The 144,179-nt window shown below is 41.4% G+C and overlaps 2 protein-coding genes across 4 annotated transcripts; one reads left to right on the top strand and one right to left on the bottom strand.

Annotated features, from left to right (window-relative positions):
* The first annotated feature begins 414 nt into the window (after positions 1 to 414).
* Positions 415 to 14,332, top strand: SVOPL (SVOP like). Of its 3 annotated transcripts, XM_054842685.1 has the most exons (12): positions 415 to 486; positions 587 to 711; positions 2,160 to 2,223; positions 3,634 to 3,759; positions 5,183 to 5,311; positions 6,794 to 6,867; positions 7,645 to 7,847; positions 9,005 to 9,116; positions 10,190 to 10,271; positions 11,737 to 11,826; positions 12,187 to 12,300; positions 14,235 to 14,332. In XM_054842685.1, exons 1-12 carry the CDS (start codon positions 415 to 417, stop codon positions 14,244 to 14,246), a joined length of 1,203 nt encoding a protein of 400 aa, XP_054698660.1. In that variant the 3' UTR covers positions 14,247 to 14,332. The 3 variants fall into 3 exon arrangements, with proteins under 3 accessions (XP_054698660.1, XP_054698650.1, XP_054698670.1); XM_054842675.1 differs by lacking the exon at positions 14,235 to 14,332 and having other exon boundaries at positions 12,187 to 12,415; XM_054842695.1 differs by lacking the exons at positions 587 to 711; positions 14,235 to 14,332 and having other exon boundaries at positions 473 to 486; positions 12,187 to 12,415.
* Positions 14,333 to 14,685: 353 nt separating this feature from the next.
* On the bottom strand, positions 14,686 to 81,334 carry TRIM24 (tripartite motif containing 24). Its single transcript, XM_054842660.1, has 19 exons — positions 80,806 to 81,334; positions 55,894 to 56,012; positions 47,927 to 48,074; positions 45,507 to 45,639; positions 44,103 to 44,219; positions 42,849 to 42,963; positions 41,994 to 42,140; positions 39,235 to 39,352; positions 35,652 to 35,917; positions 34,840 to 35,004; positions 31,943 to 32,122; positions 29,361 to 29,502; positions 25,928 to 26,000; positions 24,373 to 24,541; positions 23,508 to 23,821; positions 21,143 to 21,275; positions 19,642 to 19,716; positions 18,178 to 18,327; positions 14,686 to 17,046 (listed from the first exon to the last, which is right to left on the bottom strand). Exons 1-19 carry the CDS (start codon positions 81,212 to 81,214, stop codon positions 16,837 to 16,839), a joined length of 3,183 nt encoding a protein of 1,060 aa, XP_054698635.1. The 5' UTR covers positions 81,215 to 81,334; the 3' UTR covers positions 14,686 to 16,836.
* Between the last annotated feature and the right edge of the window lie 62,845 nt (positions 81,335 to 144,179).

Below are 144,179 nucleotides of genomic sequence, written 5' to 3' on the forward strand. Positions count from 1 at the left end.
TCCACAGTGTGGTCATTGTCAGGGGCACCGCCACAGGCTTTGTAAAGCACATTTCCCAGGGGACCAGATAAATTCCTAGGGCCTCCTCGCAGGAACAGGAACAGCACCACAACTGCAGAAAACCAGATGTGAGCTGACGTGAACACACGTCTGTGCCTGAAGCTGTAATGTCAAAACAAGCCCCCACTTTCGTATTCTTATTTTGAAGTCCTTGTCATCCAACCCTCAGCTTTGAGGGTTGAAGCAGCCTACACGGAGGAAGTCAACCCCTGAAAGCCACCTTGCTTACGGCTCTGGGCACTGCAGTTCATCCTGCTGCTCGGAAAGCATTCAAGTCACCCACAGTTTAAAGAACAGAGCTGTCTGGTGCTGCCAGCAGTGAGCCCTCCATGGCGGTGTTTCAATTCCCCTTAGATGGTGTTTTTTGGCTACATGATCTTCAGCATAGCGCTCGGGCTCCTGGCTGACAGGTATGGCCGCTGGAAGGTGAGTGATGGGGGCTGCATGTCCTTTTCCTGAGTCCGGTGAGAGCCATGCACCTGGCTGAGCCTGTGGTTTGATGACCCTAATTTTGCCCCTTTCGCAGATTCTGCTTCTCTCATTCCTCTGGGCAGCCTATTTTTCCCTGCTGACCTCGTTTGCCCCATCCTACATCTGGTTCGTGTTCCTGCGGGCCATGGTAGGCGGTGGCGTGTCGGGCCACGCGCAAGGGTAAGGCCGCGCTTCGCGCCTCGTGGCATGGGCAGCGGCAAGCCAGCCTTCATGGGGGGGTTAGTGGAGGCACCCATGGACCCGAGGGGGTGCGTTCCCAGATTTACTGCCAGAAAGGCCCTTCAGCTCGTTTTGGCTGACCCTGGCAGAGCGCCCAGTTTCCCTGCGCCATGACCTGGAGGAGACGGAGGGGAAGGGGCCTCCACAGGGGCTGGAAGTGGGAAGGGGAGCAAATTCCCACATCGCCTTAAAACAAAATGTGGTTCTGTAATTTCACTGAATCCCTGTCGATCAACCTAAATTGCAGTTCCCAAGGACTTCGAAGGCCAGGAATAGAGGGGTCAGCTGGTTTACATTAAGCCAGTGACAGACGGATTATTAAGCACATATATTATAAAAACAATTAGACAGGTAACAGATGAGCAAAGGCTGCTTCCTCATAAAAAAGCCACAGCAATTCTGCTTAAGTAGCAAATTCTTCTTGAATTGATGTAAAACGTTCCCACTTAAATGAAACTTTTTGCCCTGTTGGGGCGGGAAGGGGGACGTGGAGGGGGAGAGGAGAAATTTACAATATTAACAACCATTTCACTGGGAGCCTGGCAAATTAAATTCTTTCTTTCAACTCTCTCAGGGAAACAAATGCAACATTTCAGCATCTCCCATGTTTTCTCGAAGCCAGGTTGCTGCCCAGGCAGGAAAGCCCAAAGCTGATTGCGTTGACCCGAGAGCACTTGGCTGAAGCGAAGGACAGGAGGGAGATAGGCGCCGTTGGGAGGCGAAGGCACTGTGCACCGGGGTTGTGCATCCGCTGAGCTCCCAGGCCTGCCTCCCTTGCAGGAGGGCCCCCGGTCCCTGGCCCGGGGGAAATTGCACATTTTATAAGACACTTCAATAGCCTAGACAGAAGGAGCCCATGTGGGTCTCTCCCCACGCCTCTCTCTTTCCAGCCAAGGAAACACAACCCACACCAGTGAGCTTGAGAGATGCCAGTGGCAGGCGCTCCCCCACGGGCTAGCCAACCATTTGATAAAAAGTGGAGTGGGTTGTTTTCTTAATTTAATGACAAAAAAATTCACTAAAAATTGTCCACTTCTGCAAACATACTCTGTACTTGTCCTGACACCTCAATCACCCTGCAGGACCTCCCCGTAGGTTTCCTGGTGCACAGACCATAGTGTTTACCTGCCTACAGGATACAGCGTATAGCCATGGCCTCGAGAGGATTCCTGCCGTGCATCTCCCTTGCATATAACTTTGTGCCTGCCTGAGTGAAAGGCATATTGAGCAGGGATCCCCCATCTCTGGGTGCTCAGTGGTGGAAGAGGGATGGTACTCTGTCTACAGGCAGCAATGTCCAGCACTGACTGAGCTGAACTGCTATTTGATTAGTATAGAAATTCTTTTTGTTGCTGTATTTCTTCATTTTTTTTTCCCTTTTTCACTAGGCTTATCATAAAGACGGAATTTTTGCCCACCAAATACCGTGGATATATGTTGCCCTTATCTCAGGTAAGAAACGTTATTGTTTCTTCTAGCCCAGAGTCCCAGGAGATATGTCCCGCTGCTGTTTGGAAGCCAGGCCTCCAGCACGTCAGCCTTTCTCCCAGGGTATTTGCACTTGTCTGGGTCCGAGCGAGTGCCTGCTGCCTCCTGCGCCCCAGAGCATGCCGTCTGCGTTACTAAACATGTACACAGGCAGCTGCCTGCAGAAGAGGCAGTATCTTCTCAAATGACTGGATGCTGCAAACATTGCATGGGGACTTTGAGCGATGGCTGGCATCTAGCCTCTCTGTTGCCCTGTCGAAAACCACGCTGCCTGCTGTAATGGGGCTGGTGCCAATAAGCTGTCCATCAGGCACCGCTGGCACCACCAGGCCCCTCCGGGCCTGGGCTCATCCCTGCCTCTCTTTGGACCCCCTGTGATTAACAAGTGGTTAATGAGGTGATTCCCCGATGAGGTCCTAATCTGTGCCTCTCCCTGTCCCTGCTCAGGGACAGTATGGGGCTTTGCACAGGACAGGGCTACTATAGATAGTCCCACATCTGGCCTGAGATGTGCTGGGCAAAGACCACAGCAAGCGTGACTGGGGTTGTGGCTTAGTCCAGATGTCTGCAGTGGGCACTTGCTGCATGTGTGTATACAGTCTTGGTGGCAGGGATAATTTGCTTTTCATTACTGCCTGTTTGATCCCAAGACTTCATTACCAAAGCGTCATCAGAAGCACAAAGGTTTATAAAAAAGAACAATCTTGTTTATAAAAAAGAACAATCTTGTATTTCTCTCCAGAAATTTGTTATTTCTGCCTACAGATCACTCATGAACTTGCTGTGGCATTTATGTATTTGTTTGTGCTTTGTGTTGGCCGAGCTCCCTTGGGTGGTGCCCTGGAAAGGGATGCATCTCCTCATGGCAACAAGTGAACTTCAGGGAGGAATGTACTTGCAAATTGGGGGGCCAGATTCTCTGTTGGTATATCTTGGCATTGAGTCTATTGGAGACCCACCAACTTCCAGCAGTGGAAATCTGGCTTGTTTTTGTCTTTGGTACTTGTAAATCTGCTGCTTCCCCACAGAGATTTAGACAAGAGGAAAATTCACAGGCATGAATGTTAGCAGAGAAGCGACTGAAGGGACAAAAGCAGTGGCTTTAAGTACAATGGTAGCCACAGCAAGTTATCTGTTTTCATCTGGAGCTAATTAAGACTATCTTCAGCTACCCCTCCCCAAATCCTTGTCTGTCTTTCCCTCTTTCCTTCAACCCAAGCTCAGCTTCTCAGAGAGCCGTAGAATGACTCGGTTTGAACCGCAGTGCTCCCCAGCACAGACCCCCACCTATCTGTAAGACCAGACCAGAAGGGAAGAAAATAAACAAATCTTCCCATGTGTTTGTGTTTTAACCCCTTCCTTTCCCTGGGAAAGGTGTTTTGGTTGGCAGGTTCCTTGTTAATCATTGGCCTGGCATCAGTGGTGAACCCAACCATTGGCTGGCGGTGGCTGATCAGAATCGCCTCCATCCCCGGCATGCTTCTCATTCTGGTGTTCAAGGTAGGAACACAAGGCCTCTGCTCCCCGTCGCACCACCACTGACCTGGCATCTCCCCAGGCACCAAGAGACACTGCCTTCCACCCCACACAGCCCTGGGCTTGTCCTTTCCCCACCGCAGCCCTCTCATCTGGGGTCTTGGGAAGGTCCTGATGGCCTGTGGAGGTGGCTCCAGACTAGCTGCTGGGGACCATGTCACTCTGAAGGAGATGGCTTGGCTTTGCCTTGCTTCGCAAAGCCTCTGGCTTTGCTGCCCTGCTGCAGCCCTCCAGCACCCCAGGCTCCAGTGTCCAGACTGCCAGGGGTACCCAGAGGCTGTGGTGGTAGGCCAGGCATCAAAAGGAAGACAGGCTAGACAGGATGTGCAAAAAATCACAGTATGTTCAGTCTAGTGCTGGTCGCAGCATGTCCTCTTCAGTTTTACATTTGCTAGGGCTGAGGAAAGAAGCCTCAGTAGTGTTCACACAGCAAATGGGTGTCAGGGTCAATCATCGCAGCTTCCCCAGGTCTACTCATGTTTCAGAAATATCAGCCTCGGACATGAGGACCATCTTATTTGTGGGGAGTGATGTGGAAAATCCCTACTTGCAGTGCTCATGGGCACTGCAGTGCTAAGCTGTGGCTGGTGCAAGTCGTGCAGATGTGAGATCCCTTCCTGCAGCTGAACGAATGCACAAGTCCATCCGGGGTGATACCTGGGCAGGCAAATACAAGATTGTTGTGACCATTGACTCATATATCTTTGATGTTTGGTTCCCCTGATTATTTTTGCCTGTAAAAATGAGAAGCAAAAGTTTTTAGTCCAGAAGAAAAAAAGACATGGGCAACATGCATACCTTTAAAAAAGGAGTCTTTCATTTCTATTTGAGTGATATACATGTAATTATTCATAATTTAATAGAGCCATAATTTATTAAAAAGGTATTTTATTTTGTGGAGATCACCAGGTATGGGTGAACACTGCAAATGCTAGCAATAAGTGAGTTTGTTCCTAAATTTTAGCAATGTCTTCCTTTTTCTTAATGACCATGTTGAGTCTTCCGAGATTTTTCACTTGAGTAAGTAACATGTGCCTTATCCCAGTTTAGAATTTCGATTAATTAAGGGGTGTTTTTTGTTAAACCTGTGTCTTTGGCTTCCCCCTCTCATGCATGCTTGCCACAGACAGCTCAGACCCCTGAGGGCCGGTCCAAGAAATGGGTTTGCTGGGCAGGATCAGCCCCCCAACATGGGATATGGGGAGCTGGGACATGTAGGGGTGCCCCAGGGCATGGCTGGGGAGGATGACAGGCAAAAGGCTGCTCCAGCTCAGGCAGTGCCCCATGCTGACCTGGCATCGTGCTCCTGGGCACGATGGGAAGCTGTGGGTAGGGTTGTGTGGATAGAGAGGTGCTGAAAGGCTTTCTGACACTGCTCTGCTTTCAGTTCATCCCGGAGTCAGCGCGCTACAACGTCTCCACGGGAAACGTGGCAGCTGCCCTGGCCACGCTGCAGAGGATAGCCAAGATGAACAGGGCAGCGATGCCCGAGGGGGTGCTGAGGGAGCCTGCCAAGGTAAGCTGCGCCCATGGCACTGCCCGGCCCCTCCATCCCGGGCAGAACTGCCAACATCTGGGGTTCGGGGAGGGAGCAGGACCGCCAAGCACTTCTTGCTCCGCCTCTCTCCCCCTCCTCGCCTGGTTTCTTTCCAAACAACTATTGAACATGATGATGAAGATGTATTTTTTTTTTCTTTTGGAGAGACTGTAATCTTAGCCTTCAAAGTGGAATTGAGTTTTCTGCTTTTATTCGCATTCTTTGTGTTCACTCAGAAAAGTATCGTGCTGAGAAAAGATTTGCTTCCTTTACCACAAAAAGGGGTCCTGGCAAAGCGCTTTCTTCCTTAATGCCCATCTATCCCCCAGGGGTGTTCCCTGTGCTGTGAGACTTGGGACCTGCCCCTCAGGGTCCCTCTTGGGGCTGTGGCCAGTCAGGCTGCAAGGGTCCACGCCATGAGGTCAACCCACCGCTCCCAGAGGCTTCTCCCAGCCCCTGGCCAGGATTGTCCACTGGGTCCCAGCACCCCAGGTCCCTGGGTGTGGAGCCATGGACGAGCAGAAGAGGGTCAAAGCAGGAGACGTCATTTCAGAGCTACTGCTCTTTGCACCTGTAAGCAGCTAAGCAGCTCAGGAGTTGATCACTACTGGACTGAAATGTCCAAAGGCAAGTGTGGGTGTTGTAGGTGGAGCAGGAGAGGAGCTGGGGGCCAGCCTGCCCCCCCGTCTCCAGGCTGCTCCCCCTTACCCCCAGTCAGGACCCCTGCTGACGAAGGGTGGGAAGACTTACTTAGGTGGCTCCTTTGACCCTCAAGAGAGGAAGATTGAACAAAACTATTATCCAGGGCCTCAAAATTATTATCTGGCTCTTTTAAGTTCTTTTCCTGGACTTCTTTGCTGCTTATTCAATCCCACAGGCACCCAGCATTGTCCTTAGCAATTCATGCAAGATGGTGCTATTGTATTGGAATTAATTAGGATTAAAACTTCCCTGTAGTTTAATTGAATTTATGTAATGGACCTGCATTGGCTGTGGGAAGGGTTTTTTGTTAGTTGTGCACCCTCTCAGGCTTAACCAATGATGAAAATAAAAATAAAGGCAACCCAAAACGACCCTGTGAACTCATCTCCCCTCAGTGGTGGGATGCTGGGGCAGCTGCCGGCTCTTGGGGAGCAGCAGGGCAGGCAGACACCCCCCCCCAGTGCCTGCTTGTCTCTCTGCTCACTGGCATTTCAGGCCTCCCGGCAAGATGCAGGAGGCCACAACCTTGTGCCAAACTTGACGCTGGGCTCCTCTCCCCAGCACATGGGGCAAAGGGAGCTGCCAGTAGCCCCATCCTCCTGTGGGCATCCTTTGGGAAGAGGGGCTTTCCTCTCCAGAGAGCTGAAGGGGAAGCGGCCTGGGGAAAGGGCAGGGGGCTTGGGGTGCCATCTGCTGCCACAGAACACTTGCCCCTGTATAAAAGATGCCTTTTAAAAATTTATATCAAATAATTTGCAGGAAAGGAGAGGAAGATTCAAGGACCTCATCCACCCCAAATACCTCAGAACCACTTTGCAGATATGGATCATATGGTAAAAAAAAGTCTGGGTTGTTTGGTGTGTGGGTTTTGTTTGTTTTTTTTTTTTTTCCTTTTTTCTCTTGCTTATCAGCTCATTCTCTCAGTTGAACACGTGCAGGGAGCAGAAGTCTCCCATTGACCCTGCTGTTACACGGCACCACTTCTGCCTCAGGAGACAGCTGCAGAGTCTTGGCAGCTGGAGGGGGAGTATGTGGGCATGGGTCACCATGATCTGTGGGTGATCTGGGGTGCGAAGTGAGCCTCTCCAGCCAGTCAGTGAAAACTCCTCTCGTAAATCCCTGGGCAGAAAGCAAAGGGCTAAAAAACCTGGACGGTTCCTTCATGTGAGCTGCAAGCATCGGGGCCTCATGTTGGGACTCCCTGGTCCCCTGGGAAGGGGTGGTTTGGAAACGTCTCCACTTACAGCCCTCTGTGAGGAAAGGGACCGAAGGGGCACGCTCTCCCCAGCATGACCGCAGCAGGTCACCTGCTGCAGAGCAAGAACCAGCACTAAGGGGCAAGCAAAAAGATGAGCTACGAGCTGAAGTGGCGTCCTCCAAGGAAGAGCAATGCATGGACCTGGGTGGTAGTGGTGTGCCATGTGTGGGGTGACCAGTGACCTGGTGGGCACCCGAGTCACTGCTGGGCTCAGGCTACGGGTGTCCATTGAGCAGCGTGGCAGAGCTGGTGCACTCAGCGGGGGTCCCAGGACACCCAAAACCTGCTGCATTTCAGTTTCCTCACCTTCCCTGTCGTTGCTGCCACTCAGTGCAGTGTTTCCCCCCCACAGGCTTGGCATAGCTTTTGCTTATTATGGTGTCATCTTGGCCAGTGCCGAGTTACTGGAGCGAGACCTGGTCTGTGGCTCTGCAGCACCACCGGTGCAAGACTCCAGCGATGACTCCGAGGAGAGCCGCAGCCCCTGCCACTGCCACTTGTTCGGGCCCGCCGCCTACCAGACCATGATCATCAGCACAGTCGGAGAGATCGCACGTAACCTCTGCTCCTTCCCTTCTCACAGCTAGCTAATACTTGCTGCAGAGCTTTTAGCTTTGCACACATTTAAGTGATGTGCCAGGGGTCAAAACGTCCTCTGTGGTGCTGGCAAGTGCCAGGCACAAGCTCTTCAAATGAAGGTCTGGGACACAGGCCATGAGCTGGTGGCAAGGGGCAAGGAGGGGCATTGCTCCCCAGGTGAATAATTCAACTTCAGCACTGGTCCTTCCAATAGCAGAGCCAAAGACCTCCTTTGCAGTTAGTACGTACTGAGAGCCTTGGCTAAACTCCAGGGGAAATTGCTCCTAACTTACCAGAACTGAGCCTGGCTTCCCAAATTCCCAGACATGTAGTTTTTGGAGTCATAAATAAGCAAAGATTGCAAATAGTGGGATTGATGTAACTGAAGCCACCACACAAGTGCCCTAATTTCAAAGAGACGGTGGCCTCAGGAGCAGGTCCTGTGTGAACACCACAGTATAGGACAGCTAAGTGCCCAGGGCATCTGCAGCAAACCAAAATGCTTCCTCGCTCCTGACTGGGAGCACTGGGAGAATAGCAGGGTGGCCCAAAGGCGCCCACATGGCACCCTTGAGAGAACCCGGCCCTGTGCATGGGTCAAGTATTGTAACACCTCTGAGAGACGAACATTTTTGCTGGTTCATGTCTCAGCAACGAGGTACAAAGCAACCAGGTGTTGGATCCTGCAGGCGTAGCCGGTCTGGGACCAGTCCGGTGAGGTGCTCAGGTACCTGCTTGGCTCCCAGCTCGTGGGGGGACTCAGCGGGGCACAATCTGGGCCCCGGAGTGGCTGGGCTGTGGCCAGACGGAGCAAAACCACCCAGGCCTGTGGTGCTCACCCAGTGAGCACCTTCCTTGCCTGTGCTACGCATGGCTCAGGACCAGTGCTGCTGTCCTACCGTAGCACAGCACGGTAATTTCAGAGGGCAGGCTCCATCCTCTGAGAGGAAGGACAAACAAAACAGAGAGGGCAAATTACAGGGTTTGGGTACAGGAAAAGAATGATAGAATTTGTGCATTTGGTAGGCGCTGGGGATGCAGAGAGGCATTTTTGAGGCACATTGCATAAAGTCTATAAAGACAAACAACAGTTAGGTCATCTAACATTTTACAGTTTTCCTTTGTGTCTCCAGTAAATCCTTTGAACATTCTCGGCATCAATTTCCTCGGAAGACGCCTGAGCCTGTGTATCACCATGGGATGTACGGCGCTATTCTTTCTTCTCCTTAACATCTGCACCTCGAGGTAGTCTTGCTCAGCATGTGGGTGTTGTTGGGGTGTGTGCAATGCTGCGGGTAGAGGGCAGCGTCTGTGGTATTCTCAGGTCACCAGTAATCTTCTACATCTGAAAAAAACCTTCTGACAGGTTCCCTGCACTGCCCAGGAAAGCTGTGGCAGCAGATACTGTAACGCGGGGACGTGCAGAGCAACTCACTTGTATCACTGAGCCCACACAGCTTCCCCTAAGCGTGCAACTAGCTGCTTTCTACTGCAGTCTGGAAAATTAAAAATTATGTGAAGAACATCCACCAGAAAGAAATCATATTTTTCTTTCAGTCTCTTCCCCCTCCCCTCCCTTCATTTTCGGCAATGCTACATACAGTCTCCTCTAACTTGTAGAGTTGGGCACCTCAAAAGGAGCTCAGTCATCAAGGAAAGGCTGCCGTGAATGTGTAATTATCAGGTTGATTTGTGAGGATGTGTAAGAAAGACATCTCTGAAGCTGGCAGAGCTTAATGGTTACCAAAAACCAGGATGGCTTCAAGTTAAGTTTCCTCTAAAGTGGCTGACAGGTGAACACCCCTGCTGCCTGCCCCCTGGGCCACTGGCCCTGGACGTTGGCTGAAATACTTGGGAGCTGGAGAGGGAAGCTGCAAATAGTCGTTAAGCAAAATGAGCCCCTGTCAGGAAGCTTACAGTCATTCGCTAAGGCACTCGCCTCTGTGCTATTATTGTTACTTTTCAGTTTTCCCTGAAACTGAGCCTGGCCATCGTATTTGCTTGCAACAGTTTCACAGAGAAACCAAAAGCAAGGGCTGGGCTGGAAGACTTGACCCTAACGCTGAAAGCACCAGCTGAGCTACGACTGTTCTGTTCAAACCATTCCCTCCAGCCTCTAACACTGGCCTAAAGGAAACATGCAATAGCCTGTTGTCAAACATTCCTAAAGAAAGATTATATTTGTCAGCAATCAACCTTTCCTTACGCTTTCCCCTGTATCAAGCTGGTAAAAGCCTTAGCACAGAGCATAGATTAGGTTGCATCTCTGCTGATCACTGCTCAGTGATGCTCTTTGCTCCACACGGCTTTCTCTCCAGTACAGGCATGACTGGGTTTCTCTTCATGCTGCGTGCGTTGGTTTCAGCGAACTTCAACACCATCTACATTTACACAGCAGAGGTGAGTCCCTCTGAAAGTACATTAATCTGCCCTGGGACGTGAAAGCCCATTTGGCCATACCCAGCAATGCTGCCGTATTTACTGACTAGTTAGAGCCACCTTTCTTGAACTAAGTACCTCTGGCTTCCTTGCCACCTGAGATCAGGGCAGAAATGAGATAACTAGTTGGAAGTGACAAGAGCACGTGGAAGAGGAGTGCCCTACTGAGCCACATGTTGGTCAGCTACTACAAAATACTATTTTTGAAGATGTTGAGTACCACCATCTTCCAAAATCCACAATCTTTTCCCTCCCCAACTCCTGCAAAGTTAGAAAATAGGCTATCATGGAAAGAAACCTTTGCCAGCACTTAGGGAATGAGGTAGTATATACGTATTTTCTCATTTAATAGAAATTCTTGTGTTCTGTCTGCAAATAGTTTTAGTCCTTTGGAGAGCTTGTCCTCCACACAACTTTGGAGCCATGAGTTGTGTGGGTTAAGTATGCATTGTTGGGGGTTTTTTTCTGTGGGTTTTTTTTTTTTTTTAAACAATTGTGTGGAGTTAAATGTATTGCCATTCAGATTGAGTAAAAGCATACAGAAGCAGCTCCCCCTGGGTTGGCCCGATATTTCTTTTAATAGCATACTATATTTAAGCATGCACCAGGCTTGATTAAATACTAACCTTTTAATACTCCTGAATTGGGTGCTCTTGATGACCATTGCTGAAACAGCCATACCATAAATCAATACTACTCACAATTTCATCACTGATGAAAACCATACTTGGAAACCCGCTTTCCAGCCACATGCCTAGACTCTTCTTGAATTACCTTACCTCCATTGGCTTGGTCCAGTAAAGTATTTAAAGCAAGGCTTGCATGGAGTATGCTTGCTAAAATCTATTGATATTAACAGGTCTTAACTAAAGTTAAGCAAAATACATGCTTAAGTGCTTTACTGGCACAGGTGTTTGGGAGATGCGAAAAAGAAAATACACAAACCACATTCTTCTGAGCCTGGAGGTTTCTTATTGGGATCTGTTTTTCTTTTTCCTCCTTCTAAACAAAAGGACTGTTGATACAAATAATAGGCAGTGTTGAAGGCTGCAGACAATATCCTTTCCTCCTGCTTTCCAGATACAGGGCCTGGCAATGTAAATCAAATTCTTCCTTTACCACCCAGCCTATCCTCTGTGATTTTGATGTGAGCTGCCCAGCACAGCTGGGAGAAAGGTGGTGGTGGTAGCAAACAGCAGGAGGATCACATCCAGCTTTGATTGACTTACCCTAAAACTTTACCTGGGGCAAAAAATGGCAGATTTGTAATGAGACCCAAAGAAGTCTTTATTTCTTTTCGTATCTTATCCCACTAGCTGTCCTTGATAATGTAATGAGTCTAAGAAAAAAATAATAATAAAAAAAATAAGCACACATATCACAGATCGTTGTTGCACTAATCGGATTTCTCTCTGGCCTGTTTTAGGTTTATCCCACCACAATGCGAGCCCTGGGGATGGGAACAAGTGGGTCATTGTGCCGTGTTGGAGCTATGGTGGCCCCATTTATATCACAAGTAAGAGCACACCTGATAATGTTGGCAAACATTCTGCTGATCATTGCTATCAAATATACAGAGAGATGCCCCTGAAGTTCACCAAAAAAAAAAAAAAAATTATTCAATTTCCCCCACCCCCACTCATTAGTTTTTTATCTAATGTTTATACAGAGTACTTATGTGGTCTTTGGCAGATGCAGATCTGCAAAAATCTCTTCCCGCTTGCTAGTATTTGTTCCTTTCTGAACACTCTTAAGATTCACAAGACATTGTTCTTCTATTCCCAAGTCTCTGAGGTGTTTGTGACCCTTTGTCCACTCTTTAATTCCTGATGAACTGCCAGTCCCCCGCGGCACTGAACTGTTCTTCTGCCTGCAGGTTCTTATTAGTGCTTCTTTCATCGGGGCCCTGTGTCTTTTCTCATCCGTGTGCGTCGTGTGTGCAATCTCTGCGTTCACACTGCCCATCGAGACCAAGGGCAGGGCGCTGCAGGTCTGTATTACCACTCTAGGACCTCCTCTGTATCCAAATGCTATTTAGAAACTAGTAGATTATGATTCGGCCAGAATCTAAACCAAACTCTCCTGAGGGTTCATAAGCCAAAATGAAGCCCGACAGGCAAGCACAGGAACTGCTGTTGCAGCGGCTTAAAGCACTGTCACCCCAGTTGCCTAAAGCTCCTTTCTCATAAAAGAACAAACCAGAAATGCCCGCCCTAGCCCCAGCTCCCTCGTGCCAGCACATTAGCTTCAGCTAGTACGAGCCCTTCTTTGCTATCATCTCCAGTCCTGACTTGAAGCTGCTGCTTCACAAGCACGTATTCTGGCCTGCCTCTGCTGCAGGGAGAGAGGATAGCAGATAAATACACCACCTTAAACTACTAAAGCCATTTCTTCATCTAATTGAAGTCAAAAGCCCCAACTGCATCAGGCCCTTAGCTAAGCCCTCGTGGCTAGTGTTTCCTATAAAGCAATTTGCCACAACACTAAGCACAAATACTAAGGGGGAAAGTTTAAATTCAGACAGCCTCCCACGCGCTAGTCACATTACCGTAATCGCATCCTGCAATTCATTGATTCAGCTTCACCAACATGGAAATTTCCACGTCGCGCATCCAGCACGCCCACATCACACTGCCTGTTATTCTGCAGTTTTACCTGTATAAACCAGAAGACCACGGGCTAAATAATCCACATTCTTTAGCAGCCTAGAGCAAGACAGATGTTTGATCAAACTGTTTTATGTGGGCTTCCAAACCAGACTTTAAAAAAACATATATACAAACACACACATATTACATATATATACACGCAGACTCTTAACACACTTAACTTCATTGGGTCACATCTTCTAGGGTTCCCCCAAGGTGCACAGGACAGTCAACCTTAGGGTTTTCAGAAAAGCAACGCATTAATCATTGCCTGCTTCTTTAAATGCTTGTCTTTTAGAAATGCTTGTTGGCTTTTTTAATGCCATTTAAAATATCTGTATGATATTCTGTAAAAGACTGGGGAAAAAAATTAATCAAACTTTAAGTAAGGAAGTGGTCAAAGCAACTTATTCTTCCCTTGTGGGAAATTCAACCCCATGCACAGAGGCCAGAGAGGCACTTAGGCCTTCAAATAGTTGGATTTACAATAATTACTAAGGAAAACACTTCATTAAAACTGCTTTAGACTTAAAGGAAAGCTTTGATTCAGCTACAGTTGGATTAACTTTGGTTAACAGTGGTTGAGATAAATGGGAGTATAATGATTCCTTAATGGGATCCCCTCTTTTCCTGGGGTCTTAACTCAAAAGCATTATTATCCTCCTTGCTACAAATAAGACTTATAAGCTCCAGCTGCTGGCGTCTACATGCACACGTCAAAAGGATGGAAAAATAAAAGTCTGCAGAACTAGTTGTGTACTCAGAAAAGCCACCATTAGATCTTAAATTCACCTTGCTAATTCTTACCTCATGGTCATTTCAGAGATTACATTTGTGTACGTAGTCATTCAGGGATTGCTGAATCATGACTGTTGAACGTATTGTCCATGGGCCTCACACAGTCCGGTCACCCAATCCACACAAGAATTTAAATACATGATGTACAAGCTCTTTTACCATGGCAATATTTAGTCCTAAGACTCCGGGCAATAGACGTGTTCCTTAAAACTAGGTCTAAATAAACCAACTCAATAAAAAATATGTAAGTAACTTTTTGTGAAATGTAGAGAATGACATTTAAAAAGCCTGTCTACTCTTGTTTCAGTTTATTAGGACAGCATCAGTCCACTCTCAAAGCAGTCAGGGGGATTGCCTATCAGAGGCGAGACTTTAGGACATATCCAAATGCATATTATTTTTCTCTGTATCCATTTCTGTTGGTTTTCCTGTGCATTTTATTAATTTTATGTATTATTTTTTTCTTTCCCCTTTTTAGCAAGTAAAATGAAAGCAAGTGTTTGATGTTAGATTGGATAGGAAAGGAAAATAAAGCCCTTGGAATCTGTCATTTCCTGTGAGCTGCATCTGATGTTGATTGCTTCTCCATACCATTTCCATTATAAAAAATTGCAACTGAACAGTGTAAGAGCTATGATTTGTATAGGCAAATGGCAAATTTCTCAAGGACATTCCCTTTCTTATGATTCAATAAAAAGATGCTTTCTACCTGTCCCGTCAAGCGAGATGGAGACTCTTTACTACTAGTGCTATTAGTAATGCCGTTCCACACACCAAACAAACGAACAGAAAAACAGCAAAAAAACCCCACAAAAAATGGAAAACAGCCACCATTCAGTGGATTGAGGCGAAGTGGGGGAAAATACACAAAGTAGATACGGTCTTTGCCATAGCAGCTTGAAAGAATATGGTACTTTTCTTTAAAAACAAAATAGCATTCCTCAACTATTTGTGCACATATAATCTACATTAAAGTAGTTAAATTTAATATCTCTAACCTCATTGCAGTGGCAATTTCTGAAGATTCTTAGGGTGGCATTCAAGACCACAAAATTAAAGTTGAGTCAGATATTTCCAGTGGATTAAACAGAGACATTTTCAAACAGCTTACAGCAGACAGGTAAGTAACTGCACTGCAGGCGTACATCTACACTCCTCTCTCCAGTATTTTCCAGTGGGAGAACAACTTGAGTGTGAAGCTATATAGGTGTTTAACTTCACTTCTGAATGTACTCAGCCTTCTAATAAATCTGTGCTTGCAACTTACGGTCCAGAGGAACACACAGCACCTTCCTCTGGAAGCACTGTTAGCTTGGTGACAAGGTATCTAGGACTTCTAGGCATTGCTAGATCTGTAAGACTTCAAATGTTGCAATGGCAGTGCCTCTTATTTCTTAGGTCTGTGCTGCTGTTGTGTGCACTGATCACATCTGTTTTGTTAGAACGGTCTCTCTCACCATCCTGTTCTGCTCCTTTGCCTCTCTTCCTTTTTTTCTGGTACTCTGGGATGGTAAAACTCCTGCTACAAGCAACTCTCTTCAAGTAATTTAAAAAAAAAAGGAAAATAAATAAGTGGTTACTGTGATTACTCTGGGCAGCTTAAAAACCAACTAAATCATCATGGCCTTTCAAAAACTATGTCAAAGGCCAGCTGCAAACACAACGGAATGTTCTTTTGAAGCACCTACTACATTTAAGTGTGCAGTGCCACCCTATGACAAAGGCAGGTGGGTAGCATCTCATCTGGTGAGGAGCAAAAAAAGGCCTTTTTCTGATTGCATATGTACATAGCAGGGAGACACAAGCAGCCCTTGTATCTTGTCTCTTCAATCATCTATCCACAGCAGTACTACATAGCAAGTCAAAAGCAGGCTTGTGTACACTCAGATGTCTTCACAATTCCATCTGCAAAATCCTGGCACAATCAGAGCTCAATTAATCCAAAAGACTGCCTGCTCTCCTGAAAATTCAGTTTCCATTTAAGATGACATAAACGAAGAGTATAAACCAATAGCTGGAGCAACCATAAACAAGTACTTCTCTAACTCTGCAATCTCTGAGGGCAGAAACAACCGTCTATATTGTTGTCAATGCTTTTGGAAAGTAGAACAGAAAAAGTTAATTTGTCTTCACCTTCTGGTGATTTAAAAGGGCTAAGGGTTAAAGAGTAGTATCTTTTTCTCCACCTCTTCAAACATGTACTTCCAAGTGAATAACTGTGCTGGCTGCATTCTGACAACATATTTAGAAATTTGGAAAAACAACAAGAGCCTGTGGACAGAAAGGATGCTTTTTTTCCCCTCTCTAAACATACACAAAGACTGACTGACAGTTGAAAGCAAACATTTTTCCCCTTGAGACTTTGCCATCAACTCCATTAAACAGAGGTACATCAAACTTGAGACACCTGTTAAACAACATAGTACAGGAATACCATTGTTTCTTGCTGGTGGTGAGAAAAATGGTGCAAAACAAAGTATTCTGTCCTTTACTTCCTCAGTTAAAAACTCTCAAATTCCCTTTTTTTTTTTAAAGTTATTTTTAATACACTCTCCCTTACATTTTAAAATTGCCAATAACTTCTTTGGGGGCAACTACACTTTCGTTGTACCAGTCAGTATTGCAGGACAATAATATTACACCATCTGTTTTCATGGCTTGTGTTAAATACAGTACAAAGAAATCAAATTATGGCCAGCCACATGCCTTTGGTAAAATTAAGTCTGGTGAGATCACATTTCCTTCGAACTCAGAAAGCCACATGTTGAAGCCATGTAATGATTTAAAGTTCAATTCTATACAAACTTCTTTTCTTCCTCAAAGTAAAGTTTAACAGCTGTAACCCCACGCAAATGGAAATTTCTGTGCTGCTCCAGAAGTACGATAAAAGTTTGGAACTTCAGAGAAGCTCTCCACATGCCTTGATCTGCATTAGGTTTGTGTTTCAGACAAGGGGTAGAAAGTTTAGTAAATATTCACAAACCTACAAGTCAAAGCAGTCGTGATTCTTCCCCTTTTCACAATTATCAGTGATAAATATTCTCAGTTTTTAAAAAACATTCTGTAGTAACACATGCGGCTCATTTAAGCAACTGACGGTCTTCTCCTTTGAGGCGTTTTTTCTGGGGCTGTACAAAGTCATCATCTGAGTCATCAGTATGTTCTGGATTATTTTTTTCACTCTGGCAGTTGGGTTGTACAGGGAACTTTCTCTCAGGATAAAGGTTCCTTAGAAGTTCTTCAAAGTACTCTTCAAGTTTCATGCCGGCATCAGCCACTTCTGAATCAGGCTGTTGGGTGAATTAACAACATCAGTGCATCATGAAATAGCTTTATACTTATATCCCATTAGTTTTAGGTGCTCTTACAAACTACAACATGTGGAACACATGATCCCAGAGAGCACAAGCCTACAAAACAGAGGGCGAGGGTAGATTTTTTTGGCCAACACCCCCAATGACTTTCTTCTCTGACAGATTATCACAGAAGCCAATTGCAAAAGCCATACTGCCTGGGTTCTGAAAGCTATATAAAGAGATTCTAAAAACTCTTAAATCCTGACTGAACAACAAAAAAACCCCAAAACAAAACGCAAAAAAAACCCAAACAAAAAAACCCTCAAAAAATCCCCCAAACAAATCCCAAAGTTGGGTTATGCTGTGAAATATATAGGTAAGCCTTCAGGGTGTTGAAGTGTTTTGGAACAACTGCTTGAAATGCTAGAATTTCTCTAGCTTACAGACCTTTTTTAATTATTCTGAAAATATTACTAGGATAGCTGATGACTGTAACCTAAGATTAGGCAGTCCTAAAGTCACTCATAGCCACCACAGCTGATCAGTTTCCTGAAGCGGAGGTCACCATGGCAGAAGTATTCCCAGCTATTGAGGGTGACTGGATGAGAACCCCATTGAGGCCACTTAGAGAAATCTTTATTCCCAGTGGAATTCCCGCTCATTTTGTGGTCCTGCACCCCTTTTTCACCACGTGTTCCCTTATGTGCAGTGAGGGATAACAATAATCACTCATCGTGCAATGAGAAATCATAAGGGGGAGTACAGAGCTTCCCAGAATGAAAATCCTACTGAATTTATGATTTGAGGCAAGGAGGATTAAACCAATTTTAAAATCAAATGCCCATCATTAACTTCTATGAAAAACAATTGCCCTGTTCTTTACCTGTGTCCTGCCATTCAGCTAGCGTGTGTGTTACAATCCTCTTTCCTTCTATGGAAGGTTCTACACTGCATAGCCATCTAACACCACAGTAGTTTCAAGCGTGATCTATGTTTTCACTGCGGTCTCATCATCAAAGTTTGTTTAATACAATAAATTCTTGTGTTATAAGTTCTACCCCCACTACAGTTTTCCTGAAAGCAACTAAGCCTACAAAACCAGATAAAAGTATCTACTTTTCTAACCTCATTAAATTCAGCACAGTTTTGGAAAATCAGTCTGAAATCAGCCACAAAATCTTCCGGCTTTGTGTAGAATGAATTAGTCACTTCGAGTCTTTTCTTGATGGTTGACAAGTCCATAGGCTTTTTGATTATTTTGTAGTAATCAGGAACCTAAGTGGAAAATATTTTTTTTTACTGAATGCAGCCATGTTCATTACTTATTTTATAAACCTTTAGCTCTGAGGGAGGGGGCAAGATTTAGTCTCATCTTCAAAATAAAATTCTAAGATAGAAAATTGTACTTTTAACATATATGCAGACAGTTTCTGGAATAACAGTGAACTGGAATTCCAGTGAACTGGAAAGCTAGTTTTGCTGGCTAAAATATACTCCTCTCAATGCCTATTTTAAAATAAAAGAAAAACAAATAAAAAACTAACGTACATTGACTACATACCATAGAGCAAACAATTCGGACATTATTTTTTGATGTAGTCAAATGAGCCAACTATTAAAGTTTCACTCTCAAGACCACCATACACCAACTTTGGCAAGTCACCCAGAGATGGTACACGGGTTGCTTAAAATGAATTTTGGTCATGAAATATGTCCTTGGAAATGGTGGAAAATTTCAGAGATATCAATGATTTTGGCACCTTAAACTGTAGTTGTAAGATTAAGATTTATTCTTTCTTTAGAAAGAACTAGAAATTAGAAAATAAGATATGAAATGCAGTCGCAATATTTTTATACTTTTTCCTAACTAGAGTCACATTTTAAGAGAAATGCTATAATACCTGAATTTAGTAATACATGACCATTGTATGATTAACTAATTAATCTCTTGTGTCCTTTCTTATTATTAAACACTGTGGAATGTTCTTCAAAAGAAGAATTCTTATTCAAATGAAATAAAAAGGGTGCATAGGAGCATATTACTTATTGATGAATTCTTTTCCCATTGACTTGTCCTGAAGAAGTAAAAACGATGTACTTTTCACCTGATCACACTGGTAACCCTTCCATGTATCCTTGGACTCCTAATGCACCCAGGTATTGTTTACTGTGTTAAAATAAATTTCAAGCTAATAAGTTCAGTTTCATGTTAGTACTATGGAGTACTTTAATTCTCAAAAATCAGGTAATTTTTTTTAAAAAACCAAACATAACCAAATTCACCTTTTTAGTGATATCACTCAGCATTGTGAAATCAACAGTGTTAGAACTTAATTTTTGTGTCTATTATTGAAGTATTAAGTAAAATCAGTTCTTGGGGAATTTTAGTAGCAAATCCCCTTCAAACCCAATGCTTCAACTTTTAATTCCCCTTCAGACAGTTTTAATAAAGTTAAACACATTTAATACACTCAAGGGCTCGGAAACTTGCCTTCTGATAATGTACCATGCATGATGGGACATAAAAGTGCCATAAGAAACGTTCCAATTATGCTACTAAAATAAAATAGAAACAAGTGAAGTACATACAGTGGGAGGAACTGGATCTTGAAAAGCAAGACTCATTTCATGACAGTAGAGGTATAACAGCAGTCTTTCACACTTCTGCATCAAGAAAAATAGAGACCCAAGTAATTAGAGAATCCTACATGATTTGTTCTAAAATAACAAACTACAGAAAATACCAAACAGATGCTGAGTACTCCCCCAGCCCCTAAACAGGGAAGTGAGCACACAAACTGTACGTGGAAGCAAGATTAACTGTCATAGCTAGTGGCCTACAGAATTCCTTCTCTGCAACAGATACATCATTATCAACTCTCAAATGCATGCTATGAAATCTCATACAGTTACTAACAGTGTTATTCAGCATTTTCAAGCCCAGTAGACATTCCAGGGAATAAAAAAAAGTATGCGTGGCTCTTGGTGCTTTACAAATATTCAGAGATAGCAGTAATATTTTTCCTGATCTGGGAATAACTGCTCTGTAACTTCAAAGCCTACAGTGCTTTTTGTTAGCAGCAGGAAAGAATATCTTTTCTTTCTGTATCCAAATACATAAAACTGGATCTTGAGCCTTGAAACAGATTCTAAGAATAGTTTTGTGTGATCTTCTGCTTGCTGATCCTTTGTCAGAATATTTACAGGTCTTATAACCTACATTTTTGTAACTTACATTTAAAGCAAAATACAGAGCTAGCTTTTTTCCTTTTAGGTAGCAGCACATGTAAATAATGGTTCTACAGGTAGATTAAGACCCCAAATAAAATACTAATTTCAGTGTATTTACACAAGTTGCCAACTGAAACCAAGTAAAACACTGCTGAAAGTTTCCAATACAGCTCAAAATTGCTTAAAAAAAGTTTTAAATAATAACAACTACAAAGCAATACGAAAAATTTAAAAAAGGGAAAACACCCTCCCCAAATCCCAAGAATCCAAAAGATTCTGTCAAGCAGTTCAACTGTCTGCTCAAAGGCACAATTTTTTTCTTTTAACTCTGATGTTTAAGGAAAAAACAAAAATTGGAAATCCACTGCTTGCTTTGTAGCTTTTCCATCAGAACATTCAAAAGCTGCAAAACAGATAGCAGTTATCCCCAGAGACTGGCGTTAATCTCTGCAAGATCAGTATTGCATATCTGTATATCTTCATTATGAAAGAACCACCTTAATTTTTAAAAATGATGTTGACAAAGTGCTTTAAAGACTAAAACTATCAGTTGATAATGTCAATCTATGCCAAATTTAGAAAGCACTGAGAAAAAAATTCTCCATGCAAGGTCACTGTGTACGAGAGCTCTGTTAGAAACAGCACTTGGTAATTCCTAGAACACAGTCCCGTTTCAGAGCACCAGATCACAACCACTCCTCAGACATTCAGAAAGTGTTGTTCAGCATGTTTATATGAAGGCTGCGATGATCTCAGAGCTTATGTAAAAGTTAATTCTCCTTTTTTACCATCACTTTTTAAAAGATGCATACATTTCAGAATACAAGAAGCAGCAAGACAGTACTTATTTTATCCTTACCCTACGGTCTATTGGCGCCAAACCCACAGTGTCTTCCAATTTTCTTTTTTCAGAGCCTTGAGCGGGTTTATCACAGTCATATTCAACTTCTGGCTTGGACAAATCCCGACAGAATGTACAAATCCACTCTCCACTAAAAATGAGACAGACAGACATTGACCTCAGTGATACAGCACACTCTTGACAAAAGGCTTTCTACAAATTTCTGGATAAGTTCCTCATATGTGGGGTTGTTTTTTTCTGCATTGTGTGTTGGTTTTTTGTTGTTTTTTAAACGCTACAAAAAGTGGAGGCTGCTAGCAAAAATGCTTTATTAGAACTTTGTTTCCTTTTTAATGGTACTGGTGTCATTAAAGGTGTCTTAACAGGAAAATGGTTTGTCATAATAAACAAATGGTGTCTACCTTTGTTAATACTGCAATTTTTCACTTGAGCTCATAGGATTTAAGCAAAGTACCATTAAAAGTTCTGTTTCCTAACTGCAGAGAGCCTGAATGAATTGTATAGGCCTAACAGAAGGAAAATATTGGTGTTATATGGCGAGAACTATATATTCTCTCTACAAGCTTGATCTACAACATATTACCACTCTATATAGCTTACCCTAGACAAGATTTTTTTGAAAACTGGAAATTCTTTACTCCCTAAAACTTTCAGATGTTCCCAAATTTATCAGTTAGTCTAGCAAAATCCTATGAATGACAGCATAAGATTATGACAAAATTAGTTCTTGCAAGCTATGATCACTGATTCTCTAATAGAATTTGTGAACCTCAAGGTTTTGAAAAACGTATGAAGAGCCTATGCTCTTAATATAGTTCTCCACAAACGAAGAAACTTGCATGCCTGCAGATAACCACAAGAGGGCTGAATTGTACTTCTTACAAGGTAGGCAGAATTCAGCAATCTCAGAGGTATGTTGTAATGATATCTTTGTAAATAGGAATTAGTTTCTGCAAGACCTTTTAGTTCATTTCAATAGTAAGGCATATTTTCTAAGTTAAAAAAAAAATCTTGACTGTTTTTTACAATAATCCAAAGATAGCACCATCTGCAACCTGATACATCTGAAGCCAGGAGGAAAAATAAGCTAACCATGGTTCTGAAGTCCAGGAACACAGTACGCTTGTGTTAATAAGCACCTTTACAAATTTGAACACTTGTCAGAAAAGTAGGTTTTGCCTCCCTTGCCCCTGGACATCATCATCTCAGTTTCCACAGAATGATCCAGTAAAAAAAAGGAGAAATTTTTAAGACTTATTCCTGACCTTTAATTTTAATAGAAACAGAGCCTTGTGAATACATAGTTATCTACCTGCTTAAAGATGATTTTTTTCCTTGTCAGAAAGGGACAAATGTTCATTAGTTTAAGTGCTTACTGTAATTTTACTGGGTTTTGCTCATGGCACAAAGCTGTAACATAGTATCATTTTATTTAAAAAAAACCAAAAACAAACTGTAATTTGAAGTTTCAAAAGGTAAAAGAAACATTTTTAGGTGACATTTCTAGTGACATTTTAAAAAATAGATATGAACAAGCATACTTCTGCAAGCAGAGTAGCACAGAGATGATCAATGTACTAAAATAAATTGCTATCCAAATGTTTTATACCAGCAAACTATGCTGATATTTAATAAGAAAACCTAATATTTATAAAAGCATTAAACAATGAACATGTTATGACAGATGTTTTTATCCTTTAATACTAATAAGCTTATTGCATGGCACTTCCAAATTGGAACATTGCAAAATGCCATTTATTTTAATCAAAGACACTAATTCCAGAAGCAAATGCCAGTAATGCTTATGACAACAACCTACTTAAGACTGTATTTTTAAACTCAAGAAATTGAGTAGTTGTTTTGTAACAGTCAATCAAGAAAGCCTATTGCTTGTTTCAACGTTGAACAAGATGTTACAAAGATGTCAATCACTACATCCCATGCTTGGAGTGTAGCCATGTTTAGCACTATAGTAAATAATATATTTAACACTATATTAGCTTAGATTAAGTTTTTTTATTATTATTAAAGAAGTGTAAATCTTTTATGTCATCCCTAAAACATTTTATGACAGATTGGTAATTCTGTGGCCCAATTTTAATAACAGATGCCCTGGATATAAGTGATGTTGCTTAATTGTCATGTAAGTGAAGAGTTCTATTATTGTGGCTGCAAATCTGTAAAGTTAAACTGGAGGTTCAACACAAATTCAAATGTTCGCCAATTAATAAAACCTCTGAATTCAAGACTTCAAAGATGACACTGCTTCCTTCGAGGCTGAAACTTCTTGCACTGGGTTTCACAATACAAAACTTAAGTCTTTCAATGCAAGTTTAGATGGAATTGAAGCGGTGATAATTACCTTGGAAAGCTCATCAATGTAGGGACATGACAAGAAAGATGGAATACTTTGGGACACTTCTCACAGCAAAGGAGCTCCCCTCCATTTTGACATACAGCACACCAATCTTCATTGGGATCATCCTCTTTTCTGCCCTCCCCGACATGGGACGGGCCTATCCACCCTGTCTTCCCACCGGATGCATTCTCCTGCAGCATCCCTGGCTGATCGTCTGTGCTGTCCGGTGCATCTGTTCTTAAGACAGCTTCATCAGAAGTGGAATTATGATTGCTATCTAACAGCAACGAAGTAAGTATGCTTCTTGAAAAGGTGGCCTGTAAGAAGAAACAAAGGAAGCCAGATTATAATATTTTTGTGAATTTACGTGACTAACAACAAATAAACTGACCAGAATAACAAATTCATATGCAAGCAGCCACACACCTTGCAACATGCATGCAAAAATTACTATCATCTTATAGTGTCAGGCAACTAGATACAAGAAATTAGCTTGAAAAGCTATTTACTGCTCCACTAATAAAAACCTAATTTCTGATGCCCCAAAAGTCTAGCAACCTTATTTGTGTATATTAGTGCACTGTGATTAGAAACACTTCCTAGCGCCACATGAAAATTTGATGTTTGCAAGCTATTTCCTGCCTTCCCAGGTTTTCAATGGATAAAAGCAGTCTGACAGCACCAGTTAATTAATTGAATTGGCAGCAGAGCTAGTCTGATTTTGAGTTTCACCTCTTCCTTTTATTTAGCATTTTAGTTTTCCCCTGAGAAAGTCCCCAACAGAACATTAGTAAATTATTTCATTCCCCATAAATGCAAAATACCCTCCAGTAAAGAGAAAGGAGATCTTTATAGCTGTTAATATTACATTCCGAGGCCGCGATTCCTCATCCGTTTCTTGCTTCACTATAACAATTGGGAAATCAAAGTTCTCATTTGGTGCACTTGACTCCTGTTTAATTCTGATCGGCTCCAACATAACAACTGGGACTTTGTGTGTAGAATCAGCTCCTGGTGGCCTGCTGGAGGAGCCAGAACTGTAAATGACACAAAAAGGTAGGAAAAAAAGGAAATTAAGAGTCAGAACTGGATGCCTTTATACACTGATGCTTTCTGAGACCTCAGGATGCTAATCCATTTTGCTTCTTTGAATCCCGAGGACTACAGTACTACTTCTATAGAATACAACATCCAAGTTTATTTCATTTCATGTATATTGAAAAGGCATTACAAAAAGGGAAAATTTTAATGACGTAGTTCCAGAACTAGAGAATTACTCATGGTTTTACTTCCCATTAGTGCAAGATTTGCAAATAATGTCTGTTTCTTTTAGGTCATACACAAAAAAGAACTCCCACTGAACATTAATCCACTTCGGAGGAGATGCAGCTGTATTTTGGGGAAGGCCGGTGTTTCTCCAGAGCTGAACTGATCATTCTAAACCACACAAGTGAATAAGCCAGATAAGACACTTATTTACATTATCTGTGAAGAGTTTCTTACAGCCTTGCAGCTTTACCAAAACTGGTCCCCACTTTTAGAACTAGATCTGTCTTTTTTCATTTGTTTATAGCTATAATAGGATAAGAATGGACAAACTCAAGCATTACCAGCTTATTATTGTTTTTAATAATAATGAACATTTTTAAATCTAACAAAATGAAATCAAGCAGCAGCAGCTAGAATCACATTTTTTAAACGCAAGTAAAAGACTCTTCAGACAAACATTTAAGTATTTCACAAGCATCCTTCACAGAATTTACCACGTAAATGGAAGAGTAAAAAGTATCCTATACTAAAAAGCATCTGCATTTCCAATTCAAGTAGGATGAATGTCATCTGATTTTTCTCTGCATGAAAAATTAATCTCATGTCAGATGTATGCTCTAATTTACTGGAACACATTAATGGGTCTGCACTCTTCAAACAACATTGTGTAAATCTGTTTGTTCATTAATATTCCATCACTAAGGAATAAAAACATTTGTGTAGACTCTCAGTAGATATCTAGTGCTCACTTAACTAACTGTATTATGGCAGAAAAAATTCTCAATAATCCTCTTTGTAACATCAGTTCCTTAAATCTAAACTCATTTATAGTTTCATGAGGACTTTCAATATGCAACTTTTTCCTTTAGCTGATTTTTCTGAGTTTAAAACCTAATTTAGAATTGGCATTCTTTTAATAACGCCAACCTTGCCATCATTTACAGAGTTAATACATTTTTAGATGTGCTATTAATATATTACAAATTAAATTACTACTTTTAGAATGCAAAGAGTGCTGTGATAACCATCAGGCCTGGCCTGTTAACAGAGAAGGTGAGGCAAATTGACTTCTATATGCATTAATGTGAGAAGAGACCGAGGCATGTTCTATGGAGTTGGAAGTTACATTTTCTTCTTTCCCACTCTTTCCTTACCTCTCCCTGCTCCCAACACTGGAGGCACTGGGTGAACGAATTGGAGGGTGTATGTTTGTCACACTGACTCCTCCTAGGATAGAATAAGCAGATGAGAACAAAAACACAAGTCTGCGCCGAGTCTGAGATGCAACTCAGAGAAGCACACAGGTTTTGGGGGAAAATTCTCCTGCAGTGTCATTTATTTAACCCACATCTCATTTAATACAAATTCATGAGAGGGTAAGAAGCATGGGATAATAGAAAGAAGAACTAAAAAGGGGCCCATTGCATGTGAGGATGCTGATGGGTCAGTACCTTTGCCTGGCTGACCGCTCCACTTGATCACTGCAGTTTGTTTTGTCTTACCTTATGTGCTGGTTTTGAGTGGGGTGGAGTTATTTTTTTCCATGGTAGCTAGCACAGGCTTATGTTTTGCATTTGTGCTGAAAACAGTGTTGATAATTCAGGGATGTTTTCATTACTGCTGAGCAGTGCTTACACAGAGCCAAGGCCATTTCTGCTTCTCACACCACCTCACCAGTGAGCAGGCTGGGGGTGCGCAAGGAGTTGTGCACAAGGGACAGCTGACCCCAACTGACCAAAGGGATATTCCATACCATATGACATCATGCTCAGCATATAAAGCTGGGGGCAGAAGGAGGAAGGGGGCAGCAGCGTTCGGAGTGATGGCATTTGTCTTCCAAAGTAACCGTTATGTGTAACGGAGCCCTGCTTTCCTGGAGATGGCCGAACACCTGCCGGCCAATGGGAAGCGGTGAACGAATTCCTTGTCTTGCTTTGCTTGTGTGCGCGGCTTTTGCTTTACCTATTAAACTGTCTTTATCTCAACCCATGAGTTTTCTCACTTTTACCTTCCCAATTCTCTCTCCCATCCTGCTGGGGGGTAGTGAGTGAACAGATGTGTGGTGCTTAGTTGCCAGCTGGGGTTAAACCACAACAGCCCTTTTTGGCACAAAATGTAGGGCTCAAAGGGTTTGAGATAATGACAGATTTGATTGGAATGTGCTAGATCAAATTTATAGCTGTTATTGCTGTTTAGGTAGTAACTGGCAGGCTCCTGTGCTTGCCATGGGGCTTGCTTGCCTTACTGTATAGTAGAGTCCAGTGCTCATTAGCATCTGCTTTTTGCTTTTGCTGCTCGTTGTAGTGCTGTGCTGCGCCCAGGAACATTTTGATAACAGCAATGACAATGCACCTGGGCTGGCAGATGGCCAGGGCATCGCTCCTGTACTGGACAGGCTGCAACTCCTGTGTGCACTCACATCGAAAAGACTGTGACCTGTGGACAAATCCACACCAAAGCAGGTACATCTCAAAGCACCTGTGGCCATGGTTATGTCCATCCTGCAGCAGGTATACTTCTGAAAGGAATGTGGCCCAAGGGTAAGTCCACACTGGAGAAGGTACACCTCAAAGCATCTGTGGCTGTGCATGAGGTGATGCTGGAGCACCTCAAAGCACTGGCCATGGACAAGCCCATGACAGAGCAGGTACTGCCTTGGAGGGACTGCAACCATGGGTAAGGCCATGTTGGAGCAGGTTCATTCCTGAAGGGACTGTGGCTGTGAGCAAGGCCACGCTGGAGCAGACAGACCTCAAAGATAAGTGTATGCTGCAGCAGGTATACCCCTGGAGAGACTGTGGCTCATAGATAAGGCTCCACTTGGAGCAGGTACCCCTCTAAGGGACTGCAGTCTGTGGCTAATGTCAAGCCATAGCAGGGGAGGAGTTCATTGCAACGTTAAACGCTATAATATGTCCCAAAGGGATCGGGGTGGAGACTGTAATGGAAATACCTTTAACCCATGATTTGAGATGCATGTTATGGGAATTACTGTAGCGGGAACCACCTGAACCAATGGAGGACAAGCCTTACAAGAAGCAGTGCGAACGCAGCTGTTGACCTGACCTGAGCTGGCTTTGGTGCCCAATAACTCCACGCAACAGACTACCTCTCCTGTTCTGAATGACCACCATAACAGATGGAGCCCAAAGTCATGGGCTAAATGAACTCAGTAGACATTTTGTGGGCATTTTATGGACACTTTACAAGACTGGTCCATAGGGGGAATGATATCTGTGTATTATATCAAAGGATGAAAACGGGAGTGGTGGTTAATGAGGATGTATTGGATAGTGTAGGACCTGAGCATGACATAAATGGTATGGAATTAGGAGTGGAGAATGTGCTGGTTTTGACTGGGAATAGAGTTAATTTTTTCCATAGTAGCTGGTAGGGGGCTACGTTTTGGATTTGTGCTGGAAACAGTGTTGATAATACAGAGATGTTTTTGTTACTGCTGACCACTATTTACACAGAGTCAAGGACTTTTCTGCTTCTCATACTACCCTGATGCGAAGTGGTACATTAATTCCTTGTTTTGCTTCGCTTGTGCGCACGGCTTTTGCTTTACCTATTAAACTGTCTTTATCTCAACCCACGGGTTTTCTCTTCTACCTTTCCCATTCTCTCCTCCATCCCACCATGGGGGGAGTGAGCAAGAGGCTGCATGGTGCTTAGTTGCCAGCTGGAGTTAAACCATGACACCTTATTAAATTCTAGCAGATCTCAGAGGAGATCTTCTAGGAAACTTTAAGCCAGGTAAGCTGGCAAGTAGGAAGAGGTCTGGGGGCCAGATATGAAAGAGACCAAAGGTCTGGGGACCAGATAGCTGAAAGATTTGTGAAGCACATTTTTGCTGAGCATTGGTCCTGAGAAACCAGAGTGGGCTGTCCATGCTGTCTGCGAATGCATCATCCACGCGTCTCAGCTGATCTGCCCAAGTGCGTGAATGCCACACAAGTGCATGACGGTTGGGAATTCACGCTCACATAGACTCACTACAGGTCAGATCAGGAAATGGGAGTAAGAAGCAGTGGCTGATTGCCACCAGGCATGGTGACAGAAATCCCCTGGGTCCTCCAAGTCCACCAAATTTAGCTATCCATAACAATAACTTCTCTGGTCAACCTGTGTCAGTGCTGCACTACCCTTCCAGTGAGAAAGATTTCTCATAACCAAATTGAACTTCCCAACTCACCATTTGTAACCACTGTCTCCTGTTACATTGTATCTTGCTTTTTCAAATACTTGTCTCCCACCACAGCTTTAGGTTTTAATTTGGTGTACCCCTAAGAGCGCCACTTTTCTATGGCTTTCTATGCAATTTACTAACATCTGCTATGTTTTTCCCTCCCTGTTTTTAAGATCCCACTACTTACTTTTGTTCAACAATCATTTTGTACAATGATAAAATATTGTCTCAACTTTACCTCCTACTAGGGTTTCTACATCTTTGCCTTCATTTTCATATTTCTCATCTTTGATATAAAATAGAAGTACCTAATTCTAGTATCAGTGTTATCATTGTCACCTTAGATTTTTCCATTACACCACTTAAAACAGAAAATTGCACCACATTCCAATTACCTGAAAGGCCTGGCGATGGTGATGGCACCGATGAATTTGGTGACTGCACAGTTCTGTTTGAAGGGGGTTTTGGCTGATTCTGCTCCGTAGTGCCATCCTTCCTTACAACGTTATCCAGTGTGATGTTTCCTGAACAATCAATCTAATGGTAGGGAGGAGAGGGGAAGCAGTTACAGTGTGTGCATGACACACAACACAACAAACCCAAAAAAACCAACAAAATAACCACCCCATGCTTCTGCCATACTGTTATTTTGAAGGTGAAGATCAAAATGCATTTCACCTAACTTCAGCCATCCAAAAAGTGAGGTGGTTGCTTTAAAACAGGTCATCTTGCTTTCTCTAAAAAGAACAGAAATGGCCAAATCCAGACAGTGCTTCATTTTAAGATCAGATGATACTATAAGTGCCAATTTTTCTCCATCTGCTACAAAGAAGGCTTACATCAGACAGGTAGCTTTCACACGTTGAAGTATGAGATGAATTTTTATCTCCACACCTTCTTTTGAAATGCTCATGTTATATCCTCTAAAAAAAGATAACAAGCAATACACGAACTACCCATTAATTCACTAGTGTTTAGCAGTACTGGAAGAACCTCAAGGGACACTCAATTCCATCTGTCCCACATACCTTCTGGGTGGGGGCCATTGTGCTGGTTTTGGCTGGGACTGAGTTAATTTTCTTCATAGTAGCTGTTATGGGGCTGTTTTGGATTTGCGCTGAAAACAGTATTGATAATACACAGATGCTTTGGTTATTACTGAGCAGTGCTTACACAGAGTCAAGGACTCTCATGTCACCCTACCAGCGAGTAGGCTGGGGGTGCACAAGAAGTTGGGAGGGGACACAGCTGGGACAGCTGACCCAAACTGACCAAAGGGATATTCCATACCATATGATGTCATGCTCAGCATATAAAGCTGGGGGAAGGAGAAGGAAGGGGGAACATTCGGAGCAATGGCGTTTGCCTTCCCAAGTAACCGTTACGTGTGACAGAGCCCTGCTTTCCTGGGGATGGCTGAACACCTGCCTGCTGATGGGAAGGGGTGAATGAATTCCTTGTTTTGCTTTGCTTGTATGTGCGGCTTTTGCTTTACCTATTAAACTGTCTTTATCTCAACCCATGAGTTTTCTCACCTTCACTCTTCTAATTCTCCCCCCAATCCCACTGGGAGGGAATGAGCGAGCAGCTGCCTGGTGCTTAGCTGCTGGCTGGGGCAAAACCATGACAGCCATGCATATTGACTCAAAATGCAAACAGCAAACCAACACTTGTTCTTTCCACCCACAGCCAGGCCAGACAACTGAACTCTGTTTTAAGGGCTCCCAATTTACCATTCTAACTTTCTGTAAAAATTACACATTCTGGTTTGATAAAGAAATGAGCTTTTGAAATGTTAGTTTTTCTGCTACTCTTAAGATCACATTTGATAAGAAAATAGGTCACCTTGGTATCAGTTTTCTCAATCATCCAGACTCCTCACAAATCCACTGGTATCAACTACATTGACCACTGAAATTTCTATTTATAAGCTAGACTTATTCAAAGTGGACGCAGAAGCCTCTGCTATGTCAGCATATTTACAGTGATTTGGGTCATGTATCTCAATAGCATAAACTTAACCATATACAAGTAGAAGAGTTCATAATAATACTGTGCACAAAAATCAGTATGCTAAAAAGTCTCTCAGACTCAGTAGTTTTATGATCATGTTGTGTAGTTCACCTTTTAAGCCTGACAGATACTGTGATTCTGTACTCTGTGTACTCTATTTAAAAAAACACTTTTATCTGAGAGTTAATTGGTGAGAACAACAGACGGGTGGGAGAAACAGGGAGTAATAGCAAGTTATGACTAGAAAACCATGACATTTCAGATATCTACAAGTCTTTGGCCACAAAAATAGGCTCGGCAGTTATTTGAAAGAATAAAGTCATCTGACTAAAACTCAATAGCTCTAATGTGGCCCTCTGACAAACCCGTACCTATCAGAAGAAACTATGAAAGAGATGTTGAGAAGCTTAAGAAAAGATGATCTTATAAAGGTCATTCTATCACCTGCTCACAGGCATGTTAGAGGATATATGAATAAAAGAAGTACCAAAAGGAAAAGATATAAGGAATATATTCAGTATAGCAACAATTAATACCTACCTAAGATAGCCCTTTCAATGAGTTAAGAATATTTTTAAAAAATGTTAAAAATTTACCAGAAATACCATCAGCAAAGCAGTGCTATCTATGGACACTGGTAAATGAAAGCTAAGCTAAGCTAACTCATTTTTGTTAGTAACACTATGAGGGGTGGGGGGGGAAATATGCCGCATCCAAATAAACAAGTCCAATTACAATTACAACCCGCAATGTTATTTTTCTTAGTTGTCCTAACAGCTGTCTCCCAGAACAGTTATGAATATTGCCAGCAACACATAGGCAATTCTGCATTGTTGTTTTCTGGAACTGTCTCATTTTGACAAACAGAGGAAGAATTTCAGTCTAAAAGGCTTCTACTTTTCACGAACATTAAGACTTACTTCAAAATAGAGTCCATAAAACATTGCTCTTATGTTACACTTACGTCAGGAAGAGACGGCAGATTGTAGGAGCTACCCACTGGAGAATTCAAATCTATCACGGGGGGACCATATGTCTTCCCATCACATCCCACAGCACTAGTGACTGTAGGGCTGGAGGGAGTAGACGATGTGCTGCTGGCAGTTGAAAGGGCAGTTGAAGTTTGTCCACTACCGATCTGCCACTAAAAAGGAAAAACGATAATCACAATTCAGCATTATTTTCCAAGAGATCACATCTACTGGATATACTGGTTCTAACTCAGCAGTTAAACAAGCAGCTTAGTCCAGTAAGCAGAATTCAAACATAAAAACCTGATTTACTCTGAAGCTACCTAATTTCAAGAACCAATCTTACAAGACAAGGGAAGATGACAAGGAGTTGAAAACTATGAATAGAAGAAATGAATGTGAATTCTTAAATGCAAAGCTGTATCTCAATGTTAAGTATCTATTAATATTTCACACTGCATTGACAGTGTTGTGGGAGAAATATAACAGTTTTAGTGAAAAAAAAAAAAGCATTACAGATAATAGGCTGGATGCACAACTGCTCCAGTGCTTTATTAAGTAAATAGCTATAGCGTCACTTGGACGCCATCAACTATTTGATGTTGTGCTTCCCTTAAGAACTTAAAGTGATTAAGAATTTGAAATGCTGATTGGATCTCCACCCACATATATGTTTAACAGCATGACATGAAGTGCACGGTCAAGTCAGACTAAATTTCTTTCTCATTCAGACATATGCAGTTTTCAATGACTTTAATGGAATTTCATGGTAACTGTAGGCAAAATTTGACTCTACTCAATTCCTTTTTAGTCAGTCATTCTATTTACTGGTTTCTAGTTTCAGAAAGCCATTACTAGATAATGAAAATATCTGAAAGAAAGGCTTGCAGATGGGCCAATCTTCAGAGAAACAGAATAGAAGTGACATCGTTTTTGTTACTACAGGTTCTCTTAGATATTGTACAGCTTTCTTCAGGTTAGTTGAAATTAGTTGTCTGACATCATAAGCATTGCAAATATGAATGGTATTACTCCACTTCTGAGGTCACAGATCAGATTAATTTGATTTTTCCCTGCTTACCTCTAGTGACGTGATTTTCTCTTTCCTTCCACATACACAACTATTCATGTGTTAACATGCTTTTTAATAAAAAATTATTTGCCTTCCTGAGTGTGTTGGGTTTTGTGTGGCAAGGTTTTGGTAGCGGGAGGGGCTACAAGGGTGGCTTCTGTGAGAAGTTGCTAGAAGCTTCCCCTGTGTCTGACAGAGCCAATGCCAGCCGGCTCCAAGATGGACCCGCCCCTGGCCAAGGCCGAGCCAATCAGCGCCTCTGTGATAACATATTTAAGAAGGAAAACAAAAGAGTTAAAGGAAACTTTTGCAACCGGAGAGAGGAGTGAGAAGATGTAAGAAACTCTGCAGACACTAAGGTCAGTGAGGAAGGAGGGGGAGGAGGCGCTCCAGACATCAGAGCAACGATCCCCCTGCAGCCCGTGGTGAAAACCATGGTGAGGCAGGCTGTCCCCCTGCAGCCCATGGAGGAAGGATGAGGGGGTGTAGAGATTCCACCTGCAGCCCGTGGAGGACCCCATGCTGGAGCAGGTGGAGGCACCTGAAGGAGGCTGTGGCCCGTGGGAAGCCCACGCTGGAGCAAGTCCGGGCCGGACCGGTAGACCCATGAAGAGGGGAGCCCATGCCAGGGCAGGTTTGCTGGCAGGACTTGTGACCCTGTGGGAGGGACCGCACGCTGGAGCAGTTTGCTCCTGAAGGTCTGCACCCCTTGGGAGAGACCCCATGCTGGAGCAGTCTGCTCCTGAAGGTCTGCACCCTGTGGGAGAGACTACGCTGGAGCAGTTCGTGAAGGACTGTAGCCCGTGGGAGAGACTCCATGTTGGAGCAGGGGAACGTTGAGAGGAGTCCTCCCCCTGAGGACAGAGAAGCGGCAGAGACAATGTGTGCTGAACTGACCATAACCCCCATTCCCTGCCCCCTGTGCCGCTGAGGGGGAGGAGGTTGAAGCCGGGAGCGAATTTGAGCCCGAGAAGATGGGAGGGGTGGGGGGAGGTGTTTTAAGACTTGATTGTATTTTCTCATTGCTCTACTCTGTTTTGCCTAGTAATAAATTAGATGAATCTCCTCTCTACATTCAGTCTGTTTTGCTCGTGACGGTAATTAGTGAGTGATCTCTCCCTGTCCTTATCTCGACCCAAGCCTTTTGTTATACTTCTCCTCCCCATCCTGCTGGGGGAGGGGTGAGTGAGTGGCCGCGTGGCACCCAGCTACCGGCTGGGCCTAAACCACGACACTGAGCATCTAGAAAACATCTGAAGTGTTTGCTTCTGCTCCAGTTCAACTGCTAATTAACTAGGTACTGATCAGTCTTACTCAGCAGAGGTCCCACAATTGTGCACTTTCTTTTTCTCTCCTCATCTGTCAAAGTTCAGATTTGGCATACTCTGGAAAACAGTGGCAGCTTTAGCTTTTAAGTCAATATTTTACCTGGTTCCTAGTGAAGTCACTAACCTCAAGGTGAATAGTGGCATTTTCTATTTTTAATATTTTGTCTATTCACTGATTGTAGTGTGCTGACCATGGCCATGTTACAGTTTATGTAAGTGGTCAGAAATCACAGTAATAGCAAACAAGAGAATTAAACACCTACACAGCACACACAATGGCTCACTTCTGTAATGCTTCAACTGCTTGGAACTGTCAAAAAGAAAGAAACTTGACAGTTATCTCATTAACAAAACTGTGGGTATCTTGTCATAGAGAAAAATGCAGTTTCTGTTCTAATTGAAAAGCACTCTAGAAACATAATATAAAAGATATAAAGCACTTTTGATGTTTTATTTCTACATGGCAAGTGAAAATGGAAAGAAACTCTACCTGTTTTATAGCTTGTTGTGCCAAGAATGCCATTTGCAATGGGTTGGGCTTTATTGCTTGCCTTGGCAGGTTCTGATTTTGGGGAAATCTCATCTGTTGTGCAGGAACTGCTGAACCATTGGACTTGGGGCTATGATTCTGAAAATGAATCAAGCGTGGAGGTGCCTGCATGAAAACAAACAATTCTGTAAGTTAGCTGGTAAAAATTTCTGGAACATTGAACAGATATCAAGTGGCCCTTTAAAACTTCTGAAACTCTTAACAAATTTGATGCAAACAAATAGTACCACACAATTTATCTGAATGAGCATGCAACACATTGATTTTTTTTTTTGGATAAACAAAACCTAGTAGATGATTTTAAATTATTCTGATACAATAAATGCAGATACATCACGAGTCAGTGAGAGTATGTCCAACTTTGACATTTATATGGGAGAACCAAAGAGTTTTATGCAAAAAAGCCTTGGAAAAAAATTGACAGATTCACTTTTTAATAATTTGAAAAAGATACAAAATATGTAGCTCCGCACTATATATGGCTGGACACCATATGATTTTATATTTTTTTTTAATGAATAAAAATAGGCTGAATGCTACCACACATTTTGCTGGAGAAGTGTAAAATGCCCATTCAATTCTAGGTAACGAAAATATTCCCTAACTCATTTACATAGCCATGTGCTAAAGATGAAGTTATCTGAAGTTATGTATCTAGACTTAATTTCTTTCTTTTATCTTAACTTTCTTTACTTTCTCCTTCAGTGCCATGGAAAAAAAGAGAGTCTTCTCTGGAAATAGTCATAACTTACGTGATGAGAAGCAGGAGGTTGCTGCATGGCTCCTGGCATTCTTGGATTTGGTAAACCTACTGGACCTGCTCTGCGTTGAGCTTGCTGTCTCTGAGCCATGACCTGTTGCTGCATGTGCTGGAGTCGGAGCTGAGCTAAGCTTATCTGTGTTGGGAACTTAGACAGCTGGTTTGAAGGTAAGCTGCCTGGTGGCTGTAAATTTGTTTCCATCACAGGGCTCTTGGGCATATGTGGTGGGGTTTCTTTATCTTCAATTACCAAAGAACCTGGTTTAAACAAAACAAATAAAATTACTATCACGAAATAATGCAGTTAGCAGAAATGCTATTTTTCACAATTGGTTCCTTTTATATCATGCAGTCATCATTCATTATTGTAATGTAAAGAATGGATAAACATGAGATAGAGGACTCCATTTATTTTGTTTGTTTCCCTGTGAAAAAAATGGTTGCATTTTATAGCAAACTGTCTTATGCTACAGTGTCCTCTATAAGGTGGGTTCTCCTAGGAAGGTGTCCTGGCCTTTCCAGAAGAGCACAGGAGCAAAGTTTCAATGGGAAAGAGTATCCTGATCCAAACATCTGATAAAAAGATCATGAACTGTATTATGAAACTTAAAGGTATTATGATCCCTTCTGGCCTCTGAGTCAATATCATGGAATACTCAGATGATACTCTCAGTTGCTACACGCCACCAATTCTAGGATGTGATGGACATCTCCAGGAGATGTTTTATCTCTCTCCACTGACTCAGAAAGAAATTTGACGAGACAGGTGACTTTTAGACATTAATGCTGGGTGAGAGATTTTATCTGAAGAGACACATAGCGTGATTAGTCTAGATGAATTCCAACTAGAACAGAGCTTGATTTGATTCAAGGGAATAGCACACTCTTTATACAGAGGACAAAAACACTTTTTTTTTTTTTTTTGCTAAAAGAGAGTCAAGTAGGGAAAGTTATGGTCCAAGACAGAGTTAAAAACTTCCAACGATCTGTGGAAGGTTGTGCAACAGCTTTTTAACACAAGTGTGAGATAGACACCTCATACTCCCTTCTCCCAGAGACTCAGGGCTGGTTCCCAGGATAGTTCACCTCATGACATGGGTACACCACATGACAGTTTGACAATCCCTGCTACAGCAGAACTTGAAATCACCCTCTGCCACTTCTCATATCCATCCATCAGTCTCTGTGGCTCCTGTGCAGTCCGACCTGGCTCATTTTGGGGTAGATTATCTGACGGATGAGGAAACTTCTTGCATTTTATATTCCTCTTTTTCATCCCAAGAGCTCTAGTCCCCTATCCGGACATAGGCACAGAGGGAGTCTAGGCCAACCAACATACTGTAGTGCAGAGCAGGGCAGAAAGCTATCATCAACAATACTATTTTCACGTTGACACTTGGTAATTTTGGTGTTGTAAACATTTCAATTATGATTCTACCACATCAGCCATTAACAAAAATATTAAATATGCTTTTAAGCAGAATGAAAAAACCTACCAACCTATTGCCTAATACCCTTTATTAAGCCTGTAATAGGTCTAGTCAATGTTTCCTATAAAGTGAGCAGAGAAAAACACAAGTGAATATTGTTTCCCATATATGGCTGTATGAAATATTTCACTACAGTCAGAATAGATCTGTTTTATTTTCTTTCTGTAGAAAAGGAATTACCTTGACAACAAATGGTATTGACTGTACTACAATTAACTGTCAAACTGATACCCCACTTCTATTCCAATCTCTCCAAGTCTAATGACATTTTCAAGTCTTTCCAGACTTAACATCTGTGGTATAAAGCCACTTTACTACAGAGAATGAGTCCCTTCCATTATTCTAGAAAATCATGGGTTACAATTTGTGGAATTAACACACTTTAAATGTATTTTATTTTCTTAAATACATTCTGAAATCCATGACAGCTATCCTATTAGTGTACAGATGTTATCACACAATCAGCAACAAGCAACCTGACTAGAATTCAAGTGATTCCCAAAGTAAATTCTTTCTTTACTCAGACTTTATTTTATTTTTCCTTTAGTGTTTCTTAAATTTGGTGTATCTACAGAAATTGAACATGTCTGATCATAAATGTAACAGCCTAAAGGTTGTGATTTCTGAAACTAGACAGATAAATATGATCTGGTTTTATCTATCACTTAAATAGATAAACTGCTACAAGAACTCCTGTGGTGATCTATACAGGTGCCATTTCTGTTGTAGCACTTCTCAGAATTTAAGGGAACATATGTCAACACCTCATTAAATAAACAGATTTAAAAAATTAAAAAAAAAAAAAAAGCAGCCCCAAAACTAAACACAAAAAAGCCCCCTCTTGACAAGCATCTTCTCAGTTTAGCAGCAGTTCACAGTTATCACCACACATCTTGACAGTTTGTTTCTGGAAACAAGAGATTCAGTTTTGATTCCTTTCCCCAAAAAATTGTTTACAAAGAAGGAAGTTGAAGAATTTCCCTGCTAACATCCAGTGTCCTGGTGTGTGGGGAAAGGAGCTTGTTTGCCATAAAAGCACTTTCCTTCTCCACCTTTGTAGAGAAACGTACACCTCTCTGTATATCTGTACAGCGGATTGCACTTTCTGATAAAAGGCAGAAAAGGTCCCACAAGTATCTCACAAAGCATTTTGCACATGACAAAAAACCCAAAATGCCCATCAAGCTAACAGTGGAGAGAGAAATGAAGCATGACAGCAGTCAACATCCTAAAAAGACCTCTAAGCTTCAATTCCTGCTGCTAAGCTGCTGAGTTCCTAGGATGCTTATCTCCATTAAACTCAGGCTTTCAGGCAATCACACAAGCAGGCTACCTGCAAAGCTTCCAGGTTCTGGGATTCACCAGTATCATAAAACCCTAGCGACTTATAGCTGTAAGAAAATTTGTAAAGAGCAGTTTGGAGACCAGGTAAAAATCTATTAGGATAATGAAGATGAAGTACATTTGCAACTCTGCTAAAAACATGTTTTCTCCTGAATTCCACCCCACAACTTCAGGAAAGACAATCTAAAATCCAGACAACTCTCAAAAAGCGGTGTTCTCTTCTCTATTCTCCTGTTTTTCTTTGGCATTCTTCCATTCCCTTCATCTCAGTTCTCCAAGGCTTACTGTTCAGCATGACAAGGGAGCAAACAGGGGTTCTTGAACATGTTATGCTGCTGCTATGGGTTTCAGCTTGGCAAGATGGGATTGAAGGAGAAGAAAGGGCTGGAAGATGCCAAATGAGGCTGACTTCTGGAATCTTTTCTTAGGATGCAAAGTAGTGTTATAGATTGTGTTCCTTGTTTCAGAAGCCAAAAGGCATCTGTATTGCCCAGGAAACTCAAAGCTGCTACTCTCACCATCACACATACCATTCAAGCCAGGTAAGTTTGTTAATATTTTATCATAAGTATTCATAAAAAATACTTTTTCCCATACAACACACTCTAAATGTCTTCTACAGGTAAGGAAATAAAGCTAACAAAGTAAACCGAAAAATGAATAGTGTATAGGCTATTTATCTTCACAAAAAGAAAGCTGCTTTCAAAATAGGATCAAAGGGCTAACGCAACTTTATCATACCTAGATTGAAAATATTTTGAGCCCAGAAACTAGGATCACAGTGAAACTGGATGGTATTGTTAGTCACTGGTGAAGCATCACACCTTGCTCGGAGAAGATACCGTAGTCGATATGTAATCTACAACAGGAACAAAACAAGACGTTATTCACTGGGGCCAGAGCCATGTATCTGAACAGCATAAAAAGTCTTAAAAAACCAAGCCAAACCAAAACAACACCCTCTCCCAAAAAAACAACAACAAAAACCCCCTGAACACGCCCCTAGAGAATTGAGGTGAAAGAGATAAATTTGTCCACGGTAGAAATGAAAGAGGTATTCTTAACATCTTTCCCTTATTCCTAAAGTAATTTTAAAAAGCAATCAACTACAGCATAAAGAAAATTAATTCTTCTCCCCTGTAGAAATACATATCTTTCCTCAAACTTGGTCATTACATTCAATGACTTGAACTACTTGCAAGTGAAGTACAGACTCACATAACCATAGTAGGGTTTTTTTTTCTCCAAAACCTATGATAGCCCATTCATTTTTCTTTCAAAGAAAAGTATCCCATCCTTTTGGCAACAAATATCATAAGAGGGAATTTTCCTTTGTAATAAATTTAAGTTTTCTTCAGAGAGCCAAAGAACAGATTTTATAAATTTTGTTTTTGAAAACTCTCAGATTCAAAGATATTTTCCGACTCTTCCAACTCTTTGGTTCCAAAGGACTTGACTATGATTACACAAGCAGAATACTCTATCAAATGCTCAGTATTTATCTAGTTCCTAGAAAGAAAATATTTTCTTGCAGTTGTTTCACTAGTAATATCTAACACTTGCACTAATTTTAGAACAACACACCACAGATACAGAAAAAACTTAAGAGTTCAACACTTATTTTTCTTGAATAATAGATTATTTCCTGGAAAAGTTCAAGAGACATACTTGGCAAAATCATCTTACCTGTTTAAAATGATACTAGTTATCTTTTACATAGGAATTTTATAAGACCTTCCAGTTTACAAGATTTTTCTTGCAATTTTAGGCAGGTCAGTTTTAGACCAGATACAAAAAACATTTAGCAAGACTTAAGGTTTTTTTTAATGACAATGGAAAATATGAAGTGCACTACTATTTTGAATATAGATATCCTAGGACTTCTGTGTACACTACCAGAATCAAGTATACTACACTATAGAAATTTTAGTCTTTTGTTCTGTCACCAATACTAGTTGCTCCATATATTCCTCCTATTGTGCACAAATATATATTGTAGATAAACTCATGACTAGACTAATTACCTCCTGCCAGTAATAGTGTAGCTACTAGTGCTTTGTTCGTGCCAGAGGACTAGGCTGGGAAACCTGTCTTCCTGCAAACTGTTTAGTGTGTTATTTCCCTGAAGTACAGACATTGCCTCCCAGCCGTAATTGTGCACTTAAGTCTGCTAGGTGTTCCTTCCTCCTAGTTTCAAATGGTTGGATATGCTGGAGCAGGTGTCTCACATGTTCCTCTGTGCATCACTGCTCAGGAACAGATTTTCCAGATGTCCGCAGACAGGGTAGGCACTCGACTCCCAGATAATACCAACTTTCAGCAAGAAAATCAGGAGCCTAAAGCTGATCTGTTCTTTTGAAAAATATTTCTCATTTGCTGAGGCTTTATGGGCTAGAAGGTCTTTTTCTTCAACTGCGTAATGTTTGTAAGATTAAGACTCCTGCAACGTAACTTGTTTTCTTACTCACATAGCAGAAGTCTTTGTGGCAACACTAAGCAATTATAAACAACATGACTCAGTTTGATGCCCTTTTTCTCTATTCAATTAAAAAATATGACTTGCTGAGACAGTATAAGGCAGGCCAAATGAATTTAACTACTTAAACCCAAGTAATATTCCACTATCTGCTATAACCTGCAGCATTTTAATGGATTAAAAAAACCCACACCACCAAAAACAACCCCAAAAGCAAACAAACAAAAAAACCCCAGTAGGTTCTCAACTAAGCAATAAGAAAATAAAACAAAAAATTTTGTGATCCAGTTATAGGAATTGGAAAAAAGGGATCTAGCATCTTTCCTCAACATTGCCACAGATTTCTGTTGTCAGGCTATTACAATCTAGTAACCTCTGGATGAATCATGGTCAGCTTTTTGTTTTTTACTTCAAGTCTTTTAGGTTTTCTGTTCATCATGAGCAGTCAGCTTAGTGAGAGCACATGCACTCGGATTGTGTTGTTATAGCATTGAAATACTTAGCTTCATAACTGTTTGCATGGACAAGCAAAAGCCTCAGCTTCGTTTTGATCAATTTTTGAAGACTTAGTGGAAGATGAGTCTGACAGCACAAAACATTAATTTTCACATTGAAATGCTGGATATCAGACTCTATGATATATAAATACCATCTTTCTCTAAACTCAGAAGCTGTAACAAGTACTGAAAAGAACCTCAATGATGATGTAGGGGACAACATTTTACCCAGTGGTTCATAGCCTCATGGTTTTCACTCCAGAGAAAAGGAGTTGTCCCTACTTCTGCAGATGTACAATAATTCTGTGGTGGCGTAACAGGAGAGAACCGTGACCAGACAGCTAAACTATTAGAAACACTCTGCATTTATGTTTGAGAGAAAACCATGAAAAATCATATACAAATATTCCAATTTAGAAAGTCATTTAAAAGTCTAACTCCCTAGTGTTAGTGACAAGTATGTGCGTGTGTATCTGCCTTAACTACAGTCTCTAAGTAAATGGAGAGGGCTATCTTTCTAACCTTACCAAGCGTTTGCTGTACAGTAGTGCTGTGCTGCTCCCACTGGAAACTGCCCATTTGGAAAAATTCATGACATGTTCCAGCTGTTTAGAGAGACCTGCCACTTCCTGTTGTTGCTGCAGAAGTTTCATCCGATGCTCTTTTGCCAGAGTCTGCAAGTAGAAAAGCAGTTCCAGTCAAAGGGTTCCATTTACAGTTAACAGGCATTAGCTTTCATATTTGTAATTCATAATGATCAAGTGGTTTCACTTAGCTCTTCTAAAAAGCACCCCTGTCCCCTGACTGCAGCTATCAGAGAAGTAAGTATATATTCATTCAAGATATCAGGACTTCCTGTGCAGATTCCCATTTTCGTGTGTGTGTGTGTGTGTGTGTGTGTGTGTGTGTATACATACAGACTTTTTAAAACACAATTGGAGGTAATATTTTTCCAGGTATCTACTCTAGACAATTCTCTCCTCTGATTTGTTATTGGACCCCCCGAATTTATGACAAAATTCTGATGGAAAGATTTTTCATGCATGACGTATAGAATTATGACTTGCAAAAGAAAGAGAAAGAAACTTTCTTGGAGAAAAACTGGGCTCAGAGATAGCCCAGATTCACAAAGCAGCGAACACAGATAATAATTACAAACAAAACAACCACCAACCACCCCCCAAAAAACCCAAACCTTCCTCCCCTCCTCCACCAAAACCCCACTTGGTCAAATGGCTTGTGTGGGACATCTCTCTACTATGGAATTGCAGTAGGACATGCACATGAGTCTAATGCTAGAAATGGATTTTATTTTAATGTGAATCCACTCAAAAAAATATTAGGACTGACATTTTTGTTTCTTATGACAGAAATGAAATTACCTCCAACTGATGCAGCAGAGCTTTTCCCTTTTTATTTATTTCTACCATCAGTGTAAATATGGCAACTTTAATATCCTGTTCCACCTGCTTTTGATTCTGATTCACTTCAAGAATTCTGTAAGTAGACAGTATAGAAAATAATATTCTTTAGCTCACAAGCCCACCCTCCAAATAGTATTTAACACCCCCCCCCACCCTGTTGCTGAGACTACAATATTTCTTGGTCATATGCACCAATTAATACATATACCATCAGACACTTATAGTCAGGAAAATTACTGGGAGAAATAGAGCAAGTACCAGTGACCTATGATAAAATTAATTAACTGGTGGCAAATCCTAATGCCCTAAGTCTGTAAAATTACTGACATCTTCCACTGACAAAAATTAAATGCTCATTGTAATTGAAATTCTTGATTTTTAATTGTCTGGCATATTTCTGGAACGGTCCATGGCAATCAAAACTGTTTAAGTCTAATTTCCATCTAAGGTAGAATAGCACTCCAGAAACAAAACCTATAAATATATTTTCTTATTTAGCTATTTCAACAATAGTGCTCAAACTTGTAACAGCAAAGATAACCTTAGAGTGTGAAAACCACTACTGCTACGATGCAAGGAGAATAACCACTTAGATGCAGCAAAAGAAGAGTGTCTGCTGTTTTGTTTTTCCATCTCCACCATCCTCAAAGAGAGGCAAAGAGAGAGGAAGAGTTCAAGTTGGACTCAGCATCCTGTACTGTGTTGAATCTTCCTGCTGAACTCTACTGCAGGAGCAGTTACACAGGCCTAGTGCAGCACACATTTTACAGATTTATTTTCCTCCTCGGTTTGTGAATAAAACCCCAAGCATAAAAGTATTACATAAATCTCCACATGTGTGTCACAAGCATTATGAAAACATGAGTCATAACCTTTCACTTTCTAAGAGAGATCTACATTAAGAAAATAAGTGTGCTGATGGTGGGGAAGAGCATAAGACTGCCTTCTACAGTCTTTATTGCATAAGCTGTTTTGTTGCACCCAAGCTGTTGCTGACCATTAAGTCCACAGGCTGAGTAGAAGTTACCTAACACAACGAAGTACATTAAACCAGAAACAGTCACTATGACAGACTGGAGATTTTAGAATGTCTCTTTCTGGAAGGATAAAAGGAGAGAGACACAAAATGCACTAATCTAAACATTTCGAAAAATTACAGTGTATATAAAGTTGCCCTCTGTGTCAGTTTTAACCTCAAAATCTGATACACACCTGTTTTGGATCTGCTTCCCTGTATACTTTATGTACTTAGTCTTCTCCATCAATTTGGTGATTAGTGTCTCAATGATCACCTTCTGGTTCTGAAAAGCTTCTTCTATAAACTGGTACCTGTAGTCAATAACAATGCAAATTTACACATGCAAAAGGTGCGATATACTTGCTAAAAAGCTGAGTGCCTTACAAAAGACTTCTTTAATTGAAGCAAGATGCTGCTCAAGTCCAGAATTTAACTGTCATCATGGAAGTATATGTCAGCAAATTCTGGTTTTATTTACAGTACATTTCCTGTAATTTATGTTTTAAGAATTACGATTTTCATCAATATGAAGGGATACTGCATGACCATAGCCCAATTTTAGCAAAAGAAAAATTAATGTTATGGTGTAGCCATCATTTTGTAAGTGAAAATGCATGTAAGCTATTACTTCATGCAAGATAAGGATGCAGAAACAGAACAAAGAAGAGAGACCGCTGAGTCAGTAGAAGTCAGCAACAGTTTAAATCAAGGAACTGAAATCATCAACAATTTGAGGGGAAAAAGAGGTGGCACATTCTGAAAGGGATATAAATCCTAAGAGAAGAAGAAATGAAGAGTAAGACTGCAGCTCTGCAAGAGCAAGGTTTAGCCCGTTCCAAGCAGCAACAGTGGCCAACACTTCTCCACCTATTGATGTTCACCTGATCAGGCAAGCAAGTTCTCTGAGTAGTTGCATCAGGTATAGTGAGCATATTAATATTTAACATAAGAGTACATCTGTTTCAGACCATTACTGCATGTGTTAGCCAGCAAGATTATTGCCTTGTACTCAGAAGTTGTATATAATCCTGCTTTTCAGCTTCTGTGGCCAGGAAGAGATGACTGAAGAACAGCAACCCAAAGATTTGAGTGTTATAAATAATGTTATAAAAGTACAGTATAGCCAAACTTTAGGCTTACTCTTACTTTTAAAGGGCTCTTCACAGAAAAAAAATGCCCATTTGCTCTATTCTGAAATTGTTTGGTAATGTCCTGTTATATAACCATCTTGTTGAAGGACAAATGGAGAAGTTACACATAAGCATACAGTTGCATAACACAGCCCTTGTGCTTTCTAAGGACTCCTGGAAGAGCTGCATAGCAACAAATTCTATCCAAATAACTTTACAGTAAAGGTCTTGTGCTTAAGTCACCAGATTAAAAACTAGAAGAATTAGGTTTTATTCTAAACTATCACACACTCATCAGCCACATGCTTTTGGATACAATCTGTTTATTTGTGGGCTTCATTTCTGAGCAGAAAATTTTATTTTGCACTTTCTTCACACAACTGTATTGCATACAGCTAGAGCTACAATCAACTTCAAGCTATCTTCCTATAAGTGCGTTGCATAAAAACATACACTTTGTTTTGGTACCTGTGTTCTTTGTGTTCTAGTAACTGACAGTCTCGGCAGGTCAACTTGTCACAGGTTTCACAATACAACTTCAACTGCTCCTTTTTGTGGTAAGGGCAAAACACAGGTCGCTGACTGGTCACACCAACTGCTTCTGTGGAACAAAGGAAGATGTCAGTCCAGCCTCCTGAAATGATTAAAGATTCACATTCTCCTGTTTTTCCTTACCATACTCCTCACCTAGATGCTAGAAATGTGTATCAGGCCACCTAACCAAGAATGTAACAGCTGTAAGGTCAAACTGCAATGTCTCACTCTTGATCAAGCATGGAGCTAACACCCTCTCTCATGGAAAATGTCTAGAACCTATTTTACCATAACTTACTATGGCCCCACAAAACTATTTACAAAAGGAGTAGCCAGTACTGTTGCAGTTGCAAAAGACATTGCACAAACAGCAAGTTCCTTTCTGAAATGGAAATGAGGAGATTGCTGACTTAATTCGTTACCCTGTCTTCTCAGTCAAATGGGTGAAAGGGAGTTTGAGGAGATTGAGACACAAGCATTCAAAAGTGTAAAACATATGCAATCTAATAACCAGAAGTTACTACAGTCCATTCAGGACCCCATTCTAAATGGGTGAGAGGTCTTGCTTCAGTTCCTAGTGAGCAAATACCAAAGAGCATAGGAAATACCACCAGATGATAGAAATGAAATCTGTTCTTTAAGCAATTTAACCAAGGAAGCCTAATGTCTTACGAGTTAGGTTGGACACCGAGTTCGTGAGGATTATATGGCCTGTAATGAAAACTGCCTTCACACTGCAGCCTGTCCTTCACTGCAGATCAAGAAGGTGTCTCTTCCACACCCATGAAATTTGGGAAAACTTATTTTCAGATCTGCATCCTTCAGTCAAAATTCTTTGAAACTGACCATCAGACTCTGAGGAGGCCTGAATGCAGAGAGTGTTCCTACAAACAAGTCACATTCAGCATAACAGTCAGACACTTTTACCTACTACTTTTGTCCTCTCCTGAAAGCACACACAGCACTCACTTTTGATCAACCACATCTGAAAGTGGGATACAGAATATAATGTGTATCTCTGAAGTATCATACTGGAAGCCACCCTTTGAGCAATAGATTACAGAAGTGAAAGCCCACATTATATATAAAATTCACATGACTAGATATGGTGGAATGAAAACATATAATAATTTATAAAATTAATTTATATATTTACAAGATAAATCATGCAAGTCCAATGGACATATTAGAACCAGTTTGTCAGCATCATATTATGTTTATAGTTGTCCTACAATGTCACTAAAATTCAAGACACAAGGGGCATATACTGTAACAAAAGAGGTTCTCAAAGAATAAAAGTACAACCTTTTTTTACCATAAGAATAGCCAAGATTTCTCAGAGGCTGTACTGTACACCACGTCCATCCTTGTTGGTTCTCAAGGCCCAGATGGATAAAGCCCTGAGCAACTTGATCTGATCTCACAGCTGACTGCTTTAAGTAAGAGGCTGGACTAGATGGTCTCCTGAGGACCCTTCCAACCTGAATTACTATAGGTCTACTGAGGAAAAACACCCAATTCATAACATACTTCCCTTTAATTTCTAAGGAAAACCATTTCAAACTTAAAATATACTTAGCTAAAACATGAATTCTGGCATGCTTTATTGCTAACTGAGCATACTTTATTATCAGAGTGCTGAAAAAATACAATCAATTAGTGCTCCTTGTGCTGCAGTAAACAATAAAATTCATATAAACCATTTGGTAGACCTCTAGAAAAACTAGAGGAGCTAAATGCATAAAGAAGTATTTTCTACAGCTGATCTCTAAAGTCTAGACAATACTTTGCAATCATTCCAGGTAAAAGATGAGATCTCTGCATTTAATGGTTTAAAACACTTTACATAAAAATTATATGAAATACCAATCTGTAGGGTTTCTTACCCTATGCAGCATACCTGACAGAAAAACTTGACAGAAAAACAGCTGTCATACCCCCAGCCATTACAAAGTCTCCCTTTTCAGTAGATACATTCTAATGCATCTAATGCCTGAAATAAAGTTTTCTCTTTTGTTAGCTAGATTATTTAAGAGATCCACTTAGATGGAGAGCAGCCAAAGAAACACCAGAATTTGTCCAAATGGTTGCAGCCTTCAGCAATGAAATTCAAACAAGTGACTGGGAGGCAGGAAACTATTAAAATATATCTATTACCAACTGAAAAATAACAGGGTTCCACTAATTCGCATGCACCAAAGGGTTATATCATTATGACTCTGTCCTTTTATATTTACTAGGATTAAGGAATACAATTTTTTAAATTTATCTCTTTAAAAAGAAATGTGGTGGTCTAATACAATTTTCCAATGCAGACACAGATTCTTTGTGAAATTATAAATCAAGTGTGTTACCTGGAGATACTTCCTCTTTCTGTCTTACGGTATGATCCTTTGTGAATTTAACCCTCTGGTGAGCTCTGATGCAGGTCTTGCACAACCATTCTACACATTCCACACAAAACCCATTAGCTTCTGCATTGTCTTCACAGCTTGTGCAGACCTGACACGAGGAAGAAAAGATAGCTGTCAAAATAAATATGGAATATACATGCAAGCTATTGTTCATATATTGTCAGTGCACTTTTACAGTTTTCTGAAAACAGTGAAATAAGAATGGAAAACTGCCTGAGGTACTGGAACACTATAAATAATTGCATTCAAGTAATTGAATGTGACTTTTCAAAGAAAACTGTTATTTTGTCAGTGTTACTCTAAAACCTTTACCTGACATGATAAAAGTCAAACCATTACTTTCTGCTCGACACTGCACACTTCGAAGCCACATGTTTACTATATACAGTATGATCTCGTGAAGTATTTACTAAAGACAGAACATGATGAGCACTGCTCTGATTTTAGAAGCCTCCCTCAGTTCGCACAGAAGCTTTAATTTGAGTTTCTGTTCACCTGCTTAGAGTTTCAGGAAGTACACACAGTATTGAACGGGGTTCTTCTCAAGAACCTCTGCATCACCACGTAGTGTTCCAGTTACGCTTATCAGGAAAGCTACCTTAGAACAGATTTGCAACCAATGTATAATAATTTTCAACCTGTGGCCTGTTAATTCCTGGGGCTCTTTGCACTATAGCCAAGAGATCTAGGAAAAAAAATTAATTACGGAAAACAAACCTGACAGCAGACTAAAACCTCTCTGCACAGTCAATACACAAGAAAAAATTCCTATGGATCCACAATTTGAACAACTTGTTGAAAACAATGAATTATGGACAACACCACATTATCTCGTTTTTAACTCCTTTACAATGCCTCTATAGTCATACCTTCAATGGGTTTTTGGTGGCAAAAACAGTGAACATGCTTATGCAGATACTTGTTTAGGTAAATACAATCCATTTCTATCAATGTTTAGCACTGCTGCAAACAAAAGCCTCAAGATGTCTGAAGATTGCTCCATCCTACAGATCACAGTGATAGAATTCTGCTAGCAGGAGCAACAAGGAGAAAATTTTAGATTTTAGTTTAGTTTTCAGTTTGATTTAAAAAAAAATCCAACTTCTGCACCCGCACAAGATAAATATAGACTAAGTTAAAGAGGAAGCAAATATTTACATCCTATGCAGATAGATAATATTTATGTAGAACTATGTCCCGGTTTCCCCTTCAAGAAAAAGAGGAAAATTAGCACAAAACTTGCCTTAGGCCACATAGCAAGTTACTGACAGAACTGGAATTTGAACATAGGAGTTCCAGATTCCCAATGCTGTGCTTATTCTTCTGGACCGTGCTGCCTCTCAAAGCAAATATCTTTTGAGAAATGAAATTACAACGCAAGGGTTGTTGACCCCTGTTGTTGTCACTTGGAGTTTGAAGCAGTCCCTTTTCATTAAAGGTGACCTGCAAAGGAGAAAAAATTGGGCTTGTGCCCCCTTTTGTGTTTCTTTACAAAAAGGAAGCCTGAAAGTTTTATTTTTAAAAATCTTGTTAAATTTTTTATCTTATGCTTGGGTTTTGTTTCTCTTCCCCCTCTTTTCTTAACAATAAAAATTCTAGTCCTATTCAGACTAGTTGACTAGGGAGAAATATCAAAGTCAGGACATCATAAAAAAGTCAAGAAAATGGAAGTAAAGCAATTAAAGGAAGTTAACTTTAATCAGGAAATTGAAAATTTTTACTTGTTCTTACTCCTTAATTTCAATGATATTTGGGGGGGAAAAAAAAGAAGGAAAAAAATATTCTTAAGGACTCAGCACAGCTTCTTGAAAAAAAAAAAAAACAGAAGAAGCAAGTATCACTGAGGCATTACTTCAATGTTTTATTTTCTCTGGCAGAAACTCCCATGAAAGAAATTCCCTCCCTTCTCCTTTGCCAGTTGTTTCCTCCTCAGGTGTGCCAATGCAACCCTCGGCAAGACTGTGGTGTAAAAATGGATCGATTACATCATTGTAGCCCAAGCATCAGTTACATCAGCACTGCTGACTGGGCAGTGAACTACTACTGCAGGACGAGAAAGAAGTTTTAAAATCAGTCTTGTTGCCACAGAGGTACAATCATGTCATGCCCCCAGATACCCAGAGGTGGTTTTGCAAGTTAGAGGAGAGAATAAGAGACTGGATATTTGTTTCTTCTAGTGTAAAAAAAACCCCAACAGGTGAAAACAAAATAAGCAAAGGAAAAAACAACAAAAAAAGTATTTCAGGCATTCTTTAAGTCAAAGCAGCAAAGCAAAGGAGAAAAAAAAAAGGCAGGAACCCAATTAAAAGGTGGGGGCGGGGGGGGGGGGCAGGGAATGGGGGATGGGACCAATCAACCCACAACAGCCTTTCCAGGTCACCTTTAGCAAACTTAGGCAGATAAACTTGCTAGGTACCAGGGCATTTAAGTATATTCAAAGCATTTCTGAAGTTACTCGTTCCTTCTAGATTCCAAGATCTTTGTCTATTTTATTTTTTCAAGATGCTTTAGTTTGGTGTTTTCCAATTGGTTTGACCTGCTACAGTTGGAATGAGATGAAGATTGTGATTCAATAACCAATAATCAGGTGCTGCCAAATGAACTGAAACTCCTCCTTTGTAGTTCCAAAAATGTGTATTTTATACTCTTCAAAGCCACCAAGTGGAAGAGAGATTTCTAAAATTTTTCATAGACATCATAACTCATGCTGTCAAAACAGCTATACCTTCTAGGTAGAAACTAGATTTGCTTCTACCCACTTCTTATTTGAAATATACATTTTCAGATATAGCTTGGACTTTGCTAGAACTCCTAGTTATTAGAATTAGTCACATAGTTAAAGTATATTGGAGTACAGTTACTGCAAATATTTGCTATACTCTTATAAAACCTAAAACTTATTTCACTCTTATTTTTGTGACTCATACAAGCAGTGCTTCAGTGATTTCAAAGACGACTCTTCCTAGTTAACCTGTAAGCCTTTATTCTGGTTAGACAGATATTTATTTTTAATTGAGTTTTCCTTGTAATTATATTTAATTCAGTCACTAGTTCTGGTATTTATAACCCTGGGAACTGTTCATTCAGCCCTCATTCAAATTTAATGAAAGTTGAAATTACTCAGCACTTTGCAGGTAAATACTATTTTTTCTGCTGTCAAAGCTTGTATATTTATGTAAAAGCAGATTTACGTGCAAGAACTGAGGTAATAGAGCTGTCTTCTCAGCTACTGTAGTAACTAACCACTCTTCCGATTAAATATACTTTGAGTATTAAAGAGATTAAATAAACAAGCAAAGGTTTCTGAGTTTCAAAGGAAGAAAGCAAAGTAGTCCAGAGGAATATTCAGTGAACTAATGTTGCAAACTTCACCAGTAGAAATTAGACATAATTGTTTCCCCTACTGGATCCAAAACCCATTGATGCTAATAGTTACAGGACTATCTCTTAGGTCACACAAAATCAAAGACAGCACCTGTCTTTTGGGACATTCTCACCTATACAGAACTTAAAATATGAAGCATGTGCTGATATCTCAAAATGCGTGAACCCTCCTTTACCCAACATCCCATCAACAGCTGCCTCTCTTCAAAGCAACAAAACCCTGTTGTGACTCTTCTTGAGTCTATTACCCACTGCCCTAAACCAGTGGCTTTCAAAGATGACGTGGCCATGGCTACAGCTTTGATAAGCTATTTAGCATGCTAGTTCTTCTTTGGAAGAATGCATAGTGGCTACTCTGACACCATGTAAAACTAGAGAAACTTTGTTCTAAATTGTTCTCATTAATTACTCTATTATGCCAGTCAGACTTGCTGTCTTAGTATCCAGATCTAGTACCAGATCTAAACTCATATCTTGTTCTGTTACTACATTCTCCATACCTCACAAAGTCCAACTGCTCTTCATTCCTACAACAACATTTAAAACTCTCTGCTCAGTAACTGGTAAAGATACAGAAAAAGTTTTCACTATCAAAAAAGTATTTTTATACATGTTTTCTTTTGGACGCAGAAGCTATTCTAACTAGGACATAGACTAAAATGCACTACAGGTTCAATATGCTGCAGCAACACCAATGTTGTCGCTAAAATCTTCTCTTCTGCATCAATCTCACACTTCTGATTTTTACTTTTATGACTTTGCAGAAGCATTAAACAATTTTCTTCTATTAAGTTTCTAAATTTCCCTCACTTGTCTACCTTAGTATTATTCAAACTTAGCATTTGCTTCAGTAACATCTCTTGGGTTAGAAGATCCTTTCCACTGACTTCTTCAGTATAATTAATTTTTATTTTCAAACTTCTCTTCAGCATCCAATAATTTTGCTAAGTCTTTCAATAAATCAGAATGCAACAAAAATATTAAAGGATTAGATCTTTCAAAGTATTTATGTCCTAGTTGCCCACAACCTATAATGACTACTTTCAGAAAGATCACAACTGCATTTCCCATTAGTCTCTTTCCTTCTGGAAAGCTTCCTATGCTACTAGCCAGCACAAAATCCTTAATGCTGTCTTTAAGGCTAGCCAGGAAAGCCCTTGTGGAACATATACTAGTTTTATACTTTTTTTATGCTGACTTCTTTTGCTCCTGAAGTTGTCAGCAGTAATTGCTAGAAAGCACAGCTGTGTAAGAAGGGTACTTAACTGCTACAATCAGGCTCAGATAAAGTAAACATGATTTTAGATAGATGGATGGCATTTTAATGAGTTCCAGTTATTCTTCTCGCCCCACAATGCCAGGCTCCATGATATGCCATTCATTCCTACAGTTTTTATTAAATATGTTAAAAAGTATTTTAGCATTATTACGATTTTAAAACCAAAACAACCAAATTTGAATTTGAAAGTCCTTTTTTTTTGCATTCTCTCTTGAATTGAAATAAACCAGTCCTTCCTGACAACATACACATACAGGCTAGTCAAAGGTATGGACCAGTGGTTCTAAGCCAATGTCACCTGCACAGAACCCATGGCTTGCCTCTAATTCTAATTTCTTAAACATCCTGCTAAAGGTGCCAAAGTATCAAAGCCAAACTAACCATCTCAGTAGAAAACTTCTATAAAATAGCCAAAGTTTTGGACAGAATTTGGATGATCTCTGATCCAATATTTTCTGCAAGTCTCAGTCTCTTCTCCATTTTAATTCCTCTGATCTGTTGCCTATCTTGCTACTGGCGATTTTTCTTTCTTTTCTCTTTGCTCCTTCAAAGGCAAAACAAGACAGACTGATTAGAAGGATGTATCATCCTTAAACCTCATAATATTCCCCCTTGAACAGGACACTGATCTATTTAACTATTATCAAGTTAACTTCTCTGTTCCACAACAGATAACTTTACAGAACAGTGTAGCTTTTTTTTATGGTTCCAATGTCAAAAGTACAAAGGAATGCCCAAAAAGCTTCATTATCATACCAAAATAAATCTATTCAAACAAAGCAGAACTGCCCATCATTCACTTCCAAGAGGTAAGATACATACTCACGAAACATCTAGCTCTATTAAAAAAAACAAAACAAAAGCAAAAAAAAAAACCCAGCAGAAATGTACACAAATGTACTACTCTGCTAGTTTAGCACAGTCTGCTGGTTCACCTTCAACACGAATGTACTACTCTGCTAGTTTAGCACAGTCTGCTGGTTCACCTTCAACTGCTGCAGAAAGCATGCCAAGTTCAGCCGGGGAACTTAGCTGAAGAAGAGACATGCTTTCTGAACTGCAAGCCTGCTAGTTTTTGTTAGGAAGAGAAAGAAATAAACATAGAATGAAAGAGTAAGATAGATGTCTGAGAAGGGAACTTAAGGAAACAAATGCTTTGAAGAACCTCCTGAAATCTGCTCACATCACTCAGAAACAGATGATTCCAAAACAACTGCTGAAATATGTGGAATTTCTCTGTATGTCTCTCCAGCAGATCAAGATTGGAACGTAACAAAAAAGACATCTCTCTCAATTCCAAGTAAGTGCCTGACTTATCCTGACATCACTGAGCTTGGTGGATACTCCAAGTTCTGATACCCCATGATCCATTGAAGTACACCCAATTTTACATAATTATGACCAACTTCAAGCATGTAAAGAACCCTTCTTGAATTTTCAATTCCTTATCCAGGTCTCAAAGGCCTCAACTCCCCACTTAACTTCCACAGAAAGCAGAAAAAAATTTGGGGGGAAAAGATAGGGGAAGAAAAAAAAAAAAGTCTGTCACTAAACCCAGGAAAAATAATTCTACTTCTATCACCACTCCTCAAAGCAATATCTTCGAGGACTTCTTATATAACTAAGCAGAGGTTATCGCACAGGCACAAAAAAAAAATCAGTACTGCTTCTGCGTAACAAATTTATTTGTTATCTTCCTTCTACAACTAATTTTAAAGTCACTAAAAAAGTTATTATCAAATTTTCAATGCCACGGGGACTATTCATTTTCTCAATCTTAGTGGCAGAGTATTCAGAGACTTTGTGTAAATCTCACAACCACCTCCAAAACTCAGATGTTTCCCTGCAAAATCCAGAGGGGGGGCAGGGGGAAACCACAAATAAACCAAAAAACTCCCACACGCAAACACACAAAAACCCCAAACTTCAAACTATCCTCCATTAAGAGAACATTGCTCACACTTCCAGAGACTCCCAACTAAGTTTCAGTTTCTGGTAAGGTCTATCATTTCTCAGAAATCCAATTGCAAAATTCCTTATAAGCTGAACACAATTTAATGGTTTTCAAGATGTAAATTCATTCCTTTTCCTCAGAGATGACAATAACATTTGTGCCTTTAATAGTAATTGAGTTGGTATCACAAACTTGACTAGATATTTTCATCTGTTCCTGAGAGACAAACCTACTCATATATGCGAGCACAAATTGAAGCTAAGCTTTGAAACGAGCAGACTACACAAAAGGACCTCTAAGAAGCTGCCCCCAAAACAAATGGATCAAGAGCCAATGATACAGGTTGCTAAAACAGAAAAGTAAAAAAAGAGACATTTTCAAAACGAAAGGAGATCACCATCCAAATGTTAGGGATAAGTTAAAATGTAAGCCACATTGACATAGTAACCTTTTGTACTGTTATTATGAAGAATGCAGCAACATATGAAGAGGCTGAATTATTTACAGTAAGTTCCTGGAGTTTAATAAAAAGTTTATGAGTAAAGAGATACTTGAGATACTCTCTTACTAGCTATAAATGAAGAAATGCAATATTTTGATACCAGAGATTGCTAAACTGTGGTCCTACACAGATGTGATTATTTATTTGCTACTGCTTCCACACTAGTACTTTCCTCCTGAAAAACCATCATGAGGAAAAAAACCCCAGTATTATTATTCTTGCAGATAAGCAGGTTTTGATTTTATGCGATGGCTATTATTTGATTGCAGAAGGAAGAAGAGGCAGCCTACATAAGAAAAACAAATGAGAAACCCCTACAATATACCATCTTCCCCAATGAGAAGTTTGAGCCTCTTGTTTGGCAACTGCACTCCAGCTATTTAGTGCCATGTTTTGTCAGTGCTGGGACAAAAAAAATAAAGTTGGTTTAACTAGAGGATTCCATTTTACATTGAGATCTCTTGACATAGTGTTGTTCAGGTCTCTGCTTCAAAAAGTGCTTCAAGTGCTCTGTCCAAAGTACAGAAATTTACATTCTAATGCCTATTCCTTACTTTTATCTTTTGCTATCACGACACAATTTTTGTATCAACAATTTAAAATAGTTTAGAATAAGATAACCACCTTCTTCACACGCATTTTCATTGATTTTAACTGATTTTCTAGAGTAGCTACTCCATGTGATGACTAAGTACTTGAAGTCTTTTTCTGCATATGAACAGCAAGAAGCCAAGGATATTCATACACATCCAAAAGGTGTTAACTTGATTACATGTTCATGCACTTACCTGATTTGATTTCTCTACTGTGCTACTGGGAACCTCTGTGGTATCCTTCACAAAAAAGTTATCTATGATGTGTCTCTCTGCACATTCCTGACCACAAATTGGACAGCGGATAACACCGACTGGGGGGAAAAAAAAAATCGGATTATGCTTGCACAACTTAAGATATATCAAACAACTTCAAAGACAGCTTGTAAGGATAAATACTTTGAAAGGATGTTTTAATACTTTCCTGTCGATAAGGTGTGAGTAAAAAGAAGCTAATTCTCATTTATCACTGAAGCAACCTTTACCTGTTATTCCCTGATGACGTATTCTTTCAACCAAGGTCAAGCACCTTTTTGTTTCAATTCTACGAAGAATTTGCCTTAATCTTACTGAAAATTAATTCCTTTTCTCTAAAGGGAATGTACTCCCACTGACAATTTGTTGTTGTAGAATGGATTAAAGTAAACATTTATTAGTCTGGAGTATTAATTAGTGACATTGAGTGATATTACATACGCACACATACATGCCAGCAGTGTGACATGACTGACTTCCAACTATGTATTACAAGAAACTGAAATGAAATAAATTCAAAATTAATGAGGCAAGTTGTATAGAGGAAGAACAGACTTGTATTAATATCATGACTACATTGACACTAAGCAAGGGAAAGCAAGCAAGCAAGACATAGGAATAAATAAGCAAGGTCCTCTCCCTCTCGTCCTCTGCAAGACACGCTGGGGAACCATTCTAAGACAATAACATACTTAAGACTCCTGGCTGAAGAAAGAGATGAGAATCAATAACTCAGAGGGTTAAACAATTAACAATTTTCTCAAGAGAATAAAAAGGACAAAGTCAAGTTCAAAACTTGGGGTTTAACAGTGCGTAGACTGGAAAAGGACAGCAATACAATATAAACATTGTAAAGTAGACACCTTTCCTAGGTGCAGAAAACAGAATGTCTTATTAGCACTGAGGCTTGTTTCTCACTCAAGAAAAACCTCCAAAATGCTAGGCGTTAACATCTTGCTTTAAAAAAAAAATTATCACAGTCATTACCACCAAAAAAAAAGAATCGAAACTAAGTTAGGTTGAAATAATCACTTACGATGTGGAAATCATCATGCAAAGCCTATGTAGAATAGTCACGTGAGTCCACAGTGAGATAGATTCTAGACCTACAGCTGCCATTTGAGAAGAGATGTGATTTTAGGGCCTTAAAAAAGATCAGAGGCACTGTTTAACCCAATGAATTTAACACCAGTATATAATTCAGCACTTGCATATTTAATTAAACCAGCATGGGCTTAATTCTGTTCCTGTTTCACTTTTACAATAAAATGTGGAAGTCCAGAAACTATTAAATATTGCACTTTCTGCAGAAGAACTTAATTACTTTTTCTTTTCATAATGTTCTTCCAATACACACCAGAGATTTAACTGGCCAACCCACTATAAAGCAGTTCTCTAATAAAAGTCCACCAGTTTTACTAAATTAGCTCTTCATTCTGGAAATTCAGCCAGCAGTTTTCCACTGGTGTGCAAGGCATTTCCACTTTCATCTGAAAGGCTATAATGTTAAGCCTGGTGTTATTGTAATTGCCGTTTTGACAGTCTGCATTTCAATAAATATCTGTGCAGCTTCCTTTGAGATACAAATTCTATATTTTGGCTAAAACTTTTGAAACATTTTTTATACCATCATCATGAAGGATAATCAAGAAATCAAATTCTGGTATGTCAGGTAGTTAATAGAACTCCCAAGCACTGAATTTCTCCTTTTATCAAGCAAAACAATTTACCGCAGTCAAGAGTGAACAAGTGTCCTAATATGCAAGCCACATACTTGCTAAAACAGACTATTTTTTACAAACCGCCCTCTGTTCCATCACTGCTCATTCCCAACCCTGACAAAGCACAGTGCTCTGGGCCAGCACAAGAGACCGAGTCGATCTGTGCATGTGTTTGGGAGCCGGGTACAGACAGAGAATGAGACCAGCAAACTGATTCAGACATGGATGGATGTATTTCTCCTGCTCTCCCAAGCTTCGCCTTCAGGTCCCCAACCTGCTTCGCTGACCAAATGCACTATTGCTTACACTGAAGCAACATGAGAAGCAGCACGAGGATGGGAAGGGGCTGACACCCCCACTGAAGATTAAATATGGAACCACTGTCTTTGAAACAGATCAGCTGCATTAAGCTGAGTTTATAAATCAGCTTGAATTGAAAACATAGCGGGCAAGGAAGGGGACAGGGACAAGTTAGGAAACGTACTAACCCAAACCAAATGTTTCATTTGCATTTTCACCAACAAAATATTGCCAACTACCTGTTCAAGAGATCACATAGAAATTCTAGACTGAGATGGGAGAAGGAGAAAAGGAAAACTGCCCAAACCTCTCAAAATTGTCTTGAAACTTTTTCTAGAATCCCTTATGCAGTCCAACCTTCAGTCAAGGTTTTCTTCTGCAACTGTTTGCGGGTAAATTTGCTTTTATTCTAATCCTGGATCGATGACTGCTACACAAACCAGTTTTAATCCAGGTTTAATCAACTTCAAGACCGTGGATTTGAGTGAAAATACCCAATATCCCGATCTCAATGTACCTGTTACAGCCAGGTTATACTGTTATGCACACAGCTGGCAACATAGGCCTTTTGGGCACAAAAGGTAAACTAGGCAGGCAGCATTCCTTTCAGGTCCTTATTATCTCCTATTCTTAATGTATCCAAGGCTCGCTCAGTAACGTAGTGAACAATATAAACCAGGTGTGGTCTCTTCCTCTCCGCTCTCCAAGAGGAAATAGAAGGTGCAAGCAGAGTGCTCTGTACGTGGTTTTTTACACGTGTTGCATTTGAAATAAAAGGCGCGTGGCAAATAACAGTACCGAACGGATTCACGCAGGTTCATTTCAGAACTTCAACCTAGACACCTCAAAGAAACACTCTCATGCAGCTATGCTGCACATCAGCACTGGAATTTCTACCCACGCTCCTTATCAGTAAACAAATAGTACAGTGGAGTGCACCGTATAATCGCCACACGGTCCTGCAGAACATGTGAGGAGCTGGCACTCCACCAGAACCCACATAACGAAGAGAGACGCTAAGATCCTGGGAAAGAAAAATGTGGTTTACAGTGAACCCAGAATTCAGAGCTTCCTATGGGAAAACAGAGGCAGAAGAGGAAAGACAATGACTATTTTGGAATTAACTGGAAAACATGGCTAAATACGAAAACAACGCATTCAAAGTTAAAAAAAGAATGCTGATTATATTCAAGTAAAGATATACACAGTAATTTAGCAAAGGTCATGGACAAACATATCTCTGTTTCAGCATTAGCATTTCTACTGGCATTATCAGCCTTACGTGTCATAATTAAGCACTAAAGTTTTATTTGGAAATAGTAAATTCCAAGTAAATTCTTACTTTGCAATACTAGTTATGGAATGCAGCTTTTTATATAAAATGATACACTATACATAGGCCAAACAAAGTTTTTCAGCCATTCATCCAATACAAATTGTAGTTACTGTTATCACAGATCTGATGGGATTTATGTCAGTTCATGTTATTTATGTTGCTTATAGCCCAAAATGCATCAGCATAACCCTAAGAGCACACACCTGTAAACGTCAGGCTGCAGAGAGTTATAAACAAGAAATATTGGGAACAGGAAAGTTACTGGATTTGTTCCATATTTGTTTCTGAAGATGACACATAACCATCTATTTTTTTCTCATGTGCAGAGTGCTCTTTTAGAATGAGATTTGGTCCAGTAACATGGTGCATTGGGTTTACATGTCCAGGTATGGGTAACGGGGGGCAAGGGGGAGCTGCAGGGGTGTCCTCTGTGAGACGACACCAGGGACTGCCCCTATGTCAAACAGAACCAATTCCAGCCAGCTCCAAGCTGGACCCATCAGCAATGCTGGTGGCACCTCCGTGTACACATTTAAGAAAGGGTAAAAAAATGCTGCGCAACAGCAGCTGGGAGAAAGAAAAATGTGAGAAACAGCCCTGCAGCCACCCAGGTCAGTGAAGGAGGTGCTCAAGCAGATTCCCCTGCAGGCCACAGAGAAGGCCATGGTGAAACAGATTGTTCCCCTACAACCTGTGGAAGACCACTTAGAGCAGACACCCACACTGCAGCCTGTGGAGGACCCCACACTGCAGCATGTGGACATGCCCTGAAGAAAGCTGCAGGCTGCGGAGAGCCCACACCAGAGCAGGTTCCTGGCAGGAGCTGTGTCCCATGGAGAGTAGCCCATGCAGGAGCAGGTTTTCTGGCAGGAACTGTGGGGGACCCAACCTGGAGCAGCCCATTCCTGAGTGACTGTACCCCATGGAGAAGGCCCACATTGGAACAGGTCTTGAAGAAATACCCCATGCTGGAGCAGGTCTTGAAGGATGGTATCCCATGAGAGGGACCCCACAGTGGAGCAGGGAACAAGTAGGTGGAGGATGGAGCAGCAGAGAGGAACTACTATGAACTGACCACAACTCCTATTCTTCATCCCTGCTCCACCACTCAAGAGGGAAAGAGGTAAAGTCAGGCATGAAAGAGTGAAGAGGTGTGTGAGGGGGAAGGTTGCGTTGTTTTGAGGGGTTTTTTATTATTATTTTTGTGTTTATTCCCCACCATCCAAATCTATTTAATTGGCAATAAATTAACCTTCCTCACATTGAATCTGTTTTGCCCATGATGGTAATTGATAAAAGATCTCCCTGTCTTTATCTGTCCTGTTGAGAAGGAGGAGAGAGAGAGAGAAAGAGCAGCTTGGTGGGCATCTGGCAGCCAGTCAAGGTTAACCCACCTCAAATGGTCTTAGAGACAGACCTTAATGGTTGTCAGGTGTGAGTTTGTTTGGTTTGTTTTGGTTTTTGGGTTTTTTTTAATTTTTAAAAAGCTAAATGCTTTAAATTAGAAAGCTGTCTTAGTTGACAAGAGAAATTAAGTGGATCTAAAAGAGGTGCTGTTTTATTTCATATGGAGAAGACAGTGCTCTGTCAGTACTGCAACCCCAGAGAGATGTGGAGAATACATAACCTCCTGCCAATTATAATATCTGTACCACTTTGGACATCTAATCCAGTTTAGAATACTGCTAACCATTGGGATCTTCTTCCTTTTCCCAAGTAAAAAGGACATGCATGAGCACTGAGACAGTGTCATTGTCCTCAAACTAGTCTAGTAAATGACACCATATACTACAGTAGCTTAAGAGAAATTTTATTTAAAAGATGTGAGGAAAACTTGGATAGATGCATGCTAGAGTCGAGCCTTTTGGTATCAACAATAAAAATGGAAACAGCATACAATAAATATCACCATATTAATGACTTTGACAGTTTTAACAGATTATTCCTACTATCTCAAATCATATTATTTATAATATATTCTGTAGGTATAGTGATGACTTGATAAAGAAATTGCAGACATGGTTTGAAACCCCTTTTTTCCTCATCCAGTTTTCCAGTACAAAGGCTTAATGCAGATGATGGATAAGTATCCCATCTGAGGTCCTGCAGCAGTAACAAAACACAACACTGCACAGTAAGGATTACGGCTGTCCACAGCCTACTAATAGACCTGATAGAGTACTTTGACTTTTTTGGTGCTTCAGAGTCAGGCTGGTTTAAAAGTCCTAACTGACTACTAGTATTAAGACAGATAGCTGAAGCAAACATAGGAGCACTCATACAAGCTTTTTGCTAACAAGCCAACAGGTGCTGTAGCAAGCAATTAACTCCTACCCTTTTTTGAACAACCAAAAATACATAATATTTTCCAAAGACATTTCTGCTTGCATTTCATCAAAGAGTTACAATAACATACAGGAAGAAGGAATGCAATACAAGGGCATCAGTATAGCCCCAGTATTTTCTTACTACATTCCATGTATGTATTTGCTTTTAATGTTCATTCGTACACCTTTTTTTCCCCTCATAAACATTTAATTACATTTTAAACTGCTCCTTAAGCATGCATAGAATGTAATTCCTAAATTAACCTCTGAATTAATATTTCCTCCATCAAGTCCCTCTGCAAGACACTTCCTAGTGCTACAATGAATCAAACTTTGCTTCCAAATCTTAACACTAAAAAACCAAAAAATATCGTGCAATAGCTTTCTAACTATGCTTCGTCTTTTTGCCAACACTTCCTTCCTCTTGTTTCAAGACACCTGCTTCCTGAATTGTGCCACAATTTACTTCAGTGCATTCAAGGCTGGGAACCCTAGCTATTATACTATGGTCTGTTCAAGAAGATTCAAATTCTGAATAGCAAGATATTAAAAGCCATTTAGTTGATGTCTTTATAGAAATTGGTATGGAAAATAATTCATCCTCTAATGAAAGTGTATGAGAAGCACGTTATATCATCAAAACATGAACTACATTACTGCTTTAAAGGGGAAACACAAAAAAAATCCCCAAAATATTTTGCTCTGCATTCCCTGCCCCCCAACAATATCCACAGTTCTGATAAAAGTAATGAGGGCAAAAGAGAAGAAAAAATCTGGAAAGCTGCAGCACAGAACATTATTAACCCATACATTGTGGGATAACAATGAAATTTCACTAATCCAAAAATAATTTCTGCAATTGATATTCGCTGTACCAAATATATATTCTTCAAGTACATTACCAAGTCAGCCCAAACCTAGTATTTTCACAAAAGACAAAACCCCAGTATCTTTAAATAAAGATTGTCAGAGCAATTATAACACAGCAGCATCAGAAACAGCATCAGAATCAGGTTAGCATTTTGGCTGTTCCAGTTAAGCACATTCCTGGATGGTGAGGCTCTACTGTTTATCCTGATTAAATTGGGGGTAAGGAGGATCTCTAATTCCACACCAATGTTCTGATGCTCAACTAATTCTTGACCTAATCAACTCTAAAGAGCTTTGAGATATCTGTATGTGAATTGAACAATATAGTTAGGAGGCTTCCAAGACCAAGTTATTTTTTAGTGAACAAAGTAATTTTCCTTCCTGAAGATTCTCTGAAAGACGACTTGCTACGATAGCACATTGCCAGAAATAAAGGGTTGACACTTGGTATTTTTAATGTAATTTCCTTTCAGAATGCCTGATGTTGCACTACACCCTAGAGACACAGAGAATATCTGAGAAAAACAGATTTAGCATTACTTGGAAGAGGAAAAAAAAGTTGAGATCAAGCTACCTTTCTTATTACTCCTTTGGCGGGGTAGGGGGGTATGAAGGGAAACTGGGCAAGGGTGACCTCACATTTTCCTAAAATTGCCTGAAGTAGCATCACCTACATCCTGCAGTTTAAAGGAAACAAACACCAAGAGGATCCAGCGGTGACTCCAGCACACCAGATCAGCTACAGGAGTAGGCAACTTCAGCCAGAGTTGTTCCATTTTCAACTGGACTTACCCTTCCCAATTGCCTATTTGTTTCAAACCCTCTGTTTCCCTCTGAACCTCTTGTCAAGCATCAGTCAGTTGTCAGCTGATTTGCCATCCTTCCTTCCAATTTAGAATATTCACTCCTACACAGCCTCGTTTTCTCTAGTGGCAACAAGAAACTTGTTTTCTGGTTCTAACTGTTTATCCATATTATTCCCATCGAATGCAATCTCCTGCTTCCAGCTCTGTAGTGCCCATTACAATGGGGCAAATGCAGGGCGGGGAAAGGAAGCCAAGAAAAACACACAGGATTCATCTGTGAAATAATTGAAAATTTCAGTGCGTTTGGGGCTGAAGCACTGCAAGGTTTAGTAATGAAACAAAAAAGGAAAAATATATGAGAAGTAGAGAGCACACAAAAAAATCCCATGTATGGCTAGAAATAAGTTAAGGTTCTTCTATATGGTTAGAAATAAGTTAAGGTTCTTCTGTAGTTGTAACGCTTATTGAACCTTCAAAAGGACAACACTGCAAGGGATAAGATAACACACAGTAGAAAGCCTTTCCCTGAGAACAGTCCCATTTTACATGGGCTTAAATTTTCAAATTTAAGAAACCTAACAAGAATTGCATAGTTTACTCTCTTTTAATAACAGATTATTACATAAGCATCTTCATTCAAGGGTATAAAGCAAACCAAAGAAATCCATTGTCTATCAAGGAGGAACAGGGGCTTGAAACTGTTTCTCCTCCTGTCTCTGCACACTGATGCAAGCCAAGGCAGAACCTAGGTCTAGGTAGGCAGTCCTCTCAGCTTTGAGAGTAGGTGACTATTTCCAATATGTCAATTTGTAGCTGTTAGTGTCCAACATTAAATCATTGCACGAAATAAGATTTTTAAAGCATACTTACCTGTTTGTTCTTGCTCAGAACAGTGAAGTTCAAGTGTCAGGATTTAATTTGTCAAAATAATCCTATAAGATTTTTATTTTTTTTAAATGGAACAAGCATTTCCAGAGTGCTCCAGTGGGCAGGTAAAAACTTATTACTTAACTTGAGAGAAGTCCTATAATCACCATCACGATTATCATGAGGATGGTAAAGCAACATTAAGTGATACGATCCCATATTTTCATCTACTCCTCTGTGCCAGCGTAGTTTTTACAAAGCTGTATAGTGAGTTGGATCAAGAGCACGTGGCTCTTGAGTGGGAGAAGTAGAGGGGAAAACCTATACCCTTTGTAGCAGCAACATCCATTAATACAAAAATCAAGCAACTGTGGAACCTTACATTTTCAGACCTTGTTTGAACCAGGCCCAGACACCACATCGCTAACAAGAGTAACAAAGCTGGCTCTCCTGCCCATTCATTTCTATCCCATACCAACCCCAAGATTTATGCTGCCCTGCAGAGCTGGATCAGGGAATATGACATGGATTAAATGGGGCTGTGCCAGGAGGGAAGAGTTAGTTTCCACCATAGTGGTTCTCGCTGGCTACAGGCTCACAATGCGTGTGCCTCTTCAAGGAATGCTAAGCTCCATTTTAGACATGTAGGGGAAACCACATTCTTACTCTTCCTCACAAGTTACACGCTGCATCCACAGCAATGCCATCTCAAGCCATTCAGCAGAATGGATTTATGGCACATACTGAATTATTTCCAACTCAGTTCTCCATTTCCTGGGAGTACATTCCAGCCTGCTGAAGCATCCCTGACACAATAGGAGGTGACTGCTCTGGTCTGCCCCAGTTTTGGCTCATTTGCGTCTTCACTGTAGCAAACAGGTTTCAGAGCCAGTTTAATAAAGCCAGTGGATAATCGTTTGTAGATCCAAAAAGGTATTTTTGTTTGTAGATGCAAAGTGTTTTACTAAAAGAAGCGGGCTTAAGGGTTCTCTTTCTTCAATACAGATCAGTCAGAAAAATACTAGTTTTGTGAGAAAGCTCTCTTTAGTTGCTTCAAGCACTCTATTAAATAATTTTCCCAAAAGTGACAGTCATTACAGAATAAATTAATTAGGCTTGCATAAGGCAATCTTCCTCAGTTTTACAGAAGTCTTGTTTGAAGCATTACCTATACATACTGTAGCATGGAAGATACTAACAGCAAGTCACATATACAGCTAAAATTTTTTAAAAAAAGACAGGCTAGTTAACATTAATAGAAGGTATGTTAGAGACTGAAGACAGTGCCAGCTATAAGATTTTTAGCATAACTACACAGCAAATCAGGGCATTTCAGTTGTGACCTACAGACCTTTTCTCCTCTCGCTGTGTATACAGACACCATTAATATTTGCAAGGTTTTTCATTAAAATGCACTGGGTTGAGGGTAAACTGGTTATATTTACACAGGTCATGTTTTTCTGTTAAAAACAAACACTTAGAAAACTTAATTCGAGAGATGATATCATGTGCAATAACATCTCAATTTTAAAAATAATTACTGCTCTCCTCTTGTTTCTCATTAAGCCAATACTGCAAAATTGGCAACTTCAAACCAGTTTGTTCCAGAAAAAGCTGCTCCTATCTAGTTCTGACAGCCTGCTGCTGCTAGTGGAGGGGAGATAGGTTAAACCAACAAGCAAAGCATACCTCAAGGGGAAACTAGCACCTACTGCCAAAATATAAATATTCAAAGCAACCACAAACCTAGTGGGTAAGTTTATTAAAACCTGAATGCTTTATTTACCACCCTTTAAAATGTAAATAGATGAAAACCAGACAAAGACTAGTAGCTGTAATCCCCCCTCTGGAAGAGTGTTACAGGCCAGTTTTTATGCTGCAGTGCATTGACTTTCTTGGAAAGCACTGCAGAGCTGAATTAAAATATTTCAGCTGCTCTGTGAAATGGTTCATTGTTTTTGCTATACATGCCCAATCTTCAAACATTTCAAATACTGCATATTAGACCTCATAAACTGTAAATTTTGCAAGGGCTTACTCTCCAGCCACTTCTGAATACCTTAAGTAATTTTGAAGAGAGAGTTATGTTCACATCCAAGGCTGTCCAATGCATTTTCTTCGACAACACAGTTATAAGAAGTGTCATAATGGTAACAAAGGGAGATACTGCTATTGTGGGATAGACAATATTTAAGTACAAGATGATGAATAAAAATCCTCACTGCCTTGCAATGAATGTGCTTAAACAACGATGCAGAAGCTGCCAACAATTATGCCAATTGTCACTGCTGACTGTGATGAGCATTTCTTTCATCACAATTAAAATACATTCTTTCAAGTCTTGAAATTGTCAAGTATTTCCAACTTATATGTAATGAATTCAAGCATACAAGATGCAAGGATTTTTAAGATTCAGTGACATTCTTGGTTCGTTTTCTGAGCAGCCTAGTATTTAATTCTTCAAGTTGCTAACATTTTAAAAGTGGGTTTAATGCTGTCTAGATTCATATATTCTACTGAAATACCATTTTGCAGACACTGTAGGTTCCTGCCAACAGTGTTCAAGTCCATTGTATCCATGTGCTTCTAGAAGAAGGAAATTAATACCTTTCTCCCTGAATAGCAACATGTTAGCATGTTGTTATTACTATTTAAAAAAAGAGATCACAGGGTAAAAAATTTGTGTTGCCAGAAACTCTGGTAGGGAGAGGGACCCCGCCTTAGAGTTGTCACCACAACACAGCTAGCCGTCATTTCTTTGTAGCAAGAAATTCCATAGTCTGGTCTTCATCTTTTAGAGTTCTCATCTACTACCAGCTGACAGTTCAGTTGCAGTACAAGGCATCTATTACCAGATATGATAGTTACAAAAAAAAGTAGGTAAGCTGATTATCATTTGGGCAGTTGGAATGAGTCACAAGCCAAAGAACCAAGCTTTTCTGGAAGACACTGAAGGAGCTGATTCTTTTTAACCCTTTGTTGGAGAGATGAAAACTATACTTAACATGTGACACTCTTCACCGTTTCACCCACTTCCTCCATTTAGCCCCAGATACCATAACGTTCCCATCAGCACTGAGCAGATGTGAAGGTTAAAAAGCCTCAAAAAATAACTTCTAAGAACCTGAACCACATTAAGGGAATCAGGTTGGACGCAGTAGTGGGAACAACAGTAGGTAACAGACTTTAGTCAGAGTATTTCAGGAGAAATGTCACCCAAAACAGGAACGCTAATACAATTCAAGGCCTTTGGCTAGCTCGTATTACTTCCTCTCTTCTTTGAGCGCTCAGATGCACTCTTGCGATCTGTTCTTACACAAGTCTCCTCCCATTCTCAATACGATCACCGTTCAGTAACTGGAAACTACCTATCAGGACTTGGTAACCTAGCCTCTTGGCCCTCATTTTTTGAAGGCGCTAGCCTCAGGGGAGCAATTCAGGTGCCTAAACATACGTACCTAATTTGAGGAGGATATTGCGCCTAGCTTCCAGCTACTATTCCAGGAGGAAACAGGTCTCCTGTGGATTGTGCAGTACATCTGCCAGCCCTTTTTTGAATATCACAGGCATTCTAGAAACTCAGAAGTGGCAGAAGATATTCCAGTTTGGACAGCTGAATCTCAATTTACCCGTCTACTCTACTCCATGTATCACTGCTATTGTGATTTCAAATTCCTGGTGGAAAATACAACTGAGAAGCACACAGAAGATCTCTTATATAGTACCTAAACAAACTGCAGTCCGTAGCTCCAAGGAAAAACTTGGTTAAAATCACTTAAAAGCTAGCAACTTGCTAACTGCAGTGTTTTCTGCATCCATCTGTATTCTGCTATATAAGGTATCTATTTTAAAGTTCTCCTCGAGGACAAACTTAGAGTTCAGAAGTCATCAATACCTCTGTTATGTTTCCTTCAAACTATCTCAAAATACAGATTACAGTGATGTAACAAATCTAATGGAAGATTCCATCAACTTTGTTGTAAGTCGTATATGCAGGGAATGGATGTTGAAAAGTATAGAAATATCATGCTAATTTAGAATAATACATTCTGCCTTTGTTTAGGTCATTTTGTTTGGTGAGGGGGTGGAGAGAAGAAAAAGAAAGGGCAGGCTGATATTACAAAAAACATTTTTTGCTTATTAGTATCTCTTCAATATATTCTTTGATGACAATATGATAATAGCACATTTACCTCACAATGCCCAACAGTGAGAAAGAGGAATTTAATATGTATTTATCAATCATTTCCTGAATATTTATATAGGTACACTTTTAATCTGTGCTTAAATTAAGTCTGTTATATAACAAACACTTTCATTATTAACCTGGTAAGGTTTTTAAAGCTTGCTGTTGACAGGGACAATGAAAGGCACAAACAATATTTGATGAAAATTCCCGCTCTGATAAATGTAGTCAATAAGACAAAATATACAGATACTTCTTATTTCCTGCAGTTTCCATCAGATAGGTCTGAGTGCTCTGCAAAACATTATTATTATTGGAATAAAAAAGTAATGATTCAAGCAATTTAATTTCTTTGAGCAAAACAAGCCAAAGATTTCCAGATCCAGTCTATTCTGACTACTTGTTATGTTCAAAAGCTGTTTAATACTAAAGCTTGTCACATGCAGAACTTTTGCACCTAGGAAAAAGTAACTCTTAATGGTAGCACAGAAATAATACTGATTTACTATGCTAACATGACTCCATATAGTTAAACTTTGCACTTGAAAGATGGATGAAGTTTCTTTGCAGTGTTGCCAAATTTTAATACCTTTGGTGGGATTCATCTAAGTCTTGATTTACATGAAGTTCCCTTCATAGTCAATGTTGACCTAAGTAATATAGTTAGATCATGAGTCATCTCATCCTAAAAGCAGGTGTCTACACTTGGTCAGATGAATCGTACCTTACAAACATCCACTTCTTTCCAGTAAGTATGCTAATACCCTTATCCACTATTGGGCATCCAGTTCAATTGCAAGAATCTCTCCAATATTCTAAAACCAGTAATTAGAGAGAAGAATACCCTCCAAGTTATCCACAAGTTACAAGCATTGCACTTTTGGGTATAGATGTACAGGAATAAAAAGCCAACTTTCTTTATATTCCTCTGTGATATCTGCCCTGCATCCCACAGCACTGCTGTAAGGATTCAAAAAGCAAGGTGGCCAGCTTTTTCCAGTTCCATGTAACTTTAAGACTACGAAGCTGGAGCAATATGTTTATTTATATATAAATTTGCTTGAGCAAAGCTGGAGCATTGTGAGATCCACACAGACTATACAGCTTCCAAGAACCAGCATTAATTAAGAAGCAGTGTTTAAATTTTAAAAAAATATATAAATATATTTTATATATTATAGAATTTTAAAATTTTTAATTTAAATTTAATCAAGAAGCAGCGTTGTTCCTTCTACTTTGGCATTGCGTTAATATGAAAATTACTGCATGTAAGGAATAAAGCGTATTCCTTCTGGGTTGAAGTTATGCACTGATTGATCAAGCAAGAACAATGGTGATTTCAAATAGCTGCCCTACAGCTCTCAGAAAACAGCATGTTTCAGAGGCAGCAATTATACTACTTGTGTTCTCACTGCCCATCTCCTGATATTCTCTCCTCTGTAACCTGCAGTAGATAACTGAACCATGAACTAGATCCTGTTGGTTGATGTGAACATCCACATCTGCTGAAGAAATCTAGTCTTCCTATGGTTTCCTCCATTTTCCCAAAACCAGAGAAGAGTTCCTTCAAAGGCACTTTCCCAGCATGACACACTCTGTACTATGAATGAAGCTCAGGGAAATGAATCTTCTACCAAAACTGGTCTTCATAAATGCCATTTCCCTGTCCTTTAGATTCACTTGATCTACTTCCATGGTCTGTGCCATACTGCCTGAAAGGATTCATCACATTAGTAGTTTAGATGAAGTTCTGGAAACATTACACTTTGCCTCCAATACCAGTCTGGGAATGAACTAGGATTATATTTCTATTCCTACTTTTATTTTTAAGGAATATTCATAAGCATTCAACCATGGCATTGTGGTTCTTAACCTACTCGGCTGGCATAATGACAAATGAAAAAGAAAAAACAACCACAACTTCAAGGCAGAACAACAGCTATTCTGGCAAAGGTTTGAAGTCAGACCGCCTGAAGCTCATAGCACCTATACTATATTCTCAATAATTTAGATCAGTCAAAAGGCAGCCAAAGAAAACCTTATTAAATCTGATCTCATCCCAATGGAACTGGAAGCAGGGAAGAAGAAAAAAAACCCAAACCACACAATAAATACAATCAGATTGGAACACAATATAATAATACTGTTGCTAAATGGATTTTAAAAGGATGTAAGATTAGCATTAACTTCTTTCTTAAAGAATACAGACTACATTCAGCTCTTACACAAAGGGTGGAACAGAGGGAACAGGACTGTCAGTTCGATCTATTTAGGATGCCTATATATAAAGTCTTCTTCATTTTGCCAAAAACAGCTTCTGGAATGACTATTTTGAGAACAGATCTTTGGCCTTGTTGAATTTAAACAGCAATGATAATCTAGAAGACATAATGAGCTACCAGAAACCGTGGCTTTGTTTCTAAGTTGTATCTGGTCCCACTTATAAGGCCATTTCAAAGAAGAAGAGACAACAGAGGACTGTCTCCCAATCTGCAGTTGAATCTGCTCAGTCCATCAAGATACGCAGAATTTTATTGATAGTGCCAGTACCAACAGTTGATACAACAAATATTTATTGAGCAGTAAGAGCAATTCTGGCAGGTCATTCTTGTGATACAGAATAAGACCCTATTGCTAGGGGTCTTTTGTTGTCTGATGTTCACTGCAAGAAGATGTGAAAAGACCACAGGCCCTCTCATACATTCCAACCCAGGCTCTTCTGAACACTCTTTCACAACATTGGACTCTGCCTTTGCTATGAAGCAGGGAATAAAGATTTTATTTTACAGCTTGGAGTGTAATATTTGAAGAAAGGGCTGCTAGGATCTCTGGACTCACATTCAGATAGACTATGACAGACAAACTACACCTATGTTTATCCCAGGAAAGAATTCTATGCATCTACATTTTGAGATAATACTTATTCAGGCAAGGTTTAAAGCATGAGCTCTGAATCCAAATTTGAGTTTCTTGAAGAGAGAAGGGACTGAGGAAAAGTTAAGCAGAGCTTCTAAAAGGAGATCAAATTTCTGTAGCATTTGATTAAACTAAACAATCAAAGTATTCTAAATTATTTCGGAGGTTTCAAAGAAAGACTTGCTAGTCAGCAGGTTATACCCTCACAGTCCTGGAACTATTGAAGGCCAAGTAGCCTGTAGCTGCTAAGTTCAACAATTCAAAGGCTAAAACAACTGAAAACAATAGCTGCTAATGTGTGATGAAAGACCCCTAGAGAAGAAAAGAGCAAGAAAGGAACAGAACTACAGAGAACTGAGGGCTGACAACCAACTGCTTAAAGAAACAAAGGTAGTATTGGAACTGCGAAGCTACAAGCACTCAAAGAGAGCTAAATCTAACCCTGAAGTATGCTACCTCCAAGATTTAAATGTTCTCAGGACATCTAGCCATTACTGAGGTCCTGCTATCAGACACTGCATATCATTATACAGCTCTGTATTCAACAAAGCTTATCTGCTAAATAGACTGTCTTTATCTCAGCTTCTGACTGATCAATGCCCACTACCCTATTTATCACTTTGGGGTTCCCGAGTGCCATGAATTTCAACTTTTACTTGAAAACTATTGAAACAATAGTTACATGTCACAGAGGTTTTCCAAAAGGCAAAGATGATTCAAAGCTACTTCCACTTTTCTTTAAGCCAACTGACTAGAAAGGCAGGTAGTTTATATTCCTACATTACTTCAGCAAGTAGTTTACTCATTTCAAAGCAGAGTCCAGGTTGAAAAAAAAAAAAAAAAAAAAGGCATGTTTCAATTCACACTTTTGCTGTTCAGGCCAATCTTGCCAACTACTCATTTCTTGTAACAGGCCTGTTGGTGCTGAGCTGTTCTACCAAGGCAGCATACCTTGCATTTAAAATTAGAACCTTGTTCCCATTTAAAAATTTCTTATTCCCCAGCCAAGTGCTGCATCTCTCTACCTCTTTCTTCCCACCTACTCATTCCCTGCATACCACCAGTGTTCCCTCCCCTCACCAGCATCTGTGTTACAAGTACCCTGATGTAGCAAATACAGCAGCAGCCTAAGCCTAACACGAACTTCTGTTAGGCTGGTGTATAGCATTAGTTCAACAAACTTCAACTCTGCACATCCTTAACCATGTTGTGACTCTATTAAGATGCCTAGAAATGAATGAAGTGGATTAAGTGAACTTTTAAGTTTATTACATGCTTTCTGAACTCAAGCAGACATCCTAGAAAAATAAATGGGGTTTTTCCAAGTCAACATTTACATAAAAATAGTCCCATTTCTTTTTTACTAGTTACAGTACAGACAGATATGTCAGCTCACTGGGAAAATATACAGTCACTTTTCAAATTAGGTAATCATTTTAGTTCAAAGGGTATTTCAGCTACAGTCTTGTTTTATTCAAATTGCACTATATTCACTTCAGGGACTATAGTATAAAGGGGAACTTGCCACTTTAAAAAAAGTTGCCACAGGCAACTTATTAATCAGAAGCAGGAATCTTTCTACAGTCAGAAAGCAAATGGCTCAGTTCTCTTGTCCATGTACTCCCACTTATGGAGGGTTTAGCACTGGAGTTGCAGATTTCTTTTCTGAAATGAAGATGTGCACGTGACCCAAATCCACTTTAGAAACAAGGGCCCTCAAAACCCATAAGAGCAGTTCAAATAGCTGAGCCTTGCTGTCTTCCTTTTTTCCATAGCCCACTGATAAACCTCAAAAATAACTAGAAAACTTGTTTAACCTAAGTCCTCTATCATAAATTAGTAATATATGCAAGGTAATACACAATCTTCTCCCACATAAAAGCTTCAAATAAGCATTTACTTGAAGCACTGGAGACAGTACCAAATAATTAAGAACATTCTTCTGCTCAACCTTTGGTTTCATACCTGACTTTACAAGACTGTTTCTTGTTAAGAATGGTGTAATGTTCTTAGTTACTTCACACAACTGTTTTATGCTTTCTTTGATGGTAAACATTTATGTTTTTATGCATTCTCTCTGGCCACTAGGAAAAAAAAAAGTAGATATTTAGTCAATTCAGCTGTGACACTGACATCTTCAAAGCACATTTGAGCTGCAAGTACATAGTTTAAACAGTAAATGACTCCATAGCTAGCTAATTGCTGTTAAAATCTACCTCAGCACCACTGAAATTCTTCTGTTAAAACAATTTTTCTGTGACCTTTAAATTAGCCAAACATAAAAGAACGCATCATGAAACTGCTACAGCAGATAAAAGTTAAATAAGAGATAGGAAGCCCAGTAGGAAATTTTGCTACTATTCACAGTTTGGCTGGATCATCTGCATGGGTCCACAGTGCAAGCTACAGGGCCATAGCCACCTGAAGAACCTTGTCTGACCAACATATTATTGTGAGGAAATCAGCAAAAACTACTGTATTAAAGTATTTCATCTTATTGTAAAAATCAGACTTCTTTTAAAAGAACTTCCAGTTTCAGAAAGAATACATTTTTCATAAACAGTTATTCATACTGAAATACAGTCACAGTAAAATTCACTTTAAATTATTTTTGGTTTTCCCCTATCTTGTTGTTTAGATCAGATATAATGGGCAAAATACCAGCTTCACAAGTTTACTGTCACCGGGAAATTCCACTAAATAATATGGAAATTCCACACAAACTTGCACGACCCTGGCATAAAACTTTTCCTGTACAAAAGACCAGCTTCTTTAACAACACTACATTCAGGATCAAGAGTTTCAACAAAACTCCTTTCTTAAATTAACTAACTGGGTAAAGTTGAGTGAACACGGCCACTTGGTAGCACTTACGTAAGTCAGCAAGGCAACCTAAAAGCCTGCTACATGGCCCGCTAGCTCTTCAGTACATTTCTCCTATGAACAAGCACACTTCTTCCTCAATTTGCCTCTTAATGAGCAGAGGCACCATTATTTTCCCCTGCTCTTCAGACAAGTAATTTTCTTAAGAGGTTTCTCTATCATATGCATTAAAACAACCCAATAGACTTTCAACTAGATACACATCCAAGTATTTTTAATACATTAGTATGTATTTCCTCTCCTGTTGCCTTATGATCTAGGATTCCTTTCCATTATTGAAAGTACTAATTGCTTAGTAGAGACATAAGCCAATTCCGTATCAGAACAGAGCTAGATTGGCTTCTGAGGATTTAAATCTTTGCTTAACAAAAACAAACAAACAAAAACTTTCATACAACAGTTCAGCTATTTTGATAACTTCTACAGCCTAACTTCTAAAAGGCTTCCAATTCAGATAAACCTGTCCATGTCACTGCAGTTGTTTTAACGCTCATCTGATGTTTCCGATGGCTTCAGTTTTTCCATCTCCAACTATTGGTGAAAGAAGCAAGACTGCAAATGTACCTAACTTACCCTCAAAATACTATTCTGTAGACACACATAAGATAAGTATATATTATATGCTTATATTAATCATGTATCAAAGCAACCATGATTAAAGCTTCTTTCAGCATCGCGTAGCTGTCCACCTTGATAAAGACTGCATATGTGTGTCTACTGATTTTTGTGGAATTCCTGGTAGAAGAGAATGCAGGCATTTATATATCCTCTATTTCTAATTACACTAGTACAATTAGTATCATATTCCATCAGACATATCTTGAGAGCATAGCTTTTTTCCTAAAAGAAGGGCATGATAATTAGAAAAATAAGAACGTTCTCTAGATAGTTTACTGATTAATATTTTTAAGTTTTTACTAGTTTCGTGACTTTTTAGCTAAGAGATTTGTCCATTACAGGCTATCAAAACAATAATATTATGCTATTTCACCTGTAACAATGCTAAATGCTTTTCAGATATACAATCTCTGGGGCTCAGGAAGTTTTCAATTCAAAGTAACCACAAATCAAAAAAGTGTGAAAACTAGGCATATATTTCCTATATATATTCCTATAACTTATATTATTTTCAGATATCCGCACTCCCAAATCTCCTTAAGTTTGTTACAGTTAAACAATTTAGTTCTTGATGGCACTGCAGCAGAACTAAGACTTGTGAAAGGATGCATACATGCAACCACATATGTGCAAGTGTGAGCATATACCCACACAAATAAAATATGGACTCTTTGTAACAGTGAAAAATGGAGAGAATGCACTTTAAGCAAGTGGCAATATTAAAGATGAAATGGAAATAATCATATGTAGTAAGCAGATTAAAACAAACAAAAAATCTTAAGTCTTCTTAGACTAACAAAACCTGGAAAAAAAACTAATCTTCACTGTAAGAAAGCTCAAATGAAACTATTATATGATTCTGCCCCTCTACTCTGCTCTGGTGAGTCCCCATCTGGAGTACTGTGTCCAGCTCTGGGGTCCCCAGTACAAGAAAGACCTGGATCTGCTTGAGCAAGTCCAGAGGAGGGCCACAAAGATGATCAGAGGGATGGAGCACCTCTCCTATGAGGACAGGCTGAGAGTTGGGGTTGTTCAGCCTCAGGAGAAGAGAAGGCTCCAGGGAGACACTGCAGCCTTTCAGTACTCTAAAGGGGCTTATGAGAAAGATGGGGACAAACATTTTAGCAGGGCCTGTTGCAACAGGACAAGGGGTAATTGTTTTAAACTAAGAGGATAGATTTAGACTAGATATTGGGAAGAAGTTTTACATGATAAGGGTGGTGAAGCACTGGAACAGGTTGCCCAAAGAGGTGGCAGATGCCCCATCCCTGGAAACATGCAAGGTCAGGTTGGACGGGTCTCTGAGCAACCTGCTCTAGCTGAAGATGTCCCTGCTCACTGCAGGGGCGTTGGACTAGATGGCCTTTAAAAGGTCCCTTCCAACCCAAACCATTCTGTGATTCTAACAGTTATCAAAATGAAAGAGGGAATAAGCACGTTACATACAGAGAAATAAGAAAATTTAAGTTAATTTCAAAAGCTGTATTTTCAAGGTCAAATGAAGTGATGACATCAGAAAGTCCAGATATTAAGATCAGAAGAGAGTCAGAAAGAGTTTAAAGGTATCTGGATAAGGACTGACTGTGGGACATAAAACAACAGATGCCATTCACATTCGTGAGAAGATACGAAGGGTTAGGTCTTCATTCCATGCCTTATAGGCCTCCAAATTGTATTGGCAAACAAATATTTCTTGGCATTAATAAGCTGAAATATGAAACATCACTGAAATCCTTGTTTAGTAACTCTGAAGTATTTATTACTTTAATTAACAGAAAGTATTGAACATATTTGAGTTGTTAGTCTGGACACTCCCCAGGAATTTAAATCCTGGGAGTGTCCAAACATTACATGCTTGTAAAAGCTTCATACAGATTTGTTTGCTAGTAGGTTTGTCTACAGGTAAAATAAGGATAATAAGAATTCTCTCTACTATTTTTGGTATCGACACTAGTAAGATTTAATCACGATACCTACGTAAAACTTTGCTATGCATTTCCATTCATAAGTTTTTCACCAGACCAGTTCACAATCTATTTGGTGCGGAGATTGATAATAAAAACCAAACAAGGATGTTTACAATTTAAATAGTTTTGAAAAGGAATAGAATCTCAATCTGTAACTTTGTGATTTTCATATACCTCTTTCACATTTAAAAATTCCACAGGAGTACTGTGATGTCCAGATGCTCCCCATATTATGAACGCTGTCCTTTAATTAAATATAGACTACTACTCAACTAGTCATTGAAGCACCACCCAGCACAAAATTTGGGCAAATGGCAGATTTCTAATAACAGCCTTCTTTTATGCACCAGTTAGAACTTGCACAATCCTATAGTAAAGAATGGCCATTTGAGAAACAGAAAGAAAACACACATGGAGTTAGCCAATTTATTTAGTAGCTGTGTCTGTACACACTCGCACACAAGCTAGTATCACATTTACAGACCCCCTCCTGCAGCATTCCCCATAGTTCATAACATTCTGTGCCTGGCAACCCATTTTTTGGCAATGCCACAACAAAGATACCACCTACATCAAATAAGTTTACCATTGCACATTAAGAAAACAAGCAGTGAGTCCTCCAGTGCGAAGACCATTGAAATCTGACAGACGGTTGATTCTGCAACAACTTTAACTTCAGTAACAGTATGGAGATCATAAACTCCAAGCTTGTTTTTTCCTATAGAAATTATTTTATTTCAAAACTGAATGCTGTGGCAGTATAGAGTATATCCATGCCAAATGGCCTTGCCACCAGCCTACCTTTGCAGGAGGAATACTGATTAACATCCACCATAGGAAACTCCTTCACATATCTTGACACCTGTCTTTGCCATTACCCATGCTGAACCTTGTATTCAAGTGAGCAACACTGAAATTCTTAATTCACTCTAGATCCTTAAGTTTGAGGATTTTTTTCCCCACAGTAATCCTTTATTAGTTGTTAGTATCTTTACAGAAAGAGAGCCAACATCCTCCCAAGTAAACTTGTCTGTATGTTGGAAGTCGAAAGCACGCATTATTCTAGTAAAGCAAAGGACTGTTTCTGCTTGGAAAGAGTTTACTGAAGACAAAAGGCATATGCAGATTATACTTGAAATGCAGTTCCTCTTTAGCTACCTGTTTCTCAACTAATTTGGATGTTAGCACAACACTCCATCTCAAGGCTGGCTCAGTGAAGCACTTTTCAAATCATATCCTCTCCTTTGTTCAAAACAAGACTCCCTTCTACCAGCCTTTCTTCAGGCTTCTTTTTGTGCGACACCTTACTGCTCAGCACACGTGCATAAGCTGTCTGCTTATCTTTCAGGAGCTTTTCATAGTTTATAATTCTATTGTGTTCCTTACCTAGGACATTCCTTCCAGCACAAATAGCTTCCTTGCTGTTTATTTCTTCAGTTTAGTCACAGTAATCTCATAATTTACAGCATGAAAAGAATTTACTATCCAACTTTCAAAGCTTATACTCTTCAGTTTATTTCTTCAGGTCACCCCTCAAACATTTTGCACAACGTATTATATTACCAGAAGAGGTGACCAATTTGCACTGTTTTGTCCTTCCTTCCATCTTCTGATAATTCAAGAACTCCTCCAGCCATAACATTTTTCCTCAATATAATCAGCTTTAGACACTGATGCCTTTTTTTTTTTTAATCCAAACTTAAGTTTACAACTTTTTATCAGCTGGAAAACAGAAAGTAGCCAGTGCACATTATCAAGTCAGGCCTAGCTAGCTAGTATACAGCCATTGTCATTTTAACTAGGCCAAAACCGTGACAAGATGTAAAGAATGCGTCAAAGAGTGTGAGATCTATACAAGTTGTTTCTTCCCATTGGACATGGAAGCATGAAAATAATGTGAAAGAAAAACTGAGAGGGTAAAAATGTCACCAAAAAATAGTATGTCTGTAAATTCGTAGAACAAGGAAGAATATATAAGATATGTGTAATTTATTCATGTAGAACCAACTCGCATAGTCATAAGGAAGGAATAGAGCTACATACAAGTCTACCATTGCTAAGATTCATTATTTTATCTGTCGTTTGTACTCTCAAGCAGATGTTTGAATACCACTAATCTTTTCATTCTTATGATGCATCTCATTTCTTACTCAACTACACACCCGTTTCTGCTATATTTAACTAGAACACTGGGAGTTTAGCTGTGCTGTTCATGACCTCAAAACTCAGAAGATGATCTTCCATGATGATTACATTGTCTCTCAGCCTATGTTGCAACCCCTGAACTAGCTTCATCTCTGCACCCTTTCTCGTTTCCAAGTATGTCATCTTGAAGTATCTCATCATACACCAGTTTGTGCTTTTTTCTGTTCCTCCCATGCAGAACTGCACAGTTCAACTCGTAGATGTATGAGCAATAGTATTTCCTTGATGAACCAAGCTTAAATATACTGGCTTTGGGTCTCACATATTTTTGCGTTCTGGAACTTCTGACCAGGTAGTCTACTACATAAATTACATGCTAAAATTGAAGACTGGATGAATACACTAACACAGACATCAATGTAGATTAAGAGGCTCAGCATATCCTATTAATAACATACTCGGGACTTTCTCAGACATTCTGAGCAAGGCTGTCTGTCCAATTGTCCCAAATAATCCTTTCTCCAAGACGATGTTCCTTTATAAATTGCTGCAAACATTTTGCATCTTCAAGTTGTAATCTTTCTGGTCAGAATTGCTGGCAGAATGGTAAAGGTTTCCTAAATGCACTTAAAGGACAATGGTTAATACTTGCTTAAGAATGGCCAATCTGGAGTTGCTACTTCTTTCTTCATGTAGAATTTTTCACATGAGCACCCACTACACATCCCAATAAGCACAACCTCCACTAATAATACCTACAGACAAGCTCAATTCCTATCACACTTTCTCTTTTCTATTCAAGTTTCTCCAGGATCTTCACCCATTTCCACTAGAGGATGCTTGTTTGCACCTTTTTCTAAGATGAAGTTGCCTTTAACAAAGTTAAGCGACCCACTAGACCCAAGAAGGCTGGGAAAAAAGTAAAATATTGGGAAAGTACGTTCAGATTGTAGGAGTTTTTACACATCTTCTAGAGCAAGATGTATTTTCAAACACCTTGACATAAGCTACTACTCTGTCAGTACATGAGCTTACCAAAAATTCCTCGCAGCATTCTCCCTTCAGCACGACAATTAAACAAGTAAGTTTTACAATTAATGCATTACCAGATCCATCCAGGCTGCCTATCAGGTGGACAAGCCTTATTGCTTGTCCGCACTTGTTACCGCCCAGGAGCTGGGACCCTCCCCGGCTGAACGCCGCCTAAAGAGGATGACAACCGCAGGGCTTCCCTCCAGGTGAGCTCCGAACTGCCCGCCTAGAAACATTACTCAAAACAAGTCTGTTTTCTCGCTACGTTTTTCTGCCTTCATGTCACTCCGTATTACGGTTTTCCCCCCGGCATAAGGCAAAAGCAAACCCTTATGGGCGCAAAGCCCCCCCACCCCGGCGCCCACCGAGGGAGCTGCCCAGGCCGGCCGCGGCCCCCGAGGCGCGCCCGGCCCCGCACCCACGGCCCGGCGGGGGGAGGAGGGGGACGGCTCCCGCCGCTCCTCTCTATCCACACAGAGAGCTCCCGGGAAAGTACAATTACTGCCTTCCCTTCCGAGGTGGGAAATTTTAAAAATAATAACAATAATTACAAAAAAAAACCCCACCCACCACCAACGCGCACACAATCTCCCCGCCAGCCTTGGCGCTGGCGAGCAGCGAGCACAGCCCGCCCCGAGCCCGCCCTGACAGGTCCGTGCCCCCGGGAGACCCGCGGCCGGGCACCTGCACCCCGCCCACGGCACCCGGTGCTTCCCAAGTTCCCGTCGCGACAGCTCCCCGCCCCCCACGTCTGTCGCGATACACAGACCTCCGGGGATAAGGGGGAAGGTGAGCGCGGGGTGGAAGGGGTTGCACCCCCAACCACGGGGCCGTGGGCCAGGCGGAGGGAAGAGGTCGGCGGCAGAAGGGCCACTTACCGGGCGTGCAGTGCAGGGGTGAGGCCGGCGAAGAGACGGGCGAGGAGGGGGGTGCCGGCGGCTGCGGCTCCTTGGGGGTGCCGGCGGCCGAGGAGGGTATGGCGGGGGGCAGCATGAGGTAGCGGTCGGGCTGCGGCAGGCAGCGGAGGCAGACCGAGTGGAGGCAGGGCAGCAGCTTGGGCCGCCGGCTCTGGATGGGCTGCCCGCACACGCCGCAAGTGTCCAACAGGTTGAGCGGGGCCACCTCCCCACCGCGCTCCGCCGGGCCCTGCCGGCTCTCGGCCTCGTTCTCCCCGCTCAGCGCCGCCGCTCCCGTTCGATCCGCCGGGCAGGGCCCCCCCGCCGCCGCCGCCGCCGCTCCCGCTCCCGCTCCCGCCGCCGCTACTCCCGCCGCTGCCGCCTCTTCCATTGTCCTGCGCCGGCCGCCGCCGGAGCGCCGAAGGGAGGCAGGGAGGCGGGGCGGCCCCACTGCCCCCGCCGCTTCCCGCCCGCGCCGATCCCCACCCTGCGCGGCCCGCGGTGTTTGTGTGCCTGCCCCGGGAGGAGGCTGCCCCGCCGCGCGACACGGCCAACGGCCGCCCGCGCCCCGCCCCTCGCCACGCTGCGCCCCGCCCCTCCCCCCGCCGCGCCGCCCGCCCCGCCCACCGCCCCAGCCCCGGTGCCTCGCCCCGCCCCGCCGCGCCACTCCCCCTTCGGGGCCACGCCCCCATCGCCTACGTGCGGCGAGCGCTTCTGCCGCCCCGCCCTCACAGGAACCAGCCCGACCGCCAGAGGAAGCCCCGCCCCCAGAGGCCCCGCCCCGAGCAGCCCCGCCCCACCCCGCCTTCTCCCCGGGCCGGAGGCGGGGCCTTTCCCGGCCCGGGGGCTGGTCGGGGACGGACCTTGTCGCCGGTGCCTATGGCGCCTGTAACCCACAGGCACTCACCCATCACCTCCCCGGGTCTTGCGCCCCACCAGCACACACACTGCGTTAAAAGCTTCCTGCCAGCCCCGCTGGAGCCCATGGTCCCCTCAGCCCCTGCCCAAATGGCCGCCCTCTCGCCTGGGTAGGAGGCCCAGCCCGCGGCCGGCAGCGTGTGGGCAGCCTGGCGCTGGCTAGGTGAGAGGCCTTCACCCCTCTGAGAGGTTCTTAAAGAGGTTGTCCTTCTCCCCTGCTGTACGTGCGGGTGTCTGTAAACTTTGGCCCATGTTCGGTTTGGCGGATCACACCTACACTGCCGCGCGCAGGCACGTCGCCTCACTGAAGCTAATTGGCAATCAGTAAAATTAAAAGAGTATGATGGAAAACTACCATTCTGGTTTGGACGTGACATTTTATTGAATCAAATGCTTTGACTTAAGCACGCGTGCGGACGTGAAGCGCTGCTTACGCATTGGTCACAGGTCAGTTGTAAACCGATCCAAGCTCCTCACAATATTCCAGATGTCAGCGCTTAAAATCCCAGAGCAGCCAGCACGCTTCCCGCTTCCTTGCAATCCCATCAAGACCCTAATGTCAGACCCATAATAAATAAGAGCATAAAAAAGCCATACATGACAACAGACAAATTTCTTCAGCGCATAGAACAGCTGCGTACAGGAGCATTGTCATGATTCAGCATGTCTCACATCCATAATTTACCATGATAACAGGAGAACAATACACAGGTTGTTTCGGGGGGGGGGGGGGGGGAAGTCAGATTTCGCTTTACAGTGAAGAACTGTTAAGAGATAGATGTCGTTCCCTGCTTAAGAGTATCAACAGAGGGGTCAAGCCATACTTTCTCAACTCTCAACTTGCCAACGCATGGGGAAAAAATGTCACCAGCAGCAGTTTCTTGAAGCACGTCTTCTGCTTCCCAGTCCAGCTGACTCTCTCCCTTTGCTGAGACTCAACAAGTGGTAGGGTAGAGCCCTCTTCCTCTGATCCCACATGCACCGGCTTGGTTATCCAATATCATACAACGCTGTTCTAACAATTCCTCGTGATGGGAGCCAACATGCTGAGAGTGTGTAAGTGTTAATATGAAACAGGCTGGGGAATTAAAGCTAAGGATGATGGTACAGGTTCCGTAAGGTGAAAAAGTATCAAAAATGCCATTAGAATGCATCTGTCGGGAAGCAGGCGATAACTGAAGTATGTTTGATCAGTTTTAATAGCAAACATGATTGGAAAGTTAATGAATAATATACTTGTGAGGGATGATAGCAAGTCATAAGATCATCAAACTGGATGGTTTCTGTAACTAGTGTAAGCTGTTTCTCCAATCTCTCCCAGAGATTAGTAAAATGATACAATTATGTTTTTTGCAAAGGTTGTTTGCTTGGGATGTTTGCAAAGCTCACATGAACTGCGCTGTAAAATCTGTAGTAGCGTGGCATCTGAACAGCATCTGATTTAAAATAAATGTTTGAACTCGTATGATTTGAATTTGAATGTAGAGCCCCGCTCTCCTTCCTGTTAGTGGTGGCATCGTATTTGGAGTACTCAGAACGTGAGCAAAAAGCATTAGGAAGGAACAGAAATAACCATCCCAAGATAACCAGCCCTGCAGTATAGGAAGATGAGAGTGAATGAAAAAGCTTTTAAGTGTAACTGCATTGCTCAGACAAAATGTGGAAACAAGTAATGAAAGATGCTGCACCCCATTATACTCACCTGGAGTGTATATATAGAGATAATTTTGGACCACAGCTACCCTGCATCTGGCCAACAGGGACCCCAGGCAGAGCTGGCTTGGGGCAGCTTGTAAAAGGCGATGTAGACAAACCCACCATGGGGCAATATGTGCTGTACTGTCTTCAGTCTGAAAACAGCTGCCAGTTTTGTCTAGTTGCTGTCAGAAGCAGGGTATGACTTGTTGGGTTCTCCAGTGTTTCACTGGGATGAGACAAACCAATGGAGAAAAAATGAAGACGGTGTCAAGCTGATAGAGTCAGCTTAGAAAGCATGGAAATCATGTCAACTAGCTGCAGAAAACAACCAGAAGCTGAGATTACTTTGTCTGTCCTTCCCTCTTCCATGCTTACAGGAGAGCTTAAGATCTTGCTATGCTACTTGTTACTTTTGCTCACAGTATGTGAGTTTTTGTAAATCCTCTGCTTCTCCCAGACATACCAATTAAAGCAAATTCCAGAAGCAGTATTATTGCTGTAGCATTTTGCCTTCTGTTTAGATACACACTTTGTGACCACAGTCTAGACCTTTGCCATTTGTCATCTAAATTCCTGCAACATACTCCACAAAAAGTCACCAGTCAAAACTTCAGCTACAGGAGGAAATGGCAGCCGACTGCCAGCAGAACTTCTCAATGGAGGGCTCATAACTCGGAGCTCCTTGCTCTCAGAATTTACTTGCTGGCTCTGATTTCTTCCTTTTGCCTTTGCTTCAATTTGTCTCTTCCCTGTATTCCTAGATTTTCTAGTAGTCAGTCACTCGTCCTTACAAAATGCAACCCTTCCCAGATTACCCCTAAACATTGGCATGTACATTTCCTCTTCCTCAGACAGCCATGTGACACTAAACAGTCTCTTTCCAAAGTTTTTTTGTAGACCAAAATAAAGCCACGGGGCTTGGAGTGTGATCTGGACAGCTCAGTTTTATCCTTTATGTGGCAACAGTGAAGGAAGTGGCGGAGGAGACTCAGCGCTCCGTCTATATCATTAAAAAATGCTTTTGCCACTGTGGTCATCCAAGAGGTGGATATAGCAGCTTTTTGGCCAGACTCCACTACCAGCCCCATGAAACAGTCACTGGGAGGATCTGCCCCAGAATATACAGCATTTTCTAATCTGGCTTCTCTTGACAAATGGATGTCTTAATATATGGTTCGTCTTGCTGTTGAATGAAATCCATAAAATATAAAAGATGTTCACTGGGGACAAGATGAATGCATTAGAAATTCACAGTTAGGGAGAAGTAATATATTAACCTTTCCAGCAACAGTGAAGAAGGAGAACTTTACATACCAGAACAGCTGGAATAAGCAGTGAATGAACATAGTCCCTCCCTAGCTATGATGGCTGAATTAGGAATTAATCTAAAATATGGCTTAGGCCTGTAGGCTGCCTTTCTGAACTCTGCAATCAAGAACACATAAAGCTATAGTAAAAAAAGCTATATAGGACTATACCTACTTGTCCTCTCAGCCAGGAGAGAGTGAGAAAAACCTGGTTCAGGTAATTTTCTTAGGATTTTCAACTTTCTGTTTTCTATACTTCACTCACCCAAAATATACACACAAATAAAAAATCTTTTCCTCCAAATTGAGGGATGGTTTCTTAGAAACATTCTTTGTGTCCTATTATATATGCTATTTACCCAAGTCAATTATTTCTTCAGCACCTGGCAAATAACCACTGGCACTCTTCTTTCATAACCGAGAAGAGATTCACTTGACCAGCTTGGTCTCATCTGGAAGCTCACCACAGATGAGGCTGGGTCCAACACCCTGGAGTGGGCCAGCCACCTTGTAACGTTTCCAGTGCTCCACCCAACATACCTCCACTGTAAACTATGGAATAACACCACCACTGCACAGCTTCCCATTAGTTTCATGTTCAGAGAAGTCACCGTGCTTTTGTGAATTAACCCTGGGGTCATCCCATTAGGTTCCCTTTCATGGAAAATGGGCTTGCCTAAGGCGAGAGGCAACGTGCCAGTTCTGAACGCCCAGTGTTAGATAAAAATTGCTGAAAATGACCATGGTATTCACAAACCTTTTTTCTTCCAAAATATATTTTTTAGGGTTAACCTTCACTTCCATAGAAAATTCCACAAACACATGGAATCAACATGGCTGAACGTGAACACATCCCAGTTACTGTCCCCTAACAATGCTCTATCCGGTTATTTTCTCAAACAAACAGTTACAGGTCCCATCTCTAATCCCCAATGGACCTTTGGAGATGTACATCTCTCCTAGGGATGCACAGGATGCTAGGGCTGCCCGTGCAGAGATGCTGTGGTTCAAAACTGAATCTCTTCCCCCTTCCAAGTCCCCATGCTCCCTCACTGCACAGCCTCGGTGGAAGTGGGGCATCCCAGGGTTGCAAGTACAGACCAGCCCAGCGATAATTTAAGAGTGCAGTTGCAAGCTAATCCCTGATGAGTTAAACTCAGACATTCATCTAAATAATCAGGCCAACAGACCATATTCCTAAATTATCACAGGGCAGCTCCAAATCCGTCACATCCAGTTTCTTTTCTGACACGTAAAAGGCCAGAAATAGCTTTCTGCAGCAGCACAAGTAACCCTGTTGGGTATTAGACTCGTTTCAAGGAACTCGGGAATTATCCAGTGGGGGCCACAGCTTCTGTTGATAAATCTCAGTAATCTCAGGAATTATAAGGTAGGGGGTATAGCTGTAGCGCCTGTGGATTCGAAATTCAGTAATAATTGAGTGCTTAGCTCCCTACCTGCCTAAGGACTTGTCTTGCCCCTGTCTCTTTATCTGATGAGGGTTTCCTTCTCGGGTTCTTACTAGCGTTAGCGCTGCTGTTAGAAAAAATGAAGCATTGCAAACGCCTGTTAATGTATGCTTCTGGGAAATTCCCTTTGGACCTGCAGAACAGTGTTTCTCAAGTCACCTGGCTCCATTGGGAGACTGTAACCCACCAGGATGAGATTCTGCCCTGACTTCATTCCTAAAAAGGGACTTCCTAAACTTCTTTTTCTTTTTTAGGGAGGGTGGGGGAGGAAAAAAATGTTGCTTTGTCACTTTCAGCATCGGGAGCGATGGTAGTAGATGAATGCACATGGAAAGGAAGCCCCGTATGACATCTTTTTTTACTTCCCTGGTGTGAGTCTTTAGCTGTAAGGAGAATCAAAATTTCATTTAACAGCAGATTCCCAGGTTTCAGATTGTGCTTCCATTCAGATTAGGAAAACACTTCCCCAGTTTTAAAATACTTTGTAAAGAAAAACTTTTGAGGCATTGTCTGGATTTGATTAGAAACTATGTTTTCAAGAAAAATACATTGTTTGGATTTTGGTCTTTCATTTATTACTATACTAAATAAATGTTATACTGCAACATAAAGTATTTGGAATCTTTTTTTTTTTTTCCCCAAAAAACATCTAAAAGACATTTACCAAATTACCAGAACTTTTACTCCAACTTCACAATTGTCCGAGGCATTTTTATTAAAAAAACCAAAATCTCACAAAATAATAATAATAATAAAAAAATCCCCAAACCTCTGCAGACTGCAAAGGAAAATGGTCATTATCTCATTACTGGTATTCCTACAGTCACCTCACTTGCTGACCCCACCTGGTTTTCAGTAACGCCTTCACGGGCTGTGCCATTTTTTGCCCATAGATCTTTGGCTGAATACGCACAGTAAGGTACATTTTGTTCTCTTCTTATTGGATGTCAGAGGTTTGTTTTCCCTCTTGTTGACAACAGATCACATTAAATTACTAAGAACAGCCCAGGACCAAAAATACATTCATTTTCACTTCTGTTCTGAAAAGTAACTGTAAAATGGAGTTATGTAATCACATATTTATTTGCCCAATGATTTTGAGGTCAAATATGCTCAGTTTACATGTAGAGGCTGTTTTTTTAAAGTATTAATCTATCTGTTAAGCTACCACAACTTGCAATCTAAAGGTCATGATACTCCTTCATGATCAACGATACTGCTAATGAACCCTTCTTTTTGACCAGAAAGTCCCTTTCTTTCAACTTAAGCTTTCAGGGGCATCTATATGAATCACATTAAGGAATCAGCTGGGAAGAATAGAATCTCTCTCTTTCACGTCATTTTAAACGTTGTGTACATTCAGAAATGCCCTACTTTGCACACAGGCATTACATCCGTATGAGGGATTTGCATCAGTGTGACTAAATTGATTTTGCTGCATCATTGCACATTTGCTTAATGTAAACAAGGCTTTACTGTTGGCTATGCTGAGCTAACAGGAGAAAAAAATAGCAGTGAAAACTTTCTCTAAGGTGGTTTGGAGATAGGATTCTGAATACATATACAGGGAAAATAAGAAGGGTTGGTTTGCTTTTACATGTTGCTACTTTTACAGAGTTGGTTTTCAATGAAGCAAAGCTTATTAGAAAATTCAGAATCCATCAATTTAAACCAAAGAAGCATGCTACAAATTTCCTAGCAGAAAGATATAACTGACTTTATCTTGGTTACCAAAAATTTCATTTGCAGTAGCAATTAGCTAGTAAATAAAATGTTCACCTCCTAAAAAGCCTCTGAGCTATTTAGAGTTTCTCTCTCATTGTGTCCCAAGTCTCATCCACACAACTAAACCAAACCCACAGTGGACAACAGGCACCAGGACCAGCTGGAGCCAAAGCAACTTCTCTGTTTTATTATGCAACTTCTCTGCACAACCCTGAATAGAGGGTGGGACAGTGAAATAGAGGATAAACAAGTCACAGTCCTGGCTAAAAGCCACAGTGGATAAACACAGGACTGCATTACCTGGAATAACACCTTCCGAGCCCTCTGGACATCTGTGTCTGGACAGACGTCAAGACTGTTGTACACAAAGTTCGAGGCCCTCACCTGGCCTCTTGGCTCCGAAAGCCTTCTTTGCGATGGGAGACACGGCACTCTGACTTATTTAAGCCCCAAGATTTAAAGGATGAGATATCCCAAGCCTCTCTCCAATTTTTTTCATTCTGTCATCACTATTTATGGTCTTAATTCTTAGGGATTATATGATAATGAAATTAAAGGGAATAGATATTATATATAGGAATTTTAGATAGACAATATGTAAACCCAGCACATTTTACTCTCAATTAGCACAAGGCGTTTACGGATCAGGGCAAATACTGAAGAGCATTTCCTACTCGGTCTTTGGTTAGCATCTGGGGGAAAAGGGTGGGAGACAGGCAAAGTTCGTTTTGCCTTTGGTTTTCCACATGCGATTTCCAGCTGTAGAGAAATTCCTTCCTGAGGTTACGATTTGACATACAGTTCTTTTGGCAACAGTGCCAGTGATAAAGCGGTGCCACCTTAGCTGCTCAAATGTTCAGTCATGGCCTACAAGAACATAGCACCGCTAAATGACAAGCAAGACATTTTTTGTGTTCCAATTTTTTGGCGGGGTTATATCCTTCTGTTGACTGCTGTAAAGAAACTCTTTAAAAGTCAATGACTGTGTCCCATCACAGCAGAGTTACAGAGCATAGGTGATACCCTGATGCCCATGTTTCACTTTCCCAGGCACGCTCTCCTCTGGCTTTAAAATAAAGGGGTTATTCTTAATCACATTTATGATCAGAAACAGTATTTCACAAACTAAAAAAGAATACATAAGGTGACAGAAATAGTCCTCTAATTCTTACGAGTTGAGATGCACACCGTGGCTGCTGGTTCCATCCAGTCTCTCATTAAACACCCCAACAGGGTGGCAATTGCCGGAGGGACCCTGCAGTGTCCCACCCAACTCCTTCAGTACCGCCTGGCTACAGAAGGATTAGCCCTAAGGTCAGAGGCCTGTGGTTCGCATGCATCAGTGAAGGACTATTGATTTAGGGTGTTACGTGACTTCGGGGCAGGCCATTCTGTGTCCCTCTGGCAGATTTAAAGGGGAAGTTTACATGCTAAACATTTCACTTTCTGCTCCTTTACGCCGGCGTAGTGAACAGTAGGACTGGAGGTTTGCACAATCCAAAATACTGCGTGCTGGCATACAGGCAAAATTGAAGAGGTTAAGACTGATACCAGCTTTTGTATCTCTTGACTTGCTTTATTTAAAATTCATAGTATTAATAGAGGAGTCAGAACGAGGCTTTGACTGCATTTGGTATGAACCTTCAGAAGTACTGGTAAGGAGAGAAAAAGAACCGAAACCATGCAAGCGCTGTTACACCTCTTTGAAATGTTCCTACCAAACCTGTCATATTCTGCCCCTCTTAGATTAGCACCTTAGTACATATTTTTGTTTATATTTGGAGCAGTGTCACCACTGTGCAGCCAGATAATACTGTGACAAAACCTGCTCCTTCACTCACATGTGTATTTCCATCCTAAATCAAACGTGAGTAAAGCAAGCAGAGTTTGACCCTAAATTGGAGAGCTTCATAAGCAGAAACTATGTATTACAGTCACAGAAATCTGACCTCCAGATCTGTGGAGCTGCATATTTATGATTTTCCAATGCTTGAATACATTTTGAAATAAACCAGTCTGTAAATACAAGGGAAAATCTAACTGCAGCATTATGAAGTTGTGCAATGCAGCACTCCAGATTTGTTTTCTTCACAACTCTGTAGAACTGTGGGCAATATGGAACTAGCTAAATGCCTAATTTATTTCTTTTACTTCTTTCCAAACAAGCCATACCCCAAAGGAATATCTTAGTTATTTACAGTATCATGAATTTTAATGTATGTTTTGAAGGTATCATTTCACTTTTCAGCTAGGGTCAAGGGTTATGGTTCATCCATTAGAGACATACTCTGGGATTAAAGACAACTGGATTGACTTTCTTTAATATATATATATATGTCACATACTTCCCTGGGAAAATTAGTGAGTCTGTTGCTCTGTTTGCATTTGCACAAAACCAGCATTTTCCTGTCTCGCAGGCATGTTGTGAGGGACCTCAAAGACTGAGATGTCTCACATATTATTGTAATTGGAAGTCATATAAAACGTGCAGCAGGCAGATATCCTAAATGTTAAAATGAAGTTAGAACTCAGAAGTAATTTCTAATTTGCCATTATTGCCATCCACTAAAAGATTAAAATAAGAGTATTGCAATTTTTTTCTTGGTCTCAAGTAATGACTGGGTGCATTTTGCTCCATCTTGGGACACAACTCACAGCTAATGACATAATTTTAATTTCAGATATGGAACAAACCAAAGTTATTCCAAGTTATTACTCTTACTGAGATTATGCTGTATTAAAAAGAACATAACAAGGATGTCCAATATTGAGATTATCAACAAACATGGTTCAGCATAACTCCATCGAAGAAGCTAGAACTGGACCAGACTGGACTTCCTGGCAATCTCCCTTACTGTCCCTACTCACAGTTTTGCAGTGACTGAAATGTTAGTTCAGCTTTACATAATTTTATTTCTTAGCTTCTACTTGATTAATCACAGGTGAGTGACAAACTGAGAAGGTTTAATCTAAAAAATGGATGTGAATAGCATCAGTATCATGCGATGAACATTACAACTCTTTTTTCCCTTGAGAAAATTAAACAAACAAAGTAGGAGCGGTTAAAAAAATGTACAGTAGCTTAAAAGAAACACCATTTTCTGCTAAAAGGAGATGGCTGTGATAAAACTATATAACAGCACAGTCAGTTGTCCACTGAATTGTAGAAGACAAGATAGTAGTTGCTTTAAATTATTTATGGTTATCCAATAGGCCAGTGCAGAATTTTTCTATTCCGTAATTTTCTACAGATTTGCCCAGATACGAATGCTAAACAGCTCAAGTTAACGATTCCCACTGTTGCAACTGGACTGTGATGCCATAGTCCAACATCTTTCACAGTTGTGGGTGCATTTGTTAATGTTTTCCTTTCATTTTCCTACCTAATTTTTCCTACACACAGTCTTCTCTATCAAGAAAAAAATAAATAAATCATTCTCTTCTCATTGTCAATATCTGCATTTCCAGTGTCTGCAGACAGTAGGAGTCTTCACCCTCCAATATTTTTTCCTGAATGTATTTACAGTTAATATTCCCTTCCATTTCAGTCTTTCCATGCCTTTGCTCACATTTTGCCACACTTGACTGCCGCCTTCCCAATTTTGCTGCATTTCTATTGCAGCCTTTACGCTTTCTCGCCAGCGCTGTGCCAGCCCTGTGCTGACTGCAATATAGCAATCACGTCCCAACAGTGTTACCACGAGATCGTGTCAGATCAGAGTCATGCAGTAGCCATGTGAGATATACCGCACTCTTCTCATACGATTACCTATAACGTGCTGTAGCCAAGGCACAGGGTTATATTAAGAAAAAAGCCTAAGGACTTTCTGAGGAAATATAGGGAGCTGAAGAAAAACAATGTTTGAAATAAAAAGGAAGAGCCTCTTCCACTTCAACAAGGTAGTGGAAAAAAGAAACTCTGTTAGCGATACTGCAAGCCAGTAAAAATTGAGTGATTCAGACTTACAAGCAACCAGTGATTACCTCTCATACACCGGTCTTGATAAAAGCAGTATTTCAGTCTTTCCCTCTGCAGGCTGCGGTCCTGTGGCCATCACCAGCTTGGCGGAGCCTGGAAGTGCTGTAATCAGGCAGTGTGAGGCAGATGTGCAGCCATGCTTTGGGTACCATAAGAGCTGGGCTGTTGGAACCTGAGAATACCGAGAGCTTTTGGGCTCTCTCTGTAAGCTGCTCAGCCAAGGATGCCGCTGTATGTCAGGTTACAAGCCCCCTTCCTTCAAGAGCCCAGCCTCTCGATGGTTTAGATCAATGGGGAGAAGAGGAAAAGAAAATAATAGCCCAGGTCGAAACATCTCAGTCTGGCCAGACCGGGAGCCTGGAGATCAAAAGGGTTGGACACGTATCAAGCAGATTTCACCGAAACAGGGAAAGAACTGGTTTATGGTTTGAGGTAATCGGCTGTCTTGCCCAGATTCTAATGTTTAACATGAAATGGGGAAGAGGTTTAAAAAAAAAAAAAATTAAAAGCAAAGTCTTATTTGACCAACCTTTAATTCTTTTCCAATGGACTTACGATGTTTAGGTGAAAAGAGGTATCCCCCAGCTAGCCTTCCATAGCATGGACATGGAAATAAATATCATTTTCCTATAGCGGTTCACTCCAGCATATCCTTAAACAACTGATTTCTCTGTTTTGCTTGTTAATAAGTATATGTAAATATAAAAAATAAAACAAAGACACACCAAAATCTGCACACAAGAGTATATAGCAAGAGGGAAGAGGAAACCATGTTGATTGGAGAATACAGAGTAATTAGAAAATGAGATGCTTCCATAATTTCTCTTATTTGCAGTGACATGGAAAACCTTTCAAACACAGAAGATACTCTGTCTTTTAGCTTTTTGTTCCAGAGCTTGTCATTACAGAACAGTTTCTCAAGTGTCAAGTAAAAATAAGCTAAAAAAAAAAAAAAAGGTTACTTCATGATATCCATGCAAGAATTTTGCTTAATATGATGAGAGTAGGCTGCCATCCCCTTACATAAAAATGTTACCTAAGCCAAAGAAAATGCACGTCGGTAGACATAGTAGTTAATTCATTGTCTACTATTGTGATACTCACCGAGCATCCCATAGAAATTAAGCGCATTTCTATAAAGCCATCAGAATTTCTTTCTCCATTCAGCTGCACTAGTGCTAACTGGCATGTTAGGGTGGGAGTTGATTATGCGGCTTAGGAGGTGAATTGGTTTGTATCCAGACATAAAATGAGTTGTCTTGCAGAATGATATAAGGGGATTTAACTTTGCTGAGTCAAATTTCAGTAAAATAAATAGACCCAGAGGGTCAAATGTATTAAAGGTACTGTGTCACTGTAAGAAAACTATATTGCTAAACATGTTTTGGGATAGGGTTTGAGGTTTCAAATGCATAAATCTTAGCTCGTTTATTCTTGTGGCAACATGAACCACACCAAATCTTGTAAACCCTTTATTAAAGATAGAAAAAATAAGGGGAAAAAAGAATAAAAATATTTGGAATGCAGAAAAGTAAGGCTTTCATTTTAAAAATCTCCAATTTCCATGCGCTATTAAGAATCTGTATGAGGAAAACACCATTGTTTTACAGGCTTAAAGAGATAGTAAGAAAGACAAGTTATTGGTTTTTCTACTTTAGAAAAGAGAGTTATTCAGTTCACTGAGACGGGCTGGAACTGCTACAGGAGCTGTTGTCCGAGCCCAGTCCTTCCCTGGAGAGGCAGGCAATACGAATAAGGGACAAAGAAGGCAGAAGAGCTGCAGGGGAAGGGGACTCAGCCGCTCACTCTGCTGTTGGCTCTGAATAGCGAGTTCATTGCTAGAAAAACTCCAGCACAGCTTATTGTCTGGTGGTCACACGGAAACATGGAAATTGCAGCAGTGCCCTGCTGTCTCTAACACAGCTTTTTGGAAACTGTCTGTTAACAACATTGCAACAGATCTCCAAAGGACACAGCTTTAACATCTCAAGCAGACTCTTCTTAAACAGAAAAAAAAAGGGAAACACACATGAAAAATGAAAGAACAAGGGAGGGAAGGAAAAGCACAAACCAGGGGGCTATGACAGTCTCATTCCAGGTGCTGTTCAGGATTTAGCCAGTGCAAGCGGAGGTGTGAGGCCACCTGGATTCCTCCTCCTACCCCGGTCTTGCCTGTACAGCTTTCATGTTGATAATAAATGCCCAGTGCAAAGGAGCCGTGGTGGACTGGCTGCAGGGGAGGGGGCAAATGACTGCAGCTGGGCTGGGCTGGGCTGCCACTGTCTACCTGTCTTCCTGCAGTTTGGGTCAAATTAAGCATCCTTGCAGCTGACTCACCAGGTTAGGGGCACCAGAGAAGCAGAATAGCCCATCCACTCATGATTTTGCTCATCAGTGAGTCTTACTCTACAGTATATCAATTTTGTCCCACTAAATCTAATCTCATACTTTTCTTCTTTACTGGACACAATTTCAGCATAGTCCTTGGGGCTTATCACTGGGGTTTTTTTCTTGAAAAGACTGTCATTTTGTCTTTAATTTTTACTGACCTTTGCAAATTATTTTATATAACAGGCTGAGCTGTACACTGGTCACCTTGAACTATTTAGAGCGTAGGCCTTGGCACAGCAGGATCTAATTTTTCTTGTTTGCAAGGACATTTCTTATCTTCTCGAAGGAATGAAAGTCTGTATAGTGGTCATTAAAGATATTAGAATGCTTTTTATGAGATTAAATGTATCAACCCCGTTGTCCTATCTAAACAATACAAGATTGTATAATTCAAGACTTCTTACTTGACATACATTCTCAAGGGGAACTAGTGTAAAACAATTCAGACATGTCTGATGTGTCTGACAGGCTGTAGGGGAAAATGTGCTGCGCTTAAAAAATTCTGGTGTCTTCTGTGACAAAGCCTACATCTCGCAAGTTTGGTGCAAGGACTTCAAATCTGATAGAAGATTTGTGTCAGGGACGTGCTGTTTTTATCCTCATGAAATAAGTGTATGAAAAGTCACGGTGCACGTTTAATAAAGATGACTTAAGTTTTAACAGCAAACGTTCCTAAAGGTCCCATGTGCTATGGATAGGTATCTGCTACCGTGAGCTGTAAGAGGTCTAGGCACCCAAATGGAAAGCGGGGGCCCTGCCTTCCTCTGGTCCCAGCAGCCCCGTGGCTCAAATCAAGAGCACAGAGGATGGAGTTGTTCAAATGCACCATCAAGAAAATCTCAGATAGGTATACTGGATCCCAGAGCTGTGCTAGATGAGGAACGGGGTCAGGAGGAGGGATTGGGGAGTTAGAGCAGTCCAGCCGAATAGACTGGGAGCAAAGAATGTCATACTGGGAGTGAGCAGAGAGCTAACCAGATCGGGAGATCAGGAGCTGAGATCCACTGTGACTTGCTGTATGAGGAGACCAGGTCTGGGATGAAGCAGGAAAGGCAAAGGACAAGGATGGTGAGAGGCTGGAGGAGACGCGGCAGGTTAGCTTACATCTGGAGCATACATCTACCCGATTACTTGTCACCCCAGCCGAGAAGCAGATCCTCGGTTCATGTTTTTCACCAGTGCCCATCAGCGACTCTCTTCTGAGAGTGCTTTACTCAGAGGATGACAACCCGTGACTGGTGGTGGCACTCCATTAGCTCAAGTAGCAGAAATCTGTGCTAATTCTGCAGTGCTCATTCTGCTGAGGAAAATGAGGTATCGTCATGGAGTTCATCTCTTTCCAGCTTGTTTTGATTTTTTCTCTTTTTTCTGTTTAAGAAAATAAATAAAAAATTTGTTAAAGAACATTACCAAGATTGCTATGTCAAGCAATTGAAATAGGAAATAGCAGAATCAAATAAATTATGTTTATTCTGTTTAATTAATTTTTCCTAATGTGATATTACGAGCTTATCTCCCCCTCTTATCCCTGTGTGGCTTGATAAGTAATTAGCCCAAACTCATTTACAGGAGAGAATATGCTAATACAACATAAATTTTTCTTCCAGTATGTCTTTTTTCATACGTCTTTGCTACACAGGCTTATTTTGTGCTCTCTGTGAGTTAGTACAGTGGAAAAACAAGAATGCAACTATGCAGTCATCCTGATTTATCTGTTTTGTACATTGTGCCTGCTGCCCTCGTATTTAATCTCGGTTGTTTCTAGGCTGTGTGTTCTGGTCACAGACTGTCTTTGCATCTCTGCGTGGTATCTAGAACATTTTGAAAGTGACTTGTGGAACAATAATGCCAAGGTAATTTCCCCAAATACCTACAAAATATAAAGGACCCTTGGCTCACTCAGGGGAGTAGCCTAACGCTGCCTAAGAGAAAAATGAAAAGCTAATCATATTTTTCAAAGGAAAATAGGGGCCCACGTTTGTGCCTTGGCTCACATTCTCTCTTCGAAACAAGCCTTAATGTTCCAGCTTATGTGAGCTATGGCTGAACCTGCCAGACCAGCCTAGAGAGACAAGGTCTCGTATCAACAGTCATTGTTTTCACAGAAACGAAATTAATCCAATATCAATCCAAGAAAATGACTGAAATTTTTGAAGGGGCTTAGCTGTTCCTAAGGCTTGCAGCTGCTCCACCCAACCGATAGCCTGCACGAGAGCAGAGCTGCAGCGGGAATCCGAAGGAGAAATCATTTATTAGCAGATAATCACAAAAAGCGTACGTCGCCCTGTTGTTCTCTGCCGCGGGGGCTCTCAGTGCGGAGCCGGCTGTCGTGGCCGTAGGACCAAGGCGTGGGAGCTGGCAGGGCAGGCAAGCATGCCACTTGTTTAATTTTGTCCCCAGTCAGTGCCGGGAGCTTATCTCTACCTCTTATCACTGCCCGGCCTGTTAGGGAATTAACCCAACCTCATTTACAGCAGAGAATATTCTACTACGGTGTAAGTATGTCTTCCAGTCTATAATTGAATGCTCTAATTATATAACAAAATTGAATGTCATAATGTAGATATTGCTTCGTTACGGCTGTGTTCTGGGACCCGTGGCCTTCATCTTGATGCTTCCACTGCATAAAGGCAGGATACTTTACAGCATGATCTCACCTGAGGAACTGTTGTGTGATTACACGCAATGTGTGCAATGCGTGCTTACATTACTGGTGACGCAAGTGTGAGCTACAGTTTATATCCCCTCGCTGCTGTCAGCCTTGCAAGCAGCAAGTGATCCAGGCAGTGACATGTCAGTCAAGGTTCTGATTCCAGAAAACAAGCCAGTTCTCCAATGCACCCCCATTCAGAAAAGTGTGTAAACGCACACCAAACGTATCTTCAGTAGGTGCTTAAAAAGAAGGCACACATTTAAGAGCCTCTCCTGAAAAAGGCTCTTTACTTCAACTGCTATATACATATAAATACATATGGGCTTTGGTGGGCAGACTCCCAAATTAAAAAAAAAAAAAATATATATATATATTTAGTTGTTTAACTTGGAGAACAAGAACAACCTCATTTTGGAAATGAGGTTAAGCCTCTGTGAAAATAGTGAATAAATTCTCATTATGAATGCATGTAAGAAACACTGATGCTCCTTTATGGAGGCAGATATCTAAAATAACAGCAGTCTGTACTCAAAACAGACACATGCTGCTGCTCAGGACATAGGAATATATATAGCACAAGAAGGTGGAAAAATTTCACCAGATACCATTGAGGAATCTGGGCTATGTGTGGGTCTGATTTTATGAGAAAAGTAGAAGAAAGCTGAGAACAGACTGCAGAGTTTTACTTCTAAAAAAAAGGATAGAAATAGCAGGCTTGTGTTAAAATTTGGCTAAGAAAATGGCTGGGAATTGTAGCAGAGACGATACATCCTGAACGTATTCAATGTAACAGGAGTCTGCGTGCCCTCTTACATCAACAGCATCGCCTCAAAAAGCACGCTCAGATCTAAGCTCAAACTTAACCCGAAGCTGAGACAACTTGGTTTATCACTCAGAAAAGGACTACTTATTTTATAGATATTAGTAACCTTGCAGATCAACACCAGATTGCACACCCAAATATTTATGGTTAAACAGCAGAACTGTCTCTAATGCAACACAGTTTGATTAAAGATCTCCCATTCGGTCTAGGTAATAAAAAATAAACCATCGTTGCTTATGACGCCAGTAGGCTCCAGATACCTTTGAAGATACATGAAAGGCAAACCCCTTTTAATCAGGGCTCATGTAATTTCCACTGTGGCATGACTACCCAAGTCCCACACCTGCCAGCTCTTCTTGGCATGGACTTTCTCCCCAGTCTGTCGTGACTGCAGCAGTCACACGGCGCTGCCTTGGCAGCAGGCTCCTGGCTCCTTGAAGCATTTGGCAGAGTGCTTTAGTCTGGACATCAGCTACTCTCTGCATCTCTGGAGCAAGAGCGTTATTTTCCTCCCTTCAGTAAAGTTCACGACTAATACCTCCAGTGGCAGCTAATAAAACAAGCTAGCTAATGCAAGCTTTGCTTCACAGAGAAAACAAAGCAATTCTGGGGAATATATTGGATTCTCTAGTAGCCCTTACGTTAGTCTTACTGTCTTCTTCCTATAGCAAGGCTGTTCCACATGCAGTGGAATTTAGTGTCTTCCATTCCTCTCTGTCACTCATTGGTGTTTCTAGTGGACACGGTTGAGATTGATCACTGTCATTCCTGTGAGGTGGGTCTTCTTAAGATCTCTAATGAGCGTCCTCTTCTTCAGATGTGCTGGTCTCCACTTTTTGTGGGGGATTCTTGGGGGGCTGCGATTCAGAGAATGCACACCAAGTGCATCCTGTGCTTCTTGCTGACTGGTGAAAGATGAACTGGTGGGCTGTTCAACTCTATGCTGAGGATAGAGTCCAATGTTCAGACTTTCTTTCAAGGCATCTAGTTTTCTAGTGCCTTTGATGTCTCTACTTTCCAGGGTCTATTTTAGCATTGCAATTACATGCAAATAATAATTTTAAAAATCTTGTTTTCATTCTGGGACTGAGTATCTTGGATTTCCATATGTCGAAAGCAGTGTCAATGGTGGAAGACTCTCCTATCCTTTCTGTCAGTTCCCTCCTAATTACTCAGGAGTGGGATATGGACAGGATAGGCAACCTGTTCTGCTTTCCCTGAATTTATGTTTTCTAACATGACTTTGATGCTTAGTATTAAGCTTTCAGGGATGTTTGCTTTGATAGCTGATTCTGAATCCTGTTTGGCTTACTTTTTTTGCTAGGTTATGTATCTTCACAGCTTTTTTCAGGTCTACAGCTCAGTAACACAATGCTACTAGCACAATTTACGCTTCCAAGATATGTGTAATCCACCCCATGGTATGCTGCTACTTGTGCTGCCTACACAGTAGCTATGTACGATAATGCAAAACAGCAACAGAAAGCAAGCATACCCTTGTTTTACACCAGTCTTCAAGGCTAACCTGTCTACTACTAAGAAGTGCTCCCAGATGCAGCCATCCATCCTTCTCTGCAAGGCCGTGATGATGGAGGATGAGCTGAGTGCTGTAGTTCCACAAGCGTTCCCCAGGCCGTCGTCAAGTAACCTTAAAAAAAAAAAAAAATCAATGAAACTGGTGATGAGCAAAGCCAGTCATTGCATGTGTTCTTTCAGGATGCTCTTTGGTATGAATATCCAGTTTTCTGGGCCTGAGTCCAGAGGCTGTTCTCCTTCAATTCTGCATCTATCATCTGTGTCATCTTGTGCAGCATTCCCCTGCAAATGACCTCCCCTATAGCATAGGGCAGAGAGATGCTTTCCCAGGCTCATTTTTAAATATTTTAACAACTACATGTTCCCCCTCATTAAAAGTTTGGGGGTTTCTTCAGATTTTATTCAACAACTTTTTAAATTTTACTTCTGCAGTGACACCATGGGCTCTTAGCATTTTTGCTACAATCAAATCGTCTTTCATTGCATTTTTGCTGCTACCTACTGGACTACAACTTGCTTTTCTGATACCACTACTGAGTCAGTGGCAATCTCCTGTTGTTTGAAGTCACAGCATCTTGTGTCACAGAATCTCCTGTCAAGGTAGGGCTGAGTTTTTGCTGCTGACTTCTTTAAAATGCTTTGGCCATCTATTTTATCTCTGTTGTACGCATTTCCCTATCTTTGCTTCTGTTTCCTGTTTAAACTAGCCACACAGGATTTTTGTAACTCGGTAAACAAGATTTGTGGTTTCCCACCATAGCAGAAGCTTCAGTTTCAAGTGTTAGGTCTTTAATATATCTCTGTTCATCTTTCCTTGAACATTATTTTTCATTGATTTGTCTGCTTTCATGTTCCTTTTTGTAATTCCACACTTTTCATCGGTCTTAGCATTAAAGAATTCTTATTTCTGAGTTTTCATTTTCTTTATGATGCATCCTTTTTGGGCTCACCCAATTTGTCATTATGCCTGTACTGAAGCTGCTGCAGATATATCACATTGTTTCATGATGCAAGGCAAACTTAATGGCTCACTCCCACTGAGAGGGCCCTGCCCAACCTTAACTCCTTCCAATCTTAACCACACGTTCCCACCTCCTCCTCGTGCTGCGGTGCTCATCCGTCTCTTAGTGAAATAGTTCAGCCAACTAAATCAGCAGAAATCCAACCAGTTTAAAAAAACTAATCAGCTTCTGCCAGGTCGGTGAGCTGAAACAGCTCACAGAGATGTTGGACAAGGGCCAGCGCTAGCTCGAGAGAGAGACTAGGAACACCAGGACAGGACCTGGAGAGAGGTGGGATCACCTTACACAGATGGCAGCAGCAAAGTTTTACAGAGTCTCAGCCACACTGGGAAATGGCACACCAAGCATTCTCCCTCTGTAACACCAGTTCTCCACCTCACCTACCCCTGGCTTCAACAGCGACTTAAATCACAGTCACCAAACGATCCAAGCTGGAAGGGGACTCAGGAGGTCCCTAGTCCATCCACCCCACTCAAAGCCGGGTCAATGCTGAGCTCGGACCAGGCTGCTCAGGGTTTTGTCCAGTCGTGCCTGTAAAACCTCTGAGGATGGAGACTGCCAAACCTCTCTGGGCAACCTGTGCCAGTGATTAATTATCCTCACAGGCAATTTTTTTTTCCTTATACATCTGTGTATGGTCAGTCAGAATATCATGCAGCACTGTTTCGTTTTCAGCTTCATATCACTGATTTCTACATCCCTTTCCCTTTGAAGTCCATCCTTCCCAGACTTTCTGCTTGGCGTTACAAACACCATCACTGATACCACCAGTTATATAGCACATCTGACCCCAGGTGGTGTTAGTATCTATCCCTCAGAGTATTTTTTGCCATCTGGCAAGGTCCACATTTTTAACCCAGTAAGGTGTTTAGAAATATGTCAGACAACAAGCACAGATCAGTCTCTCTCTCACCATTTTGGTAGATCTTTCACACACTCTTCCTATTTTAACACAAGGCCTAGGTCGGCCATATGACCCCAGCTCTGCTTTACTAAAAAAAAGGTTGCTAAGCTATGAGTGACAGCACATAAACTTAAGCCAAGCAAGATATATATAAAAAAAACCCCAAGCAGAAACGAGGACAGAAGTAAAATTGTTGAGTCACTAGCAGTCACTGAAGGAAAAAATATTAACTCAAAAAGCTCTAAAACCCTGAGAAAAAAAAGTCAAAATAGAAGATAGCAACTCAGCAAAACTGACAATCAGCCTATTGCAAGAAGCAATGGAGACTAGACCTTCCCCGTGTGATTACCATCTGCCTGACCAGCAGAAACCCAGTGAAGAAACCCGGTGGGTACCTGCATCAGATGTGGTGAGGACATTAGTGCTAATAGCATGTTAGTCCCAGCCATTTATTGCGTGTACAATCCAACAAATAGCATAATTGTTGCATACTCATAAATTGTGTTTGTGATCCTGCTTTTGAGCCTCCACGCACAGGAAAAGACACACAAATAAAAGCGACCAAAAATGCTGTGAGGGTTATACTACACCACTGCTCTATCCATTTCTTGATTGTTATATTCACCTTTGGTGTTGAAGTGGCAAAGAAATAGGCTGAGTTTGGGTATTTCTTTAATTCTTATTTTAAAGGCCATTTTGGAAATGCATGCTTGTGCTCTTCTCTGCATTTCTCTGTCATAGCACAGCATTGTGCAATATCCATTTTGGCATGTGGGGTGCAATGCATTGCTCAGATCACCTGTTTTGCTGGCACACTTCCTTCTTCTCCATCCTAATTGCCAGATGACGGTCTACCTTCCTGGGGTGACTCAGCCTGCAGGCTGGCTGGCTCACCCATCGTTGCCCCCGTCATCCGCACACGGATGTGTGTCAAGGCAGGATATGGGTGGAGATGGAAGCACAGCCCAATTACAGAACCAAGTATGCAAGAGAGAATGTATGAAATCAACATTGGTAGAGTGCAAACACTGGCTTTCTTCCTAAAATCTTAAACTCTACCCACCTCTTAGGATAGTTTCCAGCAGAGCCAAAGAATTGGGCTGGTGTTGCAATCTAGGGAAATGGTATTCACAGACATGTAATAAATTCAGGCAATTCACTGTATCATCCATTAGCCAAAGAAGCTAGCCACCAAAGCTGAAAAAAAAGAAAAGGAAAAAAAAACCAAACTATGAACAAATAAAGAAAAGTTATTTTTTTAAGTTGAAATAAACTATCAGTTTATTTCAGATAAACGATTATTTTAAAAAATTAAACAGTGGTGGGAACGTCAAGGTTTGGCAGAAGATGCTGAAGAAGATGGAAGGATGAGAAAAAGGTGAGAATTTGCCTTATGAAGCCACATACTATCCTGTAGCGAGGTCCCACAGACTCATCAAGGAGACAGTTGTCTTGAGTTTAGGGAAGGAAGGGCGAGTCTGCCATCCTGTACATTTTTGCTGTGCGAGAGGCTAGTAATTGGAGCGGTATCCCTCAACGACGGGCCAGCACCTGGTGGTCTGCCCAGCAACAGGACCCCGGCAGCTGGCCAGCACTTGGCGATTCAGTCCAACCGCAGCTCTGAAAAATTTATTTTTCCATTGGCACGTGCGCAGTTGTTTGTCAAGACACGCAAGCATGCAGCGCCGCTATCACCTCAAGTCGGCAGAGTTAATTTTAACATACACTGAAGTTTCCTGGAAGCCAAAGGAAATTGAGTTCCAACTGAAAAGTAGGCATACGCGTACGTGTCTGCCAAATTGCGGCCTGCATATGCGACCTGATGCATGGTGTTCTATGTTTTCTGGTTTAAAAATGTTAAAAAACTCCTTCAGATCTAAAACTACCCGAACTCCCTCGTAACACTAACGAGACCTTTTTCTTCTCAGATGTAAAGAAAAACATTTGAAAGAAAATGCATGTGTTATGAATAAGTGACTACATATAGCCTTTCAGAATTCCAAAAAGATGACTTTTCCATGCTCATAATTAGCTTTAATTAACCTCATTAATTCCCATCACTAATCATTCATGCAAATGAGCAGCTGCCTAGAGGAAAGTGAGACCCAAATCGCTGTCAGAGCTGAGGGAATGGTGGGTGCAACTCATATTCTTCTCCAGCCTGAGAACTGCATGGACACCAAGCAGCTAACACCGTCCCACCGGCCAGGAAGCCCATGGGCAGCCCCGACAGCCTACCGTTTCTCCTGCCAAACTGGCTGGAGCTTGAGAAGGAGCTGGGGCTACCAGGAGAATGTTGTAGACACAGGGCATGAACCCAAGGAAACCATGTTCCAATGGTTCCAATACTCCACCAAGAATGAATCTATTAACTGCCAGTTGAATCACCTGATGGGAGCATATCAAATCTATATTTGAGAAGCAGAAATAATTTAATTACTAGCAAGCTAGTGAATCCTACTGGCATCATAGGTGGAGTAGTTTTAGAACACATTTTGAAGGAAGCAATGATTGATAGCTGGATAAATAGGAAAAGGGATTAAAATGCATTGATTACTTGAAAAGAATAGATCATGCTAGAAATCATTTTCTTCAATAAAAATGGAGACAAACATACATTCAGGCTGCTGAAAAAAAAATAGCATTTGGCATAAATCAAGCCTCAAGGAAAGCTTTAAGTGACACTTATATAAATATGCCACATTGGACATGCTGTGCACGCAGTACACACTATGGTGATATGCAACACCATTTAGGAATGCATAACATAGATAATCAGCAAAAAATAGAGCAGTGAGTAAGGCTGACCATGATCCCTCTTCCTGCTTAGACCCCTTCAGTCTTTAGAACACATTGTCTGAGTATGATAAGTTTTACAGTTACATTTCGCAGCCAAATTGTGATTAGAGCGTGTGATATATACAGAGTTGCATGTGATGGGACTTCGTAAGCCTGTGAAAAATATGGGGCCAGTTAAATTGAGAACTGTGTAGAGAGAACACCTGAGAAGTTAGGATATGAACCCAGGAAGTGAGTGAAAGATATGAAAGAGACAACCAGAATGTTCCTACTAAAGGAATTGGAAAGGGAATTCCAAGATGAGAAGAGCCAGATGTTGCAGGCCTGAGCGGATCCTCAGCAGCAAGGACATCACCTCTGGTACAGCATCACCACAGCGCTACGTGTTAACGTGGCAGTTCAAAGTGACTTGTCACTAAACGGTGGCAATTGTCACTCAGTTGCACGCTGCTGACTTGTATGTCAGGGGAGGGGGTGTTACATCCTTTGGTAAGAACAGAACAACTTGTGGTTTGTGCAGCACACCCCAATTTCAGAGAGGTTGAGTGAAAACTGAAAACAAAGTCCTTTCAGCCCTAAGAGATTACCAATGTAGGAAGACACATTTACCCATTCTCCTGGACAACTGTCCCCAGACTTCCTCCTCCTACATCCTTTTCTCAAACCTCCAGAATGCCAGGAAATGCAATGCAGATTCAGTGCACTGTATTCCTTCTTCTGAACAATGCTGGCTCATCTGGTTACGTGCTTTTATAGGTGAGACTCTAATGGCTGCCATGGTACTTTCTGGGATTACACAGCTGGGTTTTTCCACATTGCTTCTGTCACCTCATACCCTTCTTTTGAGGAAAAATTTCTAGATTTAGGTTAAACCATAGTGATACAAATGAACGGTTGCCCCCAGCTCGGTTCTGTGGACTGAATAGGCTGAATTGAGACAAGTTTTCTTCGTAAGAGTATATCACTGCAGTAAAAGCATCTCTTTAGGAAGCGTTAATTAGAGAGGAAATAGATACAGAAAGCCTAAGCGAAATGGGAGAAAATAGAAAAAGAGAAGGAGGTGTCTGGGGAAGGGAAGTAGCTACGAAAGAGGAAGAAACATGAGCTAATCAAGGGTAAAGAGTATAATTTTCATTATTTGATACAACATCATTTCCAAAATATGTCAATATCAGTTGTTTACATTTGCACAGGCTCCTGGCTGGATCTGTGGCAACCCCGTAGCTCCTCCTTTCCCGCTGATGGCGAGGGAGCCACAGGCGCAGCCAGCTTCTTTACACCCGCCTGGCGAGGAGCAGCATTGTGGGGCCCTTGTGGAAGTCCTAGAGCAGTTTAAGCAGCTTAAGCTGCTTTATAAGCTTAAAGTGTCTAAGTCTTCAAAGCTGCTTAAAGCTATTTAAGCTGCTTAAGACACTTTAGGCTGTTGGCGTGTGCCGTGGGGCTGTACGCAACATCCTCGCCTACAAACCAAACAGTCCACCTTCGGGTTTAGGGGTCCCAGCAACGAAACCGCCTCACCCGGGCTGCCCTAGGCAAGCTCGGCGGAGCTGAGATTTATTCACTTGTGCCTAATCGTCCCTTTGCACTTTGGGATTAAGGCTATCCTTGACACCTGGCAGGTTTGTCCCGGGATTTTTGAACTTCTGCAGCTTTTTACTGTTGTTCAACAAGGGTAGGGTGTCTAATGGTAGACCTGAAGCTAGCCAGATTCATTAGGTCAATATTCATCCATTTGCACAGCAAAATTCACAAGCTCCGGTGTTTGTTTATAAGATAGAAACTTCTCATGCAGTAAGAAATCATTATTCTGGTGTCTAAAAGTCACATATATTTTTAAAAGAACAAAAGGACCAGCAGACGTTCACTGAAGTATGGCCTAATCAATAAACACCAAATGTAAATATTTCTGAATTTCTGGAAAGTCATATTTGGTCCAGACCCTGATCTTATCTTTGAGGCTTATGACCATCTTTTACTAGACTAAAATAACAATGGTGACTGCAAACACTTCCAGTGTTTATGGTCATATTTGGGTCAACACCACCGTGCACTCTGATGAAATCTAGAAAACATTTTTGAGATAGGTTTTTTTTTTTTTAATATTAAGTAGTGACTAGAGTTTGTCAGAAGTTTTACACAGGTTTGAATTTCTAACAAAGAGCACATTTTCTGAAAAACTTAGTTTTGCTCAGTTTTCCTTTGGGAATACGATTTTAAAAAGATTTAATTTGAGCTAACACAAAAAATTCATTGCAGAATGCTACTTTATTTGTACTATAATTCTGGTTGGCATTTTCCTGTGTATACTAGGGTCCCTGGAGGACTGCGGCTCCTCTAACGTTCCTTGTGCTCCCCTACCTAAGATACATATGTGGTACACCATGACTGCAACATTTTGATTTTTGAATGTTGAAATGTTCAGTTGTAGTTCAAGCCCTCCAACCTTTCCAAAACACATTTTTTTTTCTAATTCCCATCTCCCATTCCCATCTTTTTCCAAATTAGAAAAAAATCCTAAAATTTTGGATAAAAACACTTGCTAAAATTCAGAATTTCTCACAGATTGAGAAGTCCCGATTTGTTAAATTTACTGAGGTCTGCATCTGTGCTGTTGTTTTGCAGACCTACTGGCATGAAAACAAGATTTTGTCCTTTTCCACTGGCAAAGATGATTTGATTGGTGTTTATTTTGGATATGCTTGTTTAATTCCTCATTTGAGCACTATCATAAATGATTAGGTCACTACTGCCCTGGGAAAAGAACTAGTTTAATAATTAACTTGTGCTTGCAAAGCTCCTCAACAACTCAGAAAAAATACTGTAGGTTGCACATGAATCATAGAAATGTAGACTTGGATGGGATCTCAAGGGGTTATGTAGTTTGTTATTCCTCAATATTTTTAATCAAAGCTGTACCCAAGCTTCCTGAGGTAAATTTAAAACAAACAAACAAACAACCACAACATAAAATCAAAAGAAAACAAGTTTAAAAAAAAAAAAAAAGTCCAGAGAACAACTTGTGCAATCTGCCATAATGGCTAATGAATATGCCCAGGACCACACGTGGAATTTTCAAATGCTTTCTTAGTGAAAACCTGTCATGGATTACCTTGCAATAACTTGTACGCTCTGTCACGGTTCCAGGGATCTCAGCCACTCACTACAAAACATTCCTCAGAAAGACCACAATTGTCTTGATAATTGTAGATGGCAGTCCATCTGATTTGTATCTAAAAAAATTAATGACAGGGATTATACAACCTTCTTGGGTAATATATTCCAGTGATAATCTTTTCTTCTAGTTACAACGTGTTGCTGTAATACCTGTTATAGCATAGTGAAAAAGTTTCCTTTGCATTTTGCCCATATCTTTATCAGGCACGAAAGAACATATCTCTACCCTCTTTATAATAACCTCTTACATACTTGAAGACTGTTGAACCCCATATAGTCTTACATTTTCTAGATTAAAACAAAAGCAAAACTTGCAACCTTGTCCTTGTTGATCTTCTCTGGATTGATTTTTCCCAGCTTATCTACATCTTTCTTAAATTACGGTGCTTCAGAGTAAAATACAGTATTTTAGCTGAGGCCTCACCAGTGCCAAGAAGAGCATGCTAATTATCTCGTCTTACATATACTGTTGCAAGCAGACAATTCAAGAGAATCCAGAATTACATTTATCTCTTTTCCTCAACAGCATCACACTGTTGACTCATTCATGGCCCTCATTAATCACTAGATCTTTATCTGCAGTGGCATTCTGTGGTTGTGCTTTTGATTTCGTCCTCTGCGATTGTCTTTGTTCAAATTTTTAATGTTGGGTTTCAGAACCTTTCGGAACATATTGAGATACTTTTGAATTCTAATTCTGTCCTTAAGTACGTTTTGCAAATCTTTACATGGTGTCATCTACCAAGCTGATAAGTATATAATTATTTCTAATTCTGTCATCTAAGTCTTTATTGAAACGTTGAACAGAAGCCTATCCATTAGGAGCTGTGCAAGACTCCTCTTCAATATCCTCCTAGTGCAGCTACCAACAATCCTGTGCTAGGTGTACATTTAACAGTGCATGGAATTAGGAGTGATTTCAAATGGGACATTTATGAGCATACAGGACAGTGTCAAAAGCCTTACTTAGGTAAAGATACATCTTGGGTCAATATACAGTCATTTCTACTTCTTTTCCTTATCTATTGGACCAGTTGCCTTGTTCAAGAAGGAAATTAATTAGTTTGACAAATTCACGTTGGCCGTTTCTTATCACTTTATTCTCATGGCGTGTATGCATTTACTTCTCAATAATTTGTCCCACTATCTTTCTCGGTATTGAAGTTAAGCAGAGTACACTGTAATTCCCTAGGTTCTTCATTTCCCATTTTTAAAAGCAGAAATGGTTATAACCCTGCAAACCAGGGCTGCAGCTAACAACTTCTTAATAGTGCCCAAATCTGAGTCTGCTGTGAATGCCACGTTTAAGAAACCTTATTAAATTTTTTTCTTTTCTTTTCTTTTCTTTTCCTTTTCTTTTCTTTTCTCTTTTCTTTTCTTTTCCTTCTCTTCTCTTCTCTCTTCTCTTCTCTTTTCTCTTCTCTTCTCTTTTCTTTTCTCTTCTCTTCTCTTTTCTCTTCTCTTTTCTTTTCTCTTCTCTCTTTTCTTTTCTCTTCTCTCTTCTCTTCTCTTCTCTTCTCTTCTCTTCTCTTCTCTTCTCTTCTCTTCTCTTCTCTTCTCTTCTCTTCTCTTCTCTTCTCTTCTCTTCTCTTCTCTATGTGCCATGATGGCAAGCATTAAGGAAGAGCAAGTCTTTAAACTGACTGGGTGTTTTGTTTAAAATAATTTGCAAAATGTATATTGTAATGTCAGATCTCTGATCATTACCAAAAATTGGAAGTGTGATCCCGACTGTATTTCTATCTTAGGCTACGTAGTCGCTGCAGGCCCCAGTGACATATCCACTCTTCCATGAACTCAGAGATAAGTTGAGAGGGCATTATGTATTAAGTGAATTTTAACAAGCTCTAGGGACTTGCATGCATCTGATTTATTCAAACATTATTTTACATGTTTTTTCCCTATTCTGGCATATGTCCTTCCCCTTGTTAAAAACAAGTGTTGTTAAGTACCTATCATTAATGTTTATGTGCATGTGAAGAACGTAGCAAACTAAGTAATAAAACATTTCACTCTACTCTGGGTATCTGTTATCTGTGCCTCTGCCCTTCTCTTCCTCTAACTTCTTGGTATTTATAGAACCTCTTTTTCTTCCATTTTATGTTCCAGGAAAGTTGTAACTCTTTTTGTGACTTAGTCTTCCTCGGTTTATCCCTAGATGTTTATGCTACTGCTTTATTACTCATCTCACTTACATGCCCTTGCTTTCACTCTTTGTAGGATTTCCTTTTTGATATTCAGGTCACTGGAGAATTCCTGATGCAGCTATACTGGTCTCTTACTACTTATCTGTCTTCCACATCAGGACGGTTTGCTGGTGCACCTACAGCACTGTTTCATTTACTCCTAGGTTTATTTTCCTTATATTTCTTCACATGGGACAATTCCTAGCAGCACCCTGAATTGCTGTGGTATATAGTGGTCATTTTTTTAAACTAGCTTCATTTAAAAACAAAACTGGTATGTTTCATCTGACATTTTTCACATGAGAAAAATACCATGTTTAAAATAGATAATATGCAGCTCTAAGCAACTTAATTATATCCCATTTTAAAGAACTACTTTGCCAATGAAAAAAAGGCATGTCAGGATTTCAGCGCAATGATTTATGATTCTGTCATAGTGACAGATGTTCTTCATGTATCTCTGACATCGTAATCTGGAATCAATGTGCTTTTTTTCATGTTTGCTGGTAAAAAGAAATGCACTATATAAATACATTGTTATTTGTCTTCAAGGCCTTGCCTTGCATTAGCTTGGAAAACTGGTCTGTTTTTGAGATGAGTTCTGTAGTAAAACCACTTTAGTGGTGATACTGCACCACAAAACCAGCACTGCAGACCCAGTTAGGCCCCCCTTACTGGACACTTACCAGGCCGATACGCTCAAATCTGGCACGCTGCTGCGCTCCTCTGAATCTTGGCAGACTTCAGCCATCGTCTCCGTCTTCAGCTTCTCGGTTCATCCTGCAGGCTGAGATTCCTGATCTTACGCACCCCTTGTCTGCATTCAGGATTTATTACCTGTACCTCTTGGCTGCTGAGATGCAGAATTTAAGCCTAGCGGGAGAGAGAATCACTGACGCGTGAACAGAGAAAGGCATCGACTCACGGAGGAAGAGAGGCATCAAACTGTACCAATAAGGAGATTCTTTCTGCCACTCACCGCCTCACTCACCGCAGTTCAACAGCCCTCCATCTTTAGCCCTTTCTTAGGTACGAGTATTGCTCTTGGCACCCGTATTTCTGCTTAAAGAACTGCTGAGAGAAGCTGAAGGACCAAGGCTTTAGTTCAGTGAAGTGGTGGAGTGACACAGACACATGAATATCTATGTACATCCTTCTTGAAGTTTTGCTGCTGCGGTGGAATTACACTAAAGGTTTCTACCAGCACAGCTCTATCAACCAGGGACTGCATTTCTTCACAGCATGGCCACGTTGGTGACGGCTTGTGGGATAAACATAGATAAGGTTTAAAGGTCCCCCAAAACACATCTCATCTTGCTGTAGCAGGGAGCTCCCTAACAAGACTTCTGCTCCTACCAATTTCTTATTACAAGGGTATTGCTCTGCAGTCCAGATCTCTGCAACAAACTGGTTAGTCTTGTTCAGCTCTGAGTTCTCAGAAAAAGGTGCAGAGAACCATCATACCACAAAAGGAAGAAGCTATAGGAAAACCACTTTTGCCACATACAACTTTATAACCCATCTTCACTAGGAAAAAAAAAGTGCGACCAGCTATAGATTCACCCATTAAAATGTAGCGAAATATTGCCAACAATGAATATTTTTTAACAGTGAACCCTCCAGACTGGCTTTATTTTTTATGAACATTTTGATAAGCTAGGCTTATCATTTTGATAAACTAGGCTAGGGTAAGTGTCGTGGTTTAGCCCCAGCCAGCAGCTGAGCACCACGCAGCCACTCGCTCACTCCTCCCTGCCCCAGTGGGATGGGGAGAAGAATAGGAAGAAAACAGTAAAACTCATGGATTGGGATAAGGACAGTTTACTGGGACAGCAAAGGGGGAGGAAAATAACAACAACAGTACTTAGAATATACAAAGTGGGTGATACACATTGCAATTTGCTCACTGCCTGCAGCCCGATGCCCAGCCTGTCCGGAGCAGCAATCCCTCCTCCCTGGCCAGCCCCCTTTATATACTAGGCATGATGTCATACGGTATGGAATAGCCCTTTGGCTAATTTGGCTCCGCTGTCCCGACTGTGTCCCCTCCCAGCTTCTTGTGTAAATTAACTCTGTCCCAGACGAAAACCAGGAGAGTAAGATTCAAATAGAGAGAACGGTTCTGCACTGATGGAGCAGAAGATATTAATGCATCTTTCTCATCTCTAATTTCTATGAATGAGCTGGTAAATAGGCACAATCATCAACAGGCAATCCAAATTCTGAATGTAAAGACTGATTTCCTGATTATCAATAGAGGATGATGTTGCTACTCTCTGGGGTTTCCTGAACACTGCATCACAGGTTGATTTAAACAAGTCTGCTCTGCTTATTTCTACCACATGAGTAACAGTAAGATGCCTGACAAGTAAAAGAAGATCTTCTACTGTAGATGTCTGAAGCCTTCATGAAGATGAAGTTTCATTAACAAAAGGCACAGCTACGTGGATAGGGGACCAATGGAAACAAACTCCACTGCGTGTGCTGAGGGACACAAGGATTCAGACCGGTTTGGGAGCTAGAGAGGCACAAGAGTGGCTCTCCACTGGTCCTGATAAACCCTGTCCCTCATCTAAAACAGTCACATGGCTTCCAGACCACAGCTGGTGCACAGGACGCAGGTGCAGAGGAAGGGTGGAGAAGTTTGGTTCTAGCCATAACTGCCCACGTGGCCATGGTTTGCGATACTCAACCACAAGCTAAATTTAGCAAAACTAGAACACAAAAGAAAATTATTTATATGAAAGCTACAAAAGGGCTTACTTTCAAGATGGTAGAGCTTATCAATGTCAGTTCTGCAGAGCTTCAGACATCTGCAAAGTTGAAGGCTCAGACTCTATTCTTTAGGGTTTAGGACATCAACAGAAGTTAACCTTTAGGCAATAGACATGCAAGTAATTCACTTTTGGGGTGCAAATACAGAAATCAAGTTTCACCAATAGTTACTATTTCCTCCCTTCCTGAGCGCTGCAGATCTTTCAATTTATTTGGTCTTAAAAATAAAAAAATGCAAGTGACATCGTTCAAAGATTTATACTTGCAAAATCAATATATCTGTCAGCTACTACACAAACTTATTTGGGTTTGAAATATTTACAACATGGCAGAAAAACAAAGTATGAGTGGAGTTCTTTGTGTTATCGCAAAGCTGTCCTGTTCAGAAAATGTTCCTTTTAGTTTTCTCTGGTTTGCAGAAAGCCAGAAACAATAAGCAGTAATCATAGTTTCTTTTTAAACATATAGCTTTAAATAGAAACCTTAAGGAAAAATAATAATAATACAGCATCTGATAAAAATTATTGATCATGGTCATGAACAGACATTCACATACGTTTAAGTCACAATCATTGTGCCTACCTTAGTAATTTGGTTCATAGCAACAGGGTAGCTTTGAAGCAAATCCCCACGCTGTCCCCACTTGTCACATGTTAGCTGGTTTCTCAAAGTGGTGCTGGTGTGCACAAAATAGATTTGTGTTGGGTGAAACCAAACCAGAAGCTCTGCTCTACAGCACTCCAACACTCAATGGAGTAATGGGTCCTAAATCCTTGTGTGGACTTTCCATTACAAGGACCTCCAGCATGTAGCTAAGGTACATGCATTCCCAGAGGGCTCTCAGACCAGGAAGAGCGGCCTCAAAGCCTGAAGGAGGTGGCAGGGTCAAGTACTGCGTATATCTTCCTATTTGCTGTCAACTTCCAGTCCTCAACTGTTTTACTGGTGTCTGTCTATCTGCTGCTTTATCTTCATTCATCCAGACTTCAGATCTGAAACATTCCCCTTTTCATTGTTCCTGCCTTCTGTTGTTGAACCTCCTTTGCTGAACCCATCTTTCATTATCCTCCTTTTTGTATTATCTCCTCTCCACACTTCTACTCTCCTCTACCACAGTGGAAGCTCCCTCTTCCACCAGCCAAAAAATTCAGATAACTGCAGCCTGCAGCCTTGAAGATATGACATCTCCCATGAACCTGCACCATGAGAGAAAGAGGAGTTTCTCAAAGGGCAGGATAACCAAGTGACAGTGTCAGAAGGTTGAGAAACTCCCACCCGCTGTCACCTACAAAAGAAGTGGTAAACAAGGCTGCCTTAAAAAGTCAAAGATGAAGATAGCCTTCTTGCAGGTCAGTAACTATAATCAGCAGTCAGTCCTGTGCCCAGTACAGAGAGCACGCAACTGAGCCAGCTTCTACTGTGGACTTCCACACCATCAAAGTGCCCCCATGTAGGAGACTCTGGAGGGCTGTGAGCCCTTGGACATCACACTTGGCACCCTGGCCCTGAGTCCCACAGCAGACTCCTGGGAGGGCACATCCAGGGACATTTCTCCAGCCTCCTCTCCTACAGAGCAGATGCCAGCCACCTCCTCTGCCATCAGCCCCAGTTCTGACCCCAGCAGGCGTGTACCCCTTTTCTACAATGTCTCTGAAGTAGAAGGATGGGGACAGGGAAGCTGTAAGATTTCCAGCAGGATTACAGCACTGGTCTCAAAGCTGTGGAGAAGGCATGGATTTTGCCAGACTTGCCCATGGGGACTATTGCATTTTGAAATGCACTGGAGCCATAAGCTGTAGGAAAAGTGTCCTGCAGAGGAATTGCATGAATCAGAAACTTTATGCTCCAGCCCCATGCCATACAAGTACCTGGCTCGTTGCTGGGGCCTGGCTGAGCTGCCCATGGGGACATGTCATGACAACGCAGTTACCTGAGGCCGAGGCCGGACAGTGAGCCCCTGCAGCTCCTCCTCCTCGCTGAGCAGAGCCAGCTGTAGGCTTGTGACAGTCACACGTTTTGTCATTTGAATGCTTCTGCCGGTCTGTTTCTGTTAGCTGCACCTCTTCTCATACCTGTCCTGGGCCTTTCCTTCAAACCTTGCCTAATGTCTACTTTTCACCTGTACCCCTTGGGCAGGGGCATGGCAGGAGCAGAGCCCACGGGTGCCAATGGCCCATTGCAAGGGGGGAGCGGGGAGCCGGAGAGAAGCTCTTGCCCCCCGCTAAGGAAACAGGGGGAAGGAAGATTACCTTGCTGAAGGACTCCTTTCCCTTCCTCCAGGACCTAATCAGCCCAGCCCCCTGTTCCCTTATCAAGCATAGTTCTGCCTTCACAGCCTTTATTGACCTTCCCCACCCCTGCTGCTTTTTCTCCCCACTGCTTCTTGCAGATCTGTTCTGGCAAACACTCCTCCACCCCGTCACCCTTCCTGCTGGGCTGTGGCTGCTGCCTGGCTCTCCCCAGCGTGGGATGCTTGCGGCAGTGATGGCACAGAAGGCAGCACGATAACTTCCTGAGAGCCACAGAGGTCCACGCCACCAGAGGAGAGGCAAAAAGGGTAGAGAAGGTTGGAGGCTACATAATAAGAGTAAATTAAAGGCATGGTGGGTTGCATGTCCCTAAGGAGTGAGTGGACGAAGCAGGTCAGCCTTATGTGGTACACCAGGGTGTGAAGAAACTCTCCATCTCTTCCCCCAGAAGAGGGAAAGATGACATGTCAACATCTCAGAAAGCTTTTCTTTTTTAGTGCTCTCATTACAGGCATTGCAAGAATGCATTGCTGTTTAATCACCCTGCTTCGTTCTGCTCCATGTGCCCCCATGTACAGTGCAGAGAGCGTCCCCAGTGCCTACAGAGAGGAGGAGGGGGCCGTACAGGCAGCCACCAGGAAAGTGGTCCCCATTGGTCAACCTAGACGGAAGGGTTCACCTGCATCCCCATGGAGTTTATGCAGGGCTTAGAAAACACCCATAACTGAAGATTGTTGGGAGTGCTGGAGCCAAGTCTGTGTGCTGCGCAAAGCTCATCATCCAGTAGCGAGATAAATGAAAGCTCATCCTACTTCCAGCCTACGCGCAGAAAAGGCATAGTTAAATCTTGCAGGTGTACTCTTGTTGTCAGAGTAAGGCCTTATGATCAAACAACATAGGGTGGATGGCATTTCCCACAAAACCTAAACACCATGAACCTTTCCCTTCTTAGAATGGAGGTAGCCATATCCCCACCAAACCCAATGCTGAAGTTGTTGAAAATGCCACATCATGAGTCCTTGCACCAAAATCTGCTGAGAAATCCATAAATCTCCTTTAGAGGTTGAGCAAAGCCTTACAGTGTATGTAGTTGTAGTAGGCTAGGAACAGAAGAAGAATATGAATCTTGTCAAAGCCTCCCTCTCAGTTGAGGAAGTTATGGAGACCAAAGGGTTGGAGAACTTCTCAGATGTCACCCACAGCACTACTGGAATAAAGAAAGTTTTGAGGATGTAATCTCCATAACCTCTTTGCCTGTGTTGGACCTGCCGACCCCAAAAGGGATTAGTGACCAAGGAGTAATGGTTGGAGGCTGTGACACTCTAAAGGATGGCAGTCACTCATTTGGGCATAGTGTAACCGTGGGATAGGGGCCGTGAAACAGAAACTATAGAATCAGGTTGAGATAATTAGTTTGTAACCAAGGTAATAGGTAATGAAGCTAACTGACCATGGCAAGGTACAATGCTGCTATGTTCCATGTACAGTCCCTACCTAACTGAACAATAGGTTTGGAGATATTAATCTTATGAAGTAAGTTGTTATGGACAGGTGCATCCACAGCAAGGATACTGCGCATACCTGCATGAAGGAGGTCATCCAGCGGACACAGGTGCAAGACCACTGACGACCACCAGAGACCCTTGAGGACCACCGACTCAAATCACTGAGCATGCGTAACAGGGAGGAGAATATGGAAATGGATTCCAAGAAATGATTATCATAGGACTGCCCTCTCTGAGAAAAACGATGAATATGTATGTTTTGATCCTACATAACCTGTGTGTTGGTGATCACCTGGCATGCACATTGGGTGGAGCTATCCCCCCGTGCATCCAGCGCTGCAATAAAGAATGCCTGCCTTTTAACACTACATTGGTGTTACGAGGTTTATTCCCGGATTTTGGTGACAATAGCTATCTCATGTGAGGATGGTGAAAGTATGGCACCAACTCACAGAAGAGGGCCTTGATGATGCCCTTCATCATCCAAGTCTTGCACCCACCACTGGTTATCCTATCTATCTGCCATGGTCAACATAGTCCCATTCACTAAATTTATTTTAAGAGTCATATCCTATATTCAGAAAACACTGCAATATTTGAGCCTCAACAATATATTATGGAAGGACAGTGGCATTTTTATACTTTTCCAGACTGAGGATATCCAACTGCTCAAACAAGGTCTTTTCAGTGCATTGCAAACTCTCCTAGAAAATCAGAGCTTAAAACATTGCCATTACAATACTGGGTCAGACCCTTGACTGATCTAGTCCAATAGGTAATCTCAGGTGGAGAGTAATACCAAATATCCATGAGTAAATCTTGTGACTCAACTGCTACTTGAATAATTGGAGGTGGATGAACATACATTATTGGAAATTTGTCAGGTAGCGACAATCTTTTAGCACATCTCCATAAAGTTGTTAGGTCTGACACAATTAAAAATGTTAACCATGTTATGTCAAATCATTCTTTCAACTACAACAGCGTGAATGTGTTACTTCACTGAAGTCCTGCTGTCTTCCTTTTTAATTACGTTTAACCTGTCAACAACTTACTGATAACAAAAACTGAGAAAATGGCTAAAAAGAATTTATTTTTTATTCTTTTTATCTTTTGAACTCAGAGGATGCTAGCTTAAGAAGATAGCAGCCAGCAGTTTACCTACCATCTTCTTTGATCACTTCTGTGTTTGCTTGTTGTCTGGAGAAGTGGATGTAAACACTCACTGGAAATGCTGTAAACACTCACTGGAAACGCTGCAGACTACTCCAGTCCTGCTCTAAGAGAATCTTCCAGTGTGACTTTGCTACAAATGCAAAGAACCCAGATAAAAGACGTGTAACTGTGAGGCCATACTGTGATTTTTGTTTCACTCTGGACTGATATGAAATTAGGTGCCTTTTATTTTCGGTTAGATCTAAATCTGAGATATGGGAAAAGGGAAAAGAGTTGTTATGATTTCTGTCATTTTAAGAATATTAATATGGGCCTCGGCTCTCTTTTTCTCACCTTCATAATTTTGTGATTGTGAAGAATAGCTTGTTGTATACTAGTAGAAATATAAACACTTCATTCTGAGATAATTGGTGTCACTTTCCAGACTGGCTTCCTATTCAGGTCTCTTTGTTCCCCCATTAGCCACAGCCAGCCTCTGCGCATCCCGTGCCCCTCATCAAAATGCATTTTTTTTCTGCCTACAACCCTGCACCCCCAGCACATTCGCCCTTCGGTCGTGGTATTACGCATTGCCTCAGCAACCTCTTCTGTATGCGCTGCCCATATCTGCGCAGAGTCCGCCGCTCCCTCTGTACCCTTTTCTTTCTCATCTTTTGTTGAAGCCTGCATTTATTTTCAAAGACTCCTCTACTCAGCCTTTCATGTGCTGTGCTTTAAACCCTTTTGTTCCCCAGAGCATTCCCAGCTATCCGTTCTTTCCCTGAGAGGGAGGTGGATCTTCCTTGAAGTCATTATTCAGGGAAAGGAGACTAGGCCCCATTATTTGAGAGTCTCTGTTTGATTTCGCAAGTCATTTAAATGAATGGTACATGTTCACAACTAGCAAATGCTTGTTAAAATGGTTAATTTGATCATTTCTTTTCAGTGATAGTGGGAGAATATAAAAATCACAAAATGAGTAACTGAGAAAAATGGCAAGAATTATGTTTTGTCCTGCTTTCTTTGAAATAATATTAAATGACAGCATAAATCCTATAGAAATACTTATGAGGTATTACTATATCTACCAAGAGTTCATTATGTCTTACATTATTAGAATGAAAGGCAAAGACACGAGTGATTAGATTATGATGTTAAAGCTGCACCATTTTTATTTAAGCAATTGCATTACTGGCAGTGTAGCGTGCCAGAAAAATGACTGGTTCAGTGACAGATCTCTTTTTCTATTACAAAGCCCCTTTCAAAATAATTAGCAACAGGACAGAAAGTAACATACAAAGTATCTTTAAATGCAGGAAAACCAAGAAATTATTCTGATGATCTAAATTAGCCTAAAGCGCTTGCTTGTATGACAAAATTACTGCAATAATTTGTCTAACTTAGTGGTCTTCACATTAAATAGATAGTGGTTAGGACAAGAAGGGCAGTGACATAGCGCTTCAAACAAAATCTTGCCACGATCTGCCTCACTTACACATTGCTTCAGTCAATACCAGAAATTTTGTACTTTACTGAGGGAAAAAAAAGAAAAAAAAAGTTTTTTCTTAGAAATAAAACTGACTGCCATCAACTTATTAAAAACATAAGCAGCAACTTTCTGATTAGAGTTCAATTAAAAGACTTTGAAAAATGCTGCATTGGCTTAAAGTTAACAGCAGGCTAAAGTTGCTGTTGCCAAACATTTGGGTATGATTTCCACTAGCTTTATAAGGAATTGCACCTGTAATCATTTAATGGAGAGAAAATTATGGCCATGGAAATAAAATCTCTAAAGTCATGTCTGACAGTGTCTCCAAATAAGTCTGTGACAACTGCTGGAAGTATGGTTGGAAACCACACCACCAAATTTTGCCAAGCACGTGTACTGATGACAGGCATCGTATGCTTGGAGACCTCATTTAGACATAAACATATTCCTCAACAGCAGAGCCTTAGTCTTAATGCTGTAATTTCCTACAGGCTCAGCATTTGTTATCCTCCAGCCCTAGTCCCAAGCTTGCCTCCCTTCGCCCAAATAGAGGAAAGGGGCAGCAGTAACTCACCACTTCTCCCTGGCCAAGGACTTCTCTCCAGCGCATCCCCAGAAGCGTCACAGCCAGCGCAGTGCCGAACCCTTTGCCATCACCTTTCGCAGCTCCCGTCCTAGGGGTGTCTCAGGGACAGCTTCTGTGCAGAAATCCCCAGCTGCGAAAAGACCCCTAGAAGCCACGGGCAGAAGGTACAACGTTAATTTAAGGACTAAATTAAAATGTTTCTGATTGCAGTTGGCCACCAGACTAAATTGCCATAAGGCACTCCCTTTACTAGCGTAAGCTTGGTTCTGAAGAGGGACTGTTTCTCCTTGGTGGTTAATCCTTCAATAGTGTATTCTCTATGTCAATAACTTTATTATACTCTTAACAAGAACGGAGTCACATTTCATGCATCTCTTTCAAGCAGTGATTGGGAAGCACCATGAAACTGGGTATTAATAAGCCTGCCTGTGTTTATTTGCAATAGCGCCCATTTGGTAACACTTTCCAGACCAAAAAGCAGTGACCCTTTGTTCCATGTTGAATTTTGAGCTTGTCAAAATTATGGCAGTGAGTCCACCTTTATCAGAGATGTGCTTGTTTCTTGATTGCAATTCCTTATGTTTTTCTAAAGTGAGCTAGACATAATGTCTGAAATGAAAGGTCACTCTTACTGAAGTCTATGCAAAGCAGCAATTCCAGAAAAAGTATTCTTCAGGATGTATAGCACCTTCCATACACTGAAAAACACCAGTCTCTCATATGCATGCAGAGATATGCTTGCATAACTTGTATTATTTATGCTCTAGACTTCATCAGTTTTCCATATTAAAATGTGATAATTTCATATTCACTTTATGGCAGCATATGCGGATCATCCTGGAAAATATTAATCATTTTTCTACCGTTTCAATTCTACAGAGTCATTGTTCTGCCATATCTATCTTCGCACTGGATGAAGGCTTACCCACTGGTGTCATTGTAAGATGATAGACTGTTACCAAATCCTTACTAGAGGCATAAAGCATGTGTTTAAAGAATTAAGTTAATAAAGAAATAGGAACTCAGTGGCAGGAAATAGCATTATAGACTTTAGAACACCAGGAGCATAATTAGTACTGTGGCATAATGATGAAAAAAGGCAATAAAATAATTTTACTTCATTCTGTAATTCTTAGAGCAATGCAAATTAGTTTGTCAGCAGGGAAGAGTTGGTTTCTTTTCTTTAAATTTCATCTGTATGCTGTCTTAATGCTATTTTCTTTTAAAAAGATTTTGCAGAGCTCAGTGAATACCGTACAACTGAATTTTGAATTCACATGGTACATGAATGAGTGTACTTTTTTGGGTTGAGAATCTCATCTACAACACAAATAGTGGAGTTTCTAGTGGCTGGAGAATCAATCGTTCTCTGGTCCCAGGAAAAAAATGTAGGATATGAGCATTGGTCTGTGATCTCTGCAAAGCTGTGGAGGCTCAGGGGGGCAGAGATGATAGCATCACTATAGCAAGCTTTCTTCAAAGCAGAGAGAAATCATGATAGTGGCAATATGAAAAATTCAGTGATGAGAACCACCAACATGCTTGATGTCCTGGGTTTTGGCTCAGCTGCTGGCTGGGGCTAAACCACGACAGTCCTTTTTGGCACCCAACATGGGGCACAAAAGGTTGAGATGAGGACAGATCTGACCAGACCATGTTAAAACAAATTTGTTATATGCATTTATTATATTAGTTAAATAGTTGCTGGTCACAATGGTGTTTTGTTTGTTCACATGGTTGTGTTATGTAAATCCTTACTTCCCTGCGGCGCTGTTTATCACCTCTGGGAGAGAGGTGAGAATTCTCATTTTGCTGTACTGTGTAATATCAACTTAGGATACGATAACAGCACTGGTCATGAGGTTAAGCTGGTATTTGTATGTGGCATTGCTGTCATGCCTGTACCTCGGACAACATCTCTCAGAATTTGTTAATAATTGCACCCAATCCATGGGGAAAACCGGGGTGGGGGGATACTTTCTCCCATTCTTTCGCCTCCCCTTTTTCCTTCAGGCTGGTTACAGCAGCTTTTGAAAATTTTGAATATGCTTGGAATGTTCAAGCCAGCATGCTCCTGTTGCTATGTCTCCTGAATGTGCTGCAGCTCTCGTTTAGGGTAACAAAGAATTGTTTTAAGAATACCACCCAGCGATCTGCCCCAAGGCTGGATAGTTGTGGGTGGCATGGCTTGTGGGAGGATATGGGCAGGTATATAGAGACCTTCTCACCTCCAGTGGTTTGGAACTTCACTCCCAAATAACTACAGGACCCTGATGATAGAATATTTGAAAGGAAAATGCTGTGGCTATTCCAGGGAGGCACAACTTAGCACACTGTGCTGGGCCCTGGCCAGTATCTACCAAATGCTGCTCGATATTGGGCCGTGTCATCACGGGGAGGAGAGGGGAACCAGAGTGACAGGCACTGCGGCTGCTCCAGCCCTGGGACAGGCACTGTGGCTACTCAAACCCCAGTCACAGGCACCGCAACTAAAAATACCAGCCTGTGCTGATATCAGTTGCCCCTACACAGAAGAAGAAATACACACAAAAAATCAGAGGGATGGCCCATAGACTAAGGGAATAATATCTGCATGTGTGTGTATATATGTATCAAAGACAGGAAAAGTGGTTGTGATTAATTGGACAGTATAGGGTCTGAGCAGGACATAGATGGCACAGAATAAGGGGTGGATGAAAAAGGACTGTTGTGGTTTAGTCCCAGCTGGCAGCTGAGCACCACGCAGCCATTCGTTCACTTGTCCCCATCCCACTGGGATGGGGAGGAGAATCGGAACACAAAGGTAAAACTTGTGTGTTGGGATAAAGACAATTTACTGGGACAGCAAAGGAAGAGGAAAACAACAACAACAATACTAATAAAAGAATATACAAAGCAGGTGATATGCAATGCAATTTGCTCACGGCCTGGGAACCGATGCCCAGCCTGTCCCAGAGCAGCAACTCCTCCTCCCCAGTCAGCTGTCCCCTATACTGAGCATAAGTCATGGTATGGAATATCCCTTTGGCTAGTTTTGGCCACCTGTCCTGGCTGTGTCCCCTCCCAGCTTCTTGTGAAAATTAACTCTATCCCAGCCAAAAACCAGGACACTTGATTATTAAAATTTTATGGAAAACAAACCCAAAGATTGTTTCATGAAATAAAGATGGAGAAAAGTTGTAAAGCGATAAACCACTAAACCAACTGGAGTAAAAGCATATTAGAAGCAGAAAGACAAGAAAAATTACACCAAGTGCCATCTCTGCTTCCTACTGCTGCCCATGTTAAAACTTTCCCTGCACTACTTGTTATTTCTACCGTATATTAAAAATTGATTATTTAAAGTACTGATCAGAGATCATTGTGCCACTGTTTTATTGCAAATCCTTACATTTTTTTTGTTTCACAGACAGAACACGTTGGGCCAAATTCAGCTGGCACACGTTAAACAACTGCAAAGCCACTGAAATCAATGCTCTTCCAGCGTCAGTACTGCATTTGCTCTGCTACCATTTTACTGTTGGATATTAATTTCCTTTTGACTGTATTTATAATACATTTGCAATACAAAACTGAAACATATGTATTTGCTTTTTATTTCTGGATTATAATTGAATGTGATCAGATTCTCTGCTTTTTATTTACCTTTACTATTTTCAGCAGGGTACTGGAACTCAGATTTCTTTAAAAAGAGAACAGTCAGTCTGAGTTTCCATATATAGTAAGCCAGTTTGCTGCTATTTCATTAAAACCTAATTTGGACTGAACTAAACACTTCTCTGAACTAATTAATCTGACATGGAAAACTGCAGAATACTAAATCGTTAACGGTCCTGTTTTACATTAATAAATGTAAGCAGATGTATTGACATCTTATAGATTCATGTCTATATGGTATAAAAACACAGAAGAAAAGAGAAGGAAAGGCAAGACCTGACAGGAACTTAAGTTTAATGGAGCCAAGGCTGGTCAAGAAATGGGACTGGGTTCTTTTATGAGAAAGGTGGACAGGAATTATAGGCCCAGAAGACAGGGTTTGACAATGGGATTTAAGGCAACTCAGGAAGTCATTTAGTCTGTTCCAGATGGTGAAGGCAGCATGGGAGAAGGAGCTCACTGCCAGCTGTGGCGAGACAAGCAGAGGAAACACAATATTTAAATGATTTCTATTGAATTACATAAAAAGCCTACATTCAAAGAGTGTTAGGGTTGCAAAGTTGGGTACTCAGAGGATAGTAAATGCCTGATTTAAGGTTTCCCAGACAAATTAAACTTGTAACTCTTATACGCACTGTAAAAATCTTTAATTACAGGATAGCATATACCTTTTTACACAGGACCTTTGGTCTTTCTGTGCACATGGAGGGCATACGTTTAATAAGCAACTATTCATTAGCTTGTTTTATCCTCATTGTTAAGTGCATGGCCTCATGCCTTATTTACTATATCCCTTCAAACTCTGCCCTGAATACACAATTAGTAATATCCTCATAGGATCTCCCATGTAATTTATTGTTACAGTACTTAGTGCTTCACAAACATTAATGAATGTCTCCAACCTCCTTGTAAAGACAGGACATTTTTTCTTATTTTTATGGTTGGGAACAGTGTGAGATGACAGACGCCTGATTTTTTTCAGGAAACCTGCATCCCTATGTCTCTGCTTGAAGAAATGACCGATTACAATTTTCTTTTTCCATCCTGGTGTGAAGCTGGGGCCCCTTCCCCTCCTCCTGCGGAGAAGCCAGCCATCTGACAAGCCAGTGAATCTCTGCACTTGATTGTTTTGGGGCAAGTCTATCCCACCGGGCCATCTGCAGCCTGAACTCTGACCAGACGTTTCCTTGGGCAGCAGGGGAAGAAAGTGAACAACCGCCTGCCCAAACCTACTGCTTGAAGGAGAAAACGCCACTGTGTAACCAGAGTCAGGGAAGTGGTCCTTCAAAACAAAGCAGCAGCCCTGCAGGAGATGCTGCTCCCACAGCTCCTCACGTGTTAGTGCCGTGGGTGTACGATGAGGGTTTGAGTGGCTGCTCCGCTTGGCTGCAGCACACAACAGGGGAGCAATGCCACTGGCCAGAGCCAGCAGGCTGCCACCAGCAAGTGCCTAACTCCCTACCTTGCCCCATGCAATGACAGCAGTACAGACATCATATAAAGATCCAGCACTGTCATGCTGTGGTCTAGCCTGCACGGAGCATACAGCCATCCCATGCAGCCAACCTGGTATTCCTGCTCCTCCCGTAGCCATAGCTATGGCATCCCATTGGGTCCTGCCTCCTTGCTGGTAGGGAGAGACCCTCTCCTCTGTGCTGGCCAAAACGTGTCCCTTGAGCAGAGCCCGTTTGCTGGAGCTTTCCTGGGTTCATAGCCCATCACTGATCTCCTGACAAGTGAGTTCCCCCACTGATACACTCACTGGGACATTGCTCCTAGCCTGGGGGAGGTACAGGTGGTCCAGCTGATTCTCCCACACTTCTAGAAAGATGGCTAGCTGTATAGCAGGCAAAGTCTGACCTCATCCATGTCTCCCTCCTTAACACCTATGGCTACCCCAGTGCCTATAGACACTAGCTCGTGGGAGTTATAAAGCTGCCCTGGATTTTACAGAATTGTGCACCTCTATAGTTGCTCAGGTGGATGCCTCGATACCAATCCCAGGGAGATCACCCTAAAAGAGACAGGTGTACTGAACTTCTCTTGTCATGGTCCTGCACATTCACATGAGATACCTTTAATTTTAGAAGTTTATATTTGCATTTCATTGCACAGCTGAAATAAGCCTGAGTTACTGTCATAGCCAGCAAGAAATTTTTCCAGTAGGAAATGGCATCAAGCGCATTCCTCAGTCCTCTGCCTTCCCAGCCCCATTAGATCTCAGCCTAGCAGAAGTGCTACACATACTTCTGTGAAGAGCTGTAGTAGAAATGTCAGCCTTGGTATGGATGGAGCATGAGTGGGAATGTCTGGGTATGAGAGAACAGGAAGAAGTAGAAGACAAAGGGATGAAAGAATAGAGTGTGTTAATGGCACCTAAGTTAGTAGGTCATTGAGTCCCCAAGCACAACTATCAGCAGTTTCTCTAAACACCTAGATTGAAGAAAACAAAGGGCAACCTAAATACAACAGCCTACACCCAGAAAGAGAGACAAAAGAAAAATGAGTTAATCAGCAATTTTGCCTAATGACTCACAGAGGCGGGACGGCTGGAGAGACAAACCATTCACAGTCACTGTCAACTTTTAAAAGGTGAAAAAGACACCTTTAAAAAACAATAAAGTGGTTGCCAATAATAAGAACAATCCAGAAGATGGGATGAGAACTGTATAACTAGCTTTCCTTATCCTTTGTCACCGTGAGTAATCCTGGACAGACCACATGCAGACACACCTTCAAGCTTCTGAGTACGAAAGAATGATCAAGTAAAATCTATGAGAGAATGGAGCATGCATGAGTGAAGCCTGGTTTGCACAAAATAAATTCTCCTTTCCTTCTTATGCTGTCTCTTGTTGAGGTTTGCTCCATTAGCTGAGCTTTGCAGAACTCTGGATGCTGGACACTGCTCCACAGCTCCCCTCCCACCAGGCAGGTGAAGCCACTCCTGCCAGGACTCTGCGTCGACTTGGCCTTGACATGCACATCGGCTGTGCTGGCTACACAGCGGCACATGCTCCCAAGTGTGATTTCCTGGTGGAAATCAGGCTTGAGCCCCAGGTCAGATGATGAGGGAGAACACGGCATAGGGCTTCGGGTGGGCACAGGCACGTGGCTCTGGTTCTCGTGCAGGGACGGAGCGTACTCTGCTTCCTGCGAGCCGGCATCTGAGCGTCGCACCACAAATGCTACACAGATTGCAAAAGAGGATCTCACCCATCCACCATCGCTCTCTGGCCCTTCCGTAGGTCCTCCCTAACCGCTGACAGGCTGTGTCAGCGTCACTTCTACTGTGTGCAGAAAGATGACATCCATCTCCACTCCCAGACGCCTGCCTATTGCAATAGTTTTAGGTCAGCAGTCACTAAACCCACTAAACTTCACAGGTCGGGAAGGGGATCTTAAATACCAAAGCCTACATAGCCTTTACAAGCAAGTCACTCCTCCCTTGCCTATTAATGGTTTTGCAAACTCCTGTAGCAAGTAGCTAGAGTACACATCTTTAAATGTTTTACGAGCATGTGATAGTCACACATTCATCATTTATGGTTAATATTTTGCAGGCAACTGTATCTAACACTGGAAAGTGTTAATAAATATCAGTTATATAGTGAGATTACAACTTTCTTACATATAAGAAAGCTGTAATTCTTGTGACATCAGCATAATTAGCACTTTAATTTTCAAAGCGCTTTAAACAAGAATGAATCCATATAGGATCTTCTTGTCAGAGTTATTCGCTGAAGAGAAATTCAAACTATTTAATTTGCATGCAGCACTGGGAATGTGAGGTTGGGTTACAGTCTTATGCCATCAGGGCTAGAAGCTCTGTTTGCATGTGAGTAGCACATATCGTAGCTGTATTTTTTTGTGTTACAGTACTCTGCTTTCCTTACAGGTGAGCTTTTAGTTTGGGGTCCATGAAGTTACTGTTAACAGGCAGCATTCAGACACGGCAGCATTTTGCTTATTGCCAGGCAAAATAAACTGCTTCAGTGCATGGCTATCTACAAATATCATGCTTGGTCATAGCCAACATTCACATAGAATTAAGTTACTTTCTATATCTAAGAGCTAATCCTTTATTGTAAGACAGATCCACGCCATCGTAAGCAAACAAAGTAACGGTAAAGTAAATAGTGAAGGACTAGTTTATTTTCTCTGCATTACTTCAGCAGAGCAAAAGGACTCCAGTGAGAGTGATAACCACGGCCAAAGCCATTACACAACAAGGCTGTAAAATCAGTCTTAAAAGTCTGAGGCAGCAACTACACATTAGGTTTAGCACTCCTTAAATAGTTATTTTCCAGCCTGATCAACTCCCTGATCTGGGTTGTTGCACAAACAACCGTGCTGGCACAGAGGGCAAAAAATGCAGCGCCAAAGAAGGTGGGAAAAGAGCTGTAGGGTAAAGCACTTCTTAAGCCTTCACTGCTGGCAGGTGAAGATGCTCGGAGCAGCAGCCTGACAGAAACAGTCCCATGGAGGTCATCTTTCTGTAGCAGTTTATGGTGTCCTTCCTTGTGGTCATTAGGATGCAATATTTTTAGAACTAAGCAGTCAGGGGACTGTGTTAGTACGTTCAGGAGAAAGTCCAGTTTTATGAAATGGTTGACAATGTAAACATTAGGTGACAGCTGATCAAATAAGTCTATGCAATCTAGCAGCAATTTAGCTGTGATGTGATAAAATAATACAGAAACAGCTTTATAGCAGTATATAGCCACAGCCATCAACTAATTTCTGCAGATGTATAATAAATGCATACAAACCCCCAAAACTGCTCATGTTATTCAGACTTGAAGTGAAAAGTCAGATCTGTTTTTTCGATCCTGGACGTGGCTATAGTAACAATGACTTCAAAAAGCAGTTTGGTCTGATCAGGTATTGCAAAATGGTGACTATCATTTTCCCAGACAGAATTTTGGTCTGGCTACAAGCGAGAAAATGATCCTCTTTCTTTCCAAAAGCAGCTGAAACCTAGTTCAGGTTTTCTTAGAGTTTGGGACTCACCAACCTGATGATTCCTGGCTAAGTTTAATATTAAACAGTTGTGACCGTTCACTCAATTCCTGCTCAGATTTTGGCTAACACAGCTCACGCTGCTATGGCCTGATGTGTATTGGGAGCAGCACCATTAGGTCAAAGAAAGAGCACTGTGTAGGCAGGACAGGAGGGACAGGAGGAGATGAAGCGCCATTATCACCTGCAGATTGCCATCTCCTGCAGCCATCACCTTTGCATGTTGGTTGTCTGGCAGTTTCAGCACCCACTAACTCATGGATCCCTACACAGCACAGGCAGGGTGAGACACAAATCCTGGCCAGGCACATCGGTGCCAACAGACACAGACATGGATCTGTGGCTTGAACATTGGTGGTCTGCTGTGCACCTGATCTGCCTTGAGGTGGATGAAGAGTGTTGTCAGGCCTGGTGAAGTTAGACAGCCAAGAAAGTGGCAGCTAACATGGTAGCGTACAGCACAGGGGATGGCCCTTCTCCCCGGCCAAGGGATGGAGCCGCCACTACACGGAGGTGATTGCTCACACAGAAGACGCCGGGGATGGCAACCACGCTGTTTGCAGGCACGATGCCTGGTCACACGTAAACGGAGCTGAAGAAACATGGCCAGAGAAAACTAAACAGAAGGTCTGTCACATGACTTGTAGTAATAAATATCGTGCTGCATAACTGCATCCTACGTCTCCTTCTTTTGGGCAACAGAAGCAAATAGTCACTGGCAAGGTAAGGCAGACACAAACAGGCAGAAACCTCAAAGAGGGAGCAGAAGTGGCTCCCCACCTATAGCTAGTAATGACCTTTTTTCCCTGGAGGGACAAGAAGCAAATCTGTGCGTATTCACACACACACGTGCATATTTCCATGCCCACATTCTTACAATGCTCCACCTCTGAAAACACCTTTGTTGTTATGCAGACTTTTGTTTAAAATGAGCAGAAAGGGAAACCCAGATGCAGCCTGCTGACGAAGTACACACGGTCTTGTTTTAGATAGGACATGCCATGCCACTCGCCAAGAGCAGCACTCAGAGATGGGACCTAGAGGTTTCCCAGCACCACCATGGCAGAGACTGGCCAACACTTGTCTTCACATGCTTCTTATGTAGTATTTCCTGCTCTGCAGGATAATGTAAAATCTCCCTTAATTTAGCAACATTTTCATAGAGGTTCTGCTACTAAATTTCCTGCCTGTGAGGGTTTGGCTATTTTTGTACTTCCAAGACAGCAAGTTAACAGCCAGTGTTGCCTCCTCAGACAAAAGTCACTCACTAGACATCTCTAGCTCTCAGTTGCTATTGTGTTTTTGCTTGGCCTGTAATAGCCTTTCCTCTGTTGCAGCATTTATTATTACATTCCCCACTATAGATACTTTATATATCCCTAGCAGTGAAAAATCAAAGGAGGCATTTTCCAGCTAGGTGGTAGGTCTTGTGCGTCTGTTGAGACTGACTCCATTCCTCACCAGAGAAGATCAGTCCCAGTTTATGTTCTTTGAGAAGAGTCTCGCATCACCGTAAAATCCCAGAGCAATTTGTCTAACAACTGTCTGCTACATTCAGCTTTTATTACTGGCAGGCTTGCAACCCTCAAAGGAAGAGGTTTCTGAAACATGTAGTAGGAGGGCTCTTTCCACATCCCCCAGGCAACACAAAACCTCTGTCACAGACTCAGCTGCGGCCTCGTTCTCCGCAGTGGGTCTCTGGCACCTCAGGGGCCAGAATTTACTGACCAGTGAAAGCTCGTGTCATGGTTCCATCTAATTTCAGCTCTAATCTGCATGCAGTCCTGGTCAAAATGTCCCAGCTTCCAAAATTTCCCACTGCCCAAAGCATTTTCAAATTTCATGTAATCCTCAGTAATCCCTGCAAAACCTTGATCAGGGCATTGCTCTGATTCTTCTAACCAAAACAGCTGCACAACTCATCCCAACACCCTGGTTGCGGAGAAGCACCCGCTGCCATTCCCATGAAAGCCCCCTGCACCCAGCTGACACTTTCCCTGCCTCCTGCAGCCTTTTAATTGCACTCATCCATCCCTCCTTGCGTTGCCGCTCCTGAGCTCACCAGCTCAGGATCTGCCACTTTCCAACTATGGATTTGTTTTGATTGACATCCAGCGCAACGCTCTGCACTGCTGATATGCAGGCAACCCTATGTAGCCAGGGGGCTCAGCCAGCCCGTTCCGTATGGCCGTTTATATCCCTGGACAGGCTTTTGCTGTTAATCAGGCTGACCTGATTCCCATAGTCTCTGCTTCTCCAGTGGTGCTTCTGCCTAAGGCTGGGAGAGCTCACACTGCAGCTCCAGTGCTCCCATCAGGGCACTCTAATCCACTGGTAGCAGGCAGGCACGCACAAGCCCCAAATTCCTCCCTTTGAAGGGCAATAGCCCAATATCTGTCTTTCCCCCTTCAGACAAGACTCCTCCTTGCAGCTTAATAATGGTGCATTATCTAGGAGATTTTACTCCCTCAACCATTAAAAGCATTCCACGTGTAGAAAGCGAGCAGAGAGGTCTGCAGCTTCTCCATGCCCAGATCTTGTAGCAGGTCAGCACACAAGGATACAGGCCCGTGCTCAGCCCGCGATATAGACAGCGCTGCTGAAAGTGCGAGCAAAGGCAGCTGAGGCAGCTGACTCCCAGAGACACCATCTTTCTCCTAGTGTGAAGTGTTTTCCTGGGCCTGGGCAAAGACTGAGTCCTGAGCTCTTTCTAGCTGTGGGAACCCTCGTCTGTCAAATCTGAAGTCTACAGAAGTAGCCAAGTGGAAATAAGCATTTTCAAGAAAATAAGAAAGTTAAGAGGGTTTTAATGACCTGAGATCCCAGGAGGTAACTTGTTGCCTGGCTCACTTTTTTTTTGCCCTCTTTCAACATCATCCCAATTGCTTTGAATCAAAAGTTCAAAGATTCTTTGGGAATTCAGCTTTTAAAGATGCCTAAGAAACCTGCAACAGGTTGTTCAGTAAGAGGATCTGCAAGAGGTGGCTCTGCTAGGCCATCTTTGTCCTGGACATAAACACAGACAGAAGGAAATTGCCATAAAAAACACCCAAAACATGAAAAGCCGTAAAGGATGTAGATACACCCAAAATGCATCAGAGATGAAGCAACTTCTACGTTTGTTAAGCTAGAGAGGAAGATTTCATCCAACCAAAAGCCTGCTGTACTTGGCCAAGTGACCGAGTTCAGAGAGGTCTAGCTGACCCAGGCCAACCACATGGGACAACCCATCCTGGCCCCCTTCCTCTTCAGCCAAGCCACCAGGGAGGGTCCCAGCCACCAGGCACAAGTAGAGACCCTCAGTCCAGTGGGAGGTTTCATCCCCGACAGCAGCGAGGGTTCAGAGGTGGGCTCTAGGCTCAGTGTCACATCAGTACCCAGTGGTGGCCACCAGAATGACATGTCAGCCATGACTCATATTTCGGCTGCCTCTGAGAACAGCAGTGCAACCAGAAATAGGATCGGTGGGTACAATCTCCCCGTTAGGAGGAAAGCATTAGCCATAGTAATGAGCCTATAACAGAATCTCACTATCGAGGGACCCATCTGGCTCTCACTAGCGAGCATTTGCATGGCTCCCAAGCATTTAAAAGTAGAATTAATAAGAATCTTTTTCTTTCATCAGTTCTAGGCAGTAGGAAGAACAGTTGATTAGTTTGCTTGTTAAAGTACTACTTACATACCATACTGTAGTTTTCAAACAATCAGACCTTGATTAATTTTGGTCATGTAAATAAAATTCTTACAAGAATTATTTTCAAGCCTATTTAACTCTATATATAAATGCAGCATTATTTTCAAACCTCAACTTCCCTTGCCCCAACAAACTAAAGAGTATATTTTCATGTACATGGCACAGGAAATGAACAGCTTTTATGGGAATATTTAAAACTCACTTTTGCAGACAAAGCAGATTTAGAAAACCTCATTCAAAAAGGTCATCTTTTCAAGGTTGGGAGGGCCAAATTATGAGCCTTGGAAACAGCATTCATCCTCCAAAAATAATTTCATTTTAATCACAGTTTACTGGATACTTATAATATACAGAAGATTAAAGGTGGATGGATGGAAGGATATCACTTTGGCAGAGCTTGGGAAATAACCCCAGATTCCAGCTTTGGAGAGAAGTTCATTGGAAATTCTTGGTGAGAATTCTTATTTCCATAACAAAACCAGAAAACAGACATCTTCCAAATGCACTGGATGCACTACAGTGGCCTATGCCCACAAGTACATGTACTTTGGGAAAAGCCCAGATTACCGAGCTTCTGGGCCAAGGAACAAACAAACAGCAACAGAAACGTTTCTGGGCAGAGATGGACTCTTGCCTGGAGGACTGTGGGCTTCCCTGGCAGAGCCAAGCATCCTCAAGGCAAGATGTTTTTCAAGAGCATGCAATGTGCCAATCTAAACATACATCCTTGATTCATCTCTCCTTGCAGTTTCACACTTCTGCTTTAGCTGAATGTTCCTTAATCAAAAGGGAAAGGTTTTGTTGGTTGGGGTTTTTTCTGGGGGGTTGGGTTTGGGGTTTGGGGTTTTTTTTTGGGGGGGGGGGGGGGGGGGAAGGGGGATAAAAAAACCAGTATATTTTCCAAAGTTAAATCAAAGCAAGTGTACAAGGAAAGTGTATTGACAGCAACATCCAGTCTGCAAAGGCACAGAATTTGCCTCAGTCCCTGTTAGCCTGTAACTGTATTGCAGAATAAGCAGGGAGAGCCAAGGCACAGCTAATGAAGGATCTGAACAGTGACACAGAGCAAATGGCAGGAACTTTTAGATCATCGGGGAACAAAATTGAAATGTTCTTCCATCAGAAAAAACAAAGTAAAAAAAACCCTGTAAAAGTAGGAGAATATCTTACTGACAGGGCAGGAAGAAAATTCAAGAATCAGATCAACAGCAAAAGGAAAAGATCTGGGGGATGTTTTTCCACAAGCAGTGAATTTGACAAAAAAAAAAGGAAACAAAGAGTAAATTCAGGTTGAATTCAGCTAAATTCTTGGCTGAAAGGAGAGTACAGGAATGGATTTTTGAACATGGCAAATCCTTCCATTCCAATGGTTTGCAAATAAAATTTTGCAACTTATTTGATCAAAGTGTCATTTAATTTAAAAAAAGACAAGAATAATCAGAGCACAAAACATTCAGTTTTGGTGGAATGAAACATTTCGGTTCATTCAAGGTTTTGGCATGATGAGTTATTTGTTTTCATTTTGCCAAAGAAAACTTTTTCTGACCTAAGACATTTTTTCTCCTGCTTTTTTGGTTTGGCCTCTGAACACCACACACCACCACCTCACCTCACCCCACCCCAAGCAGTAGTTGCCCAGATCTATTAGTGTCATTGAATGAAATGATGCCAAGGTAACATCATTTTATCATAGCAAAAAGAAGATGCTAAAGCATGAGATTGATCCAAAGTAGCTGTGTGCTGTTTAATGCTTGCTGACTGCTAAAGGAAATACAAAAGGAACGATGCAATGCTACATGTGATGAATTCTGCAATATGATCTATGTGTCCGGAAGCCAAAGATGGTGGAGGTTTTCTCTCCCTCTGTCCTTTGCTTTTTCCCCCACCCCCTAGGCTTCTGGTCACACATACCAACGATATACCACTAGTGAGGCAGACAGGTTCTCCCTAAAACTTTTTTAAAAATGGACTTCGCTGACAAACAGTGGCTGCCTTTTGCTAGCGTAAGTATGGTCTTGGCCTTCACAGGTTATTTATCGGTGCAGTGCTGCAACATACTTCATTTCAGAAGACATAAGTCATTTTAAGCTGTAAAGTTATCTGAAGTCCTTTCAATTTTTGTGTGCCCTCACTTTTAATGCCGAATGTTTTCCGGTAGGCGAGATGTGATGGTTCATGAGACAGGAGCAGCCTCCCGCTGCTCTCCCTGCTCCCATTTGTGCAGCTCCTATGGCCGTTCCCACCACCACTGAGGCCACCGCTGGGATCACTGAACTGCTGCCGGGATCAGGAAGAGCAGCATGAGTGGAAACATGTTTCAGTCCCTTTCATGTGTATTTGGCAAACCTAAGTTTTTAGAGCTCATTTCTCAGACAAAAAAAAAAAAAAAAAAAAAAAATCCCATATTGTCTTCACCAGAAAATATATGTACAAAAAAGCACAGATAAAGAATAATGAGCGGGAGCTAACAGAGCAGTTGTTATTGCAGGAGGAGTCCTCACAGCACTCTGCTTCCAGCAGCAATGATCTGTCCCCATCTTGATGATGGTCCATGTCTGGGGCTTGGGGGACTGAGAGCAGCGTTCGCTGCTGGGTAAAGAGCTATTTCATGCTCCCTGCTATGGCTCCATCAGAGAATGGCTCTATCTTATGTAGAAATAAATCAATTAATAAAGTAAGCACCAATAAGAGATCTCTCTGAAAAGCACCCAAAACTGCCAGTTAAGCGTTTCATTTCAGTAAAATGCAGTGCTTACTACAGCCAAAACAGAAACAGTCTTCCTGACACAACAGTAAACAAGAGAAGCAATGGAGCAATAACAGAAATGACAAATTGAAGACAGGGAGCATAGCATTTTGATACTCATGCAAGAGCTTAAGAACATTATTTTTGTACTGGCATGAAAACTGTAAGTAGAGTCATATAATAAGGTGCGATATTTCCAGTGGTTATTAACCCGTTGGATGCCACGTGTGACAGCCAAACCCTCTGACAATGATATTAAGACTTGCTTGAGACCACCTGAGAGGAGATAAAATGATTTAGAACAACATTTTATGGTCTGGTGAAGCTCAAATTAGTGTGCTACAGTTTACTAGAAAGGTCCAAAGATGAAGCAGGGAGAAAGAGGACCTAATAGTGAAATGTCTACTTTTTCATATTTAGGATGATGGCAGAATAACTGCCACATGTGCAATGGTACATATTGTAAATCTATGCTTAGTTATATTTTATAAAAATATTCCACGTGGTACATAGTAAGGCAGTATTAAAGCAGAAATACTCCTGTGAAAAGGCAAAGTCACTGTAGTCATTGGCTAAAACACGGAGAGAGGACGAGAAGTTATCGGAAAGAAGATTTTACAGGAAGCCAGGTAACGCGGACATGCACTGGCAGCCTTGCTCCCATTTGCACACCGCTGTAAGCAGTTGTACCCCAAAAGAACAAGTTTAGATTTAGAAACATGATGTTAGCTCAAGTTGTTATTCGGCACACGGCGCATACAACAGGTGAGGGTTTCACTTCATGTATTTCAGGTTTATAATGAAAGCATAAGTCAAAACTGTATACCCAGGCTGTATTGCGTATTCACCCGCTGTGGGCCTGGTGCCACAGGCAGCTGCTTTGCAACAAATCCTAAATACAGGATAGAAAACTATTTTCATATTTATTGAACTTTGCTCTTTTGAAACTGAGCAGTCACAGATAACATCCTTGATGGGGTATCGAAAGAGGAAGACAGTTTCACTTGTTCAGAGAACGTAAAATCTGAACATCTGTTTTTGAAGACACTTACATTCTCTGGTAATGAACATAGATTGAAGTCTTAAGGGCCCTCTCACCAGCACTAGCATCTATTCCCACTGTTGCCACGACTGAAACAGCAGGAGAGCCGAGTTTGGAGACCATGCCTTTAGACAGTGGGCTTGCCAAGACTGAAATAGCTCCGTGCCTTTCAATCTGGAATCAAAGTTTTTTGTCTCCCAGATGCACTTGTGTCCATGGTGTTTGTTCCGCATAACTGACACGATGCCACTGCAATGGGAGTGCCGCTGTCTACCGCACAGAGGATGCACCTTCACCCCAGGGACTTGCCTCCTTATCTGACTATGCTTGCTATGAGGAGCCCATTTTGAAGTGCTACGGCAATGGGCTGCATTTAAACTGCTGCTTAGAGAAGTACTGAAAATCGGCACTAAGGCAATTTATATTCCCATTTGTGTTACTGGTTACTTGTCTCAGGCAGACCAGACTGCCGAGGGGTCTCCTCGCTGCATCCCATAAGGGCAGGTGAGACCTGCAGGCTTGGTCTTAATTTAGGCAGGCAAGAGGTCAAGCATGCATTACTGGAGCTGTAAGGTGACGTGGCCTTCAAGGCACCACGTGACCAGCCTACCAGGTACAGAGCCGATGTCGTCTCAGTTAAGCGTGTGAGTTGGTATCTGCAGTACTAAGACTAGATTTTAGGCACTTTAGTCCAGGAAGAACATCTTCCCCTCTGTAGAGCTGAGGTAAAAAAGCTACAACTTCCAAACGTGACAAAAATCTCTACTATAAATTATGCATTAGCTTTCTGTGCAAAGTCTTTCAGGTGACAGAGAAGCAGATGGTTTTTGAGTCATGTGTACATATGTTTCTCAGCACAAGAGGTTCCTGTGGAAGCTTCTAGGCACAAAGAACACAGAAAAGATCAGATAAAATCCTTTCAAAGAGGAAGAGGAAAAGATGACAGTCTGATGACAACTTAAAGAAAAAAATAATCAAATACTGAAAAAGATACTTCAGCATAGATTTAAAGCTGAGTGCAAGTTTCCTGGATTTAGACACAAATGAATCTATGAGGGTTTGTGTCTTTTTTTCTTTTCAGTGGTTTTTCAGCAGGTTGTCACAGGGGCCCCTGAGAATACACCCACAGGATGACAGCAGAGGCCTTGCAAGTACAGGCACAGGACAACTCCAGAGGTAAAAGCACAAATACAAATGGTCAAGGATGGTCAGCAAAGGAATGCAACCCTGAGAGCTGGGCAGGGCTTGCTTTAGGGTATAAAGAAGAAACCATAAAAAAGGGAACAAAGAACTTATATTGGATAGATATAAAACATCTCCTATATGGTGAAAATGCAAAGGAGGAAAAAAGGATGAATAAAAAAACCTCTCTGCAAGATAGGGAATGCAGGAAGAGCAGAGTAAGAGGCAGTGCCCTTGCTCCGTGCCGTCCCCTCGCCCAGGCAGCGACAGCAGTGTGCCCAGCCAGCGCTGATCCGCAGCGGGTCTTCACTCCCCTTCTGCGGGGAGTCTTACTGAAACTCGGCAACCATCTACCAAGCGTTATCTTTTTTGTCTATGGGTTAAATAAACTTGAATTAGAAAGAGCTGTGTGTACATGCATGTACGTGCATGCGTTAATGTGTGTGTTGTGTGTTTTCTGCTGCAGTCTTCCCACGCAACAAGGTGATTAAGACCACAGCACCAAGCCAGACTAAAGGTAGACACCACCCAGGGTTTGGGGTTTTTTTTAATTAATTAAAAATGTGGAATAGTAAAAGAAAAAATCCACAAAACCTCTAAGTACTTAAAGATTTATAAAATGGTGTAAAACTTCAGATAATGAGTAAATAATTCATTAGAGAAATACTTCCTAAAGATGCATTTCCTTGCTCGAGAGATTTCTGAAATGAAGCTTGGCAAAATGCAATGAACCTATGAAAAGAATGGCATTAATTCCAGAAGGTTCTGAATTTAACAGGTTTCTACCTTAACATGAGATGGGAATTATTATTCTGTCACTCTTTCCAGAATGATATTAAGATTCAGATGCCGAGCGTGGCAATGGAGTGCGAAGGCTCGCTGTACACCGAGCAGCTCCTCGCTGCACCTGTTTACGATCGATTGCCTCATTATCATTTCACACAGCGGGAGAGAACACAACTAAATTCGCCTTCGGAGAAAACTGAAAATTCATCGGGCTTATTAATGTCCCTTTCATCTGCAGTCCCACATGCCGCTTCCTGGGGGGGCTGGGCAGCACGGCCGTAACACGGAGCTTTATTACCCGGCGCTGGATGGCAAAGAATTGCATCAAAGAAATCTCCAAGCTACTGGGACAGCAAATGCATATGATAGAACAGAGAAATAAGAAGCCATGCCCATATGATGGGTTTTTTTTCTTTTTTCTTCCCCCCCCCCCGATAAATCTAACCAAGAGCAAGAATGGAATAATACATGGAGAGGAAGGAAGCAGGAAAATCATCACATTTTTCATTTTTTCATAAATCATACTAAAACACCATTCCTGACAATTTTCATCCCTGTGGCCAGGTGGGCTCTATGCTGCGGTACACAGAACCAGATCTCCAGAGTTTGGGCTTCACAGCAGGGCTTTTTGTTTCCTGGGCTAGTGAGAGCTAGAGACCCATCTCACTGCCTTCAGAGCTGCCAGGAGGCCTTCAGGCACCCCTCCATGCACTCCCCAAAGTTGACTCAAGGAGTAACTTTGAGGGTTAGCCTCCTATCCTCTTGGAAAAGCAGTTATTACAACATGAGCACCATAAGACCAAAAAAAAAAAAAAAATGCTGTAGAGATGCATTTCATTGGTACTGATGTTCCGCCTGACAATATTTGCAACCCCTTATCTCTGTTTGGTTTTTGTAAACACACTGCTGAAAGCAAAATTTATTTGCACATAGGGAAAGCTTGACAAATAGGCAAATATATTCACCCATAAGAGCTACACATAAGAATCACGCGTGCAGAGACTGGTAACCATCACACGAAAATAGGTGACCAACCACAAGCCTTAAAATAGCAAATACCCAGTGAAATGGTTGTAGCACTGGAATATGTTTGCATAAATTATTCATAGAATAATTCTGAATATTGAATATGTATAATGTTAAGGCAGTCTGGGAAACTCTACAAAAAGGAAAAATTCATGTGTGCAGAGTTTTTTAACACTTGTCCTGCTGGTTGCCCTAATTCCCTCTCTCTTCACAGTCTTTGCAGACAAACATATAACCAAGTGTCCCTTTCCAACAGCAGCCCTCGTAAGTCAGAGCCTGACCAACTCTGAACACTAAGAGCAATAGCTAATATGAGCAAAACGGTTAAATCAGGATTCCTTCATTACAACCACTGCCCGTCTGTTATTAGCAATTCCTATTTGCCTGATGCTGAAAACTTTTACAGAAAATGAATGCTGGGTTGCCTTGTTCTATTTGCCACTGGTGCGTCGCACTGGCTTTTGGTTGCCCAGATCCTATGCTGACCAGTCCATAGCAATCTGTTGCTTGCCCAAAACCTGCTCACATCACTAAGGTGAGATAGAGCACTAAAGGTCCAAAAAGAGGCAGTTTGACACCACTATTTATTTCCTGTGATTGATTCAGCACTACACAAGTGGTACCACACAGCAATTTCAGTTCTTTTCTAGACTGAAAGGACGCAAGAAAAATAAATATTCCTTTCTTAAGATTCATGGAAGGTGAGGTTGAGGATTCTCTTGATTCATCACAAGCAGAGCATTTAATTCTATTCTGACAAGGGTATTAATTTAAGACAATGCATCTTGGGTGGAAAAGGTATGAATCAAACAATTCCATTTTATTTATATTCAGTAGTAAAAAAAAAAAGTAGGCAGAAAAAGATCTTATACCACTTTTCCTCTACTGATCATCCAGCAGCAAGTAAAGAATAAGAAATGTTTTGTGCGGGGTTGTAAATTCTCCTACTAATGGTGTTCCCTGTGGTACTTGTGCACAATGAAATGAAGAGGAAGCAATGCTAGTTTGTTCTTGAAAGGAGAAGAGGCATAAAATTAATGTCTGACAGGTAGAAGAGGACAACCACAGAAGGGGAATGGGGCAAACAGCGGAGGTCAAATGAAAGGAATAAACCAACCAACAACTTCTGAGGGGGTTCAGAGGCAGAAGCCCTCTGTTTTTCAGTCAGTAAAGTCCTAAGCAGAAAGCGATTAGCTTCTGGCCACGTGCAATCCTTATTTTCAACACTGAATTCTGTCCAGTATCTCAGGGTACATCTTCATGGCACAATATCAGGCCACACAGAGACCCTGAATGAACTTGCTCAAAGAGCTAAAGCCCTTCTGAGAAGTGTATTAACAGCGTCACTTTATCCTGGCTAGACTGCTTCTAGTCCTGAGAGGATGATTGAATATAAATCTCAAGCTCTAGAGAAAAATGTAGCCATTGGGTGCTTGTGTGCTGTCTGCACGACACAGTATTTTTCCACCTAGACAAACTCATCATTGCCTTGACTGACGCTGACTGTTTCTTTTGTATGGCTAACTTACAGACCTAGTGATGTAAGTATTATTTCAATTATTACAGGAAAAGAAATATAAATAAGAATAAAACCCCTTAAAGAGTAAGTGGATCCACAGAAGTCAATAATAAAATTTGCCACTGATCTCCATATTACAAGACGTTCATCTTTACAGCCAAAAACATCCTTTCAAACAAGACGGAAAGGTCAAATTAGCATCAGGAGCCATGCAGTCCTATTTGCAGTAAATTTATGACTTCTATACCCATTAGGTATGACAACTTCACAATTGTTAGTACATTTATCAAGTATATGAATCACCCATCTCCATTTTTCAGGTACAAACTCAAATGCCCCTCAGAGAATGTCAAGATACTTAGCATCTAACCTTAACCGATTTCCATGGAAAACAAATAGGTGTTATACCTTGAAGAATCTGACACTAAATTATTTCCCTCAGGTCTTATAAGTAATCAACTGCAAAAGAGAAAACTGAATCCAATTTCCCAAGTTCAAGGCTGGCAACCTAATCTCTGGACAGGTTCCCTCTCCTGCGTGTTAAAGCAGCAGCCTGGCGAGGAGCCACGTGGCGTGTATCGGCCGAGCCTTTGACCTTGCTGTGGCATGAAGGATTGGTGGCATTTCTCGGGGCGGGCTATGAGAAGAGGCTATGTGGAGTAAACACTTAGAGTAGGATCTTATTGCCCAGAGTCACTTGTGCAGGTTTTTATTGCTACAAGAAATATCATGAATACACGTGATTTTATTATTTTTTTGATCTCTTCCACTGTGCAAGTGTTAGGGAGCTTATGCTAGCACAGCCCTGCCGGGAGCCACGGTGGCGACTACAGTCTGAGGCAGAGCATGTTTTTTGCATCGTGAGCACGTGCTGGTGCATTGCCAGCGGTCCCACGTGCTTTGCAGTGTTGCTGCTAAGAGCAACTGCTGAGGACCTCAAGGGAGAAGGAGACTGCAGAAGAGCAGCAGCCTCCTTGAGCAGACAAGACCTGCAAGTTCAGGGGCAGATTTATCGTAGCCTCCCTGGCATGTCTGTGTTCTCAAGAATCTCATGTTTTTCTCTCCATGGGCCCCCGAAGACTCTCTTTCCCCACCTCCCACCCACAAGTGAGTCATAAGCAGAAAAACATTTCAAGGTGAATGTTGAAGGGTTTTCTAGGCCTCCTGTCCCACTTCTGCAGGCTTTACTCGGGAGAGTGATGTAAAGCACCGAGTCTGGAAGGGTTCCTATAATCCCTGGGATTTACATGTAAAAATCCAATCAGGATTAGCTCTGCCTTCCTCATCTCTAAAGCAAATGTGTGAGACTTCAGATTTGTGGACTCTAGGAATAAATTCTTTCACTTATCGAAGCCTGTTTATTCAATGGAGACAAGAAATCTGTTCCTCGTTGTATTTATAGGACTATTGGATAAATTCCACAGTTAAACACAATCCTTAATCTTCAATTTCCTGTTCCTTATAACAACAGCAGATTTAAATCTAATTAGTTTATTTATAATTGAATTCTTTTATGAAATAGTGTAAAATCTGAATGATTGCTTGACAGTGGGTTTAGAAATTACTTAAACAAGGGCTTGATCCCAAGACTACTGAAATTAGTCTTTTCAATGAGTTTTGGATCAGGCACTGCATAAAATAAATTTTGTACAAAAAGCTAAACACATTCTGTTGTGTAAGAAAAGTCTAGCAAAGCTCCCATTTCCCTATACAATCATTGCCTTAAGATCACCTGTTGCTTCATCAAAAAGGTTTGAAAGACATTTTATTTAGAAACAGTTTTATCAACATGTCTCGTACACAGCATACTTTTCCCATCGCTCTGTTTCAATTACTACCAGTATTATTATTAATAAATCACAATTAGTTGCTATGGAGGTAATTAAATCTGCAAATAAAAGATTATGGCTGAGCTTCCGAAGCAAATAAGCAATAAGTATCAGGAACAGATTAATCCTAAACTAGCAATGAGTTTATTTCAATGTAAATTGTGTAATTAGAAAAAGCAGAAAAGAAAGAATGAAACAAAACATAACAAAAAACCCCCACCTCCAAAAAACCCCACAAAACGACTAAATCACCCTCCATAACCAGTATTTTCTGATGTCTTCCGGGAGACACCATGTCTGCTAGAATGTTTCACTTCAAAATCTGAATATTTCTTAAATTATATTGTAGCTATCCCAAGGACCAGGCACTAACACGTTATCACACCAATGCGTTCACCACTGGCAGCAGCACCAGTCAAAAGCAAGCACTAAATGTGCTGCGCATACACACAACTTCGTGTACGTGCTTATTTGAAAGAAGACTGCAGAGTTAAAAGGCAAACATACACTTTAACATGGATACAAATGTAAGGTTCAGCATGTGGAAAAAGCTTTTAGCCTTCAGCTATGAATGTGACTGTACCAGGCCGACGAGAGTATTTTGCTTACAGTAAATTGGAGGTTTCTTTATAGTTAAGGAGAGCTGCTAACAGAGACTCTTTATCATCTAGGCAGAAGATAGCTTCACCTAGCCATACCCAGAAAACATAAGTATTCCTGAAAGTGAGGTGGCAGATGGGAGGCAAACCCTTGGGAAAAGATTGAAACCAACATCTTAATTAAATTACATTCTAAATAGAACCACAGAGAATAAAGTAGGTGTAAACGTTATACCCAGAAAGGATCCCATGCAACAAATTTGGTTAAACGTTTTTCTTGGTACGGAGAAAAGCCTCTTTGAGTTCACTTAAGTATGGGTGGATAAAAGAACAGTTTTCTTCTTAGTTCTGTCTCTAAATTCATTGTAATTGTGTTGCCAACATTTGTGCTATGTAAACAAATTCTCGTTTACATTTACTTTCATCTTTACTGCTGTTAAGCACGATTTCAGGAGAGCTAGAAAGCAACAAGGCTGGGGTGTAGTAAGCCTTAAAACTTTCCATGCTGGCCACCGCAATGCCATCCCCAGGGCCTCCAGAAGGAAAAAGCTGTGCTCTTCTGGAAACCAGAGGGGTCAGGGCCCGCGCTGCCCACTCCTTGTGTTCACACAACAGAAATGTCCTTCTGCACCCAGGATTAGGAGGGGTTTTCCCCCATAGCAGGTCACTGGTGAAGACTGCCAGCGCCCTACAGCCTTGCAGTGAGTTTGAAAGAGCGTCCTTCCTTCTTCACAAAGTTTAAGAAAAAAACACTCATCCCCATTAACTCTCTCTCCAAAGATGTTAACCATCTGTCATTCCCATTCCCCTCCTTCCCAACTTTCATAATAAGTGTTAATGGAATTAAGTACAGTCTCTCTCTCCTTCACAAGGTTGACTGCAGGTGGTCACGGGCAGAGTCTCATGTAATAGCACTTCAAGAGCAATTCCCGTTCTGCTAATTAGATGATGTTCTCAGCACTTCATGAAAACAGAGAAGGAATTTTAAAGTAATAGAGTCAACAGCTGAGATATGGAGAAAACTGCTAAGCAAACCTGAGATTTTGAAGTTTGAAGTAATAAGGAAGACCTTTACAGGCAAAGGCTTGAAGACATATCTGTGGAAAGAGAGCCCTTTTCTTTCTGCATAGTCTGGCTGATGCATGACTTCAAGCTAAAGGCTGTTTTGACTTTCCAGTTCGTGTGCATGATGCATGACTATCACAACCCTGATTTTTCAAAAGCCTTCAATACCCCCAGCTTCGGCTAAACTCAACAGCACCTGGATTTGCCTAGCTCCTCCAGAAAACCAACTACGCATTTCTTCTCTGAGCAACATCTGCAGCACAAAACAGATTGAACAAATATGTATTTACAGTAATCCTACTTTCAGAAATTCTGAACAAGGCAAAGTATGATATTCTGGCTGATTGCAAAAATACCTATTTTCTTTAAAAAAAAAAAAATCTACATCTGACTTTTTACTCCAAAATGGAAACATTTTTTGAATCATGGAATTTCCTGAAAAAAATGGAACCTCTGGTTCCTGCCCAACTCTCGTCTCTCTACCCTTGTTCCTGCTCAAGCTTGAAACCTAGGAAACCCAGTTATTGCCACACTGTCCCTTTGCATCTCATGGTCTTGCCAGGTGGCTCCTGCTGTGTTTTGTGCTACAGAAAAAGAGGCTCAGCTGCTTCTTTTGTTGAGCACAAAGACTGATAGTTTAGCACATTCAGCTACATTAGACATTTACGATGGCCTTTGAATAGGATCATGGGCCATTAAGCTTCTTCTTTCATATATAAAGTAGGTAGGGAATTTTGTATGACAAAAGAATTGCCAAATAAAGTCAATCTGAAAGCTTCCCAAATGTACTATCTTGAGGTGCAGAAAATCCAACACCTTTACATTTTGGTTTGTCAAAATATATGCAAA

This window comes from Grus americana, chromosome 1 (assembly GCF_028858705.1).
Source record: "Grus americana isolate bGruAme1 chromosome 1, bGruAme1.mat, whole genome shotgun sequence".
Taxonomy (NCBI): Eukaryota; Metazoa; Chordata; class Aves; order Gruiformes; family Gruidae; genus Grus; species Grus americana.

What these genes read in the sequence shown, in the direction of transcription:
- SVOPL (XM_054842675.1), top strand. Translation starts at nt 415, where the DNA reads ATGGTGTTTTTTGGCTACATGATCTTCAGCATAGCGCTCGGGCTCCTG. An exon ending in TGCTGAGGGAGCCTGCCAAG is followed by an intron (nt 5,312 to 6,793) that starts GTAAGCTGCGCC and finishes AATAATTTGCAG; the next exon opens with GAAAGGAGAGGAAGATTCAA. An exon ending in TTGCAGATATGGATCATATG is followed by an intron (nt 6,868 to 7,644) that starts GTAAAAAAAAGT and finishes TCCCCCCCACAG; the next exon opens with GCTTGGCATAGCTTTTGCTT.
- TRIM24 (XM_054842660.1), bottom strand. Translation starts at nt 81,214, where the DNA reads ATGGAAGAGGCGGCAGCGGCGGGAGTAGCGGCGGCGGGAGCGGGAGCG. An exon ending in CACAACAAGCTATAAAACAG is followed by an intron (nt 32,123 to 34,839) that starts GTAGAGTTTCTT and finishes TTTCCTTTTTAG; the next exon opens with TGGCAGATCGGTAGTGGACA. An exon ending in ACCATCGCCAGGCCTTTCAG is followed by an intron (nt 26,001 to 29,360) that starts GTAATTGGAATG and finishes ATTCTATCCTAG; the next exon opens with GAGGAGTCAGTGTGACAAAC.